General features: G+C 38.1%; 1 protein-coding gene across 1 annotated transcript; it reads right to left on the bottom strand.

Moving 5' to 3' along the window:
• Positions 1–41120: 41120 nt before the first annotated feature.
• MME (membrane metalloendopeptidase) lies at positions 41121–132640 on the bottom strand (the record flags this gene model as incomplete). The annotated part of the gene is made up of 22 exons (XM_084231244.1): positions 41121–41291; positions 48752–48828; positions 49157–49252; positions 51086–51151; positions 51270–51403; positions 52829–52948; positions 59232–59290; positions 71861–71964; positions 73696–73776; positions 76292–76390; positions 77159–77287; positions 81945–82038; positions 82148–82284; positions 83904–84005; positions 86227–86361; positions 100918–100983; positions 103637–103752; positions 103880–103975; positions 104125–104205; positions 105105–105266; positions 131725–131760; positions 132481–132640. The coding sequence occupies 22 exons, from the start codon at positions 132638–132640 to the stop codon at positions 41192–41194; spliced, it is 2250 nt and encodes a 749-aa protein (XP_084087370.1). The 3' UTR covers positions 41121–41191.
• Between the last annotated feature and the right edge of the window lie 11539 nt (positions 132641–144179).

Below are 144179 nucleotides of genomic sequence, written 5' to 3'. Positions count from 1 at the left end.
TAGAAGAAAGCTTATATCACCAGCTTGTATTTATTTATCCATATAGATAAACTCAGTGATTCTGAGATTTTTTTTTCTAATTTATTAGTAGCAAAAGCATGAGTTACTGTAGAAGAACATGATTTTGGGGGCAAGTTTCTCAATTTTCCAGACCTACAAAGCAATCACTGTTGATTTCAACTATTCTATGAAGCAGATAGAAGAAAACAGTTCTTCAAAGACAATTGCTTAAAGTTCCACATATTCTTCGAAACTCAGAACTTCTATGAAGCTGTAGATATATTAGCCTTTATAGCAATCTTATTATTTGCTAATTCTTACAGCACCAATTATGTATAAAGAAACATAAACAAAAGCAGTATTAAGGGCAATATTACAGCAAATAATTCTTTCCATCTCAGTCTAAAATGTCCATTCAAGGGTGGAGATAAGCAAAGTCAAAGAACTTGCTGATTAGAAAATGAGTCATAACATCGGTCCATTGATTGGAGATGTAAATGTAATTTCCTGTTAAATGATCCCATGGGTTGCAATTTAGCAGTATTAGACTATAATAATCACAAGAGTTTATGTTGGTACTTTTCTATTTAATTTAGCAGCTATCTCAGGAGGAGTGGACTGTGGGGAATTGACATGAATACAGATTGCTAAAGGATGAAGCTTGGGCAGAATCTTGCCTAGATTGACATTTAAGACTCTTAAAATTAGTGGTTGTTGGGCACATTTTAAATTCAAGGGAACACTGAATGTCTTCTACACATTTGTGAGCTTGGACTGTGTATGTGTGTTTGAATTATGCTTATTTCAAGGGAACACCGATGATTTTTTAACAATGGTGTGTGTACACGTGCTTCTACCAGAAGTTACTTTGCCATGGAAGAGAAAATGGGTAGTCTAAGTCCCTAACAGAGGATTCTGGCACATATGACAAAAGTGAATGCTATCTGTCCAGGTCTGCTCCTCTTGAATCAGAAGATTATACAAACTTTATTTTATGTTTTAAAAGATTTATTTATTTATGCATACAAGAGCTGGGGTACAGGCCAGAGATGCGGGGGATGAGAGGACTCACCAGAGACAGAGTGGGGAACAGAACAGGCAGACTGACTGAAATACACTGCTGAGGGGAGCAGCGGGTGAGACAGGAGAGGTCTGCTTCGCCATGTGGGTTGCTCCCTGACTGGCTGGGAATTGAATTCATGCTGCAGAGGCTGTGGATTGCTTCATAGTGCAGTGCTTAAACCCTTGCACCACCAGGGAGGCCCCTATACAAACTTTAAATGCAAGAATTTCCATACCTTCTCTAGCCTAATGCTCCTATTTCATAGGTGAAATGACAGTGGCACAAGAACAGATGAATAGATTTTAAAATAGAATGAATCTTCTATGTATCACTATAAGGCATTAAGTTGCATCTTCTTTTATTTAATTTAGGGATAAACCTTCATTATTGGAACTAAATGTACTCTTAATGATGCATCGATGCTCTACACAGCTCTGTTGTGTGGGATACTCACTTTTTGTTTGATATCAGAAGAGGTCTACACATAAATGCTGAGGACAATGCTCTTCAAGTAAGCTGGTATAAGTGTAATGCTATAGCTATCTGCCCTTGAAAAAAGTGGGAAATTCTGTATTTGTCTGCAAATGTATGAAAATACAGAGGCATCATTTCTTCTGTGCCATGTGGCCATTCTGTGTAGCTGTTACCTTTGGATTTCATTGTTATTTTCATGAATTACTTGAGTAAGTGAAATTGTGTAAAGGAAAAACCTACATTTTTCCCCCTTTTTATGTAGGGAAAATTTCTGTTGTTACTTACTGTGTATTTTTTTTCCCTGTGTGTCTCCTATTCTACTCACAAAACACTCCACTATTGCTCATCCAAGGTATGGAAGTTTTTCCCTATACCAAACAATTCTCTGTGATACCAGCTTCGTATTCCACAATTTAACTCAATTATGATAATTTTCTACCCAGAGATCATGTCAGAGCCCATACATAGTTTAAGGGTGCAGTCCCACAGGTTGGCTATAAATCTGAGGTTCCCATGACCGCCTCCTAGAGTTCTATTAATTAGCTATCAAGGCTCAGAGAAATGAGGGAAGCATTTATTTGTGTTTGCAGGTATATTCAAGGATGTGGTTAGAGATACAGACGAACAACCAGATGAAGAGATACATATGGCCTGGAAGGGTCCCTGGCATAAGTTCTTTTGTCCCCATGGAGTTGGATTCCATCACCCCCCTTCACCCTCACCATGTGAGTGTGTTCATCAACCTGGGGCTCTCCAAACCCTGTATTACTGGGATTTTATGGTGACTTTCTCACACAATCACAATCAATTATGAACTTTTTCTATCCCCTCTCTCCTCACTGGAGATACGTATAGTGTACGGAGTGGGGGCAGGGAGGGGAGCGAGAGCTGAAAAGTCCAAGGAGCTAATTATGGCTTGGTCTTTCTGGTGCCCACTTCCCTTCCAGGAGCCTAACCAGAGTCTCGTCTCTAGAATCAAATATGCTCCTAGTGCTCTCATCACTAGGAATTTATGAAAGTTTTAGAAGGCCTGAGTCAGGGATGGGAGTCAAAGACAAATGTTAGAACAAGAGATGCTCCTTGTGCTCTTATCACATAGGAAATCACAAGAGTTTGAGGAACTCTATGCCTAGAACTGAAGACAGAAACCAATATTATTATTAATTTTTTGCTTATTCAGCATTTATTTTTTTAAACTGTAGAATACCCATACTTTATTTTTTCTTTCACTTTTTAAAAAAATTCTGTTCTTTTTTTTAATTGCTTTTGATTTTTTACATCATTGTTCATTTTTAAAGAATATTTGCTTCTCCCACCCCCTCAGGTGTAGTCCCCATAGAGTTTCCTTCACCATTGCACCCGTGCACCATCACCTCAGTCCCCTGTGCTCCTCCCTCCCTCGCTCTGATCCCTCTCACCTCCTCCCCTGCAGGATGTCTCTGGTTTATAATTGTCTGTTTTTACTTTCTTGTGTTTTGTACAGTAACTATTTTTTTTACACTGCTGTCTTATTTGGTTCCCCTATATTCTTGCTATAAGTGAAACCCTCTGATATTTTTCTTTTTCCTTCTGGCTTATTTCACTGAGCATAATTCCTTCTAGCTCCATCCACGTTGCTGTGAATGGCATGAGTTTATCTTTTTTGATTGCTGGATAATATTCCATTGTGTATATGTACCACATCTTCTTGATCCAGTCATCTACTTTTGGGCATTTGGGTTGTTTCCAGGTTTTACTATTGTAAATAGTGCTGCAATAAACATAGGGAACATAGGGGTACAGGTGTCCTCTTTTTTTTTTTAAAGGTTTATCCATTTATGCACAGGCCAGAGATGTGGGGGATGAGAGGATTCACCAGAGACAGAGTGGGGAACAGAACAGGCAGATTGACTGAAATACACTGGTGAGAGGAGCAGCGGGCGAGACAGGAGAGGTCTGCTCCGCCATGTGGGTCACTCCCCTGCTGGTGGGGGATCGAATCCATGCCGCAGAGGCTGCAGATTGCCCCTCAGTGCAGCGCTCAACCCCTTGCGCTACCAGGGAGGCCCCCAGGAGTTCTTTTGAATCAGTGTTTTTGTGTCCTTTGAGTAGATCCCTAGGAGTGGAATTGCTGGGTCATACGGTAGCTCCATTTTTAGTAGACTGAGGAACCTCCAGACAGCTGTCCATAGTGGTTGGACCAGTTTGCACTCCCACCAGCAATGTAGGAGAGTTCCTTTTTCACCACATCCTCACCAACATTCGTTGTTGCTTGTTTTTTTGATATATGCCATTCTTACTGGTGTAAGGTGGTATCTCAATGTAGTTTCAATTTGCATTTCCCTGATGATAAGGGATGCTGAACATTTTTTCATATGCCTGTTGGCCATTAGCATTTCCTCTTTGGAAAAATGTCTTTTAAGTTCTGCCCATTTCTTTTCTTTTTTTTTTTTTAAGATTTATTTATTTATTTATACAAGCACTAGGTACAGTCAGAAGTGCAGGAGGGTGAGAGAATTCACCAGAGCCAGAGCGCAGAGCAGAACAGGCAGACTGATGAAGTACACTGCTGAGGGGAGCAGCGGGTGCAGCAGGAGAGGTCTGCATACTATGTGGGACCCTCGCCTGGTGGCCGAGGATCGAACCAGTGCTGCAGAGGCTGCGGGCAGCTTCGCAGCCCAGCACTCAACTGCTGTGCCACTGGGGAGACCCTCTTCTGCCCATTTCTTGACTGGATTGAGAAACCAATATTATTTTCTATTATCTCATATAATGTATGGGGTTGTATTTAAAAATCTATATTTTATTTGCTATCCATATTGCTAGCTTGAATTAACTAGATTAAAAAAAGAACGATTAGACCAAATAGAAGTAATTATGGGTGCAAATGAGATTTTGATGCAAATTTTAATGATTTAGTATCATGGTATGTTAAATTGTTGGATGACAACAAGGGCTTTGAGGTCAAATAAGTTTGGGGAAAGTTGAGCTTCATAAAATTACCAAAAGATTACTAAAATTTTTTATATGATAATGTGCATTGTGTTTTTCTAGGAAATGGATATATGTGGATATGTGTGCATTTTAATAAATTATATTATTTTGTGTACACACTCATATATGTAAGTATATATAGTTTTAAAATAGCATCTGGAGAAAATTGTGCTCCCAGGAACCAGTTTGGAAAATATTGGCGGTTGAAGGAAAGTAAGTTCTGAGAATGAGTTCATTGGTCTGGCACATAGTTGAGTCATTAGCTGACAATGTGATCTTTTTTGAGTCACTTAGCCTTTCTGGACCTTATTTTCTTCTCTTAAATTAAGAGATTGAATTAGGCAACCTTTCAGACCTTTTGCAGCTTTAAGGAATAAGTCTCTATTTTGTGCAAGAATATCATTAACCTTGTAGACATCAACCACAGAATGTGAACTAAATATCATCAGCTTTCTTAATGATACATTATAGATCTACAAACCCAGAATTTATCTAAACCCTTCCTGTAGTTGTGAATCAGCATTTTAAAATAACAAATGCTTACTGAGCTCTTTCCACTACTTGGCTCAAAACAATTCATACACTTTAACTGGTGGTTCCTAGTTATTATTCCAAGAATTTGGGTTAAGTCTGTGTCAAAAGTACTCTTTGTTTTAGGTTGCTACTGTAAAGAATCTCTTTTCTGAATTCAAATACTGAGGTTTCTTGGGCTTTCCCTTAGTCATCTTGACATCAGTATGTTTGGCTCCCTAGACCATGCAATATCAAAGCAATAGGCATTGTCCAAAGTGAATTATAGCCTTATAGTCTTGCCAAATAATTTGCCTTCTCAGGGATATCCAGTTCTAGGGCACAGACTGAACAATGTCATTCCTTTTCAAGTCCAAGGACAAGATGGCATCTGGATTTCTGTAAGCAGAGGGAGTAGTTGGGTCTTCAGTGTGGAACATTATTTCAGTTACTCAAATTCCAATGTGAGGGCTCCTCTGTGGACACCACAATGTTACTTTTAGGGCCATAAATGATTGTCTTATTTCTAGCTAGAGGTGTAGCCAGAAGATGGCATTCTTTTTGAACATTTTCCCCTCCTGCTCAAGCATCGTCTGGGACACAAGCGTCTTTGCAATTTATGGGAACAACCAGTCAAGCTGAAAATGGTGGGCTGCTTTAACTGAGAGGAAAATTATCCATAAAATGGAATTTTCATTTATTTACAAAAATTGCCTCAAAAATAAAGTTCAGAAGAATCTCACACCAAGACTATACAAGAGTTGAAAAATATTTTCCATAACATTGTCCAACTGGTGAAACTTAACTTTTTAAAGAAAAATAGCATAAATAAAACAGTGATGTTGATGCTCTTCTTTTGTATGTATATCTTTATGATTTGGAGAGAACCAGTTTGTGGTAAACCAAGGAGCATGGATGTTTAGCAGATGACTGGGATATTGTTTCCAAGATTCTCCTTCGTTCTCAATTGGAGCCAAAAATATGGTCCAGTTTATGACTTCTGTTTCCTCCTTTCCCCATTCCCTTTCCTAAGGCAAACAACAATGCATAAAATCAAAAGCAAATATTTCTTCTTTTACTCTTTATTAGGCCAACCCATGTTAATAAGAAAAAAATTCGCCAGTTGTATTAAATAAAAAGAAAAATTATAATAATAAAATGCCTTCCTTCTGCATTGCCCACAAACTGATTAAATTGTCTGGGCCAATCTGTGGGGTAATCATGACTTTCTAGCTTGCTCAGAATAACTTATGTATGTTACCCTTTGTCCCAGAACAATGTCCTAATCTGTTGGCCCGCTGAAATGCTGTTTCATCAGGAAGGCATACTTGGCTTCTGGAGGCTTGCGTGCACTGATTCCTTTTCTGAGAGTAATGAACCCCAAGGCTGCCCTGGAAATAGGCCACCTGTGATCTTTGACCTGATCTGAGCCGTGTGGTGTTTCTTGGAACCAATTCATTCTTCTTCTTCTTTTTTTTTTTTTAAGATTTATTTATTTATTTATACAAGCACTGGGTACAGTCAGAAGCGTGGGAGGGTGAGAGAATTCACCAGAGCCAGAGCAGGGAACAGAACAGGAAGACTGACGAAATATACTGCTGAGGGGAGCAGCGGGCGCAGCAGGAGAGGTCTGTCGTAACATGTGGGACCCTCGCTGGCAGCCGGGGATTGAACCGGCGCTGCAGAGCCTGCGGGCAGCTTCGCAGCCCAGTGCTCAACCGCTGCATCACCAGGGGAGGCCCCCAACTCATTATTCTTGGTCCCTATGCAATGTGTAACTACTTGTGGTTTTCTAGTTTACTCTTCTCGGCATTTCTTTCCTGATTTGTGCACACTGCTAGATTGGGACTTTTTAGTTTATAAGTTGGACAGAATGGAGTAAAGATGGGTAGATAGGTAGGTTCCAGAAAACTAATAGGGCAGGGCTGACGGGGTCAAATTGTGAGGTGTTTGAATGGAGAAAAAAGAGGAGGATGAGGGTTTTTCTATTCCATTTTAGAATTGCCTCCTGCTACTTCCTCCACATTTACACACACACACACACACACACACACACACCCCTCCCATACCATTCCATTCCTTGCCTTTTTTCTTTGCATCTTCGTGGTCACTCCTGAATCCTCTTTTTAATTCTCTACTTACAATCTTTCCCAAGATCTTTTTTTCCTGCATGTTATCTAATGCTCATAACAAGAGATAAGCTCCCTCTTAGTATCAGTTGCATTTATAGAGGACTCAAGAACAAAAGCCTTAAGAACTCCACAGAAACATAGAAAAAAATATTACAGAAAAAGAATTATTAGTGTAGGAGTCAGTACTTTGTGACAAGAGACCGAGATTTGACAAGACCAAGAATCACTGTTAAAAGTAAATGATTGCATATCAAAGTGACAATCACACAAATTTGCTGCAAAATATTTTTATTTAGAATTTTTTGTCAATACTATTTTGGTACCTGAAAACAGCAGTCAGGTAATTTTATTAGGTAATGACCTAAATAAAGTTTTCTATTCTCATTTCCTCCAGAATTACATACCTATAAATACTTCTTGCCTCGAAGCCTCTCTTTGTAACAGACTATCTCAAATAAAGCATCTCGTTTTGAGGGTACTTAGATGAGAAAGCTTTGAAGAGTTCCCATTAGTGGTATTGATAGACCTGTTGTGACTTTTCAAACCCTTAACTGCCTTCTAAGACTTAATTATGGTTCAGGTCTTTGGTCTGTTGGCTAAGCATGTCTGATAAGTTTTTACATTACATCTGCTGACCCAACTAGCTGCTTCATTATCTCCAACATGTTAATACAGCTTCCCACAACAAGAGGAGAGCCCACAGTCCCCTGTGGCACACCTGCCCTTGCCTGTGCTGTCTGCTGGGAATAGGCAATGCCTGTGGCCATCACACACTCACTGTTTCTTCCATGGCTACTGTCCAAAGGACACCAGCTTTCTCCAAGGAGAGGCTGGAAAGGTCCACGGAGAGCAAAAGCAAAATGAAGGGCCTCCCCGGTGGCACAGCGGTTGAGCACTGGGTTGCGAAGCTGCCTGCAGCCTCTGCAGCTGCGATTCGATCCCCCGCTGCCTGGCGAGGGTCCCACATGGCGCACAGACCTCTCCTGCCGTGCCCGCTGCTCCTCTCAGCAGTGTACTTCATCAGTCTGTCTGTTCTACTCTGTGCTCTGGCTCTGGTGAATTCTCTCACCCTCCTGCACTTCTGACTATACCCAGTGCTTGTATAAATAAATAAATAAATCTTTAAAAAAAAAAAGCACAATGAAGATATGAGGGAGACTTAGGAGATGGGTTAAAAATGAGGTCTGGGGAGGACCCCATGGAGGAGCCTTTAACAGTTGCCCAGTAGAGGAAATTCTGCATATTCTGTCCCTGAATGGAAAACAGAGTGGCCGCTCCCTGAAACCACATAAAAGTCATTTGAAGATAAGCAGAAGAGCTAGAATGAACCCTTCTTTCTACTCTGGGGCCAGTTCTCCTCCGTGGCATGGAAGCAGCATCAGAAAAGATGCAACTCTTTCCTGTAGGAGACAGTGTTCCTTCCACTGTCACTAGAGACTATGAGAACAATTTAATCTTATGTGGCATAAAATAAGAATTTAGACCTCGGCATTAAAAACCACTCTGGTTCCAGATAGGAAGATTCTTTTTCTCGCTGAGGAACATGGTATTTGGCAGGCGAAGCCTGCACTCGTGAGCTGATAAGACCGATCTTAACGCAGGCTCACTTACTTTCCCAGGTGGCCTAACAGCTGTTGCAAAATCCCAGACCTCGATTCCTGCCAGACCAAGGGCTACTAAGCCCAGAAAACAAAACCATGACTCATGCAAAGCATTCACACTCCCAAGGTGGATATGGTGACAAACACATGCATATGCACGCACATGTGCACCCCTACCCCTGCTTCCCTATTCCCCCCTGCGGCTGTGGGAACTTGGGCTCAGTTACCTGATCATCTGTGTTCTGCCACTCCCATCTGTTTGTGACAGATCTAGAGAAGCACTGGGAAGCCTTTTTCCCAAAACTGGGATACTGTGTATGTGCCGTAAGGAAAGTGTGTTCAAAATCAACCTCCTTTCACCCCATTTTTGCTCCCTATTTGCCAGACTCTATGTTTGGGAAGAGGCACATTTAAGTCTAATCTTTTTTTTGGGAGTTAGTTAAGGGTCTTGGGATTCCTTCTGATCCCTGTGGCTGTGTGGCAGCCTCAGAATTATACGCGCATAATCAGAAAAGTAGGTCCATTTGAGCTTTGTTTTCTGATGTCTATACTCTGCCAAACTACAGCAGAGAATTAGAGGATATGAATGTAACTGGGTGAGTTATTGAAATAATAAATTTGACTTTTTGCTGTTCTTTTCTCCTTTCCAAAATGAAAGAAAAGGACATTCCTCTTTCAAAGGAATTCTATTCTTTGAGGCACCCTTGCTTAGAGGAATTCAGGTGGATTATGTTAGCAACTTTTTGTCTTTCAGGTCTTTTTTGGGCCTTTTTTGTTTAGAGAGCTTGGGTCCATCAAAAATTATCATGAGCATGTTCTGAGTGGGTGCAGTATATAAGGGCTGATGTGTAAAGAAAGAAAGAGTGGTTCAAACTCCAAAGGGAGGCGGGGAGTCGTGAATTGTGCTGGCTATATTCTCGTGAGGGGTATAGGTTTTTTCACCACCTCTTGGATCTGGACTTGACTTATAGATTTCTTTGACCAATAAATACAGGGGAAGTCATGCCTAGTGAATTCTAAGCCCAGCTCCTTAGAGGATGCAGGCTTTTCTTTACTCCTTTTGAATCCAGCCACATGAAAGAGGAGCAGACTAGATCACTAACTGGTAAGAGGTCATGCAGAGGCCATCTTAGACTGTCTAGCTTCAGTAATGCTCCCAACTTCAAATTATTGCATGAATATTCTCAGTCATACCAAGTGGAACAAAGATGAGATTTTCCCACAAGGTATGGAAAATTGAAGAATCATTAATAACACATAGTTGGTTATATTTTAAGCAATTAACTTTTAGGGTCATTAGATATGCTGCCAAAGAAAACCAAAACATGTGGACTGCCCCAAGGTTGGAAATAGGGTGTAGTTAGTAGGTAATGGGTGGCTGAAACACATTTTGCTCTATCTCAGCAATAGACTTTTTTCAATGCATCCTAGAAATGGTAGAATTCATATTAGAGAATACTGCATGGTTATTTGGAAACAGAATCAAGGATGACCCAATAGGAGATGTGGGGAAGTTTTCATGGGCATGTTTTTCACAAAAGTTTAAGAGATCAGATGAATTGAATCTTTGGTAGAAGTTCTTTAATAGGGAGTATCCCTTCAGCCTTCATTCTTTCTGCACCCCTGGAATTCAGATGTGATCAGTGGAGCTCTAGCAGTCACCTGGGAGCATGAAACAAATTTGTGGATGAAACTTGAGCACTCAACATGGAAGAGCAAAAAACTCAGATAAAACTTGGAAATTAGATGAATATACAACTGCCATATCTGGATTCCTTATTTCCAGACTCCTTTCACTTGCTGGAATAGCCGTTGTTTCTTTCAGTCACTTTAAGTCTCAGATTATGTACAATTGTAAGCATTTTCTAACTGATATATCCCACGAAATGACTGAGGTTACGTTTTGCACTGACCTTAGTGCATTATAGAATGAACCATATTTGACATGATTTAGGGAAGTAAAGAAATGTGATGTTTCTCCTTTATTTCATAAAGCAGATCTTTAGGTCCTTGGAACACAGTAGCATGAAAACCTGTAGAGACATTGTAGCCCATCAGGTTTCTTCCATATCTTAAAGATGTGAGGAAAACTGGGGATTTCAATAGATGTAAATCTGGGTTTGAATCCTAGCTCCATATCCTTGGACAGGTGATTTAGCATTTTCAATTTTCAGCATTTCTCTGTAAATAATGAAGGTAAAACACCTCACTGAGTTTGGAGGAAGATTTAATAGCATAGTTACCTATAAATATGAGAGCATAATGTCCACTTCACAAGGTTTGTGGGGAGACCAAGGTAAGAGGTTAAGTTATGTGAAGTGCCAGGCACACTCTCAAAGCTCAAGGAATATTCATTATTTTCTTATTTCTTGGGCTGAGATTTAACAAAAAGAGAGTGATTTAAACTAAAGTCAGACAAATCAGCTGTGGGAAGACAAGAATTCTTGATTGTTGGTGTGATGACTTTGAAACTGAGCTTCTAATGGTGTTTGTGGATTCCTGTAACTTTAGAAGTGACAAGGAACATTTGAATCCTTGAAGCAGACTGAAGGCAATGGTTGGGTCCAATTATGCCTTCACATTCTTCCAGCTCTGTGGTTCTGAATGTGGCTTCTGACCTTTCTTTTTTGGGCTAGAAGTCATATGTCTCTAGAGGTGAGTTTTGCAGACCTGCCTGCATTGCAATCATTTGGGAACTTGTAACAAAAATAGATCCTTTGGTTTAAGTATTTTTTTGACTGAGTAGACCAGGGATGGGGACTGGAAATATCACTGACCCCAAATTGCGTCAAATTCCATTTTAGGTTGCTCATTCACTTATAATGGAAATAGTTATTTCCTTTCAGTCTCATGTATAGTCTTTGCTAATCATTTGCCTAAAATTATAGAAGGAAAAGATCCCACAGAAAAATTTCTCTACCACAACCTACCATTTTCTTTACGCAAATTTCTACTGCTATTTTAATCTATTTACTATTTTTTCAAAGACAGAACTCAAAAGTAAATTAAAATTTTTTGCTGCTTCTTTCATGTGGATTGTGTATAAACTAGTAGGTACTTTACTAGACTATTTTTTAAATGAATTTTAGCTTAGAAAAATAATGAAACCTCACTTGACCAAACATTTGAAATTCACATTTAAAGGCTTTAAAAACATGCACTTTTCAATAATTACTACTGGTCCAATTGGGTAAATAACTGCAAAGTAAAATTGAGTCTCTGCCTCACACTACACAGTGGTATAAATTCAAATGGATCAAATATTTGAATGTAAAAAAACTCCCATACAATTACTAACAAAAATGTTAAATTCCTTTATAAATTTGTATAAGGATGGTCTATGGCTAAAATTTCAGACACCATAACAAATTGAGTATGAAAAAAACAAAAATTATGCATTTCTCCATGGCAAAAAACCCCACCAGAAGTATGTGAAAAGACTAGCAATAAACTGGGGGAAAAATCTTCAGCTCATATTACAAATAAAGAACTAACATCCTTAATATATATAAAGCTCCTTTAAATGGAGTAGTATACAATTTTAGGAAAAGATACAATAGTATACAATAGTATACAATAGATACAATAGATACAATAGTATACAATTTTAGGAAAAGATACAGAAAAGAGAAATGTAAATGTGTCCTTAAACTTCTGAAAAGATGTTCAAAATTTCTCATGATAAATTAAATAGAAGTCAAAACTACATTAGGATACCGTTCTTCTAATGGATTGATAAAATCTAAATATGCCTTCAAGCACATTCATCCGTTGCTAGTGGAAATGTAAGTTGACACAACTCTCATGGAGAGAAATTTGACTCTAACAATTAAATTGTTAAAATAATTGTATTTACTCTTTGACTTGGCAATCTCCCTTCTGGTATTCATTCTATAAATATTCCCTTCCTTGTGCAAGACGATGTGTTATGAGGCTTTTTTTTGTTCCCGTATTGTTTGTTGAAACAGTCAAAGATCTAACGAGGGAGGACTGGTGAACCACATTCAAACATGACTGGAATGTACATTCATAAGTAAATAGTTTGCCACTGTAACCATGTGATGCCTCTCACTGACACCAGCGCCTCCAAGATATGTAGTTCCATGAAGGAAGCAAGGCCCAACTTTTGTGTAGCAAAGGCGGGGAAAGAACTTAAGTACATGTTCCTATTATCATGTATTTCCATTAAAATTCCTTGGGGTAAGGAAGAAACTTATAACATGGTTAAGGATAAAGGAAGCTAGTTGGATTCAGAGACATTGAGTACATGAGGCATTTATTTTATAATCACCACAGGGATAGTTTTATGTGAAAGAAAACTATCTGACAATAGCTTTAACATTGGCTCTCACAGTGGAGTCGGGGTACTTTTAGCTGTGTTCCTCTTTATGCTCTTTTATTTTACAAACCAGAAGACTGTTTACCTACATAAAAATAAAATCGAATTAAAAAGCCTCTGAAAAAACAAGTATGAGCAGATCTCCTGTGAATAATTTGTGCTTTAAATAAAAATAACATTTTGGTCTGACTGAAATGAAGGAGATAGTAGACTACCCTAATCAACCACGAGAGGAAACTCCTCGAGAAGATTGGGTATAAGAAGCAGATGGCAAGGTTCACAGATACATTTTTCCAGAGAGGGAGTGGACCAGCATGAGCCGTTGGTGTTTAAAGATTTTTTTTTCCCTTAAAAAGAGACATTCATCCAGTGAAATGTTATACAATGAGATAAAAAACACAAAGCAAAGATGTTAATAGTCCTAAGCTGTGTATTTTGGCTACATGCAATGAAAAAAATCACTGAGCCACAAGCAGGGGCAAATGGGCCTCTGCCATTGGTTTAGATGCGATAATGTCACAAAATTGCTCTCAAAACTCCAGACATAAACATGCATGTTCAAGAAGGGCAACGAGGCATGCCAGCCACTGTCTTTATGAGAAAAAAAGAGAAAATAGTAACTTTGCCCAGCTCCTCCCGTGCACATTCCACTTGCCTCATTGGCCTAAACTATGCCACATGACCACTCCTAAGGGCAAGAAGGGTGGGTTGTATTTCTCTCTCTAAGCTCTGTGGTGGAAGTAAAAGGGAAGAAGATCCCTGAAAGGCAGGCAGAGTTGGCTAAGCAATAATGTCTGCCTGACTGGAAAACCTAGGCCACTTGGGACTGGAATGCGGTATCTGGACTACCTTCTACAGGAGACAGCCTCGGGCACCACTGTGCAGTGTGATCCCGAGGAGGAGGAGGCTTGCGAGGTGCCCAGCTGGGGGCTTATTTGAGGTTGATTTCCCTGGACTAAAGGAAGGCAGAATATTCAAATGCCCGGCTTTTACCAATTATTATTGTAACATCTTTTACTAAACAGTAAGCACTTCAATAACTTTTGAGAAAGTCTGTTCACTGTAGTGTTAATGGTGAGGAAGGCACATTCTTCAAGAAGTTCCCATGATAAGTCAATCTGACTTGATTTACTCAGATTACTTCAGCACCTTTGGCCACATGGAGGAAAGGAAGTTCTGATCACTTGAGCACTAAAGATTTGCATATGGGGCATCCCCTGGTGGTGCAGTGGTTGAGCGCTGGGCTGCGAAGCTGCCGGCAGCCTCTGCAGCGCGGGTTTGATCACTGGCCGCTGGCCAGGGTCCCACATGGTCCCCTGCGAGGGTCCCACCTGGCGCGCAGACCTTTTCTGCTGTGCCTGCTGCTCGCCTCAGCAGTGTATTTTCTCGGTCTGCCTGTTCTGTTCCCCACTCTGGCTCTGGTGAATTCTCTCACCCTCCTGCACGTCTGACTCTACCCAGTGCTTGTATAAATAAATAAATAAATAAATAAATAAATAAATAAATAAATAAATAAATAAATAAATAAATCTTTTTGGAAAAAAAGATTTGCACTTGACCTTTCAGCCCAATCAAGTGATTCGTGTAAGCCATGCCTTGTAAAATGAAAATGAATACTTTTCATTGGGGAAAACAATTTTTATAAGGCGTTTATCTGCCATTATGAGCATTCTTTTGTTCTAACACCTTTACTTTACACTGAAGAGGATTTAAATATTCCCTTACAAAAATTCATTGCTGATAATTTTTCAATGGGGGGTTTAAAAAAAAGTCTACTGTATTTAATATGGTACATTGATGTTTGAGTTTGATGATTTCTTGTTAAATCAACTCCATCAAACAGTCTGTGACTCTATAGTTATTCACATTTCAATAAGTCATGGGTTATTGAAATTCTGAACATGCCATTTCTTTTGATCTTAAATTCAGATCTGTAAGACCCTAGTTCAAGTAAGAAAATGCTCCCCCTATATGTACTCCCCCAGTTGTGCCTAGCAGAGGGGACAGATTTTTCACATTAGCAGTAGAGAATTTATTTTAGAGCAAATCATATTTATTTATTTATTTATTAATATTTTATTTTATCTAATTCTTAAATCATTTTTCAGTAGCAGCAGTAGAGAATTCTTATCCCCTGGAAGAGACCTGACCTTAATGGGAAATAGCCTTGCTCATGCTGGTGAAGGAGTAGGGTGAGATTCAGGAATGGAACTCAGGAGAGCCTTTGGTGGGATATTCTTTACTTATTCAAAGATACCTTTGTTAAAGGAAGGACAGACATCTGCTCTAGGGTTCACATCATTTGCTCATCTACTCATTTTTATTGCACAACTGCTATGTGCTGATATAGAAGGAGGTGCCGTTATACAAAAAAGGTCACTGTTGAGGAGAAGAATCTAGGGGCTTAGGAGCAGTGGTTTTGTTATAGGACAGGGAGAGGGGCAGCCCAAGCCCCGCAAACCTGCCTATTCTAAATGGGTTCTGCCATCCGCCGCATCAACACAAAACATGGGAGACTTTAATGGGAAGGAACTTTAATAAAACTAGGAAACAATACAGGAAAGGCAAAGAATCTAGTTTCTAAATCAAGCACCCAAAGTTACCCGTCCCCTCGTGGGTAAAAGTCCATCCAAATGGGACTGGCCCAGAGCAAGGCCCCAAAGCCTGCCACAAGTCTAAAGCATCTTCCAGTGGGGATCCACAGAAAAGGGTCAGAAACAACCAGACAAGCCCCGAAGGAAAAGAGCAAAATCAACATCAAGATAAAAGCTGCCATTGTTACCTCCCCATGGGTCTCACCCACATCTGTGTCACCCAGTCCACAACCAAAAGACAAGCGCAGTTTCTTCACGTGTCTCTAGGCTCCATGCGCCTCCTCCAGGTCTCCTGACTCCATCCTGCTTCTTCCTTCCTCAGTTTCTTCTGCAGCTTCTCCTCCTGCTCAGCTCCACCCTTCCTTGGGTGGGGCAGGGAATGTGGAACCTCCCCCTTTCCTGGGGACCACCCTGTTACAATTTCACAGCACTTTAGAGGCAAAAACCTCATAACATAATTCCATTTAGACAGAGGACCCACATGTAAAGCATGTGTAGACTGAGCGGAGAGTGTGTGTGTTGGGCTGCTCTCCTCACTCCCAGGAGTCTTGGCAGGTACAGTGCAAGCATTTTTACTCAAGGCTCTGAAACAAGTGCCACTCTGAATGGGGTCCTTTCTGCACAGCTCCCACAGTGCAGCTCTGCTGTGTCACATCACGACGCCTCATGTCCAGTTAGTGACCTGACCACAGACGTTCACACCAGCGTCTGGGATTCTTGCTCTGGCTGTGATGCTCCATGGGGCGGAGGAGGCCAGGCTGAGAAGCAGCCTCTCTGGCATGGGTGTTGAAAATTGAAATGTTTAAAGGGGTACACACAGGAAAATTACCTAAAAGGTGAACATTTTGGGGACCTCATGGAACAATGCTGCATGTAATCCATGTACTCCATCCAAAGGAGACAGCAGTTCATTGCTACCCAGATGTTTAAACTTTCCAAGAGAAAACAGAAATCTGTATTTTTATGATAAATAACTAATTCAAAACTTTAACACCTTGGGAGCCAAACAAAACATGCCTGTAGGTTTGAAATTTAGTTAGTTTGAAATTTCTGATTTATACCTTTTTGATTTTAGATATTCCTTGAGTTTCTCACTCAAAGTTATGATTATTTTTTAATGTTCATTCCATGTAACTGAGCCTTGACCTTATAGATCAACAAGCTTAATGGAAGAGGAGTTGAAAGATATCCTAAAGGAGTCCAAATACAAATGCTATTCAATGAGATACATATGCTACAGTAATAGTGCAATTAAATGACTTGCATGATGTTACAGTCATTCATAACAAGATCAACCACTTACTACTTCACCTCTGGTAAGTCATGTAAACTCTGTTTCAAAATTCTCCTCTGTAAAATGGGTAGTCAAGTCTACTTTAAAAGATTCTTGTGAGGAATAAAAGAAATAATGTATGTAAAATATAATGCAGAATTAATAGGCTGTTGGTTATGAGGTGGCCTCCAAACAATACCCCTCTTTACTGTCCAAGATATGAACCAGTTGAAATATAATCAAGTTATCCCATGGAGAACTAAGAGATCACTATTATCATTGATAAAGTTTAGACTGAAAGACACAACTTAGTTTAACCAAAAAAACGAAAAGGGTGGGGGAAAGATTTGCTGGTAACTGCCTACCTTCCATTCTTGGTCTTAGAACAATCTGTCTGGGGCATTTGTTTCAGAGGAGAGACTTAAGCCAGGTTACTAACTGTCCCTGGTCTAGATGCAGAGGAAAGAGAAGAGACTTATTGTTTTTGTTCTCTTCCACATTTGATGTATTAGCTCTATCTAACTGAGAATTGTTGACCACTAGCCATCGACCACAGATAGTAGTGCTTCTCCTGCAAGGAGAAGGACAATGGTGGGTCAAGAGCCAGGGTGTGGAGTGGAAACGCTTCATCAGGGGGAAAAAAAGGGTAGGGAGTGGAAAATAAGTATTTTCCCATAATTTACTAAGTGCTCAGTAAGTGGTACCTATTATTAGTAATATGTAGAACCCTGAAATTGTTCAGTTTGAACATTAAGTTGTAGAATGTGCCCTACCCATAGGCAATTGGTATAGCCCCAAATTGGAATTCTGTAAACTGTGTCCTAGATGATGCTAAAAAAAGGAGTCAGGAAAAATTGATTTCAAGCTCAAGTGAAAGAAAAAATTATATTTGACAAAGGACATCTTGTAGTCTTTTATTTGCTAATGTACATTTGACCTTCTAGTAAATATATATAGTGAATTCCTCTATTTCAAGCTTATTTGTACTGGCATTTCTCCTAGCATATTTATTGACATTTCAGGAACATTGTGCTGTGGATTCTGGTTAGGGAAAAGCTAATTTACATTAACTATTAAATATACCAAATTTTCCAAATACTTAGGAAAAACAACATTCACTATTTTATATTGTTTATGCCAACTTACCCTCATCAGAACTACATGAGTCAAACAAAATAAACACGTGGAAAACAAAGGAAGGCATACTTTATAAAGTGCTTTTGTCTTTGTTTTTGACTCAGAAAGGTAAATAAAAGTGATTAAGCCAATTTTTTATTAGGCTATTTTATTCTTCTGTGCACTTTGTCTTCGCTGTGGTCTTTATCATTACCATCTATGTCCTCTTTACTACAAGAGGACTGACTTCTGCAGATGGTCCCAAATATATACTATTGGGAAAGAAGACAGGTTTGCATTTTAAGGCCCACCAAATTTCAGTTTCTTTTTTTTTTTTTTAAAGATTTATTTATTTATTTATTTACACAAGCACTGGGCACAGTCAGAAACGCAGGAAAGTGAGAGAATTCACCAAAGCCAGAGCGGGGAACAGAACAGGAAGACTGATGAAATATACTGCTGAGGGGAGCAGCGGGCGCGGCAGGATAGGTCTGTCACGCCTGTGGGACCCTCGCCGGAGGCTGGGCGAACCGAAGCTGCAGAGGCTGCGGGCAGCTTCGTAGCCCAGCGCTCAATCACTGCGCCACCAGGGGAGGCCCCAAATTTCAGTTTCTAATAAAAGCAAAAGTTTCTTAAGTGATTTGTTTTGATCTGGCAGTTTAGTGTTTCCCCCCTGTCTTCCTGCAGTTTTCTTTATAATAAAAAAAATTGGAAGCTATATGTTTCTAATTTCTTTGTAATTCTTGTTCCCAAATTCATATTAAAATTATTTATTCCAATGTTTAATTCAGAATATTTCAGGTTTCATTCAACCAGTTTATTCCAGTTTTGGACTTGGCAGGTGAGGCGGTCTAACTGGTTTCTGAAACCATGGACAACAACACAATTCTGGTAGCTTTTTTGCGTGACACAGTGTTTCAACTTTGAGGTTCTTATTCATAAAAAACAAAGCAAGTGATATTTGCAGAGTGTGTATGAAGCATATTATTTTATTTGATTTTCCCAAGTCTTCTGAAATAGATGCATTCATTTTACCTATTTCACTGATGGGGTCTGGGACTTACAGAGAGGCTAACCAGTTTGTACCAAGTAGAGGCCTGACAGGAATCCAGGCCATCTGTAGTCTGTCCTTTAACCACCATGTCCTGCTTAAGAACTTGGAGATACAGTTCTTCAAGTTCTTTGCAGACCTCATTAATTTATAAAGCCAAACATACTTTGTTGACTGTTCACATGAATGAGTCTATATTTGGTAACTCCCAGAGCTCTCTCCATAATTTAAAAACCACAATATTCAAACTGTCCTTGGAAGGGAAGATTAATAGGAACAAAGAGTTAGCTAATGTTGTTTAATTGGGCCGGCATGAGTAGCTGAATAACAAAGAAAAAGACTAGTTCAGTTACAGATGGGATGTTGCATGGGTGAGAATGCAGAATGTGTTCCTGGGACTCTAAATGGAAATTAATGTGATGCAAAAATCCACCCCATTTAGGAACATCAAGGATACTTTACAACTGAGGCCCTGGTGAAATCAAAACAACAGAAATGCTAAGCTTCGGATAGCTGAAAACTGCCTCCAAAATATTTGCCAAAAACTGTGATTTATTGTACATGGGCACCTTTGCAGATGTGCCAAGATTCATGCTTTATCTGATTTGAATTCTGAAAGGGCGCTGATCACAAATGGGGATAGATTACCTCTTCGGGTGCAAAACTATTCCCTCTTTCATTTAGATATGTTGGGGCTTTTATTTTCTTTCTTTCTGTTGTTACAGCTTGAGAAATGTTCTATCATGTGAAACAGATTATGTGCTGTGAAATCATCTGAAAGTATATTAAAGCCACATTGCAGCCTGTCATGGCATGCTGCTTACTTTGGGGGGTAGGGTATGGGGTAGGGAATTACATTTCATGATTTTAATAATCAAATATTTGGGGATGAGTATGAAATTTGATCTTTTAGAATAGTCTTTCTAGATCAAATTGTGCCCTGTCCCCCCACCCCCTGTTCTCTTTAGTGGCTTGCAACCCCTGCCCACTGAGCCTAACGGTTTCAAATAACCTTTTCTTGAACTTTACCAAAGTTACTGGCATGCCTGAAGTAGAGGCCCTGCCTTCACAAGATGTGTGTGGCACCCCATGTGCATGTCCAGCATCTGGCAGACAGAGGACTGTGGCAAAGGCTCTAATGGAAAAAGGTGACTGGTGAAATGCAGACTAAGCAAAGTTAGTTGGTCTGGGAGTATTAGAGAAACTATCATAGCAGGAAGAGACATCTGAGCTTGTGTTAAAGAATAAGCTAGGATCTAACTAGAACAAAGTACTAGCAGGACTTTCAAGCTTAAATCAAAAAGGAATGGTGGAATTTGAGGGGGCTTAGAGGATACTTCCTTAGTAAAATGCATTGAAATCTAATTGAAGAGCAAAACAAAGTGTAGACACATTTGTTAAGGACTCAGCCTTGAACTGCCTATCTTCAACCCTTGGGTTAAAGATCAAGAGAATGAATGTGCCGTCAACACACTCTAGCAACTACAATCACAATACTTTTATTGCCTTTCTTTTCTTTTCTTTTTTAAAGATTTATTTATTTATTTATTTATTTATTTATTTATTTATTTATTTATCTAAGCACTGGGTACAGTCAGAAGCGCGGGAGGGTGAGAGAATTCACCAGAGCCAGAGCAGGAAACAGAACAGGCAGACTGATGAAATACACTGCTGAGAGGAGCAGCGGGTGCGGAAGGAAAGGTCTGCGTGCCATGTGAGACCCTCGCTGGCATCCAGGGATCGAACCAGAGCTGCAGAGGCTGTAGGCAGCTTCGCAGCCCAGCGCTCAACTGCTGCGCCACCAGGGGAGGTGCTATTGCTTTTCTTTTAAATATGAGCAGATAGACAATTGATGAATCTTTACATGAAAGACAGAGACCAAAACTCAGACAACTTTAGGAAACCAGAACTATGCAAAACATGAAAACACTGAAAGGAAAACTACCCTTAACATCCTTAGAGAGATAAGAAAAGACATTGCATCCTTGAAGAATGAACACGATGATGGTATAAAGGGACCATGAAAAACAACAGGGAGGGGGAGGGAGAGGGATCACAACAAGGATGGGAAGAGCACAAGAGACTATGGTGATGGTTCATGCATGACATGGTGGTGGGAATTTTATGGGGATTACACCTGAGAGGAGAAATCAAACATTGTACAAAAATGAACAATGACATTTTATATATATATATATATATATATATATATATATACACACACACACACATACACACACACACATATATATACACATATAGTAAAAAAAAAACAGAAAAAGAACTCAGAAATTAAAAAAATGATAGCAGATACAAGGAAATGATATGATTAATGCAATGAAGTTGAGGAAAATCTCCTGTTAAGAAGATGGTTATTTTGCTAAAGATGCTTAACAAAGCACTGGAGACTGGGTTCTTAAACAAAGAATTTTATTTTGTGATAATCCTGGGGGCTGGAAGTTGAAACCAAGGTATCAGTGGGCTGATTTCCTCTAGGGCCTCTCTTGTGTATGCAGACGGCCACAATTTAGATTGCTCCCCTGTATGAGTCTGTGCCCACATTTCCTCTTCTTACGGACACCTGTCAGATTGAATTAGTGCTACCTCAATGGCCTTGTTTTAATGACCTCTTTAAAAACTCTTTCTCACATTCTGAGGTTCTGCGGGTTAGCGCTTCAACATAGAAACTGTTGGGGGGGGGGCGCAGCATTTCAACCAATAACATAGATCAAAAAACCTAGAATGAAAAGTAGGGGAGAAAAGTAAAGAATGATAAAGGGTCAACAAGAGCCATATCTCAAAAATCTGAGCTCCAGAACAAAACAACAGGAAAAAAAAGAGTGGAAAATAAGTCAATAATTTCCCAGAATTATAAGACCCAAGTAGCAAGACCAAAAGAGGTTCTGATTATGCAAGAAAACAGATGAAAATAGACCTACACCAAGTCAATTATAAAAATAAATTTAGACTTCTCAGGCAAAAGGAAGAGCTTATAAAAATTAAGAGGGAAAAGCACAGCTCAAACACAGAGCACCAGGAGAAAGACACCTTCAGACACAGGCCACAGTGAGAGGTATAAGACTGTGGGACAATGTCTTTGAAAATGTGGAGAAAAAAATATTAGACAAATTATAAGCCAAATAGAAAGTATACATAAATAAAATAAAATTATTTATCTAAAATAAAATTAGAATAAAGATGTGTTCAGACAGGTATAGTCTCAATAAATTATCTTGTAAGTACTTTTTTTCAAACTTCTCGAGGATGTGGCCCAGCAAAATTAGAAAATAAAGAAAGATACAGATTGAGTAGAGGCTCTCATCCTTAGCTTCCCTTTGAATGAATTGCAATACTTTAGGAAATACTAAGCTTTGGGTCCCACCTCCCAAACTTCTGCATTAATTGGCCTGGGATGAGCCCTGGTCTTTTAAAATTCCCACTTGCACTCCTGCAGGAAACAAGAGCAGGAGTGAATCTTCATGGTGATAAAGAAGAGATTCTTTGGGCCTCCCTGGTGGTGCAAGGGGTTAAGACACAACCTATGACGCTGTCTGCATCCTCTGCAGCACAAGTTCAATCCCCAGCCAGGGAGCAACCCACGTGGCGCAGCAGACTTCTCCTGACTCGCCTGCTGCTCCCCTCAGCAGTGTGTTTCAGTCAATTCACCTGTTTTGCTCCCCCCTCTGTCTCTGTGAATCCTCTCAACCCCCCACACACCTCTGGCCTGTACCCCAGCTCTTGTATGCATAAATAAATAATTCTTAAAAAAAAAAAAAAGAAGAGATTCTTTAAAAGTCTCTCACTGAGAAGACAGTGCAAGTCATCTTGAGTGGAGCAGGTAGGAAAACTCCATGAGAAACTTCTTCAACAGATGAAACCCACAGGTGTCTGTGACAATGGTTTTCTTCACTTAACAATAGCTGTTAACATCACCCATTGGACTCTTAATCCTGTGTTGGATATTGCATTGTTATTTGGAAGACCTTGCATAGACCTCACCATTACAATATAGCATAAACTTCTTGTAGGAATATCACATTTTTATGTATGTCCTTTGTGCCAAACATAAGTTTGCAAATGAGCTCACAAGTTGATTTTAGGAAGGATAAAATCAGCTCATTTACAACTAGATAAAGACCTCGCCCACTATAGAAGTCAACATGTTTTTGTTGAATTAATGAAAAATTAACAGTTGCTCAGTAAATTTTTAAATCATTTCTTGAAAAATGCATTCTAACGAGTTGGAGCTGGCAGAAATGTGCAGTTGGTAGCTGATGAGAAACAAGATTCAGAGAAATACAGCATGTGTTGAGCTCTAACTTATGATGGTGGCCTTTTTCTTGGTGCCAAATAACTTCATTTGATACAAAGGGGAAGCAGGGTTATCTTAACTCTGTTTGATGACTTTCTAATTTACTGAAAATGAATTTCAATATTTGTCTACAATTGAATTGGGTCACTGAAACAATCTTATTTTGCATGTTACTTGAATTCTATTCCCTTTGTGCTTTTAAGCAAACTAGAAAGGCGTATGAAAGTATGACCTGCATTGGGCTGTAAGAGGCTACTCCTGAGGTTCTGGAAGAGGGTGCCTGTGAAGCCTGTCCTTGTGTGTTTTTGTTCATGCCCTAGATTTTCAGAATCACATCCTGTCTACACTGAACTGAAACTTATGACGGATCTTTAATAGTTAAATATCTTCCAGTTTCCGGGCAATATCAATTTCCTCTGTGAATTGAAAACACGTTTGTCAATTTCACATGCATGAATCTTAGTGAATACAGTTCTAGGAGGCATTATAATTATTTGCCAGGCTAAAAGCTTTTATTTTTGTGAGCAATTAATGTAATTAAAATACTTGTTTATATCTGATGGCCTCATTTTCTGAATACTGTAGTGATCAGAGTAGAATAAATACATAGTGCTCAAATATTGGACTACATTTGCCTTCTGAATTTTTATTTGATTTTTCTGATTAATTTTGTTATATAATTCACAGCTGTTCTCTTGTTGTCCTTTGTATTAGTTGTATTGACTGGGTGCTGGCTGTCTTAGCTTCCTGGGACAGCCATAATAAAGTTCCACAAACAAGGTGGGTGAAACAGTAGAAACTTCTTTCACAGTTTTAAAAGTCCAAAAACAAGGTTTTCATTTGAGGGCTGTTCAGGAGAATCTGTCTAGTGCCTCTCTCTTAAGTTTTTGGTTGATTGCAGCAAACGTGGGCATTCCTTGGCCTGCGAATTCATCACCCTGATCTCTGTCTTATCTTTACATGGCCTTCCTATAAGGACACCAGTCATTTTGGATTAGGATGCACTCTAATGACCTAATTTTAACTTGACCATGTGCAAAGACCCTATTTCTAACTAAGGTGTCATTTGAAATTTCACCAACTTGGGAAGAGGAGGTGGATACAGTTCAACCCATAACAGTGACATGTCCTTGTCAGGGATTGGTGTAAGGAAGGTGAATTTTTTCTTGCAAGAGTTGAACTGGGTCCTGAAGGGGCAAAGTACAAGGCCAGGCAGGGAGAGACAGAACATTTTGTAAGTGTGGGAACTGAAATTGATTGATTCCTTTGATTACTAAGGTACACTTAGGTCAAATACAAATGGAAAGGCTTTTTAAAAATATATAAGCAGTGAAAAAGCTGAATTTCAGTTCCAGTTCTGCCATTTTCCAACTAAGAAACCCTGTATAGGCAAAGCAACTTCTGCAAGCCTCATTTTCCTTGTCTGTAAATGACTGCTCTAACCCTCTAGGCTTAAATGATATAGTCTATGTAAAGAACACAGAACTGTATCTGTAATTTTACAGAACTCATACATAGACCTACCTTTCTCTTTCCCTTTTCTTTTCTTCTTTTCTCTATCTTTTATGTCTTAAAATCGACCATATTTGTGACTCTAAATAAATGGAAATGTTACAGCATCATATTGTGATTTTTTTCAAATGAGGGATTGAAGGATGAGGCTGCATATATATATTGTGAAAATGGAGAGATTTTGAGTTGTTCTTTGTCTTCCATTCTGACTCTTAAAATAGACATTAGGATTAAGACATTTAGTCTTAACAGTTTCTTTTATTTATTTATTGTACTTTTTTAAATATTTTGAAAGAACAGTTTTATTAGGAAAAGGAGAAAAAGAGAGGCATTTGCATAGTCACAGACAGGCAGGAGAGCTGATCAGCAATTCCTTTTAAAATGCTTTCCTCTGGCCTGGGAGACTGTCATGTGAATTCTCAGCATCCAGTGACTTGGGTGGTGATGGTGGTTATTGGATGAGCCAACAAGGTCATGAAAGCTATAAGGTCAGGTTTGTTATGTCTAAAATGCTTGCAAGCTACTCACCTGGTATTTATTAAGCTCGTACTCTGTGCCAGGCACTGTGAGAGCAGCTGAATGTCTGCTTTTGACAAGCTTGCCTTGGAGAAGAGTCACAAGAGAGAAGCACGAGACTCCAAGGACTCATTGAATTTATGTCCTGATGGAAAAGAAAGTAAAAAAAGTAAACTCTGCTTTACAAAGTGATTATTATGAAAAAATATGGGTACATGTTTTTGTTGTAGCTGTGTCGCTAGGAATCTACTTCCAAACAAAGCACACAGACATATTTCTGGGGAAGTTTGCACAATATCATGAAGGCAGCCATATTGTCTACCAGACACAAGTAACAATATCCTATTAAGTAAATAAGGAAAGAACTGTGAATCTAGTTAATAGTAATGGATGGGAGATGATAAAAATAAAGCAAGCATGGGCTCCCTTTAGGCTCTTATATTTACTGTTCATAGTAACATACTGTTCCCTGTTGCCCCCACCCCTTAAACATGTTGAGACTTCCCAAATGTTTCGATGAAATGCAATGTTGGAGCTGGAAAAGATTTTAGATATCAGTTAGTTCAACACAGAAGAGAATTTGAGAGATTAACTTGCCTTAGGTCACAGCCTCCTTTATGACAGTTTTCCTAACTTCTTGTTCTATTCGCTTTCCTTTAGGAATTGTTAATAAGAAACAGCAATGAGATCGTTTAACTTTTCTACTTGCCAGTTTTTCTATATATCTTGTAAATAGGAATAGATTTCTGTTTTTTCCCTGTACCTGACAAAATCAAGTGATTGGTTGGTTCTGAGATACGTTTTCATTTAAGCTTGTCTTGTTTAGAATAGAAGTCCTTGCCTCGGGAATCTTGAGTTTTTTCCTTCTTGCAATGTTCCTTCATTTTCTGTAAATTGACATCTTGATATAAATTATTTCTACGCATTTCAACTATTCCTCTAACTACTTGTAACCATTTGACTTTGATTTTCATTTGCTTCCAGGTTGTACGCTGCTCTCTCATGTTGGGTTCATCTTTATTTTTGTGTTCCTCCTTTGCTTGCTGGGATGGTTTTGCACAAGCTATTTTAATGGTTTGGCTTAATTCCAAATGATAAAATAGGTTAGTAATTAATCATATACTTACAAAATCCAGTTGATTTCAGAATGAACCATGGATTTAAAATCTTTTTCACTAACTTACTACTGGCCTTCCCTCATGCCTTTATTTGTATTTTTGGATTAAAAACATTATCTAATAATTATCAAGGCTGGAATGCTAAGACATTCTAAATTTGCACTTTGTTGTGCATAAGCCATAGGCATGCAAATAAAATGATGGGAATATTTCTTAATAAAGCTTGTATCTTATGGGCATTTATTGCATAAATACTCAGTTTTCTTAGTGTCAAGAAAAAAGCAGTCTCTATCTTCTCTCTATAGACCTAAGTGATAAATAACCTTACTAGTCACCAGGTCAACCTGTGGCAATAGACATTTTGTAAGTCTATGTTGGCACAAACATTGTTTGACTTTGACTGTTGCGAAGCATGTTGGTAAGCTTATTAAAAATTTTCGTATTGATAAAATCTTCCCCAACTCAGATTATTTGGACTGAACTATAGATGACTAATCAAGTGAAGCAGGAGTCCTACGTGTGAGCTATGTATGTGGGTATTTGTCTCACTGGGCCAAAGCTGGGTTTATAGGCTCTGAGTTCTCTTGTTCTCTGCTCAGGGTCAGAAGATCTCTGGGCAAAAAGTCCTCTTAAAGAAGTGTTCTTTTCCTAAATCCTTCAGAAGTGCCTCTAGATGAACTGCCCTTGGGGGTAATAGGGAACAGCTACACTTTTGCAGCAGTCCTTTCTGGGGAGCTCATGGAAGGCAGTATGAAACATTGATTGAGCAAGTTGTTTAACCTTTTGTAGGAATGCAACTGAAAAAATTTGAGGGGAGTTACAGTTCGTGGGTCCCACCTGTGTGCTTACAATTGGAAGACATGACTCAAACACCAAATGTCGCAACAACAGAGCTTATTTACAAGAGGGAAGTTGGAAGAGATGAAAAAAAGGCCACAAGTGGCTGTCCATCCTACCCCAGATATTGTTCGCAGTGTCCAGTAGGCCAAACCAAAAGCTGCGCCTGAAGGACAATGCTGTCTCTCTTATCACAGCCTGGAGCTGGTGGCACTTCTGCAGTGGTGGACCAGGACCCAAGTCACAGTGGCCTCCAATGACAGGTGATAATCACAGGTGGTGCTGCTGAGGTGGCCAGCTGCAGTAACCTGGACACTGGGCGAGGCAGCGCTGGAGGCAACAGCAACAGGAGGCAGCTTTAGAGGTGACCAGGCACAGACCAGCAGCTCTGGTCAGCAGACAGTGCCACAGCAATCATGGGCAGCTCTCTCAGAGGCCTGGGACACAGCCAGTAGTGCCTGTCAGTGGGCAACCAGGAGGTGGTGTGGGTCGTGCTATAGGCAGGAGTGGCAATTGACTATCCAAAGTGATAAGGTGGAAATTAGTAGTGAAGTTCTGCCAGACCAGAGTATCCTAACCCTTCTGCAGGCCTGCCTTTTATGGCTTCCAGGGTCCCTTTTCAGGGTCCCTTACTCCTCTGCTTGCTCCCCAAAGTGGATGGATTTCAAAACCTGATTGGCACTGTGATGAGGTCTGCCTTGCTCCTGGCATGGCAAGGGGCACAGGTGGGCTGGGCACTCTGCTGCACCACTGAACCAGGAGCCAGGGAGCTTCTCTTACAGGAAGGATAAGTCATCTCATAACCCAGGCCAATTTTAAGGTCTTTGCTTCCCATTTTCTTGGTTCATAATGACTATAAATAATGTTTCCACATAAATCAATTCCCACTCAAATCTCTAGACCCCTATAGATACACCTAAGGTACTCCCAGAATCAGGGAGAGCACACAAGAGCCATCAAGACCGCTGCCCACTCAGGTCGCACAGCTTGGGCTTCCTCCTTATGTTAGGCTACCCTTTGTGCTCATCCTATTCCGTCTCCTTTGGTCTCCATGTGAGTGCAGGACTCCTGCAGTCACTATTCTGAGATCAGAGTTTTAGTGTATCTTCCATTCTGCAGCAACACTGCATGGTTGAACCTGCTGACTCCTACTGAAACTCATTTTATAAAATTTGGAGAATGTGTTACCAACCTCAATAAATGAGGTTCATGTACCTGATGGCTAGTTAGGATAAAAATTACTAAAACATTTGAAACCGATAAAAGTTTTGTTGTAAGTCAAAACAAGCCAGGGATAGGAGGGGAAAGAACTACTAAAATCTACATCCCTGATTAAGCAAGGAAATTGGTTGATACATAGTGTCAACAAAGGAGCTGAATTTTATTGACTGAAAAGTGAATTGGGGCCAAGAAATATGGACTTGGCTGAACAGCTCATTGGCTAGTCACAGGGCACCTCAAACATGAAGTATGAAGATGCTTTTCTTTAGATAACTGGAATTTTGAATTTCTGTTGATGCACTCTGCCTCTGCGGAGCCTCCTTCTCTTCTGTGATCTAAGTCTCCAGTAGAAGATTGACGATTGAGGAGCCCAGCTGAAGATTGTTCATTTTTACTTGCTCATGATATCAGAAAAACTGTAAGTAATGAGCTTCAAAGAGAAAAGTTTGGGTAAGATTTTTCCTTTTTTGCTTTTAGTATCTAAAAGCAATTTAACCCTTTAGACTCTGTCTTAGATGGTTCTTTAGGTCAATGTACCATGGCTGTGTAGGTGTTGTGTTAAGGTCAATAAAGTATTTCAGACTTGGAAAAATATTTGCCTCGAAAATTTGCAGGACTGTTAACATCATCAAAGACAAGAAATGTGAAATTAGAGATCCATGGAATACAAGATATTTCAGACACCTCAGAAATCTAGTTCAACTCTCTCCTCTCCAACCTTTAGTGTTTTGTATAATTATTTTGTCACAGAGGAAGAAACAAAACCCAGAGAGGATAATTCCTTTAAACCCAGTTTGAGATGTATTAAATATATTTTCACAAGTGTGCTTTATGGTAGATGGATTAAGGACAATGGCATAAACTCAGTGCATTGTCCCCCAATAGAAAAGAATTTGAGTGCTACAATGCTGTGGGTACTACACCAATCCCTCAAGGTACAATGGTGAAGAAGACAAACATGACATCTTTTTTATCCACAAATTGTATTTATTGAGGTAAAGTAGATTTGCAACTTTGCATCTGCTCTGGAGACTATAGGTTCAAACCTCTATAACATATATTTTCTTACCCTGCCCACTATTCCTCTACCATGCTGCATTGCTCGCCTTCCCTCCTCCAGTTTTCTCTATTTTGCTGTTAATTGTTAAGAGTTTATTAGTACTTGGTTTGGACTGACCCTTTTCTCTATTTATCTATAGCCCACTTATAAGTGATAATATCCTACATTTGCCTCTCTCCTTCTGACTTATTTCACTTAGCATTATCCTTTCCAGTTCCATCCATGTAGTAGTAAATGTCATTTCATCTTTTCTGTAGCTGAATAGTATTCCATTTTATATCCTTACCACATTTTTTCCTAATCCACTGCACTGTTCTTGGGCACTCAGGCTGTTTCCATAACTTAGCTATTGTTAATAGGACTGCAGTGAACATAAGAGTACATATATCCCTTTGAATTATGTTTTTATATTTTTCAGATAGATGCCTAGGTGTGGAATTGCTGGGTCACATGGTAGATCCATTTTTAATAGTTTGAGAAGCCTCCTACCATTTTTCTATAGGGGCTGCACCAGTCTATATTCCCACCAGTCTATATTCTCTATATCATTTCCAACATTTGTTATTTCTGATCTTTTTGATGTGAGCCATTCTTATGATTGTGAGGTGGTATCTCATGGTGGTTTTGATTTACATTTCCCTAATGATAATTGATGATGAGCATTTTTATCACATGCCTATTGGTTGTCTATGTATTGTCTTTGGAGAAGTATCTTTTTAGCTCTTCTGCCCATTTTTGATTTAATTGTTTTCTTTTTGTTGAGTTGCATGAGTTCTTTATATGTTTTGGATATCAGTCCTTTGTCAGATGTGGTATGTACAAATATTTTTTCCCATTCAGTAGAGAGTCTTTTTTGTTTTGTTTTATTTTATTTTTTTCTTTTGTTTTACTGGTAGTTTCTTCCCCTGCTCAGAAATTTTTTAATTTGATGTAGTCTCATTTGTTTATATTTGCTCTTGCTTTTCTTGTCTACAAAGACATCACTGAAGCCAATGTCATGGAGTGATAGTCTTATATCCAAGTCATGAATTCTTGTGTCTTTTACTAGGTTTCTAGTTTCATGTTAGTACAAATACTGTTTTCACTGAAAATCAGGCTTTAACATTTTAAATGTACTTGCTAAGTTTAAACATCTTAGTTCAGTAATGTAGACTCCTATAATTTGGCCCAATCCTACCTTGAGAAGTGAATTTTCCTCTGGTTAATTTTAGACAATCTAATTGACTCTTTGAAGGACTGAAAACCAGCATTGACTCAGGTTACTCTCTTGGCATTCACAAATTGCTATTTCCCCTTAGAAAAATCTGTCGATCTTTTAAAACCAGCTCAATGGTGCATTTTCCTAAAGCCTTTGCAAATATTTGCAAATGGATGTTGTCTCCTCATTTGAACCCTTTCATCATTTCCACCGGGGATTAAATCCTATATGCTAGTTACCCTGACTTATGTAAACCCCTTCAAATTAGTATTAGCAAACATGTGAATTAGAAAAAGGAGCCCCTTTCTCAAGATAAAATTCTAACATTTTAAAATAAGAAAATTATAGACATGTATGGGAAAAGATACAAACACACAAACCTATTTTATCTACAGGCAGTCCCCTAGATTATGTTGCTTTGGAAGGCCACTGTGGTTTTGCTGAACAGATTGTGAGTTGCCTTTGCCGGTCAGGGATGTGTTGGTAAATACTGAGCAGCTAGCTCTCTGGGGAAAATCAACAACCAACTGACCAACTAACCAGCCAGCTGATCATGATATGCAGTGTGGGATAATTTCAAGCCACCAATAGGACATCAACTGGCAACATTTTCAAAAAAATCATAAAATGTGACCTGATAAGAGCTGGTTCCAGCACATTCAGTACACGGGGATAGGCTGCGTTCATTGATTTCCCTATCTATGGAACTCAATATCTACTGAGGAAGGCTTGAGTAATGTTAATATGGAACTTGTAGGTGTTGTACATTAGAATCTGAAACTCCTGGTGTTGCTACCAGAGACAGCAGGCTCTTGCCTGTGGGACTATCATTTCCTTATTTGTAATGTTTGAACAGTAAATCAATAAGTCTTTTTTACAACATGCTGCTGAGGCTGAAGTGCAGAAGTTCCCAAGAACGTAGCAATTCATTAGCTTGCCTAAGGTAAAAATACTCTCTATAAATAAACGTTCAGGAAAATGCAGTGTGCCAAGTGCAGTAAAATCTCAAAGCTGCTTTTTGATTAGTATTTCCATGGTTCTGGTGCTCTGTTTTCTCAAAGCTTTGCCTAAACAATTTATATTTTATCTACTTTAGCGGGTAAAGCTATAAATACTTTCCTGACATATTAGTGCTTATACAAGAACAGGACTCTCAGTAGTTAATTACTTTGCATGCTGAGATGAAAGGTGGGTGATAAGCAAGCCTTGTTAAGTGTCAAATACCTAACCTCTGCAAGATGAATTATGTTTATTTTATAAAGGCCAAAGTTTTTACTTTGCGTGAGTGAATAAATTATGACTACTTATATTAGTTTAGAATAATGGCAAATCAAATTGGTCTCAAATTGGTGCTGTATCCATATAACTCACTCTTAAATAACAGTTAAGTGAAGAATAGTACATATTTTTGATCAGGTTTTTGTAATTGCATATATTTTACTGTTAGAAGATAATATCTAGGCTTCAGTATTATTTTTAGAAAGTTTAAATAATTCTGAAGTATTCCGTAATAAATATTTACTTTTATCTTGTATGTTCTATATAGCTGCTGTGAAACATTAGCACCAACTTAAAGGAACACTAATGTATTATTACAGTTCATTAGGTGAGGACCTGACAGGCTGTCCTGGGCTAAATAGGAACATCAGTAGAGCTTGCTGCTTCTGCTCTAGAGAAAAATCTGTTTTCTGTGTCTTTTACAGGTTCTAGAAGCCATCTACATTCCTTGGCTGTGACCCCTCCCTTTATCTTAAAAATTAGGCAAAATGACCAAATTCTCACATCGCTCATATCATTCTCAGCTATTTTTTCTGCTTCCTTCTTCACTTTTAAGGACCATATTATTGGGTGGGCCTGCTTGGATCACTCAGGCTAGTCTGGCCTTTTTAAGGTCAGTTGATTAGCAAACTTAAATCCACCTGTAACTTTTACTCCCATTTGCCACATACCCTAACACATTTATAGGTTCTTGGACTAGGACAAGGACATTATTTGGGGGGAAGGGAATTATTCTGCCTGTGACATTTCCGAATGACAAAATGTCTTTACATTTTTACATGTTATTTCCAAGGAAACTAAGTTTCAAAGGAATTAAATAGCTTTCCCAATGTCTTTGGGCCAATAATATATTCCAAGCAAAGTGAAGATACTTGCATAAACTGTTTCTCTCTCAGTTATAATTCATTTCATTTTGAGTGTGTTCTTGCATTTGCTCTTTTTGCTTTTGAAGAAATCCACTGCTATTTAAAGGATTGCACATTTTGTGCCTTTTCCATTTCAAGAGCGTCTAGCAAGAAAAATGATTCAAGAGTGATCAAGTAAGAGACCTACCTAGAAAAAACAATTCTAGTTTTCTTAGAAAGACTCATGGTTTTAAGGGCCCACAGGCTTATCTAGTGTCAAGGAAGAGTCAAATGTAACCACAAAGGTGTTAAATTCCAGTGTAGTTGAAAATACACTGCTGGCAACTGGTTCAGTCTCTTTCCTATAGTGAAGTGTGTTATCATTACCATTCTGAAGAGGAGGAAATTGAGGCTTAGAGAAGCCAAATGCTTGCCATGTAACCATTTGGCTGCTCTTTTCTTTGACCCTGGGTGTCCTTGGTTCTCTGGATTTAAATTTTTCCATAACACTGCCCCCAGTTCTTCTACAAGATGGCATCTTTCCCCATCCTCCAAGGGGTTTGGTTTGCAAAACATTCCACCTGCCTGCCCTCTGGTTTTGAGAAAGCCTTGATCCTGACTCAGATTTTAAGTTAGAGACAATGGAGATGCAGAGAAATTTGTTATTTGCGTAGTGCAGAGATTTAGCAATAGAATTGGAGAAAGAGTTGAATTCTAATTTCCCGGGAATAGGATGAATGTTACCCTTATCACACATCTGCTAGCAAATGCAAGAATGCACAGGATTTCTTTCAAAGTATAATTAAACGGAATAAACTTTGAGAACTTTGCCCTGTTACAGGACATATCAAAGAGCCCACTGTGGATAATGCATCCTGTGTTAACAATCTCAGGGTCTCTACTCCCCTCTGCAGTGTTCAGAGCTGCGACCACATAAATTATAGACCCCTTCTTACTCTTTTGTTTCCTAATTTTGTATACACAGTATATTTAGCTAAAATATTTCTCTACCTTCTTCTCCGATTGTTAAAATATTCCTTCCTCCAGAATGTCTTTGGCATAGGAAAGGAAATCCCTCTGAATTCTCAAATTTTGTTGGCATAGACAAAATGTAAGGTGTTTGTATACTTTCTAAGGTCTCTAATATACTAAAAAGGCAGCTGTTTTCATTTGGTTTTGTCTTCTAGTGGACCCAGTGGAAGATAATCTGGTAATAAGCACTTTCATGTGCAACATAGGGCATTACCCACAAAAGTCACCTGATGTTTAATCATTGAATAAGTGAATGGAGGTAGTGGGCAAATGGCAAATGTAGTGACAAACCAAGAGTATTACTTTATCGTGTTCTTATCTATCTACTTTTACTTTTGCTTCTATATAGCATCTTGAACATAACAGATGTTCAATGTTTACTGAAATACTTGTTTAAGATATGTTATGTTCTCTTAAAAATAGCAGTCAGGTAAAGACACTGGAAAATATGTTGTTTATCATTAGTTTTCTTAAAAGATCTTTTGGGAATTATTTGCTACAAAGGAGTTGATGCTGCTCATGATGCAGAGAACGTTGATATTTAATTTACATAAATTTTGGACTTTAGCATATGTTGCTTTTGGTCATTTTTTAATCTCTGTAAATTTGGGCAAGTCAGGTAACCAATCTGAAACTCAAATTCACCTTCTATAAAATAGTGGCATGAAGATGAATTTCACAGATTAGTTATATTAAAAGAAAATGCTATAGAATCAATCCAGATTATATACCTTGCTTACAATAAATAATATTGTTCCTTTCCACCCCCTTCCAGCAATGGCTTTTAATTTTCTCAACGATGAAATCTAACTAAGATACATGATGTCTTTATTTTGTTCACACAAAAATAAAGTTAATACTTATTTATAGTTTAATAGGCACAATGTCATACAAAGTGCTTTGCAAGGCATGTCAGGAGTATTTTGTATTACTGGTGTTTTGGACATCTGCTGGTCTTCTTTTGGGAAACTACACTTCTCTTACTCTGTAAGGTTATTAGTTTTTATAATTTCTTTTTAAAAAGATTTATTTATGCATACAAGAACTGGGGTGCAGGCCAGAGGTGTGGGGAGTGAGAGGATTCACCAGAGACAGAGTGGGGAACAAAACAGGCAGACTGACTGAAATACACTGCTGAGGGGAGCAGCAGGTGAATCAGGAGAGGTCTGCTGCGCCATGTGGGTAGGTCCCTGTCCGGGGATCCAACTTGTGCTGTAGTGGCTGCGGATAGCTTCATAGGTTGCATCTTAATCCCTTGTGCCACAAGGGAGGCCCAGTTTTTACAATTCTGCAGTCTCCCACTCTCCTGTATCCTAGCCACAGATGTAGGCATATTTCCAAAATGGGGTCCTCTAGGATTTGTAAATGCAACTGCGGTGGAGTTTGTCCTTCCCTGGGGAAGGGAGAATCCTTATTCCTGGGCTTGGTGGACACTCATGGCTTTATTTTAAAGTAAACAATAAGCAACAATAATAATAATAATAAAAAAACAAACACACAGAAATGAGCCCCAATCACTCCTGCTTGTCCCACATATGGCAGTGTGGATCAACAAAATCTCTCGTTTTGACTAAACAAGAGTTTGATTTTCACATTTGCCACTAAAGTCAAATATGAGCAGTGAGTAACCTGGCAATACCTGTATCCTGTTGCCATCTCCCTGCCCCGCCTCTAAGTTTTATCATTTAGGTCTGATTGCTGTGTAATTTATTGGCTTCTGTTTCTTTGTCATATGCTGTAACCTTAACCTTGGTCAGAGTTTGGCAAATGTTAGGGTTTTATGTGAGATTGGGTGTGGGGAAACCAGCTGTGGGAGGGTTTTATATGGGGAACAGAGGTAGGGAGACCAGCTGGGAGAGAGTTTTATATGGGAGTGGGAGTGGGGAGGCCAGCTGGAAGAGGGGGTAGTCAATCTTTCAGCAAGCCCCCTGTAGCACCAGGAAGGGCACAGAGCAGGATCTTTATGATTCTGGCAGATGGGTAAAGGAGAGTCCTGGAGCCTTCAGTGGCTTTTCAGGCTATTATTTAGTTTTTTTACAAGGAAGGGGGTAGGGGGTTGGGAGGCTGGCAGGCCTCCCAGCCCCTGGGGAATCTTCACTTTTTCTGGTCTCTCTGGCATTCTCTCGTGGTCTCTGCTTATCTGCTGGTTCTGCTCTCTTCTCGTTCTGTTTGCTTGATCTCCTCTCGTTCTGTTGCTCTTGTTCTTCTCATTCTCCTATTCTTCAGCTGGTGTTCCTGTAATGCTGCCCCTATAAGCCCAGTCTCTCAGCCCAGGTGTGCCCACCTATGCATGCCCAAACCCTACTCCAGGTGTCCACCATTAGGCGTGCGTATAGGGCCCCAGGGATCCATCATTAATGCTAATGGCAGGAGAGTGGAAATACCTGATAATTTTTCACTTACCCTACACCCCCCTACACATAAATGCTTAAGAATACATGCTTTGTTCTCAAAGAACCACCTCCAGCCCAGTCAGTGAAGTCTCCACCTCTATTCCCCTGCCCCATATCCAGCAGTGAGTCAAAGCCACCTGGTAAATCTGCGATTCAACTATTGTTAAGTCCTCTGCACCAAATTCCTGGAATCTGAGTGGTCAAAGGTACCAAACTATATAGCTTCTTAGATCTATTAACATGCTAAATGGAGGGGAATTCTATTTCACATTTTTGGTCATTTATTTGATATTATAAAGCTGCCATGAACATCTTAGCATGCAAGACATAAATGCTATATTTCAGAGAATATAAGGCATTGATAGAAAGTGTGTTGAAGGATTTACACCAAGGCAATCAATAATCCAGGTTCTTGACCCCATTTTTTGTCATCGTAAACGTTTATGATGTAGTTTAATTTGACATGCTCAAATCATAGATGACAGCAAATTCATTTATCAGAGTGGAATCAGATATTAATATGCCCGATACTTGAAAAAAATTGTTTCTGTGTAGAAAGGAAATCTAGAAATATAAAGATTAGACACAACGGCTACACTGTCCTTTTACTCAAATCCAAGTTGAGAGCTCCTCGTTATTTCTGGCAAGAGTCAATGCTCATTTATCTGCCAGTTTTCTCTCGTACAATCTAGATGTTCTGTTTTATCAAACAACAAAATGGAAGCACAGTAGCGGGGCTTTGAGGGTGAAAATGTTAGTCATGATTCTCATTGGACATGCAAGCTATAAAGGAGTGAAATTGAGAAAATATTGTTAAAGAAAAGATTGAAATGTAATAAATATGAGTCACTTTGAACCCAGTCCCCTGTGTTTCCTTTTCCACCTATTGACCAGAAGTCAAGAACCTCAGCCCAGAGATGGGGCACGAGGAGACTTTTGACTCTTGCCTAGGTCACCTTATTATAATTGTGACTCTATTGCATTTGGCAGCCTTTTTACTTAACTTTTTTTTTTTTAAAGATTTATTTATTGATCAAGAGCTGGGATACAGGCCAGAGGTGGGGGAGGGTGAGAGGATTCACCAGAGACAGAGCATGGAGCAGAATAGGCAGAAGGACCGAAAGCACTGCTGAGGGGAGCAGTGGGCGCGACAGGAGGGGTCTGCCATGCCATGTAGGCATCTCCCTGGCCGGCAGGGGATCGAACCCATGCTGCAGAGGCTGTGGACATCTTCACAGTGCTGTGTGCAACCCGTTGCGCCACCAGTGAGGCCCCATTTTTACTTAACTTCTGAAAACAAGTGAGATCAGAAAACTTGTTTGGATGGGATGATGAAGACAAGAAAATATTGATAACATGATTTTTATCATTCATTTTCAAACAACTCAATTTGAGACCAGCAGGAAGTATAATATCATGGAGATAAAAGTTCCATTTTGCCTTAACATTTTCTAAGACATAAATGTTGTGGGGTTTTCCATGTGGGTGGGGGAGGATGGAACAAAGGTGACCAGGAGTAAAGTATAGGGAATATAGTAAAGCAATAGTATGAAAAAATGTTTGTTTTTATTTTCTATTTTTGAGAGCGGAATCTGATAAAAAAAATTTCCTATCTTCGAAAGGGTGGAGTTTTATTTCTATCAATAACAGCTTCTACTTGGAAAACTCCCTCTGTGGCAACAGGAATGATAAAAGCATTTGAGAAGATTGTAACAGCAGCACAGATCCAAACTCAATTAAACTTTGATTCTTGTTCATTGGATTATAATGTGCTCTAACTGGACTCAGACATTTACATGGGAGATTGAGATTACCTTATCCAATGATTCTTAACTAGGGACAAGCAAAGAGCAAGGCAGCAGTAGACACATTCTCTTCTTACTGGAAATTGGCAATAGAATCCAATTCTCTTTGATTTTAGATGGAAAAAGCAGAGACCCAAGAGAATATGTCAAATGCCTGAGCTTTCCTTGTCATGAGTGGCGAAATATGACTAGACTAAGAAAGGACTCCTCCCAAGACAGCATTTTTTCCACCTTAAATCTAGGATTCATCATGAAGGCTGCTAGAACTTTTCCCTCTCATCATCCCTGAGTTAAACTGGCTCCCAATCCTTAGTGTATCAGCTTCTAATCTCTTTCCTTGAATAGGATTCTGCCATGCTGGAACTGGAGTTATGTGTGAGACTACATGTAGAAACTACATGTAGATCTTCACCTGAGGGAACAACTCCAAATAACTGTGAGTCTTAGGCAAGGCCATAGGCCCCATCCAACTCAACAGCAGTGTGATGTACAATTAGTAATATCTTCCTGTATCAGGTAAGGGGAGTGTGTGCTTTCTGACTTTGGTCTCACCCTCAGCTCCAGAAAATCTATTTCTAGAGACAGGAGATCCAGAAACTGCAGAAATTTACCCCACACCCCACTGGATAATTTCACTCAAGTTCCTTCCATAGAGATAAAAGCCTGATATTTAAAGAGCTAGTATTGGAAGTCTAGTGCCTTTTTATAATCTGTAGTAGTCACTCCTCATTTCTGGGTAGTTCAGGTGCTCTGACAGGATGGAAATTAATATAGATAGTTGTGCTGTTTAGAGGTGGGCATTCCTATTGTTCCATCTAATCATATTACTTAGAAATATATTTATTTTAAGCAAGTTTATAGTGAGTATAATTTGAATTACCCAGGAAAATGGTGGTAGTGATAAAAAGGAGGGAAGATAAGGATATTCAGGTTGAATCTACATTTTAAATATTTATAATAATTTTTGAAGGAATTGTAGAAAGGAGTCCATAAAAACCCCAAGTAAAAAAAAGATGATAATATGCGAACATGTTCAGAAACTGCACTACTTATGACAGTCCCAAGTGGAAAGCTTCTCAGGTGCCCATCAATAATGGAATGATGAGTTGTGATCTAGCCGCACAATAGAATATTAGTCAGCAATAAGGATGAGGAAGCTGCAATCAAAGGGAACAATGTAGATGAATCCCACAAATGCAATGCCAAATACATACTGATTGATTCTATTTACATAAAAGAGAAAAACCTGCAAAACTAATCTATGATCCTAGAAGTCAGGATAGTGGCTATGCTTGGAGGAGTGTAGCGAAGGTAGGGAGACAGGGCTCCATGGCACTCAGAAAGTTCTGTTTCTTCCAGGTGCCATGACAGGGCTGGGATCGTTTGGAAAAAGTCCACTGAACTGTACCCTTATGCTTTGTGCAGTTTTTGTATATGTTATATTTCAATAACTTTTTTTTTAAAAGGTAAACAATGGCATCTCCTTTCAAGTGACCGAAAACTAGCACTCCTTTTCTGGATAGAAATTCCCTCACTTTTATGTTTTGTTAGGAAAAACAATGGCTCGGGAGGTGCATCTCTTTTGTAAAATAGTAATCAACTAGTAAATTGAACTGAACTAGCCAATAAGACAGGAAAGGAGAAAACCAAAAAAACCTCAAAAGATGAATTCCCATCAGACCCCTGAGAGTCCCTCTCAGAACTCGATGTGAGTTAGCATTTCAGAAGCAGGTCCCTGGAGGCACTGAAATGCCCATTTCTTTTCAGAAATGCTCTTTCCAAAGCTAGACACTGGCAAAACAGGCTTAGTGAATAATGGACTCACAATTTCAATTTATTATCAAAATATTTCCATCAGATGACAAACTTGGAAAGATAAGGAGATGCAGAGCTACATAGATGCAGTGTTGCCCTGTGATCACAGCCACCGTCAAGGATGGATTTAATTCTGAAAATTCTGCTTGTAAACCATACGTCTTATGTAGCTTTAGACAACCGTCCGATAGCAATGTTTAATCCAAAGTTTGTGCTTCAAGCTTTTCATCAATATGATTTATAAGTTTAAAAAAATCTTAAATCTTCATCTGTACATCACTTTACAGATCTTAGTTCATAACTATTTATCTCAGTCTGAAACTTCAGTATTCAATGATTACCTAGAATAACAATTACTTAGTCATAAATGTAGTTCATTAAATATAAAAATTGTTATTTATACATTACTACAAATTTTTTAAAAAGACCAAATTTTGAGAGAGAGAGAGAGAACAAGAAATTGCTTAAAAAATTGCAGGGAGCCTTAAGAATTTCAATATCAGTCAAAGCAGGTACAACAAGAAACAGTTTTAGACATTCATTTTAGCCCTAAGAGTGCTTAAAATAAAGTGATCTCAGAATGAATAACCGATGATTGCCAAAATGATTTTAAAACTACCTAAGTTCCAAGGCCCCAGTATGTATAAGAAATCTTTGGAAGAGTTTTGAAGGCGCATAAATGTTGCAAAAAAAAAAAAAAAAAAAGTAAAACTAAGTACTTAGGCAAAGTGTTTCTAACTATTATGTCACCCTGTCTTTTTGGTACCAACTGTATTCTTCAACCCCTCCTTTTTCCCTTTGGTTAGAAATCCTGGCCTACCTCAATTGGTCAACAGTTTTCAAGAGACAACATCAAATAGGCAGATCATGAGAAACAAATGAATAGTGATATTATCTTTAGAGATGGAGCATTATTTACACAGTGAGAAGTGAGTGATTTGATAGACATTCGACTCCCTCCTTTGTCCACATCTTTTCAGAGATTCTTTCTTACTATGATATTCTTATCTCTGAACCACCCAAAGTAGTGACAATGACCACAAAGGCCCCCCTTCTCTCAGATAGTGCTCCTCAAATCTGTGGTGTTGGCAAGTCGAGTTGAGAGCAGCACCACTTCTGAACATCACCAGACTCGGCATTTCTTTTCTGGATTCATGTATGAGTTCTTGCGGCAGTGAAAGGCTTCTGAAAACTCAAGGGAGTTCTGTAAAGTCCCAATAATCCTGTGACACAAACCAAAAGAGTCACCGTCAGTCAGCATTTAGCACTCAAGTCCAAACCTTAAGGGGGCTCTAATGAGTTTCCAACTTAGGCCCATTGAGTGAATTTGCAATTTGCAACTTAAAGGAAACAAAGGTCTCACTTATAGCAGGAATGGAGAGGATCCAAATAAGGGATCAGGGGGAAAAAAAAAAACTATAATAAAGTAAAAATCAAAATCAACAGGCAACTATAAATCAGAGACACACTGGGGCATTGGCGGGGGGAGGGAAGAAGGTAGAAGGATGAAAACAAGGGTGGGAAGAACACAAGGGACCGAGACCATGGTGACAGGTCATGGGTGGGAATTTCACGGGGACTATAACCAAGATGAAAATGCATACATTGCACAAAAATGAAAAATGATGTAAAAATATATAAAATAATTTAAAATAAATAGAGAAAAATAACTTAAAAAAATAAAAGGAAATAAAGAACTGGGTGGAATGAGTCTATTCCCACCATTAACAGAGTTTTTAATGGCAAGGTAACAAAGCACAGGAGTGAAGAGCACGGATTTTAAAGACAGACTCTGTGGTTTGCGTCCTGGTTATGAGTGGTATTTCCTTAGCCTCTCTGTGCCTGTTTTCTGTAAAATGCATAGAATAATAGTACTTACCTCTTAAGATTGTCATGGGGAGTTAATTTACCAACTACATGTGTTTCAAATTTGGAACTGCAGTTATTATAGGAAGAGTTTGGTCAAAGAATAAAATCCTGATTTTTCACTCTGTCTTGGAAGGGCTCACACGATAACTTAAAAAATAGACTTTAAATAGATATTTGTTGATTTGACTTAATAGGGAAGATAACAAATTATTTTTTTCCCAAAAGAACTCCATAGATATCAGCTATTAGACTCAGTCTGAATAACTGGAAAGGGCAGTTATTCAGGGCAAAATGCCAATTTCTTCTTATCTCTGACCCCAATGGGCAAAAACAACACTGTCCACCCACTATCGGCACCAAGCAGCATCTGAGGGGAGAGACAGGTCAGGTCAGCGATGCAGAGGTTTTTCCCGTCAATCCCGAAACAGTGCCTTCCCTTCTTTGCCCCCTGGGGCCACCCCACCCACCCACCCACCTTGGATGGGAGGGAGGGGCTGAGAGACAAGCTGACTGCAGTGGAGGAGGCCCAGGAGCTCTCCGGACATGACACCCTCTCTACCTTCCAAACCTCTTGCCACTCAGTAGTCAGTGTGAGCTTTTAAACTTAAATCAAATCCCATAATCCTCTTACTTATAACCTCTCAGGGGGTTGAAGGAAACTCAGACTTGACTCCATGATCTCTGAAATCCTGGTGGCTCCACACTAGCTCCCCGACGCCTCATGGTTTGAGCCTCTTCCTGTTTCTCATGAGCGCCAAACTGCACTGATCTACTTGCCATACTTCAGACCGCGCAAGCCCTTTCGTCTTCAGGGCTTGCTGCTCCTACCGATCCTACTGTCTGGAAAGTAACTTCCCAGTTTCTAAATGGCCAATTCCTTCTCTGCCTTCACACCTCTGCTTCAACATACCTCCTTCTAGGTATTCTCAAAATAATGACCAGATTAGTTTCTCCCGGTTTGTCTGGCCCTATCCCAGCACTTATTACAATGTGCAATGATTTGTTCTCTTTTACTTCCTATCATTCTCCCTACATTGTAATTGCTCTGTATACACTGCTCCTGGCTGCACCCCAGAGCCCAGCACCGTGCTTTGCATACTGCAGGACACCTTGCAAATGGGATGAATGTGCCTGTTGCCTGCCACAGTACTGACATATATGGGAGTAATAGTGCAAGAAAAAGCTTTCTCATGTTTTTACTGTTTACTTGCTACCATGGAACAACTAGTAGAGAAAGAAATTTCCTTTCTCTAGCCCCACATTCTGGGAAAGAAAGATCCTTATCGAATTTCTTAAAGTCTGATTTCCTAATGTGTCACCAGTGACATCTCTCACTCCTCTCCACCACAACTGCCCTGTCCTTCAATGAGGCTGCAGTTTTTTGCAGTATGTTTTTCGGATATGTAGAGAAGTCTTAAAGATTAAAGGAATCTTCCCAGTCTGGGAATGGGGTGTGGAGGTGAGGTGGGGGCTAAAGCTTGGGAATTTGCATGTTAGTTCACTTGAGAAGACTGGACTGCCCGAGTTAAGAAGGGCCCAGTAATGGCAGGTTGTGTGAATGACAGGGACAGGTGTTTACTCTGAGCAAGGCCTCTGTGCCTCTGATAGGATGTCAGGCAGCTATCAGGAGCCTAAACATTAAGAAGAGTCATTCCTGAGCCCTTTGACAAAGTCCACTGGGAGGAAATGGAGTCCCTTGACTTCAGCTGGAGCACTTGCCACTGTAAGGATGTCAGCTGACCATGCAGGCTGCAGATGGATGCAAGTTCCTAATTTCTGGGCCCGTGTAATGCCTCTGTGTTCTCATATAACTTTTAAAAGAGACACACTGAAAAGTACTGAATTAAATTTCTCATCTTCTGGCTTAAGGTAGGCATTTAGAGCTTGAATTAATTTTGCTATAATAATAATAATAATAATGTGTCATTACTTATATCTGAAAGTGTAAGAACACATTCACTTGATACATGGTCAAGGTGACCACACACACACACACACACACACACACACACACACAAACGAATAAAAACATTTACTCATCAGGGATTGATATTGGTCTTTAGTCTTTTAGATTGAAGGCTCTGACACTGAGCCAGGGAGGAGCTATGATTCATCTAATCCAAAAACCTCCCCTATTCAGAATATTTTCTACACTGGTTGACACAGTCATCAAAGCAGCCTGGCTGATCCTCAAACTGAGGCCTGAGCTCCTGGATGGGCAGGGAGAGCATTTGAATCTTTGAACGGAAGAGTTGCTCTTTTTGTTTTTGTTTTATTAACATTTGTTCAAAGATTTGTGAACAGATATAATCATATGGGAAAAGTGCTTCAATATAAATGTTCAAACCCATGACTTAATTCTACATTTGTTATAAAAACATTAAAGAAGTTAAAAAAAAACTCAGTACAAAAAAGTCTTCACAAACACCACACCGAGAGTCAGCAGCAGAGCAACATCCAACCTAAGATGCACTTAGCTCCTCATCTCACCCATCTCTTCCACCCAAAGCCTGCACTTAGATAATTTGATTCTGGATAATTAGGTCAACAACTTAATAGGGCTTCACTTATTTTCCTAGGTCTCTAATTAGTGTTTGGTGGCTTATCATGTCAAATCTTTGAATAGATGATAGAAATAATCTATTTCAAAAAGTGGATATATTATTAATAAAAATGAATCTTCTCTAAGAGCAGGATCATAGTTCATTAATATCACATAGAATACTTACACAAACTTCATGTTATATGAAAACTAGGTAGTTTGTGTTCACAATAACAAGAGAATAACGAGACTTTTATTACTTCTAAAAGTGACTTACTTGAAATTTTTATCTCATTATATGAAAGTTTATTGTATTACCACTATTTATTCCCTTGACAAACAATCATGTGTATTAAAAAATGCCAAAGACACTTTTAGGGGGGGCGGGGGTGGGAGGGGAGGGATTGGGGTCAGAATGGGGGGGCTGCAATTGTATGGGGAATATAACAATAAAATTTATTATCTAATAAAAAAAATAAAAAAAAATGCCAAAGAGAAGGTGTTGAACACCATGTGGCCAAGAATAGCCTTTATATGCTGTAACATATCTGCCTGCTGCTGCATGCAATTTATTGGATGTTTGAATAACTGAATGAGCCTTTTGCAATTATTGGTCTCCTGATAAATTTTTGTTATCTCTTATAAATGAATCACTAATCTAGTAAGGTTAACTAGTTTCATTTTTGAATAAATGAATCAATTTTTATCATTAACTAATGCTCATGACTCTTTTAAAGTTATGCTGATCAGCCTAAGTTTCACTATACAGTCACAAAGAAATAAAAGCCTGAATAGATTTGTAGGTATGGGCTAAAGATTAACAACTGCCAACAGGAATTCTACCAGGCTCACACAAATCCACACTGACATTTACAGAATATAAGAAACCAATGCTAATATTTAAGGTAAATGGAGGTAACATCAGTATTTCAAAGAGTGCTTAGCCTATACACACTAGATCATGGAGTAATAAGGGACAAAATAACCAAATTATTTGAAAATGCCTACCCAAAACACAGAAAGAATATTCATCCAAAAGTAATTGAAGTTAAGTGTGGAAAATATTTCTTGCATTATTATTGGTATTAGTTTTGTAAAGTGCCCTTTTATTCAGACTGGAAGATTATAATTATAATCTGAATGGAAGATTATATCAAGTAAACTAAGCATTAAATTATCACAGTAACTATGCATGCACACTGGTATCATTTTATCTATTGGGAGCTTGCTTTAAAATATTATCAAATTCTTATATATTATATAGAAATATTACATCTGAATAACTTTAGAAGCACCTATATAGATTATATAGAAAATATTATAACAACCATTCCATAAAGACACTGTATATGGCTAATTAGATTTCAAAAGAAGTCATTCAAATTGTAGTTTCAAATTCTAGAATACCAAGAGGAAATGTTCTTAATTTTGATACTCAAATTTTCAAAGTTTTACTTTAAAGTACATGAGACTTTATGTACATAAGTTAGAAAGAAGAAAAAGCTTAAACCTAACAATGCTTTTCTAAATTCAGCTTAATATCACATAACATTTGCCACTTATTTTTATGCTGTAGTTTTTTAAACATAAATTTATACAAATGTTTCTACATAAACCATTATGCAAATTTGTAATAGCAACTCACTGTCTATTCGTTTTTAAGTTTCTTTGAAAAAATGTTTTACTTTGTACAGACAGGAAGCAGTCTGTTTCCAAAACTAAATGTAACCTCAACCTTTTGCCAAGGAAATCCCTTTACCTCCAGAGAAAATAATAATTTCCTTGACAAAAGGTTGGCATTCCATTTACCCTTTTAAAACAACAACAATAACACATACTTCTCTTATTATGAATGAAAAACAGAGGCATCTTTTTGGGTCAGAACAAAGAAAATGAAAGTTATAATTTTATGTATTAACAAAATATTAAGTGCAGTTTAAAATTAGAGAAAGGAAAAAGTTACCTACGTACCTAATATCACTTTACCAGGGAAGAGTTACTGGTATTCTGAACTATGCTGACATAACAAAGGAGCAAAAATAAGCCCTACACTGTCTACTAATATGGAATATTGCAAGATCCATACACTCTGTTCGCTCGAATTCATGTTCTGTTCATCTCTCTAACCTAAAGATAATCCTAGTACTAATTTTCAAACATATATGGAATAGGGGTTTCATATACTTAACATTAATCCTTTTAGCAACTTTGATGATAATTTAATCCTCATTTTATAGATCAAGAAATTGAGACACAGAGGTTAAGTAACAGTTTGTCTACTACAGAGTACAGAGACATGTGTGGAACACCAGGGTTTTTTTACTTAAAGCTTGTTTACTTTTGTACCATATAAGTGTAAGGATATATTTTATGAGCTAATATGAATGCAGGAATGGGACAGTTACAGGCAGGTAATGAAGTACCAGGAAAGAAAAGTAAAGAAAGAGAGAAAATGCCTAATATTAAACAAAATGAAAAGTCAAGAAGCATCATCACTGGTGGTTCTGTAGTGCAGAAATAAATAGCCTCACACACTATAACTTTGACGATTTTCACTAAACTAATAAACAGCGTATCTAATTGTCACAACAATAGTTTGTCATAAAAAAACCTAGTGTAGATTTTGTTCAGGATACTGTGCTATTAAGGCAGGAAGGTAGGAAATGTATTTTAAACAGAGAAATTTTAATGCAGTGGTTAAGATAAAAATATTAATACACAAGAGACAAATTTTAGCTATCAAAAAATTAATTACTTCGCAACCTTTCATTCTTCAAAGACATCATATGTGCCAGGTATTAAAATTATACTGAAATTCACCTAGTTTTCAATGGAGACATGCTTTTGTTCAGGAAGATGTGCAGGGTGAAGCTTTGACAAAATAGATTGTTATGGTGATTTGTGTTAGCGTGTCTGTTACCCTCAGATTTATGTTTTCATGTCTTAACTTCTGAAGTCTTCAGTACGGAAAAAGACAACTTTTAAACATTAAAACTAAAATGTACTTAGATAAACCATAATGAGAACTGACCCAGTGACTTTTGTTGCTCCTTACCCCAAATGTAGCTAATTTGGATATCTAACAAGACTAAATTTAGCTTGAATTATACACCTTAGAGACATATAGTAAACAGTTGTTAAGAGAATGAATTTTGAAAGAATGGTTAAGGCAACTACTAAATGATAAAGATGACCATAATGATTGTGGAAAAAAACTGAATAAAATCTTTCATTTTTAAAGGCACTATTTTATTATTTCATAACGGAGTGTGGTTTTTCTCCACGAGTCAATGATCTGGGCAGGCCTTTTAAAATTCAGCCCATTAGTTCTCTTTTGTTCTCAAATTATGTTTTCCTACCAGTCAACAAAATGTATAATTTGTTTTTCAGACTATTTTGCCTGTGAGGTATTGTTGATCAGCAAATCAGTAATTAAAAGTTTTGTAGCCGGGGAAGCGCTAGGAATTAAAAGCTCAGTCCTAAAAAGGGTGCACCAGGAGCTAGGATCTCTCATTCAAACTTAGGTCAGAGTGACTCTCAAGCCAGTGTTCTCTGAGATTTTATGATTTAGGAAGGGCTTTAGATATCTTCTAGCTCACTTTTCTACTTTGTAGAATATCTGTCTCCAGCATTCTACTTACTTATTAATTTATTTAACTTATTAAAGGTTGTTGGTTTACATCATTGTTTATATTTTGGGAATAGAGGATCCCTCCTTCATGTGTTATTACCGTAGTTACTCTCCACCAAAGCATCCGAAGTCCACTGCCACAGTCCACTGTACTCCCTCCCCGTTTTGTTTTTGCCCCTACCCCCTTCTGGATTCATGAGTTCTATAATCAACTTTCAAGGGTTAGATTTTAAAGTTTGGTTTTATCTGACCTTTCTCTAGCATTCTTGTTGGGCTCTTCTATGACCTATGCTTCAAGCTACTCTCTCCTGGAGTTTTGGGGATAATATTATACCATGTTGGACAACCTCTAGTTTGTGCCAACTTTAAATAGAGCTGCCATTTTGAGGCAACATCTTTGTTGGGCTCCATCAAGTATTTAGCCTGTCATGTATATCCTGAAGATAATAGCAGCCAAGAGCTCTGCTTGTGTAAACATGATATTCACCTTGATATGTTCTATTGATCCTATCTGTGAGCTTCAGAAACAAAAACAAAAAATGCAAATTTTATAGAATCAGAGTTGGAAAAGGCCAAATTCCAAGTAAGAAAGTGATGGAGCCAATACTGGAGCACCCTGACTGCTGCTCACACTCACGCACCTGAAATTGCCTGGACTGTGCACATCTGTCTTAATGGAGTTGACAGCATACTCTGGCCTGTAGGTCCCACACCACACCTAGGGATTAGAATAGAAAAAGGAAAGCAGTGTTCAATTTAGGATTATTTGTTGGGGTAGGATAAGGGAAAAGCAGGCTTCCTATTGCAAAAACAAAATTGGAACTCTGCCTTCCTCAACCATTTGCTCTTTAAATAATGTTCAATGACAGGCAACCAGGAACATAATTATAATTAATGTGATATGACAATCTGTTACACAGAAATGGAAGTCAAAGGCTCTGCCACAATTGATTAAAACAAGAAAACTCAGCATGCAATATCTAACTGACTATGAAATTACAACTCAAAACAATTTTCGTACCTATCAGTCAAGAAAGATACAATACCTGGGCGAAGTTCAAGAAGAACAGTTGTTTGTGATTTAGGTTAAGTCCAGGAAGTAATTTTTCTTCACCATTTTTTTTGACATAATTTTGATAGGCCTAGAAAAGTTAATGAAATGGAAATGTGAGGTTTATAATTTCCAAGTTTACATATAAATCTATGCAAAATATCAAGTAACCAAGTAATTAACCTTTATATCAGAATCATAGTAATATATTTAGGCATTGCAACATACAACTATTTCATAGATTAGAAAGCAAACTAGAATTTACTTACAAATGCTCTGAAAAGAACAGGATACTGATTACCAGATAATAAGAGCTTCACACAAGTCAGATGTTCAGTAAATGACAGGTGAATGAATGAATGACTTAAATAAGTGATGAAAAACTTATCTAAGTGTTGTTCTATGGGTAAGTGAGTCCAGTTAGTTAGTGGAAAGGATGCTAAGGGAGTATGTCGTTGCTATATTTAGCTTAGTTACTACTGATTGTAACTCTTAGTTACTTACTCTTAGTAAAATAGATTCAAGTTAGACTGTTTAATTCTTGCCAAAAGTCAAGGAAATCTCTTAAGATCTCTGAGACTTAGTATCTTACGATTTTAATAAGGATGAGCAATTATTTCAGCCCCATGAAGATAGGGAAAATAGCCTGAATCCCAGTTACATTAGGAAGAGGAATTTAGGTTATTTGAATGTCTGAAGTTCTTGATTTTTAAGGATTTATGGAGACTACCAAAAATGTAGTTTTCCTTTATTAAATGTATATAAGAAAGGAATTGATAACAAACCTTTTGAGCTGTGTTACTTCCAATTTAATAGAAAAGAAGATGATAAATTAGCAGAAAGCATATTTCATTTCTTCCTGCTTGCCACTGACATAGATATATTAAATCTCTACTATACAAAGATATTGATGTTTCTTCTAGTGGTGATGTGGAGAAGACTTGAGCCTGCTCCTTCTTAGGAAGCTCATAATCTAGCAGGGGATAAGGCACTGCCCAATATTTCATGCATTTGTAGAAAATACAATAAAATATTTGCACAATTATAGTTTGATCCATTATTAAAATTGTGTACTTGTTCAAGGTGAGGCTCTCATTGGAAGTACCATCAACCCAAATTTTGGCTGGATTGTTACAGCAGCGATTCTCCATCTGACTGTATATTAGAACTACCTTGAGATTATTTAGAGTGCCAGTGCCTTCAACTTCCAGGTAAAATGGAGTTAAAAGAACTGGATTTATCCTGCCCACTGAAACAACCAAGCAATGGGCAAAATATCTGAAACAGTGGTTTGTATAATAACAGAAATCTGGCAAAAAGGCAAGAGATCTCTGTGAGATGAGTATCAAGTAAGATGACCCCAAAGAAAGCTCCAGCTTATTTTTGATATACTCTTCTGGGCATAAGAGTTTGGAATACTACAAAGCTACATGCTGGAATTAAATCACTCAGTCCCTCACTCTGTCATTGTAACTGGAACTTTAGTTAATATCATGCCTGTTGTTTATGTTAATATGGTTCACCTGATGTGAAACTATAGGTCTTGTTGAGTACACTGATCAATGACTGCAACAATTCTTTTTATGGGATATTTTTTCTTAAAAAATTATTTCAGTGATCATTTCTTGAAAAATGTTGTACCCTGTGTGGAACCTGCATATCTCCTCATTCCTGTTGCTATAACAATCTATGTTTTATATTCTCCTTCCAAGATTCTTAGAAGCTTATAATAGACTGGCATTCAGCTCAATCTGTATTGCCTCTTTCAGTTAGCATATTTACAACCCCCATCAACTTGTATATTTTCCATTTATCATTTATCATTTACATATATGCTTCTTTGGCAAAAGGCTTTAAACGAATACTTGAATATGACAAATATATATTACAATCAATGAGGTAGGAAGAAAATAGTATTACTCACTCTGTATGCTTGACCAATACCTCCATTATCAGCAATATTTTCTCCCAGGGTATTAATTCCATTGAGCTATTAAAAAAAAGATGCTTAAAGATCCTTAACTGTATTTGGATTGTTAAGAAAACATCAGTAATTACCTCAGTATTGAACATATTCAAAACTTGTCAAGAGAATACAAATGACATACGTGCTGTCCTCCTGCTAGGTCCCAGGAGAAGTTTCCATACTGGTACACCATGCATTGGGATTGGTCTTTAAAGTTATTTGCAGACTGTTGAGTCCACCAGTCAACGAGATCTCCATCCTTGTTAAAATTTCTGCCTGTAAAATATATATATTATATAATATATACATACTATATAACATATATATATATGTAAAATGGGAGCTCGTTACATGAAGTATTACAATAAACTATCTGTAATTCAAGGGCAAGGACTGAAATACCACAGTGAGAGAACTTTGGACAGGTGATAAGGAAACTGCTACCTGTTCCCATCCATAGTTGACTGCCAGGCCTTCTTTGCTGATATGCACTAGTATTAATTCAGATATTCTACCCACTAAGCTCCTGACTTCTCAGTTAAGGCTACCAAAGAAATCAGGATTAGCCTCATGCCTTGTTTCTGATGGATGGTTTTCACAAGAACCAAGTCTGTTTAGTTTGATGTTTTGAGACTATAGGAACATTAATATTTTTATTCTGGTATTTATTCATATCTCTATCACTCATGAGATAGTTGAGCTGTTTCCCTTTATTTCAAAAGTAAAGAAAAGTTGCCTTTCTTCCTGGAGCATTTCTGCTAACCTGAAATTATACTGATCCCTTTTTGAGCTGCAGCAGGAATTATGTAAGTCAAATGTTTTGACACTAAATTGTATCATCTTTTAAATAGTTATCTGTGATGTAAGAAAATGCTAAGTAAATGTAAGAAAACAAACTACCTGAACTCACCTCCTGGTTCCACCAGTTCCTAGCTCTGGCACTTTGAGCAAACATAAAAGTATGTGCCTCCATTTTTCCTCTTTTGAGAATGGAAATAGTGTTAGGACCTACTTGTGGAGATTATTGTGTTGCTTAATTGGGTCAACTGACACATAGTAAGCTCTTTTTTAAACTGTAGCTTTCCTGTCTCCCTTTCTTTCTCTGTCTCTAGAAAGTTGGGTGTAGACTTAATCATTTTCTCTCTGATTCTCTTCTTATTTTCTTTCCACTTGCAAGCTAATCTTTGTCATATCTTTACTTCTTTACCTCCTCATATGTTTACTTCTAGTCTTATATTTCACTGAGACTCTAAATTTATTTGTTATTTCAGTTACCATATAAACATTTAAATGTCTAACTGTTTTTATAACCTCTTATACAATAATAGGTATAAGAAAGCCAAAAGCAGGCAGAAGTCCTGGTACAAACACTTAAAGTGCCCTCTGGGCACCTTGCTTTTTGATTTCACACCTGCTTTTAAGACATGGACCTGCTCTTTAAAAGTCTAAGGAGATAAGACATGAACAATTATGAAATAAGAACAAGTGTTATCATTGGTGTAACAAATACTACAATTTTTCCTCAATGTGAATATTTGTTTAATTCACTATTAGAAATTTCTGATTTAAAAAGAATATTAAATGTATGGTGATTGTTAGGCCTATGATACACTGATGAGTGAGTTTTTGTACTGTTAAATTATAACTCAATCAACTTTATTTGGATATATCTCAGTCAAGGAAAGTGTCACTAGACTTTACCATTGTCATCAAAGCCATGGGTGATTTCATGACCAATGACCATGCCGATGCCACCGTAGTTCAATGAATTAGACTGCTGGGCACTGAAGAAGGGGGGCTGCAGAATGCCAGCTGGGAAAACTGCAAGGGAAGAAGATGGTTAAAGATGAATTGTGGCATTATTTTGTGACAGCAAGCCTGGGGTTGGCTTCTTGCCTTCTAAGCTGTTTTCCAATATGTCAGTTTCACTTAATTATATACAAAAATGTTCTGTGATAGAAAGGAATTTAGTCCTTTTATTATTGATGGTGACAAAGAGTTCATCCCTAAGTGGGGATGATTTATAGTAACAACTCACTTTACAATCTATTGTTTTTTCTACTATAAGGAGTTTAAAATAAAGGATAATTATCTTCTTTCAGAGTGTCTTTTCTGCTCTTGTCAATATTTGAGAAAAAATAGTTGCTTAATAAAACAAGTATTACTTTTTGAAGTTTTTTTTTTTTTTAACATTTTGCCCAGTTCATTAGCTTACTAAACTGCAACTGAACTCAAAGGTATGCCCAATCACACAACCCTACTTTATTTATTTTTCTTTTTAAAAATTTTTTACATCGTGGTTCATTTTTAAACAAGTTTTGCTTTCCCCCACCTCCTCAGGTGTAGTCCCCATGGAATTTCCTTCACCAATGCACCCGGGCACCATCACCTCAGTCCCCTGTGCTCCTCCCTCCCTCCCTCTGATCCCTCTCCCTCCTCCTCCCCTGCAGGATGTCTCTGATTTATAATTGTCTGTTTTTGCTTTGTTGTGTTTTGTACTGTTATTATTTTTTTACACTGATGTCTTATCTTGTTCCCCATTCCTGCTATAAGTGAAACCATCCTATATTTTTCTTCTTCCTCTGGCTTATTTCACTGAACATAATTCCTTCTAGCTCTATCCACATTGCTGCAAATGGCTGTAATTATTTATTTATGGTTGTTCCCTATTATTTTCATGTTTTTTTTCACCCCCTACACCTCAAATATTAACACTTTGAGAGAAAAGTTTTTTGTGTGGGCATATATTTGTTTATTTGTTTGCTTGATTTTGAGCCCACTTGTTTTGTTGTTGTTGTTGTTGTTGTTTGTTTTTAGTTCATCATCTTCAGCATGTAAAACTACAACAGTGCCTGGAATATTTTAGGTATTCAGGAACTGTGTTGAATAAAGGAATAACCAATGGGAAATGAATGAATTTCTAACTATGCTGTCCTAAAGACTTGTGATTTTTTTAAAGATATATGTATTTATGCATACAAGAGTGCGGGGGGGGGGGGTGAGCGGATTCACCAGAGACAGAGTGGCAATAGAACAGGCAGACTGACTCAAATACACTGCTGAGGGGAGCAGCAGGCAAGACAGGAGAGGTCTGCTGCCCCATGTGGGTAGCTCCCTGGCCAGCCAGGGATTGAACTTGTGCTGCAGAGGCTGTGGACAGCTTCATAGGTGGCGTCTTAACCCCTTGCGCCACCAGGGAGGCCCAACACTTGTGATTTTTATGTCTCCCTGACAGCTGTATTAACTTGCTAACTTTCTCACTTGGATGTCTTGCAACCTCTTTCAATTTCACGTGTTCCAGTTTAATTAGAAAGTCAGGCCATATGCCATCCTTCTCGTAGCATCCCTTCTGTATCTCCTCCTACAGGTCTGTCTTTAAATTTTTTTTTTTAATTATAATTTTGGGGTTACATTTTTACTCTTCCATATGTGCACATGCTTCACTTACCCATGACCAAATCTTCCCTTCCTTCCCCTAGTCCCTCTTTTCCCCTAGTAACCAGTACATTTTTCACTAAGCCTAAGATTTGTTTTGCTGTAATTTGCAAAGATGTATTTGTTGACACAATTTCAATGGCAAAGGAAACAGAAGCAAAAATAAACAAGTGGCACTACATCAAACTGAAAAGTGTTTGTACATCAAAAGAAACCATCACAAAAATAAAAAAGCAGTCTATAGAATGAGATAAGATATTTACACACCATACATCTGACCAGAGACTAATTCTAAAATATACAAAGTATGTGTACAATCCCCCACCAGTCTTACTGCCACCATCCTACTGCACATTCTCATTCCTTACCTCAAGAATTTCTTAACTTCCTAAATGGTCTCCCCGCTTTCTGTCTCACACGATTATAATCTATTCTAATCGAATCCATCCTGCAGTAAGATTGAAGTTTAACTCTGGTTGTTATCACTACCTGCTATAAAACCTTAGATGGCTTATCAGTGCTCCTTAGCTAAACACAGTGACCACCTTCTTCCTGACATTTGTCTCCATAGCCCTCTGCTTCTTCACCTCATTTTCCCCTCCTCTTTCTTCACAGTAATTTTACCTTTCATGTTTTAAAAGTCTTGTATCCACTGAGTGACTGCAACATAATATTCTCTGATTGAAATAAAATCTTCAGTATCAACACCTATCACATGCAAAATCCTAGGCCATTGCTATGTGAGAAACCAAGATTATAATAGAAGGGCCCTGACCTTAGGAAATTTAAGATCTGGTTAGCACCGAGTAGCATATGTTGTTTCTTTGTTTTTCAGGTGGGCTTATTATGCCATCTAATCTTGCATGAGTTTCAGGGATAAATATTAGATGTTACACTGGACGATTTAAGAGCCCTCCAGACCCTTAAAAATATCTGAAAAGAGGCTGTAACATTCAAAATAACAAAATAATTAAAAAAAAATAGGTACTTTGTCCTTGGAGCATTTTGATGAAAGTTTTACCTCACATGTAGCTGTCTGAGCTATCAACAGTGCCAAGAAATTATTTTTAGCTTAGAGGATAAAAATTATGTGCAGTACTTTATTAACTTAAAGTGAACACTATCTCCCACACTATGTACTTTGATTAAAATCCACCCATTATATAAAATGCTCTTATGAAACGTGCTATCAAGACTAAACATTAACTGTAAAGATCCTGCTGCTCTAATTATACCCTGAGAGATGCCATTCTTCTGGCAAGTGATAAGATTTTATGGTTATATTAAATATTAGTCTTCAAGTTCAGCTTTTGTAAAAAATGACTTCTCCTTCTACTCTGCAGTGAGGATTTTCCCCATTAGTCTTACTGCTGTTACTAGTAGACCTCACTACTGTGGCTAATAAACCACTGTTTATTTGTACATTTTTTTTATGTTCAAATTGTCAACAAAGAACTGTGTTCTGACTAAATTTACTAGTTAACTGAATAAGTCATTAGTCTACTAAACGAAAATACTGTTTCTCCTCCCCCCACTGCTCACTTCCTTGTCTTACTCTTTTTTTTTTTTTTAAGACTACAAGGAAATCAATTTTAGAATCTTTAAAATAAAGTTCAAGCTTCCAACCAGGTAAAAAAAAATTTTTTTGATGGAAAAAGCAAAATGTATTTTTTTTTATATTAAATGGAGTAACAACATGTTGGGAAACACTGACTCTTAACTTTTAAGACTGAAAGTAGGACTCCTAAGAGTAAGACAATTTTAGAAAATGTAACTATCTCAAGCTATTCACAGACAACTTAGACTGAATAAACAAAATAATCCATCAATTTCCTAAAATTGGAAAAGAAGAATGCTATAGTAGTAAGACTTTCCATCTGACTTGATCATTTCCTTGGACAAGACTTTAAGGTTTAAGATGATTGAACAATGCCTGGAATTTACAGAGAAACATTTACCAAAATATTCACATACAACCTTCTAACAGGTGTCTAAAACTTCATGGAGCAAATGTGCAAGGAGTAGGAAGCAGTGAGTTTGAACACTTTCAGTACCTTGTTGTCTTGTCTTAGAAGTTGACTTTTTTTATTTATGTCAAATGATGCAGATAAATTAAAAATTGAAACTAGTCCACATGTATGAATTATGAACAAAAATGGTGGGAACTAAATTAAAAGTAGAAACTGTTAACATGAATAACTCCAAATGTGATAATAAAACAAGTTCTTTTTTACTATAATGTAAGAAGACCAGACTCATGGGAAATTGTACATGATCTAAGGAACTTGGCATGAGGATGAGTGGATCCTTTCTGAGACATATGCTATTCTAGTTCTGTAATGCACACAAATCCATTAGAAAGTATGGCAAAAGTTATATCTCTACATATATACAAACACACACACCATGCATTTCTATCAAGAAGATGAATATTGGGGGTCTTCAATTATTTTTAGTTAAGACAATCCTCATTTTTGATGATTTAAATGAATTGTCAAAGAGAAAATACACACGTCAAAGATTTCTCCTCCGGCGTGACACTTTCCTTTTTTTCTGAACTGCTGTTATTAGCAGACAACCGTGTGAAAAGAGGTGAACAATATTTCAGATTTCATATTTTCATCCAATGAATTTATCTGAAGAATCTTTAAGGTCTTACATGTTAAGAATGTGTATTGCAACCAATTCCTAATTATGTAAAGAATAATTGTCTACTTTGTGAAATGCTAAGCCACTTGTATCTTTTTTCTCCTCTTTCTGTTTGGTTATTTGGTATGAGGGTATTCAAAATGAAAACATTCCCAGGGCTTCTCTGATCAGGGAATCTCTGAGTTGGGTCAATTATGAGCCAGCTACTGGTAATTGGGGTTAATTCAGAATCAAACAAGGTCCTGTGTTGACTAAATTCTGAAGACCTGCCCTAGACAATGGTTGAAGGATAGAATGTCATAGTAGTCCTCCAGAGGGTCTGTGTAGCTCTTCATGTTGGGATGATAAGCACCCAGTCTGATAGGACACTCTGTCTTCCTTGAGATGGATTAAAATGAAGCTCTATCCCTAAGACTGTTCTTAAAGCAGAACTATAGTCCTAAGGTTGCTTCACTTAGTCTTGGGAGTCTGTTAAATGTAAATACTCTAGTTCAAGTCTGGAATGACCTAGATCTTGCACTGACAGAACTACTGCATATCAAAGAGGTCTTCAAAGCAGAGCCCCTCCAGAGGTAAAGGTAGTTTAAGAAAAGATCTGATTGGTTTCTAGGAATACATTCAGAGGAGGCCCTGCCTGGGTTCTGAGATGATCTTGAAGCAGGCTCTAGTCTAGGTTTAGGTAATCATTTTACCAGCTGGAAAACAGTAGTCTAAACTTTGAGCAAACTGATTTTAACCTGGGTGCATATTCCTTAATTATTATCTGTAAGTTATATAAAGACAACCGTTTTGTTTATATTATTCATTGTCATGTCATGCAAATGTATTAATGATTTACTCCAAAACAAAAGACTAGAGGGAAATGTAGATAACTTTTAAATTTAACTCTTCCTTGAACTGAAAAGCAATGGGAAAAGGCATAATCAAATGTAAAAATAAAAGTTATAATTTCTCTTATATTTTATTTTTTTAACCAATGGTAAAAATCTTACAGGATTTTTTCATTATTTTTAAATTAATTAGTAACAGAATTCAAGAAAAAAGAGATTCTGGGAAGATTCTGAGATGTTAAGAGAGTGGTTAAGAACAATCTTCTTTCTTGTTTCTTAACCACACTTACAAATTAAGAACTGTGTTGAGTGTACCTTTAGAAACTCGGTGAATGGTTTATTTAGAATATCTTTGACATTACTGAATTAGTTGGGTCTCTTTCTACATACTATAAATCTTTGGGGAAAAATATGATAGTTTAAGAGAATTTAAAGATGTCAGTTTAATCCCAGGAAGAGAAAAAAATACATCTTACATTATTTCTTGGTTTTTCATTACGTCATTCACTCACGTTATTACTTCTAATGCATATTTTTGTGATATTATTTTTTTAAAATTTTTTTTTTTTTTTTGTGGGACCCTCGCCGGCGGCCGGGGAATGAACCAGCGCTGCAGAGGCTGAGGGTAGCCTCGCAGCCCAGCGCTCAACCGCTGCACCACCGGGGGAGGCCCTTGTGATATTACTTTTAATTAACACATGATTTTTTCTCTTTTGATCAAAAAATGTTCAGTAAACACAACTTCGTACGGCTTGGCCTAACATAATTTTTAACTTTCTGAGTCCCATGAAGGCTTCTATGAATTCCCAGGAATACCGGATCTCTGAAAATCTGGATATTGGAAACTTAAACCACTTTAAGATGCTGATGCCTATAAAGTCTTAAGGTCCATAAACTTTACGGAGACAAAAGGGACTCTTAAAAAGTATTTAGAAATAAAATAAAAATACTTAGAGATAAGATAACTCATTCAGCTACAAATGAGAATATTATAAAAAATAAAATGACTTAGTGTGATTTGTACTAATTAGAAATTTTGCTATTTTAGGGAAAAAGGGGTCCTTGACAGATTTACTTCAAAGAAGTATATTAATCAATAATTCAGTCTCAGCTGTGAGTGGTATTATAAATTGGTCATGCAATCACTACAGATATGGACTAATAGAAAATTATGTAGAAATAGACCTTACCTATCTGATTTCTGCCTGAAGAATAAAATGCATTAACTACAGCAGCTCCGCTTATCCACCTAGAGAAAACATAAGAACTTGTTACACATGATGCTGCATTATCTGATTCAATCTGATCACCATAATAAAAGCATTATTACCATATCTAGATGAATCTTAACATTCTCTTGAAATTGGATCAACAAATTAAAATTAACTCACTAGGCAAGAGAGCTCATTTGAAAGTATGTCTACTTTTTTTTTTTTAAGATTTATTTATTTATTTATACAAGAACCAGGGTACAGGCCAGATGCGCGGGAGGGTAAGAGGATTCACCAGAGACAGAGTGGGGAACAGAACAGGCAGACTGATGAAATACACTGCTGAGGGGAGCAGTGGGCGCAACAGGAGAGGTCTACGTGCCATGTGGGACCCTCGCCTGGCGGACGGGATCGAGCCTGCACTGAAGAGGCTGCAGACAGCTTCACAGCATGGTGCTCAACTGTCTGCACCACCAGGGGAGGCCCAAGTATGTCTACTTCTTGAAAAATCAGAATATATCCAGGTCTGCCCTCTTTTATTAGCATTAATTTTTGCTAGGAGGTATCTGACAGCACAAATCACATTCAAATATCTCTTTGAAAATCATAATGGAAATGCTGCAATGCATTTAGCTTTATGTTCCTGATACTTGGTAACTATGCTGACAATTCTGGAGTAGTTGAAAGACTATTGAAGGATTTCAGATTTAATTACATTTAAATTTTTAAAAATTCTACAGAGAGCTTTTTTGGTATTTATTTATGAAATGCCATTGTTTTACATCCTTGTTATTATTTACATTTTAAAGGACAGATTTATTAGAAAAGGAAAAAGAATAAAAGAAGTGCCTACATAGACATAGGCAGGCAAGAGAGCGCTCTCCATCCTTGTTATTATTTTAACTGTACACAGGTGTGGTCACTGTGGCTATCCCAGCACAAAGCACCCACAATCCTCCATTGTGCACAGTCTTTTGGAACTAAGATACCCCTTGGAAGTTTGTTAGTTTGAATAATGTGCCTCTGATTATTGCCATTTAAAATAATTTTTTAAAATGCAACATTCCAGCTAATTGAGCAAAGGTAGAATTTTGCACAACTATAAAATGAATTCCATGTGGTTCTTAAGAAAGAAGAGTGGTCTGCTCGTGTATACCATGATCTAGACACAGTATAGGATTTTATAACATACAATTTCTGGATGCAGAAGACTCTAGTGCAGTTGAAAAGATGAGAAAGTTGCATAAAAACGCTGGCAAAAGTCTGAATAAGAAAATGGAAAGAAAGAGCCCCCCAACAATAACGACAATAATTCTAGGGCAATGTCATTCTGCTCAGATGTTATAAAGACTCATGCCAATAATCATTGTTAAGCACTTTTGAACAATAGGAGTAATATTCACAACTTAATAGATGATTACATATCTCCTTATACTCTGTGAAAAATCAACACTGACTTCATAAAGCCTCTTAAATATCAGCACATATGCATTCACTTAAGGCAATCATTTATTATCATCTAATGGCTTCATTGTAGTTATTCCACTTTCAAGGCAACAATTAGTGTGGCAATCATTATCCTACTCATAGAAAGAGTTTACAGTAATTAGTGCAATGAAGTTAAATCAGAACTGTTCCCAGACCTTTCTTTGCAGGGTAAGCAATACAAAGTCAGCTGCCCAAATCAGCATTTCAGCTACATTTTCAATAGCTATTGTGGGATGTCAGAGGTGAGTCCCATGTTGATCTCTAAAAATAACAGAAGTGGGCCTCCCTGGTAGCGCAAGAGGTTAAGTCTCAGCACTATGAATCTTTCGCAGGCCACTGCAGCATGAGACTGACCCCTGGCCAGGGAGCTAACCCACATGGTGCAGCAGACCTCTCTTGACTTGTTCACTGCTCTCCTCAGCAGTGTATTTCAGTAGATCTGCCTGTTTTCCTCCCCACTCTGTCTGGTAAATCCTTTTACCGCCCCCCACACCTCTGGCCTGCACCCCAGCTCTTGCTGGGGTGAATAAATAAAAAAAAAATCTGAGGGGGCACCACCTATGACAACTGTCTGCTAATTCCTAATGAAGTGTGGGTTTTACCTCCAATAACATGACTAAGACATCCACAAAAAAGATTTGACTTTTTCAAATTCAGGTAGCATTTCTGTGATTTTTCTTTAGGAAGGAAATCTGAAGCTGGAGGTTGTGTGTGGGTATGTGTGTGGGGAATGTCTCATCAGTTTGTTTTTTCTCTAGTTTGATGTTGTTTTCAATAGACAAAAACATTTTCAAACAGCACTGTGTGGCTGATATATCAATCCTCCCTAATTTCATCACAGCTGAGTCACCAATATTTTAATATTTCTTGCAGGCTGCTGACTACCAGCTTATAATTTTATTTATTTTAATTAAACTCCACTTGCTTCCCACATGAGTTGAGGTGACCCACAACAAAAACAAGTATTTGTAAACCCAGGGTTGTGAGACCAAATCAAGAGAGCAGAAACTATATAGTATAAGGAGATTTTGTATGTGTCCAATATATACAATTATATAAATAAAAATCAATGATCAGGAAAAATAATTTAATAGGATGATGTTGCTATATTCTCTAATTAGGAGTCAAGCTGATTCCAAGTCAAGTAGATATATTCTCATATTATGAGAATATAGGAACAGGAGTCAAGTTGATTCCAAGTTGCCTTGTAGGAGGGGCAATAGGAAATATGTTCATACTGTTCCAGAAACACTGCCATTGCCAGTGACTTTAGGAAGGTATTTCTGGTGCATCCTCAACATTTTGGTAGGAAACACAGTAGCATATTTTATATACAAATAGCATATAATTATTAAATTTTTAATTGCTATGAAAGTTAATTTAACACATTCCCAGGTGTCAGTTACTTTAAATTTCAGTTTCTTGATGATGAACTTTGTATTTAGTGACAGCACTTGGTGCATGTATCTTTTTTAAAAAATAAATGTATCAGAGAGAGGAATTAGGTCTGTGAAATAATGTTTCAGTCAGCAACAGATGTCAGAAGTAGGGCATGAATGAAGTATATATTACCCATCTCATGTTTACTGCTTTTGTAAAAGGAAATGCCATACCTTCTGTTTTCATGCTGTCCTGTTCTTCTGTTACATTAAGTTAGAAGGGTTTAAGACCACATTTTGATTACTATTTATAACTTTCCAGCAGGGAGGGTTTTGCATGTTAAAATGTCCACTGTGAATGATATCTTCAAGAAAATAAGTAGCTAATTATAACCACAGAACACACAAATAAAATTAGAATGATGGTGTTTTGGTGCACAGAGCTCTAGTGTGTAGAGTGTGCTGTTACTTCCTGGAATTCTTTCTGGTTTATCCTCAGACCACCCATGAGTGATTTTCCTGTTTCAAAAGCACAGGGCATTCTGCCCCTAGGAATGATCAGAACTTGAAGTGCTGTGTGATCAGATAATTACATCTTCAGTAAAGTGAGGATAATAGTTGTAAGTTCAATGTCTAATATTTACGATCAAGCATGAAATAGCTCACCATATTGTTGCAAAAGCTAAATTAAGGGCCTCCCCCGGTGATGCAGCAGTTAAGCGCTGGGCTGTGGGGCTGCCTGCACCCTCTGCAGCACCGGTTCTTCGATCCCCGGCTGCCAGCAAGGGTCCTGCGTGGTGAGACAGACATCTCCTGCCTCGCCCGCTGCTCCTCTCAGCAGTGTATTTCATCAGTCTGCCTGTTCTGTTCCCCGCTCTGGCTCTGGTGAATTCTCTCACCCTCCCGCACTTCTGACTGTGCCCAGTGCTTGTATAGATAAATGGATAAATCTTTTTTTTTTTTTTTTAAAAAGCTAAATAACAAAAGCTCTAAATTTCTCGATTTGGATGCAGCTTCAAAGTTTGAGGGAGAGTTTCCATTTAAGGAACAAATACAAATTTGACCCTGAATATCAGCACAAAAAGAAGAAAATGCACAACAGAAGCAAAACCCAATTGGAGACAATTCTTGCCCTAAAATAGTGGAGAGGCCTGATGATCTGAAAAGACCACTGGAAATTCAGACACAAGCAACCTTCTGGGGCAAGTGTCTGCCTGAGAGTGAAGCAGATCCCACTGACTGATTTCTCTTCCTGCCTCCAATGATCTGTGCCTGTAGGAGTTGGGGGTGGTGGTGGTGGGGCTATGTTATCCAAAGAGTGGAAAAACAAGAGGTAACAAAACTTTACTTTTAATCTTGGAGACATAAATTCATAGGTAGATATATTCTTGTTTGGAAGCATTCATGAGTAGAACAAAGACCGGCTTACAGGCAGCAGGGCCCTCAAAGCTGAAACAAGATGTGGATGGGAAATCACCCGACACACCCTTGGGAGGGGGACCAGGTGTTTCTCTTCTGTCTCTTATTACCCTGAAGAACCTAATGATGATGAAATAAAAGTGCATGGGTATCATTTTTATAGCAGGGAAGAAAAGCAGAAGTTGACAGCCTGATTCTATAGCCTTTTGGATAAAATAAACCCACACTATTGCAAAAGTACCTAGAATAAAAAACTCTTTTACCCACTCATGTGTGACTTTAAAACTTAAAACAACAAAATGTTTACTGCCTCTTTCCCTGAAAATGTTCAACTTCTCAGCATCTAGTGGTTTGGCTTCAAAGGAATTCCTTAAATATGATTTTCTCTGTTATTCTCAAGTACTCCTGGAAAGGAGAATTCTCATTTTTCTAATTGCAATAATCACTTTATTCTTGACATTAATTAATATCCTTATATCAAAGTTTCAAAGTTTTTTATTTACGTCATTCATCTTTCAAAGTATCCATGTGAGACAGATAGATGGCACCTCCAATTTTTAGGTGCAGAAACTGAGTTACAACATGACTATCCAACTATTTCCTAATACATTTATGAACTATGAGAAACACCTGGGAAAAGAATATGTACACTAGGAGAAAGAGAACCCAAATATCTTCCAATTAAATGCCCTACTTCTAAGCTGTTGATCTGCAGGATACAGAAAAGTTCATTACAACAATGAATGCCATTGCCTTGCCAACCCCTTTAAAAATGAAAGTGTTTGGAGTTAAATTGCTTCACACTTTAGGATTTCCCCTTAATCTGGCAAGCTTCAGGAGGCTGGCCTCCACACCACCCTGAAGTCATTTTAGAAGATCTTTCATTACTGAACTATAATAACAACAGCTGCTATTTAATGAGCACCAAGTTATGTGCCAGGCACATTACACAATATACAACCCCATAAGGCAAAAGTAAATGTTGTTATCCTCCGTTTATAAAGGAATCATTGAGGCTCAGAGGTGCCATGTAGGTTTTCTAAGTTCACACAGCTAATAAGAGGCAGAGCAGAAATCTTACATCAAGTCTGCTCACTCCCTCCACCCTCTACCTCCTACCAGCCTCACCACCTCTCACTGAGTCCACAGCTAAGCATTTTCCACTGTTCAAAGCATGTGATTTCTTTACCCAAATGCAAAAATCACAGTAGGCCCAAAGAATCTCATTGCATTGCTCATAATTGTTACATTTAAGAGCTGGTAACCTAGCTTAAGTGCTCTAAGCGGCTCACTAAATCTGAGAGGGGAGAGACAGGAGTCCAAGCCAGGCATTAAAATGAGAGAATCTACTTCCTTCAACATAAGACAATGGAAAGAGCTGCTCTTGTTTTCTCCTTGGAAGTCATTAGTCTGTTTGGTGTGTCTGGTTCATGTGTGTGATGTGACAAGTGTAGTTATTCCCACTTTGGGAGACCTATGGATGGATTTGTTTTCCCAAGTTCTTGGGATCTTGGGATTTTTCAGGAGACAACTGAAAGCTCTTCCATCCCATGTGATCCATCTTGACATGACAAGTCTTTGGCATGCTTTATATGGCAACTCTATAAAGGCAGGGATGTTTCATGCTTTGCTCTCTTTTATAAATTGTGATAAGAACACTCACCATGAGATCTATCCTCTTACATATGTTAAATGTACAATTTGTTATGCAGACTATAGGTACTGTACAATATGGTGGGTCTCTAGTTTATTATCTTGATTATGTGAAAATGTATGCCTGTTGATTAATGACTTCTGATTTTGCACTCCCCTAGTTCCTGATCATGATTCTATTCTTTGATTTTATGAATGTGACTATCTTAGATACTTTATATAAGTGGAATCACGCAGTATTTGTCTTTCTGTACCTGGTTAATTTTATTTAAGCATGATGTCCTCGAGGTCCATCTATGTTGTAAGATTTTGCAAAATTTCTTTCCTTTTAAAGACTTAAGAGTATTCCACTGTATCATACACCATATTTTCTTTACCCACTTATCTTTCGATAGGCAGTTATTTCCACATTTTAGCAATTGTGAATGGAAGAGCTAGTAGCTCTTTAACATTCTGATTTCAAATCTTTTAGATATATACCCAGAAGTGGGTTGTTGAATGTTTTTAGTATAATGTAATCCCATTTGCTTATTCCTCGTTTTGTTCTTCACTGTATCTCTTGGGCTAATAACAGTGTTGGGGACAGGATAGACAATATATAGTTAGGATTTGGTGTACTGATGGGTCTACTGAGCCCCATGAGTGCTGAGCCAGCTCATCCTGGGCTCTGGGAGAGGGAAGGCATGGCTTCCAGAAGGTGTGGCAACAGGAAGCTGTGTACCACACGGATTTTATCCTCCCAAGAGAGTGCATTGGTATTAAGATCTGGATTTCTTTTGCAAAGTTATCCCAGTTTAAAACTTCAACATTAAAATTATTTAGCACCCCACACTACCTCTCCTTCCTTCTCTGACGGCAAAGTGAAACAAAGCAAACCCTTCTTGGGTGCTAATTGAAAGGCAAAAATGTTTTAATTGCTAAGATATGTTTTGTTTCTAACAAACACACTGCAAAACTGCAATGACCACTGATGTAAAAGATGGAAATCTAGAGAAATCTAAAATTTTCATCTATTACAACCTGTGCAGAACATGATATACTACCATAGGGAATTAAAGTGATTTGTCAAATTTAGTCTATTTGTTATTCATTCTTTTTGCCTGATGGTATTTGAACCAAATTATCTTTTTTTTTTACAGATCTTCCCCAAATTTTGATACAATCATGGAGATTCATTTGAGCTGCAGGCCTTCAGCACTCTGCACACTCACCTTATATGGGTCTTATCCAATCTACCTGTGGGCCATTACATTTACCATGTAAGTCCTGTATAACAATTTTCCTTTTTGATAACTAAGTTCATTGATAAAAGGCTTAATTTGAAAAAAGACTGGTTCTAGAGATATCACTGAAGGGGAAAATCAAATGGGATATTTGGGGAAGAAGAGAGAAACTTCCCTACCTCTCAAGCATAGATAGATTCTTCTCTTGAGTCACTTGATATAGAGCACCAAGGAAATATGTCCTGTCTCACATTCAAGGCCACAGAATATTAATGCTGCAAGGAACCTAGAGATGTTATACAGTTTCGATCATTTTATAAAAAGGGAAACGGTATGACTTTTAAAAGGCCACAGTGGCAGAACTGGGACACAAAAGAGTGTCAGTGACTCACTTTGGTGTCAAAATTGTGTCACTTCACAGGGTCTCAACCTTATGCCATTTTTAGTAGTGTTGGCCTTTCAGGAAAAATCACATAGAGCCACTGCTGTGGGGTTGCCCGCTGCAGAAACATCCCTTATTTCAGGGGCTAACCACCATCCGGTTGGGGTTGATCAAAACAATAGCAAGCCTGAAGCCATGAAGCAGAGGCAGACATGAGCCACCCATTTTGTTTTGCTTCTAGTGCTGACATGTTACTTCAAGGGAGTATTTTACTAATAAGGCCTAATTGCTTTTTTAACAAAATACTGTCCTCGCACTTTGCTTAGTTATAATAGCACAAATCAAACTTCCTTTTGCCAATTTGTTGATCACCAGCCTCTTTCCCTAGACCGTGAGTGCTCAGGCCCAGGGCTGCGTCTTCTTCATGTCTTTATCCTCCACCGTGTCTAGCACGATGCTTTACACATTGAGTTGCTTGATGAGATCTTTATTAAATTGGCCACTGTCAATGGCAGTGTTTTAATTTTGACACATAAGCTTAATTTTGATGCAGCAATGAAATAAGTCTTTGTAGTTTATGAAAAGTAGCTCCATGGCTCAACAGTCATGATTTACAGACACTGAGCCTTCCTGTCAAAACTATCTCACAGAAAGTTCTGTCCTGAGAAGCTCACAAAATAATATGTCTAAAAACAAGGAAAAGAATTCATTTAATTTTGTTCCTATACAATTTTTCTCTTTAGAGGCTTCTGTTTATTTTATAGACTCTAAGTAAATAATCATGCTCTAGAAGTAAATCATTTTTGACATATTTCTAAATAATTATGCCAAGGGATATTACATTCTCAGTTCAGCACCATTACCATCTGATACTCTGACATGTTTGAAATTCTTCACAAATCCACAGAAGAAATAATGTTTGAGATGATTTTGAAAACACATGCTAGGCACTCAGACTGCAGAGACCAAGACTTTTCAGATTCAAGTCCCTGTCCTCTGCAGATGCTGACTGCTCAAATGGGCAGAAACAGGACCTTTTAGCCAAATGATTTAAGTGCTGGTGTGTCCTTGCAGACTCCCTGACCTTTTCAGTTTTTGAATTTGTGAAGCCGGGAGAGCAGCAGTAATGATGTTGTACCATCATCATCCATGTTGATGAAATGCTTAAATGTGACCATTTTTATTGATCTGCTGAGTTAACCTTATCGGCATTATACAAATTGGTTATTTTATCATCTGTTCACTTCCTAAATATTTTGGAAGATGGCCAGCTTCTGGTAACACAAATACATGGCTTTCATTTCAGAAAAGGGCTAGTCTAGCTAAATGTGACAAAATGTACAGGTGCTATGGACTGAAATGTATGAATGGTACATCATAGGCACAGGCAGAGAGAAACGTTATGGGGTGCTGTGAGGAAAAAGGTCCTACTGGTAATCTCAATCTGAGCCAAACCAGGTGTAGATTTCTGTTAGATGAATGAAAGCAGAAAGGGTGGTTCAAGGTAAGAGACAAGGAGGAGGGAGAGATGATTCAATGGCTTGGAAGTGATTGCTAAGGCTTGAGCTTTGTGAAGGGAAATCTGGAGAGCTGGTGGAGGCATGGGAAGTGTTTTATAGGCTTCATGAGACAGGTAGCAGGAACACATTGAAAGGTTTTCATCAGCAAATAACATAATTCAATGTGTGTCAATAAAAGCTCCCTGGGCAGTAGTATGGAGAATAAACTGAAGAAATGTGAGATGATTGGTAGTAAAATTAGAAAAAGTCCTGTAATAACTCTAGTGAACAATGACAAATGTATGGATTATAGACAGTGAAAATGGAGACCACCCCCCCGCCCCAATACCTGCTCCATGCCTATATAATACTTATCTAGCAACTTGTACATGGAAACACTAACTTTTAGATGGAGATTTGAAGTTAATATCACTTATTACAGAAATAGACCAGTCTAGGATGAGTCCCTGATTTCTATTTTTATAGCAATAAGGTAAAAGTTGTGGAAAATGTGAGAATATGGAAGAAAAAAATGATTAACTTTTGGTGAAAATGGTAATTATGCTTAGAGCATCAAATATCTACAAATATTTTCCTATGAAATATTTCATAGGTAGCTAGATGTTTGCGTCTGGAGCTCAGCTAACAGAACTAGGTAAAATACAAATTTTCAGTGGTCATGAGGACAGTAGAAGAAACCAAGAAATATCCAAGTGAGAACATGTGGACTAAGAAAAAGTCCAGAAGTTTACTATTTAATTTACTAAATTTATTTAAATTAATTCCTACCTTGAAGATTGCATATGTAGTCATTTCTCTATAATACCCTACAATAGAACCCTACTATAAGCAATGGTTTTTCTCCTTACATATATTTGGTGTATGAATACTTATTTCTCTGTAAAACCTTAGGAGTGAGGATCCTGACCAATTGAAAATATAATTCTGTGAGAGGCAACTAAAGACTATGAAGCCAAAGTAGAAGCAATAGCTGTTATCTGCCTGAGCATACACAGTGAGGGACTTAATGCTATATAAAAAAGTAAAAGAAATCATAACAGTGACTTTATTACTATTAAGCAGGTGGAAAATAAGTCAGGAATATTCACTACAAGACTCCTCAATAAAATATGAGGAACTTTTATTGTGCTGTATCCCATATAGTACTTACTAATGAACAGACACAATTACTGTCAAAAGTGCTTCTAATATTTCAGAAAATAAAACATATTTAAAATCTAAAGTGCCAAATTAAAGATATCACCTTGTTAAAAAAAATCCACAAAATTAAATATGAAGTATGATTCAATATAAAAAGAAATGACTAAACTCAGGGTGTCTCATTTGAAAGGGGTGGGGTACCCTGGTTCTCTCCCCAACCCTCTCTCGGCAGCTACACCAGAATCTGGATGGTGGCTCTGGGGAGTTCTAATACTAGTGCTAATCTCCCCAGGTGATTTTAATGTAAGAGTTTTGAACCCTTGTACTCGTATATAGGTAAATAGAGGGAAGACAGAAAATCCAGCCTCATATGGCAGAGAAGACCTTCTACGTCATACTGCCCTCCTGAATACCAGCAGCTCATGGAAAGGATCCAAAAGAGTTTACTGAGTTATACATTCTAGTGAGCAGGCATTCATTAAAATATTGTATATAGGGCCTCCCTGGTGGCGCAAGGGGTTAAGATGCAACCTATGAAGCTATCCGCAGCCTCTGCAGCACAAGTTTGATCCCCAGCCAGGGAGCAACCCACATGGCGGATCAGACCTCTCCTGACTCGCCTGCTGCTCCCCTCAGCAGTGTATTTCAGTCAATCTGTCTGTTCTGTTCCCTACTCTATCTCTGGTGAATCCTCTCACCCCCCATACCTCTGGCCTGTACCCTAATTCTTATATGCATAAATAGGTGGATCTTTAAAAAATATATATATTGTATATAACTTGGGCTTTGGGTTACCTACCACAAAGAGAAAAGGACTAAAAATCAGCACACATGATGAAAAGGAATAAAAAGTGAAAACTACATATCGAAATGATTGTGGAACTCAGATCATATCAGCTTCAAAAGAAAATAACAAGCAATAATTCATCATTTTTAAAATTATGAAGAAATCTTCTGGTATCATATGGTTCCAGGTAATTAGAGCCATTTTAGAAAGAATCTTTGACAATGTTTGTCTGTAGATATTTTACACAGTGTTAGTAATTATTAAATATAAGTACATGTACATTCAAAGTTATAAGGAAAATATTCCAACTTATGAAACTTCTGATATTACAACTTTACCCACAGAGTATTCTTTTTGATAGCCTTTTGTAGATTTCTAAAGACATCATTTGATAACTGATCACAGCACCACCCATGAGTACCTATTGTCCTTTCGCTCCAGTATAACCCAGAGATCAGCAAAAGAAAGTTAAAGGTAGTTTAAGATTTCAAAATACTTTGTAGGATTGAAATGTGTTAATATTTCCACTAAAGAGTTGTGTCCAACTCATTCTTATTTTACTGAGAATAGAACAACCCTTTCTTCACAAAGCCCCACTGTACTTTGTACCTTCTTAGCACATTTCCCTCCTGGAGGCACAGTTGTTATATCATGTCTTGTCTATCTTCCATTGTTTCAATGTCATGCAATATAATATAATTATAACCAAATATACCAATTATATCCAACAACACCGGGACTTACTCCAAAATATTAGGTTAATTTATAAACAGACAAATGGAAAGAAGAATAAATGCAGGCAAAATGAAGCAAGCACTCACTCACTCATTGGTATTTTGTGTCATATACCACCCAAATTCAGTTAGTATAATTATTTTTCACTTGCTCACTATTCATTAATTGTTTTAACTGAAAGCACTCCATGGTTTAGAGTCAGAAGGAGCAGTTCCTGCTGTCTAGGAGCTAAAAACTTAGTAAGAAAACAGCAATAGATGTTTGATGTGTACAAACAAGTGCACAAGCACATATGCTGATAAATATGTTAGACACAGCCATTTAATTAAAAAAATAAACACTAAACTAATAGCATTAAGTACTAATGCCACTAATAAATACAGAGAGTAAGAAAGCTTGAAGGCTGTGATGAGAGCGATTCTGGTTACTCAGATTTGCTATCACAGGCTGAGGGAAGTGTTATCTGGAGTCTTCTAGGTAGGAGATGGTATTGTAGGATGACTGATAGAAAACAGGTGTGTCTGTGTGTAGCCCAAAGTTCTGAGAACAATGAGGAAAGCCTCAGAGAAGGATTGAAGACCTCTGGGTCATCTAGGCTAAGGTGTTCCTGAAAACCTTGATCACAAACAAAATGGAGAGGACAGGCAATAATATAAGAAGAAATTAAAGAAATGAGATAGTTTGAGGGAACCCTAATGAAAAAAAAACATTGAATTTGGTTAAATTTCTGACCCATTGTTATATAATAATTGTTGATTCTCAATTGAAGGTAGACATTGCATTTTTACCATATTCTAGATCAGAGTCTTTCTCTTAAGTCAATAAAGGGGAGGGAAAAGGCCCAGTTCTGAACAAACATATTAGAAATTGAAATATACATACTCATCCTTGTCCACTTTTTCTCGAAGCTTCTTTAGTTGTTTATTTTGGCCGAACTTCAAATTTTGAATTATGTTTTCAAAGTATTCATCTTCCTTGTAGTTCAACTATATTATATAAAAGATTTTAGGAAAAAAACAATAAAACCAGTATCTTCAAAATTTTTGCTAAAAAGCATAGAGTTTTTCCATATATTTTATCAGTTAATAAAGCTAACAGAGAACATTTAAACTTACAAGGAAGGATTTGCAGTTAGCCCTCCATATACATAGATTCCACAGCTATGAATTTAACCAGCCATGGATGGAAAATACAGCATTATAGTTGAGTGCATAATGGTTGCATCTGTCATTTTTTTGTCTGTCATTATTCCCCAGACAATATAGTATAACAACTATGTACACAGAATTTACATTGCATTAGTTATTACAGGTACTTGAGAGATGATCTGAAGTATATGGGAGCATATTCAAATACTACACAATTTTATATAAGGGACTTGAATGTGTGTGTGTGTGTGCGTGTGTGTGTGTGTTGGGGGTCAGGATGTCCTGGAAGCAATCTTCCATGGTTAGCCTAGGTCTGTATTACAGGTCACTGCTGCTCTAGCTGTATCATCACCGTAATTAAGCAAATGAAATCAAGTATTAGACAATTCAGGCACTGTTCTAGGCACTTTATATGTTTTATATATAACCGTGTAATGTTATATGTATAAATATATACTTATATATTATATTTATATATATAAACAGAGTTTTGCTTGTGTGTGTGTATATATATAGTGTATATATTGTGTATATTGTGTTTTCAAAGTATTCATCTTCCATAATATATATATATAGTGTATATTGTATATATACAAACACACACACACACACACACACACACAAAACACTATTTAATCTTATACCAGTCTTATAAACATGGTCTGTTATCACCACTTTAAAGTTGAGGAAACAGGCATACACAATAAAGTGATTGTCTATGGAGCTGAGATTCGAGGCCTTTTTACCTTGGAGTCTATGCTCTGACCAAGTTAGTGAGTAGTGGAGTGAAATTTGAACCCAAGCAACTTGGCTCTGAGGCTATGCTCTTAGCTACTAGACACTGCCATGCTGCAATCAGTTCCTTTAGAAGAAATAGTCAAGCTTTTCTGCAAATGCAAAGGGAGGCGAGGAGGTTGTTTACCAACCCTTAATGTTAGGCTAGCAATCAGCAGAGTAGAAATCACTGTCATCACTGGTCTGGGCAGGGATCACCTTATTGTCATAAGAGTTTCAGGTGTGATGACCCCAAGGTTAGCAAGAGGAGACCCAGCTGAGTCTGAAATCGATACTATATGGTGACTTTAACCAACTTTCTTCTCTTTTCATTACTACATTTCCAAAAAAGAGTAAGTTTCCCAATCTCAAATATTAGATTTTTTTTTTTAAATAGAGACAGCATAACCTGACTTAGCCAGAGGATGAATAATTAGAAAGTAGAGAAACCCGAAGAGCTGACTTTTCAGGTCTGTGAAAAATGGGAAAAGGAGCCTGCGGGCTGCCTGCTGAGCACACGTGGGTGTCTACCTTGGACGCTCTTAAAACGACACGAGTTTACTCACTACTCTTAAAATGGGATATATGGAAACCAAAATAATAACAACCAAATACAAACCAAGCCAATAAAACAAAAGCTCAAGGACTAAAACAAACACACTTTTGGCTTCAGTGTTGAAAGACTTTACAAAATAAGACCCACGGCTTTAGAGCCCTTCATGTAATGGCTGGCACCCCATGACAGAAATGTCACCACCACCACCCCCAGGCATCAAAGTCCTTGTAGGGACTTACCGCGAGGTATTCATCATTCAGTTTTTTATCATCTGAAATAATGTTATCAGGATAGCCGATTCTTTCTTTAATTGCTAAGGCCTATGAAAATTATAATATTGAAAGTGAGGATAATTACATAATTTTCACATGCAAACATTCTAATTTGCCCATGACTAGCACTTGAATAATTTGATCTATATAGTTGACAAAAAGAGTATCTAACGACTCGTAAACAGAGATCTTTGCCATGGCTTCTTTCTGAGGTTCAAAATAAATAAAAAATAGAGCTAAAATTTAGCTTCTAGCACTCTATTTTCATAAGCTGCAGTTTTCCCAAGAAAACCAAAATGAAAACTGACAGGTCATTGTTCCACATGTATTATACTTTTCTCTGAAAGGCTTTTCTCTTCAGTTTTACAAGAGGAGTAATATTTAGAGCTTCTACTATAGCAGCTGGTAATTATCTTACTGATTTGGCTGAAGAAATAGATACAGGCTTATAGATTTAATGTTCAAATTTCTCCTGAATATTGTTACTGGAGTTTTTACATTCTCCTTGAGTCTCCAAGGCCAATGTACCAATTTTCCCCAAATTAAATGAATGATATTAACTAAAACAGTGGAAAACAGGCTTTTCCTAGTAATACCAGCTCATAGTAACCATTAGCTCACTACCATTTCTAATTTCTATTATTTTAAAAAGGTTTATTTTACCAATTTTTATGATTTCATTACTTGTTTACTACTTGCTCCTTCTATTTTTCCTCAAAGATATTTGACTTGTTACTATCACATCACATTGCTCTTAAGTAATTTAATTAAATTTTTTTTTTCATGGGGAATTGAGTCTATATCTCTGAGTTATTTGGTTTGCCTTCAAATGCATGTGGATTTGTTACAAATCAGTTTCATAAATCCAGGGCTTCCCTGATGGATTAGACAGGACATGTATCACTAAGTTTCCTAGTAGATTTCCACACCATCAGCTCATTGCAAATTAGCTCCCTCTCAATGGCACTATATTTTAAAAAAGACATTTCCCCAAGTGTTCTGAGGGACACAAAGTCTCGAGAAATGAAAGGTACCACATAGAAAGGATTTATTGTCAATTCTTTGGGGGTAAATTCTATGACAAAAACATTAAGCAAGCTATTTTATTGTTGTCATAGAGTTTAAAATTAGGTAACTGTAAGTTCCAAGAAAAAAAAAATTTGTTTATTCAATCCATGTTCAAGGATCCACCACCAGTTAGGTACTTTGTAAGGGGCTGAGGATTCAATGCTAGGCAATTACTTCAGCCCAGAGAGAGCTCATGTCTAGGCAGTGATAGGAATATCAACTATCTAATGGGATGATGTAGGATACCGTAGAACCTTACCCAAGAGCAGGCAACCCAGTCTAAGGGGGATCAGGGAAGTCTGCCTTCCTGCAGAAAGTGTCTGTTACATGCTTTAATTCTCTTTTTATGGAACAACTTGAAAGCGTTTTGTGACACCACTTTGGAAAATGATCTTTTAGAACAATCCACTGACTACATCAAATAGAATCAGTCACAGAGAGCTACAACATGAAAGGACAAAGCCAGTCTGGACTTCTCAGGACCTAGTTAGAGTGATGAAAAAAACAGTTGTTCCAAGGGGTGGGGGTGGGGGGTCTTCAATTCTAGATGTAACCTACCCAGGGCTCTGTGAAAGCTGACATAGTCCTTCCATGTCATTTAACCCTGAAACAAAACTTGACTTCAGATGATTCTCTTACTATAAAAAGGTTTATGGACTCCTCCTGTGTCAGTTCAAAGAAAAGATCTTTGTACTTGCAGCCCTAACTATAGAACAATCAGCTAGCATGTGAATATTGCTCATAGAGCATATACAGTTTTCACTACATATTCTTTTGAGTTTGTACATAATTATCAGGATAAATGATCATAGTAAAGTTAAACCTAAGATTTCCTTAGTACTCTCACCTTTATCTTATGTAAGATATTAAAAGTTTCAATAAAAGGTACACAATGAGGACAGGAATAGGTATAGGAAAATCTCCTTCAACATCATCTTAACTATACATTAAACTATACTTGTAATATTCTAATAATATACCACTTTGCATATGCTTCAGCAAAAATTTAGTACTTTTTTCTTCCTAGTTCATCTAAAAACTAATAGGGCATGTTTTAAAAAATTTAACTGGAAATTTGCATAAAAAATTGAAGGGCTATTTTTAGCCATTGGTAGAAGACTTATAGATATGGTTCATAAAAGGAGGAAAAATATTAACCACTGATATTATCATTTAATTATTGTTCATATTAGAGTTTCTTTTCATATTCTGAAGTCTTTTCCTTAAAAGACTTTAAAAAAGGGAAAATTGTAAATCTTTCAAAGTTTAAACTGAACACAGCAAGTAAGAGCTGGATGGAAAGATATAATAAAAGATAAAACTCATAGGAAAAAAATCTTTATTCAAAAACCATTCCTGGAAATACTATGCCTTGAAGGAGCTTATTTTTATTTTATGAAATCCTTGTGATTATATTTTTTCTAAACTTCCTTAAAAGTTAATCTTTTCTTATAAAAAATTTTTCTTTGACAGTTAGCCTGGCCTTGAATTTTACCTTTTCTTCAGCTTTCTTTTTGGTTTCTGCATCCATCCAAGTGAGGTCATCTAAAGTCTGAATGAAAACTTCCCGGATCTGTGCAATCAAATCCTCAACCTCAAACCAAAAGAACAGAAGACAAATTTAGGTCAGTAATTAATTTTTTATAACACAAATTTAAAAAAATAGAATGATGAACTGTCTTTATCAAAGTCAATAATATGCTCATGCATATAAATTATAGACAAACTTTTCTAAGCAAATGGATATACTTGGATAATTATATTTTTAAGCAACACTGCTACTATAAACATGAATGACTAAATACATCTTAATATACACATTAGTAAAAAATCATCTTTGGGATAAAATGGTTTCCATTACCGTAAAAGAACATAAAATATAAGCTATCATTACCATGAGTAATTGAATTATGTATGAAGTAGTATTTTAATTGATTCTCTCACCATATTTTTAAGTTCTGTTGTTTTCATTTCAGTACCAATGAATAATGGAGTACATTTATTACACTGCGATTAAGCCCTGGTTTACTTTTGAGGTTTTTAAGAAAACACTAATTCTTGGCCAACTTTGGCAATAACAGAGTTTATAAGTGACAACATCAATAGAACATGTGCCTGGGTGCTCTGAATATACTGTTTCTGGAAAATGGACATTTGGTCTTAAGCTAAATCATACCAGCCTCAGAAACACAACGCAACTCTAGGGTGAAGGAGACAGATTTATCAGACAGAAGATCAAAATGTGATTCAGCATTTCCTTGCTAATTAATAAAATTTCAGCCAACTTTTGGACTATTGTAATTGCCCCCTGATGCAAACAGATAGCTGGTAGTATCAAACATCATTGTGCTGAAAACATTACCACATGTTTGCTCTGTCCAGCAAACGCTGCTTCTACATAAAGCCTTCCCGCTGCATTTTCCATATTCCCATTGACGTAGTTAGCACAACGTCTCCAAGTTGCTGTTTCAGATGTTGTGCCATAAATGGCCTATGGGAGAGAAACAGGAAATGATGTTTGAGGAGGAGTAGATGGCGGGAATGTGCTGACAGCACAAATCTCACAGGATGCTATTCTTTAGGTCTCCTAAGTTCTTACAATATTTATTGCTTCTCCTCACAAGGTATATTGTACTTGCCTATGACAAAATGTTGTCCAATTGTACTATTTACTTATATATAATTAGAAAATAAGGTATATTTTCAGTAGCATGTACCAGTAGAACTTTTGTACAAATGAATATTCTTCTGGACAATTTTGGAAAAATGTCCCCAAAATCAAACACACACACACAAAAGACAGTTACCCACTGCATAAACATACAGGTGAAGTAATGCTCAATAAATGTAACAAGGAAGGAATCTGGTATACAAGAAAACACAATCCTTTTTTACTGTTTTAGCTCAAATTTCCATATAAAGAAGAACTTCATGTGTATTAATTTAAGTACCAATAAGGGGACTAACTTAGGTAAGCGATATATAGCAAAGCACCATTTTTACATTATTTACTTTAAAAAATGTGTCTGCATTTTCTCCGAAGGGTTAAAAATATTTCAGTCATTCAGAGAGTTATTTCCTTTCCATGATGCCAACCAACACTTTTGCTAGAATTTCTTCCTGAAACCCCATGCTCTCTCCCCTCACAACAGAACTAAAATGATGATTGTTTAAATCATATGGGCTTAACAGACATCTATAGAACACTAAACCCCAAAAAAACGGAGTACACATTTTTCTCAAGCGCACACGGATCTTTCTCCAGGATCGATCACATACTGGGGCACAAGACAAACATCAACAGATACACCAAGATTGAAATCATATCAACCATCTTTTCTGACCATGAAGGCATCAAACTAGAAATAAACCATAAAAAGAAGGCAAGGAACTTTCCTACCTCATGGAGATTAAAAACCACACTACTGGAAGACCATTGGACTAATGAGGAGATCAAAGAAGAAATTAAAAAATTTTTTGAATTGAACGACAAGGAGGACATCAATATCCTAAATGTATGGGATGCAGCAAAAGCAGTAATAAGAGGAAAATATATAGCAATAGAAGCTCACATCAAGAAACAAGAAAGAACGCAAAGAAACAACCTAATCTCGAAGCTCAAAGATCTAGAAAAAGAACAACAAAAAAACCCCAAAACCAGTAGAAGAAAAGAAATAATAAAAACCAAAGCAGAAATAAATGAAATTGAAACTAAAAAAACAATCCAAAAGATCAATGAAACCAAGAGCTGGTTCTTTGAAAAAATCAATAAAATAGACAAACCCCTAGCCAGGCTCACAAAGGAAAAAAGGGAGAAAGCACAAATAAACAGGATCATCAATGAAAGAGGAGAAATCACAACGGACACAGCAGAAATCAAAAGAATAATCAGTAACTACTATGAACAGTTATATGGAAACAAGTTTAACAATCTAGAGGAGATGGACAAATTCCTACAACTCTACAATCACCCAAAGCTAGATAAAGAAGAAATAGAACACCTAAACAGACCAATTACAATTAGCGAAATTGAAATGGTAATCAAAAACCTCCCCAAAAACAAAAGCCCAGGACCTGATGGATTTACAAATGAATTCTACCAAACATTCAGAGACGAATTAGTGCCTATCCTTCACAAACTCTTCCAAAAAATTGAGAAGGAAGGGACAATACCAAACACGTTCTATGAAGCCAACATTACACTAATACCAAAACCGAACAAGGACAACACAAAAAAGGAAAACTACAGGCCAATCTCCCTAATGAACACTGATGCAAAAATCCTCAATAAAATTTTAGCTATCAGAATCCAACAATGTATCCATAAGATAATTCACCACGACCAAGTTGGATTCATTCCAGGGGCACAAGGATGGTTTAACATCCGAAAATCAATCAACGTTATCCAACACATCAACAAAAAGAAATATAAAAACCATATGATAATATCAATAGATGCTGAGAAAGCTTTCGACAAAGTGCAACACCCATTCATGATAAAAGCCCTTGAAATTCTTGGGATACAAGGAACATACCTCAACATCATAAAGGCCATCTATGACAAGCCAACAGCCAGTATCATTCTCAATGGTGAAAAGCTGAAAGCAATTCCATTAAGATCTGGAACAAGACAAGGATGTCCACTCTCACCATTGCTTTTCAATATAATACTGGAAGTCCTAGCCAGGGCAATAAGACAAGAGAAAGACATCCAAGGAATCCAAATAGGAAAAGAAGAAGTCAAACTATCACTATTTGCAGACGATATGATATTATACATAGAGAACCCCAAAAACTCCACAGAAAAGCTAATTCAACTCATCAATCAGTTCAGTAAAGTGGCAGGATACAAAATCAACACGCAAAAGTCAGTAGCCTTCCTATACACAAACAATAAATCTGAAGAAGAAGAAATCAAAAAGACCATCCCTTTTGTTATTGAAACAAAAAAAATCAAATATTTGGGAATAAATCTAACAAAAGAGGTAAAGGACCTATACAAAGAAAACTATAAAACACTGTTAAAAGAAATAGAAGAAGATACAAAGAAATGGAGAGACATCCCCTGCTCATGGATTGGAAGAATAAACATTATTAAAATGGCCATCCTTCCAAAAGCAATATACAGATTCAATGCTATTCCAATCAAAATTTCAATGTCATTCTTCAAAGAAATAGAACAATTATTGATGAAATTCATATGGAATCACAAAAAACCCCGAATAGCCAAAGCTCTCCTGAAAAAAAAAGAAGGGAATGGAGGCATCAGACTCCCAGACTTCAAACTATACTACAAAGCCATAATCATCAAAACTGCATGGTATTGGAACAAGAACAGACATACAGACCAATGGAATTGAATAGAAAATCCAGAAATAAACCCACAGATTTATGGTCAACTAATCTTTGACAAAGGAGCAAAGAATATGCATTGGAGCAAAGAAAGTTTGTTCAATAAATGGTGCTGGGAAAACTGGGTCGCTACATGCAAAAGAATGAAGCTTGACCACCACCTCACACCATACACAAAAATCAACTCAAAATGGATTAAAGAACTAGACATAAGACCTGAAACCATAAAATATATAGAAGGAAATATAGGCGAAACACTACGTGATTTGCACATCAAAGACATCTTTGCAGACACATCACCCAAAGCAGTGATAGTGAAGGCAAAGATAAACAGCTGGGACTATATCAAATTAAAGAGCTTTTGCACAGCAAAAGAGACAATAACAAAAACAAAGAGAAACCCCACCAACTGGGAGAACATTTTTGCACCCAACACTAATGATAAAGGACTGATCACAAAAATCTGCAAAGAGCTGATGAGACTCAACAACAACAAAGAAAATAATCCAGTCAAAAAATGGGCAGAAGAGCTTAAAAGAAACTTCTCTGAAGAGGAAATGCAAATGGCCAACAGGCATATGAAAAAATGTTCAACATCACTTGTCATCAGGGAAATGCAAATCAAAACTACCATGAGATACCATCTTACACCAGTGAGAATGGCACATATTAAAAAAACTAGCAACAACAAATGTTGGCGAGGGTGTGGAGAAAAAGGAACTCTTCTGCACTGTTGGTGGGAGTGCAAACTGGTCCAACCACTGTGGAAAGCTGTGTGGAGATTTCTGGACCTACTAAACATAGAGCTTCCATATGACCCAGCAATTCCACTCCTAGGTATTTACCCAAAGGACACAGAAACATCAATTCCAAAGAACACCTGCACCCCTATGTTTATAGCAGCACTGTTTACAATAGCTAAGCTTTGGAAACAACCCAAATGCCCAAAAATAGATGACTGGATCAAGAAGATGTGGTACATATATACCATGGAATATTACTCAGCATTCAAAAAAGATAAACACATGCAATTTGCTGCAACATGGATGGCGCTGGAAGGGATCATGCTCAGCGAAATAAGCCAAAAAGAAAAAGAAAAATACCGGATGGTCTCACTCATAGCAGGAATCTAGAAAACTTAAATAAGGGACCAGGAAAATGAATAACTATAAGAAAGTGAAAATCAAAATCAACAAAAAACTATGAACCAGAGACACTTTTAGGGGGGCGGGGACGGGAGGGGAGGGATTGGGGTCAGAATGGGGGGCTGCAATTGTATGGGGAATATAACAATAAAATTTATAAAAAAAAAATAAAAAAAAAATAAAAAAAAAATAAAAATAAATCATATATATACATGTAATAAAAGGTCTTAAGGTTGTCTTCAGGTAAGTGCATTCTCAATGGATTGTCCATATCAATGTAGTCCAACTGTGTGTCTGACTAGTGTGCTATGATTACCTGAAAATCAAGTCACTTGAGATAGATAGCCCTGTAATTACTTGCAGCACAATAAAAAAGCAAGCCAGCATTCTTTCATGAACTGCTTAAATAATGAAACATCTCTTCTTCCAGGGCAATACAATCACGGTGCCACAGTAAACAATCATAGGACAGCAAAGCCCATGAAAATCGGCTTTCCTAGGCAACATAGTCTCAACACAGGAAAAATAACCAACATTTGACATTTTATCTCTTGGCAAAGTTCACCACATTCTAGCAGTGTACATGGCAAGACTTCATAACCATGTATCTCTTTATGATTTTAAGTCTTAAGAAAAGAGATTTTTTTTCACCTTGCGGAAAGCATTTCTGGACTCCTTGTAGTTTCGGCTGAGGCTGCTTACAAGATCCATTATGAACCGCCAGGACATTAAATTTTGAAGATCTCTGTATAAAAAAACCCACCACCCAGCAACAGAAAAGATGAGGCTGCAAAGCTTCTAAAGAGTGATATTAAATGTAAACTTTGAGGACATGGGCACTCTGACATACATACCTGGTACTATATCTGGTAAGAATGCCCTTAAGTTTGGTTAAATATTCAGGAGCATAAACAATCACATCTTCTTCATCTGTAATACTAATATTCACAGTTGACATGATTTCATTTATGAAAGTTAACCAGTTGAATGTCTGGAAAAAAGCAGGCACAAAACACTCAGTAATTGTGGTTTTTGCTTCTTGATTCCCATATTCAATTATGATTACTAGTCAGTTAGGTGTCAGTTGCATCACTATATAATTATCACAATGGTCAGCCTCATATTTATTTGGGATATTTTCTCCATGATTTCCATCTACTTTTGAATAAAAATTAATTTTGCAACATGATTATTCAGTTAGCAACATCAATCCAGCTATTTAAGAGCAACAGCAAAGCCTTTAAGCCTAGAGGAAATACAGCTACAAGTAAGGTTCATGTCATCTTTTTTAATCTATATAAGGAAAAAAAAGAAAAAATAGCTTTAAAAATGTTTCCTTCGTGTATACAATTATTTAAATGAGTATAGTGTTTATCTTTTAAAAGTGGAATGCTACCAGTCCATTGAAGTGCCTCTCAGTGCAGAACAAAGGCATGCCATTGTCATAACAAAGGTACATATCCAATGACATTAAAATACATTTCAAAACTCAATATTGGGTCGATAGCTATACAGTTTTTATACATCAGAAGCTAGATTTGGAGTTGCCAAAAGATGGAATCTTGCTTTCTATTATTCTTTAAATGAAAAATGTGGTTACTTAATCACCACTGAACATAGGCAAAAATAGAGAAAGCAATGAGTATGCAAATTTTGCTGAAATGCTACACTTCAGTGTAGATATTCAGGATTGCCAAATTCTTTATGGTTCTATATAAATATATGTATTTTTTCTATGTGTCTAAGTAACTTGGTATCTGTCTGTCTGTCTGTCTCTCACTATGTACAAAGTGTTAAATATGTTAATTTCCTTTAATGGGCCGAACTATTTTTTCAAAACATATTTATTAAACACTTACTATAATAACAATTTTAAATGAGAAATTCCTAGCTCAACAGTTTAGACCTTCAAAAACTCCTTGTTTACTTGTAATTAGTGTCAAAGAGAATTCCATTTTTGAATGTGGTAGTTTGTAGATTTTCTCATGGATTTTAATTCATTTCCTGATGTTTGCATCAACCAACTCACAAGAATAAATTGCTAGTCCCCAGAACAGATTATTAGATACCATCTAATGAATTACAATGAAGCAAAAAGATGTCAAATGCTGTTTATAAATAGAATCCATGAGACAGAGTTTCTTCTGGTTTTTGGTGTTCTATTTCTCTATTATGGCTCTGAACACTTCCATGGATGATGTTGATAAGAACATGGCAAATTCTATGAATAAATTATCTTTGTTAGTATTAAAAAAAAATTAGAAATCTAGTTTTTATTATTTGACTGACCCCAAAAGTTATATATAATAGTCTCTCAAGAGAATTTTCAGTTTTTAAGTTTTCCAAACCCTTTCCTAGAATAGTTTCTAATAGTATTGCGCAGCTGCCTTGAAGGAAATTTTATATTTGAAATTGATTCTAAATATAATGATTTCAAATAATTTTTTTTCAGGTCTGGCAAGGAAATCAAATGGTCGGTGCCATTTAAATTCATTTTGAAGGTCAATTTATTGCAGTAAATAAGAAATCATTGAATTTTAAACAACCATAATTCAATGTTTTAACTTTAGAAATGAAATAATAAGAGAGTACATAGAACTTGCTACTTACCTTTCCATCAATCACTAGTGTAAAGCTACCTTTGATCTGGGCTAATGTCATTTTGTTATAAAGAAGCATTGGATCATTTCGATCTTCAGGTTTAGTTGTAGCCTATGGATTTAAATTTTTTTAATCATTATTTTAGAACTAAGAATTCTTTTAAAAAATATAACTCTATATGAGGGAAAACATGGGATAAGTGCAAAATAATTTAAGCTATATTCTGTACTTATAATTTATCTTGTCATGTCAAACAGCAAAGTTAAAGAGATTTTAAGTGTATTCAGTAACAATTTCAAGATTTGGCTGCCATTTCAAGTATAATTCTTTTCAAAAATCTTTTTATACTTTGAAAATTCCTTCCTTTTATGACGAATGTCTGGTTGACTTTTGACTGTAGCTGTTTCATATTATTACAACGTTCTTGAATATAGCCATATCCAATTTATCTCTCAAATACTTCACCTCCTCAACCACCACCACTTAGGGTCCCAGTTAAAATTCAACTGGGGGCCTCCCCGGTGGCGCAGCGGTTGAGCGCTGGGTTGCGAAGCTGCCCGCAGCCTCTGCAGCGCCGGTTCCGGTTCGATCCCCGGCTGCTCCCCGGCCACCAGAGGAGGGTCCCACATGATGCGCAGACCTCTCCTGCCGCCCGCTGCTCCCCTCAGCAGTGTACTTTGGTCCTTCTGCCTGCTCTGCTCCCCGCTCTGGCTCTGGTGAATTCTCTCACCCTCCCGCGATTCTGACTATACCCAGTGCATGTATAAACGAAACAAACGAACAAACAAATAAATAAATAAAAAAAAAACATGCCTCTATAAAAGAAAAAAAAAATAAAAAAATAAAATTCAACTGGGAAGTCCTCCCTTCCCTGTAATATTTTCTGCAGGAAATTAAAGCAATAACACATAAAAAGTTCCTAGCACAAAGCACAGTTAGTTTGCAAGTTATTTAAGAATGGTAGCACCTCTACTTCTGCTACTGGCCTCCCATCCTGCTTAATCAGGTTGATGCTCAACACTCAACATTATCCAGTTGTATTTTGTTTCCACTGAATTAAACAAGAAGTTGCAGTAACAATTCCCCAACTAGTGACTGAAATGAGCATAAGGAACCATAAGTGAGAAAAGGCAAAGGTGAAAGTTTAAAAAAGGGAATTATTTCTCAGTGACTATGGCTCTAGCATCTCCTTATGTCACTTATTTATTCATTTATTTAGAAAATCATGTGCTGAATATCTCTTGCATGCAACACCATGCATCTAAACACTGTTAGAGATACACAGGTGAGTCAAAGATGACTAAGACCCTACCCCAATCTTGAAGATTAATTCAGGAAGAAAATACTAGTAAAATGTGGTAAGAGGCTTATTAAAAATAGCATAATCTGGAACAGTGCAAGTGGTAAAAACCCAGGGCAATAAACTGTTCTTTTCTAGTAATTCTGCTTCCCAAACAGAACCACATGTAAAGCCATCAAGTCACCATTCATCCAGTTACAACTCCAACTAAGATTGGACATTTTTGATTTCATGCAGCCCCAGGACAGCTAAAAATGCCCTTAAGGGTCTTCAGTCTCCAAGACTCTGATGTTAATGGCATGCAGGTAGGGATTTAGGAATGCAGGTGGCTCTTTGCCAAGTCACAGAGAGTTCTGTGGATCTTAGTCTGACCCTGGGTTCGGTTGATAACCTGGGTGCTGCTTGGACACAGAGTTCACTTGCTTCAGTCCACAGACCTGGTCATGGGGACAATACTGAAGAAAGTGCCAACTCAGACTCCTGGGGCTTATCTGGAATTAGAGGAAATTCAGGAAATACCCTTGGGCTTTGCTACTAAACAACTGCAGTCACATTTCCCCTATGCTCAGCAGGCTGCCATCTGAACTCGGTGATAGCACACTGCGACCATGTTAATGGGCTAGTACTTTTAGCAAAGGGATAGAGACAATCTATGATTACTTTAAACCTTGAAATAAAATAAGGTAAAATTGTACATATCAAAACCAACACAGTTTTGCTGAATAATTAGCAATCAAATTTGTCCTGAGCCTCACGAAGTGTAGTTAGATTTTTGATGTAGTACACTAATAATGAGTAATTAATAAGTGTATGTAGTTTAATATTTGTCAAACTTGGTATGTCTCCTGAATATCGGTTTACTATAAAATTTTGCAGTTTCAAAGGTCCTCTTGAGGTCAATGATCCACTGCAGAGCTGTACAATTTTATCACTTGGTTAAGGAGCTATTTTACTGTTAAAATATGATAGAGAAAATAAAGGGGGAAAAAGTGGTTAACATTATTCAATGTATCAGAAAAAAATGCCTTTTACAATGGCAATTTCTTTTTCCAGCTCCATAATTTTATTCATTTCCTGAGAAATCTGGTTTTCATTGATGGTCAGTCCTCTTTCCTGACGAATCAATTTGGCCACAGAAATCATAAAATCCACATAGGCTGTGCAAGCCTGCAAGAAATAAGGAACAGTAAGTTACTGGCAAGCCTCCTAAATATTCATCACAGAGCATTAATTTAAAATTAATTTTCAATTCACTATCAATTTGTGCTAAAAGATAAAATACAACAGAAACCCTAATCCTTTCCTAAATCCTGGAAGAAATTACCTGCATAGATTCTTAGAAAGTCAATGTGTCTTTGAATTAGAGCAGAAGAGTAATGTATCACTTGGAAGGTACAAAGTAATTCATAAGCATTTAGTTATGGAGGTGTTATAATTTTCAATTTTTAATCAAGTTATTTTATATTGCTTTTATAAGTATGCAGTCACAACACTTGGAAAGCAAGAACCTAGTATTTTTTTCTTAAATAAAAATAAATTCCTTTACCTAATTTCTCTTTCTCAGATTTATGAGTGTGTACACATATATGTGTGTGCATATATATGTGTATATATATATATATATATTCTTCGTGAAGAAATAACCATGACTCATATAATATTACTGAGACATCTTTATATCTATGTGCACTGTCCAAGCAGTATTTTTAAAATGTGTTTTTATAAGTTTCTCCACCATAAACCTGTGGATTTTCATTAATTCCGTAGCTGGTTACCACTGCTGTGAAATTTCACTCCAAGATACTATAGATTTGGATAAGCTATAAACTAGTTATACAATGGATCTTATGGCACTGGCCATGCTACTCATGCTGTCTGACAAGGTCTGGGCCTGGGGGAAATTTCTGAAGTCAGAGAACTCCAGAGCTGGCTCCTGCTACTTCCTTTCATCTGCTTGTGGCAGTTATTGAAACCATGGAAATTTTCTATAAGCTTCAAAATAACACAATGAGTGTTGGCATCAATGCCAGTTTCGGCAATGCACACTTCAGTAGTTTGAGAGAAGTACTTTCTAACATGATTGATAATGAAATGGTTTCCAATATTTCTCCACGTCCTCCAATTTGTAATGCAGTTACCATGAGTAACACTGAGTTCTCTAACAAACCACGCTTGATAGAACTGATGGAACTGAGCCCAGTAGAAGTCCCCACTAAAGAAGGCCCTGAGGTGCCCCAGGAGGCGAAATGGTTGGAGAAAAACATACCACATACTGTCCCCATGGCACCGGGACCCCTTGGTTCTATATGGAAAATAGGAAGCCGCCCTGGACCTTACAATGCCTGCTTAGCTTTGGTTTAGTTACCTAGCTTGACTGCATAAATCACATTGTGTGTAGCACCTGTTTCTATTTTCTGAATAACATATATCACCTAGGGAAATAATGTAACCAAGTTAATGTAATCAAGTGACCAAGTTAATCATAGACTGGAAAATTAAAAAAAGGACTGTGCACTGTTAATGATCATTAATAATTTCTGAAACAATGTAAAAATAAAATCAATCATGATTGCATGATGTAATGATCAAATGAAAAATTTCTGATGTATAAATAAAGCCCCGCTGAGGCTATCAGCAGATGTCTGCACCCTGATCAAGTGTCAGTGTCTCCTCACTACCTCATCTACATCATTTCCTCCCTCGCCTCATCCCTCCACTTCGCTGACGCCGTCTCATCCTTGCGGGGATCCTAACTCGACATTTTGCTGGAGCTGGCCTCCGGCAATCTTAAACAGAATTTATTTAAATATTCAAGAATGTTTATTATTTTCTATAATTTCAATAGAAAAAAATAAATTTCTATATAACTGTTTCATAGTTAAAAAGCATAACATTTGTTTATAAGAAATTCAGTGAGAAAAATGAACTATGAGTAAATATCTTAATATGTTACATCATGGGCAGAGAGATTTACCACATAATGTAGATGAAAGCAAAGTATACCATGTTTTTGGTTTTATCTAAATATATATTATATATTTAATATATAATCTAAATATATATTAGATTTATTTTTTCTCTTTCGATAATATTGGTCTATAATATTGTGTATGATTTTGGGAAATCGTTTCCCACCTCCTCAGATATATGTCACCACCCCATCCCACCATCGAAGTACCCATAGTCTTTTACCATAGACTACTGGGCTCCCTGCCCCTTTGTTTCCCCATAATCTCCCCTCTGTAAAACCTTCCCTCCCCATAGCCTGTGCTCCCCATAGCCTAAATTCTGCAGTCATATTCTTAGGGTTTGTTTTGGTTTAATTTTGTCAGTTCCTTTTTCCCCCTCTATATTCTACATATAAGAGAAAGCACCTAGTATTTACCTTTCTCCTTATTACATCCTCCAATTCCATCCATCCTTTTGCAGAATTTATAAATGTCTTTTTCAAGTTCAGAGTGGCATCAACACCAGGAAATTGAGTACATATTCATGAACTTCAACCCATGGCTATTTAACCATTATTACTAATTAAATGACCTCAATTCAGTAAAATTTCTTCAAAATTCAATTTCCTAAAACCAGATTTATTATGAACAGATTAACAAGATTAGGGGAGCCACACCATATAAGTTTGGTGCCAATGGTCATGTTTCTCTGCTGCTAAGACTTGTTCACAGGGTAAATACAAAGGAAAGCAATATAGTGCTAACTTAACACTTTCAGCTTCACAAGTTATAGCCCTACTAAATGATTGTAAGTGAAAGATGCACACTTACATTTAATATGAACACAAAGGCACATCTAGTTTGCATAGACTCTCTAAAAGGATCAAATGTAAAACTAAGAAGTAGAAGAAAATATTCTATCAAATAAGAATGTAAGCAAAATGTGCAAAGTTATTATCAATTTGAAAGTCAAGAGGACAAGTTTTAAGTAAGATTTAGATGCTAGCATTTTGTGACCTTTATTAAATGCTAAGTAAACAGTTCCCTAGGGAGAAGTCTCTCTCTTCTCAAGGACACCCTGTGATGCTGGAACTGTCTAGCTAGCATCGCTATCCATGGATCTGTCACTTAATAGAACAAACTATTTTTCAGCTGTGAGTTTGTGTTAAAAACTTAATCACTAAGAGACCAGAAATGAAAGGATGTTTTTATATATATTTTTGCCATTCCATTCTTTTCCTATTAAATGGTAATTAGAACTCTTGTTTCACTTTGGAATTAACAAGTATGTCTGAATTCATATCTCATGGGACCAACTTTTATAAAGTACAAGCATGCAGTGTTTAGAATTAACTGTATTTCAAAGTATATAAATTCATCTTATTTAGCAGAGAATTGCTACTGGCTTTGAAAGAAATGGTAATTTAAATTTTGTAATATCAACCTACTGAGACTTTTTTCTTCTTTTTTACTCTGTGGGATGCTTTTTTAGTTAATGAGGTGAAAAAGTAATAACAATAACAAGAAGGCTCTTATTGCATTTTTTTGATTGTGCAAACTAGTCCTATGCCAGTATCTTTATCCTTCAGACCATAAAAGTTTGCATAAAGCAAGCACCAGACCTTTGGCTGATGCTTCTGGTCTGCTGAGCTGGTAAAGTTTTCCAGAAAACTAAAAGCATGTGACATCACCAGCTTCTGAGATGCATAAATACTTAATACAGCTATATGGAATATACAACTTCCTTTAATGAGCCCCATTACCTGGTAACTATTCCAATGTGACTGATTAAAACATGTGTCTTACTATCTTCATTATCTTTCCTGGCTTCCAAATTTATCTAGTTGCTATCTTAATCCTAGCTTACTGCTGCTCTTGAAACCTATTTACAAGATATGTTTCTACCATAAGGCTTTAATTTTCTTCCTTGAGATACTTCTAGATATATAAAATGCCAAATGATATTACTTATTCTGCTTTGGGGAGAAAGTAATCAACACATATTTTAATATCTGAACAGTACATTGGTAAGGATAGTTTGAAAATTGGAATTCATTTTTTTCTTTTTGGTTACTAAGAAAGCAATTAGTTACATTTTTTTGACAATCACAATCATAAGGTAGCTTAGTTGAAGTCTTGATATAATGAAGACGAACAAGAAACCACCTAAACATTTACATATCCTTCCTTTAAAAATAAAATATGTTGGGCCCCGCTGATGCAAGGGGTTGAGTGCAGTGCTGTGAAGCTGTCTGCAGCCTCTGCAGCATGAGTTCGATCCCTGGCCAGCCCAGGGAGCTACCCACATGGAGCAGCAGATCTCTCCTTACTCGCCCACTTCTTCCCTCAGCATGTACTTTGGTCTATCTGCCTGTTCTGTTCCCTGCTCTGTCTCTGGTGAATCCTCTCACCTCCCACACCTCTGACCTGTACCCCAGTTCTTGTAATCATAAATAAATAAATCTTAAAAAAAATAAAAATAAAACATGTTAAATCCTGACACTTGTCATAATAGTTCAAAAATGATAGATATAAACAGTTGGGTAAAATCCACATACTCAGTTTTTAAATGACATACTATTAATAAGTTATTGACCAATAACCAGCAACACAAATGTCTACTCCATTTGTTTGGTTCATTTTACCGAACCAAACAATGGTATTCACAAACTGACTGTTCAGAAATTGGGATTCTTGGACCTCCCCAGTGGTGCAACGGTTGAGCGCTGGGTTGCGAAGCTGCCCACAGCCTAGCAGCGCCGGTTCGATCCCCGGCCACCAGGCGAGGGTCCCACATGGCACGCAGACCTCTCCTGCCGCCTGCTGCTCCCCTCAGCAGTGTATTTCGTTAGTCTGCCTGTTCTGTTCCCCGCTCTGGCTCTGGTGAATTCTCACACCCTCCCGCGCTTCTGACTGTACCCAGTGCTTGTATAAATAAATAAATTAAAAAAAAATCATTATTAAAAAAAAGAAATTAGGATTCTTAAAAAGAATCTTGGGAAAAAAGCTGAGATTTGTTGGAGCCTCCAAAGAGGAAGAGAGCAATGCCAGAGCAATGCCATTTGGTTACCATCTTCACACCTGAGTGTCTTTGTTAATGAGTAACAGCAAGACCCAAAGAGGATCAGAGAGTGAGTTCTCTGGTTAGACTGGCTGGCACTGGAGTACCTAAGAGCACCAGCAAACTATGAATTAGGGGGTTCCACTACTAAAGATTCTGTTCCAAGACACCCAGCTTTTACAATTTGTCTCTAGAAAGAAAAGACATAATGTGGGCATGAGGTGACTGAGAAGTCACAGAACTGTGATATTCCTAGCCCCTGATGCTGGGGGATATATAAAAGTGTTACACAGAATGTTTCCTAGGGGAATCTACAAGGGGACACCAAGGAGAATAGATGTTTCCTATCAAAATGGCTTGGAAATTTTCCCCAGTTTAAGGAGCATGTCAGGGAGATGCAGCTGTGAGACTGGAGAAACTCGCTGCAGACATACAGAATCTCGTAACTATCCTGGGGAACAGAAACAGGAAACAGCCCACAATACTAGCAGGATTCTGGAGCAGGAGGACAGACAGAAGCAGATCAACAGCATGGGGGCTCATCAGGCTGTTAATGAGGAGAACCTGGAGCTTCATATGAGCCCTGATCGTATAGCTTCCAAAGTTTTGTTGCACAAGTTTAGGAAGCTGTATGTACAGGCAATGTTCTTTTTTTATTGTATTTTTTTTCACTAGCAAAAAGATTATAATTCACTAAAGACTCAGATGATCTTTAGCATTTTTTAGCAACAAAATGTTTTTCAAAGAAAGGTATGTTCATTGCTTTTTAAGACTTAATGCACTTATACACCGAATACATTACATTACAGTGTAAACCTAACTTTTGTATGCACTGGGAAATCAAAAAATTCACGTGACTCACTTTATTGGGCTATCTGGAACCCACCCCCCAATATCTCAGTAAAGGTGTGTGCCTATAGTTTTTTTTACAAACTAATTCAGTGAATCTCAAAATTCTCTTGTCAAATTCACCAAGTCATTTTACTGCAGGAAACCTACCCTTGTCACCAAGGATAAAATGAGGTTAGTGGTCTCCCTTGCAGAATCTGCTTTTTCAGTCCACCAAGCAGTAGCCAGAGCAATCTTTTACAAAGACATATAAAATTGCATTTAAATGATCCACCTTCCCCTTTCCCTAGACATTGACCTCGTATCAAGTCACTTTGTTTTAGTTCCTTTATAACACTATAATTTCCATTTATCTCATTTCCTTAAATTATTAATTTGTTTCTTTTTTGCTTGTCTCCTCCCATAAGACCAAGAATTCCGCACAAATTCTGTCTTGTTTTCTCATTACCCCTACTGCCTGCAAAAGTTCCTGTCACACAGTAAAAGCTCAGAGAATATGTGTTGAGTGAAAATAGTGAAGCTCAATTTTAAGTATAGTAAATAAATTTCACTCACTTTCTATGTCATCAGACTTCTATTCTCAGCCTGAGTTTGGAGAAGTTTCTCTTAGCTTCTATTTTGGGTAAGTGGACAAATCAAATCTTCTCTAGGTTTAACTCAGCTCTGTCTTGCACTGCTCATCTGAAATGACTGTAAATCTGAAGAGTGTGGTCTTTCTAGGTATGTATAGCTTAGAGAATTTTTGTGGTCAGTATCTTCTCTTATTCAGAGCCACAGGTCCCAGTTGTCTCTGGTTCCTGGCCATCTTAACCATCTTCCAAATCCACTATCCTCATCCCTAAAAGGTCTCCATTTTTTCCCCCTTGAATTTCTTTTTTTAAAATATATTTTTTACATCACTGTTCATTTTTAAACAATGTTTGTTTGTTTCCCCTCAGCCCTCAGTCCCCTGTGCTCCTCCCTCCTTCCCTCTGATCCCTCTCCCTTCTCCTCTCCTGCAGGATGTCTCTGGTTTGTAATTGTCTGTTTCTTTTTGTTTTGTTGTGTTGTGTTATGTAAGCTCTCCATTTTTTATGAGCTCCCTGTTCGTCTACATTTCTTCTTAACTCTGGCCTCTCCTGCCACGTCCCACAGCATTGCATCCTATCGGTTTTCATCTCCAACTCCTGCTTCACTTCCACAGGCTCTTATCTGCTACACAGCAGATTCCTCACTTTTCTTTTAGCCCTGAAATTCTGTTTAAATTAGTATTTTGTTGCTATATCAAGAAGTAAAGTATCTCATTATGACTTTCTTGGTTTGTGTGTATGTGAAGGCCTGATAATACAGAGCCCTCTCATTGGTACACGCAATGTCCTTAGGTTCGGAACCCACTACTTGGCCTTCTCTACCTTTTTAGACACAAACCATAAAAATAACTAACTTTGATTGGTGTCACTTAAATGTGGAATATAGAGAAACCAGACAAAGGGTCAGACAAAGCCAAACTCAAGCACTAGCCCTGAAAGTTGACTATAGAACTGAGACTTTCAGAGAGGGAAGGGAAAGCGGGGGAGAGTGCAAAGTGGGGAGACAATGGATTATGATGGGGGACTAGGGGTGCCTTGGTGATGGGAACTTCATGGTAACATCACCAGAAGGAGGGGAAGCTATACTTCCAAAATATAAAAATGATGTTAACCAACATTAACACAATTTAAAAAAACACCCCAATTATTCACATGTGCTCAAAGAATTTTGAATTCTTAACCTACAGATTTCCTTATAAAAAGAAGACAAAGTGACAATTAGTCTTGATAAGCTAATGAAGTAGGGAAGGGAAGCTTTGAGACCCGTTTCAATTCATCTCCATTAAAGAGTTCAGAGCCTTTTCTGAAGGTGGATGATTTCTTTCTTTTAAGATTTATTTATTCATGCATATAAGAACTAGGGTACAGGCCAGAGATGTGGGGGGTGAGAGGATTCACCAGAGACAGAGTGGGCAATAGAACAGGCAGACTGACTGAAATACACTGCTCAGGGGAGCAGCAGGCAAGTCAGGAGAGGTCTGCTGCACCATGTAGGTAGCTCCCTGGCTGGCCGGGGATCAAACTCGTGCTGCAGAGGCTGTGAATAGCTTCATAGTGCAGTGCTTAACCCCTTGCACCACCAGGGAGGCCCAAGGTGGATGATTTCTCAAGAAAATTAAACTCCTTATTCCTTTCAGTGAATCAAGAACTTTCTAATAGGAGGTGGTTGGCTGGTTTCATTTAAAAATGTTGTGAATGAGATCATTATTTTTTATGGCCATTGTGTATCATTCATAATGTTTTTCCTAGAAATGGATAGCCTGGTAATAGCTAGAACAGGACTGAATCTCGCAACTTCTGACTTTTGTGGTTGTACTATGTTATTATGTGATGCTGTTGGATAATCAGAATGCCCAGATCCCAGGTTCTCCTTCTTCAACAAATCAGGATGAGAGGATACTTGGTGAGACTATTTTGAGAACAGTCCCTTCTGCTACAGCATTCAGGAAGTTCTTTTTATTTCCTGGGAAAGGAAGTTTTACACAAGATGCAGCATAGATAAATCCAAACTGGTGAGACATTTTTCAAATTTTTAATGTCTGTACTTGATAATCATTTGGATGTCTCAGTGGCATTACCTAATAGTTAACCTGTGCAACACTGAGTCAGCATTTTTGGAAAAAGACAGTGTTTATCTAGTTTTGTTTGTTACTTCGTGTCTGCAGTGCACTTCCTAAATTAACAGTTTTGAGTGATATTTGTTATCCAGTTTTTGTGTTTTTTTTTTTTAATGTAGAAATAGTACCATATAGAAGGAAAGCTAAATAGGGAGACAAGAGATAGGTTTATAATGAGGTGGACTATAGTTATTTCTCACCTTCTTCTCTTAATAGAGCCCTCTCTCTATTTTCTTTTGGTGGAATCGTCAATCAAGTAGTCCCCCTTCCTGAGCCATGGGCATGGATGGCTCTGCCATCTAGCTATTCAGAGATCCTGATTCCATGGAGAAAATTGTTGGTTGAGAGGAAAGCAGGTGGCTGAAGTAGGGAATATCAGAACCTTCTTCAGACATTGATAGACATTGGAAGAGATGGGATTTTTTTTTCTGAATTGTGAAACTGCCAATGATCATCTTTGATGCCACGATGGACAGGACATAGCCTGCTAAAAAGAAAAGCTAACAGAGAAGAAAGTAGAACCTTGTGAATGGAAAAATAAGAGTTACAATGATTCATTTGAACCCCTGGGTTCAACATTTCTTGATTCATCCCTAGATCTTTACAATTAGGCGAGACAAAAAATTTTTTTTTCTACAAAACCTACATCAGAGTAGGTTTTTATCGCTAACAATTAATGTTTTGGATGCATGGATCTGCTATTCTATGACCTTAAGCAAGTCATTTTACTTCTTTGTGTCTGTTTCCTATTTTGTAAAATGAGGAGTTGGACTGAATTCTCTAATGTTCCATTTTAGCTCTCAGTCTGTGCATGAGAAAACAATTGTTAAGAAAACACACAATTCTGTCATATGAAAAACATAAGCATATACATATCTTTGGGTTGCTATTGTCTTAGGGAATGTTCCTTTTTTTTTTTTTTTTAGAGGCATGTTTTATTTATTTATTTATTTGTTTGTTTTTTTTTTGTTGTTTATACATGCACTGGGTACAGTCAGAAGCGCGGGAGGGTGAGAGAATTCACCAGAGCCAGAGCGGGGAGCAGAGCAGGCAGAAGGACCGAAGTACACTGCTGAGGGGAGCAGCGGGCGGCAGGAGAGGTCTGCGCGCCATGTGGGACCCTCCTCCGGTGGCCGGGGAGCAGCCGGGGATCGAACCGGCGCCGCAGAGGCCGTGGGCAGCTTCGCAACCCAGCGCTCAACCGCTGCGCCACCGGGGAGGTCCCCAGGAATGTTCCATTTTTAATTAAGGTAAAGTACAGAACTCGAAAAGGAACTGAGGTATTTAAGTTTTGAACAATAACCAGAGGCATATGTATAAATAAAAATATAAATGTAAATAAAAATGCCAGAATAAAAGAATTTATATAATAAGTTTGAAAGATAGCCTTATTATTTTAACAAAAGAAAAAAATAGGTTTTGTCTTTAAGGAAAGAAGTGAGTTCTTGGGAAAAAAACCAGGTTATTTATTTTCATTACTTGGTGTGATGACACAAGCATTTTACTGTTTGGAATACTGTACACATATCACAACATAAAATTTCCATCCCTAGGGTAACAAAAGAAAAAAAAAATTCTGTGAAGTGAAATGGCCTTTCTCAGTAATTACAGGTATCATTTTCATTGTTCCTGAGGAGTTTGGTTTTTGAGATTATGGAAGATGATTCCGTGGATGCTCTGGATGTTCCAAAAGAAAGGATTAAAAAGGCCTGGGAAAATGGGCCAAGATAATAATTTGATCAAGGAGATTTATAATTAGTCCTTTTGATGGAGCGGGTGCTACCTTTCCTCATCCCAGCCCGAGGCTTAACTGCAGAGCCAGACTCGAGAGTACAGCTTGAAAATCATGGGCTAAGGTTACAGGAAAAGTAAGCCAAGCCTTCCCTAGTCAGAGAGAGCATGTTTCTTGGCTAAAAATTTTAAAAGGTGGTGGACACATGTCAATCCTCAAAACTTCTCTTGGTTATTTTCAATAAAATAATGCAGAAATATGAAAAATGATGTAAGAATTATATAAAATAAAAAAATGTGGAATATAAAAGTATCTGTGTGACTATACTTAGACAATCTGAGTACAGCAGAGAAATTATTGGAGATTGAAAAGAAGGAACAGGATACATGGTTTGTAAGAGGCTCTGGAAATACATTCCATGAGCTATTCATGGTGTAGAGTCCACACTACCCCGAGAATCCTGGTGATGCCCTAGAAGGTGTCTCAAAAAAATGGGAGCTTCTGTGTTCCTTTCCTTTTCTCTCTTCCCTGCCTTCTTCCCCTTCATCCATGCATCCACCGATTCAGCAATATTTATTTGATAATTTTTAAGGGCCAGAAATTGAGCTGGGTATTGGGAATAAAGCAAAGAATGAGTGAGACATGGTACATGCTCTCACAAAGTTTACAGTTTTTAGGAAAAAATGACATTAATTAAAAAAATATATACAGGAACTCGTGTATTATGGGAAAATAGTCAAAAAAGTCCTCATGAGGAAGTGATATTTAAACTTAAAGGATGAAGGACCTCCCCGGCGTTGCAGCGGGTTGTGCGCAGTGCTGTGAAGCTGTCCCCGGCCTCTGAAGCACGGGTTCAATTCCCGGCCAGCCAGGGAGAATCCCACATGGCATAGCAGACCTCTCCTGTGTCGCCCACTGCTCCCCTCAGCAGTGCTTTTGGTCCATCTGCCTGTTCTGCTCCCTGCTCTGTCTCTGATGAATCCTCACCCTCCCGCGCCTCTGGCCTGTACCCCAGTTCTTGTATAAATAAATCAATCTTAAAAAAAAATTAAGGATGAGCAGAAAAAGAAGAGGCCTGGACAGGTTACAATATGTGGAATGTTCCAGGCAAAAGGAATGGCCTATGTAGTACATAGCCAGTGAGAAAATCACTGAAGACCAGTGATAACACTGATACAATGAGATTAACATTTCTTGCAGTTTTATAACTTCTTCACTATGTGTTATTTTGGTATCCTATCCTTTGCACCATTTTTTTTTCATGAAGCAATACAATAATGGTGAAAAAATGCTTAATAGGGTTAACTTCCTTCTGAGATAACAAGGCAGTAGAAAAACTAGAATAACTTTAATTTGATAGCTGGCAGGGGACACAGAGGGAACTAGGTAAGGGATTGCAGGTGGCAGTGATTGGGAGAGAGGAGCAAATATCATGGGGGAAATAAGGAAGAAATTGAATTTTTTTTCCATGACTACTCATGCTGCCCTCCCCTCCCAAATCCCTCCTCTCCAAAGAGTGGATTTTAAAAGAGGGAGAGGGTACAGAAATGTTCTAGTAATTACCTCCTTCCAGGATGACAGGTGTATTTTATTTCATATGCATACTCCCATCACCAGGGGGAGGTTGCTTGGAGCTTAGAGCAATGAATTGAGAAGTATCTAAGGTATGAGGTTGGCAGGAAGGAATTCAGTGACCAAACAGTGCTAGTAGAGAGGAAGCCAGGCAGCAAGCATGCTGTGAGTTTGATAATTTAATCCAGATCACTGGAGGGCACCCAATTTAGTTGATAATGACTTCCAGGTTGTAAATGTCAGTCGGCTGAGTTTTCTCTATCATTTGTTCATTTAAAGAGCTCTATGAGTATACAGCACATCTTTTATGAAGTTGAAATGATGTCATGGAAGAAGCAGTAGACAAAAACAAAAGTTCTTTCTCTGGTTCTATTACCCATGTTGAGTGTTTGAGGACAAACCTCAGATTTCTCACCCAGAAACTCGATAAACATATGACTGATTCTAGGTTGAACACGACTGTGTTATTTGACAAGAAACTTAGCATTCACCAGATCATTGGGTGCAAACTGGTAGAGACTGCTGAACATCTTTGGTATCCAAGATCCCCTTCTTTTAGAACCTTTCTTTCCATAACTGAATTTAATAAGGCACAGTCATGGCCACATGTGTTAAGACTACATTTACCTGCCTCCTTAATATTGACTTATGACCACATGACAATGTTCTAACCAAGAGGATATAAAACAACTCTGAAATACAGGAAAAGAAATTGTCTATCAATTGCCCTCTTTTCTTTTTCCTATGGCCTGAAATATGAGCAGGAACTGGTGAACCAATTTTGACCAACTTAGACTCATATTCAATGGTAGAAGAGGCTAATGTAGATCATCAAGGTGAACTCCAACTGAAGTCTCGCTCATTTCCATGGAGCAGAGCCTCTCCCTGCCTGCCTCCTTCTGAAGTATAACAGGAGGTGGAAGTAAACTTCTCTTTGTTTGAGCTACACTATTTTTGGGTCTCTGTTACCAAGGATAAGCCAGGATATAATTGATTTACAAAATCAAGTGTCTAGAGGGCCCAGGGAGTCAATACAAATCACTGAATTATCTAGACATGAACAAAAGATGAGAAAAAAAGCCCCATGTAGGTAGGGGTGGGGGCGACCATGATGCAACCTCATGGGGATACAGTCCAGTGTTTCCAATTCTATTGCTCTACCAATAAATCTAGACTCAAAAGTGTAATCTTCTGTGAAAAAAATACTGGTAATTAATCCAAAATAAAATAAAACCCACAAAACTCTTCAGTTTAAACAAAAGTCCCTCATTCTCAGACTCAGTCCTGTGGCAACTAGTTTGTGAACTATTCCAGATTATAAGATGGCATCGAATATAAAATGTACAAACCACCTTATCTACAGCAGCTTTTTTGGAAAAAAAAAAAAACAGAAAAAGAAACTTCACCATATGAAAATATATACTAAATACCAGGTATATCTTGATATTGGAAATGTTAAATATGAAAAAAAAATGTATATTTTAAGATTGGAAAATTTGATATGTTTTTAGAACTTCATCCTGAATGTGAAAAACATCCCAGTTGTTGATGATAAAAATATCATATAATGAGCCAACATTCCTCAATCATCCTCACCTCTGCAAAAGGAAGCAGCTGGACAGCTCGTGAAGTAATAGCTGCACCTACTCAGTAACGAGACGGTCATGAACTCAAATATCCTCTATTCATTTGACTATCTGAGCCATTAGTTGTGGCATTTATAATAAATCTTTCTTTTTGTTTCAAGGTTATACAGTCACTCAAAAAACAACATGGAATTTCATGTTATTTAAACTTAATATTTAGACAAAATACATGCTTGGCATAAATATACTTAGCTAATAATTTTAACAAGAAGAAATTATAGCCACACCATCATACAGTGACCTATTAGGATCATCGAAAGTAAACTTGAGGGGCATCTCTGGTGGCCTATGGGTTAAGTCTCCTCATTATCACCTCTAGTGCCTGAGTTCGATCCCCGGCCAGGGAGCTAACCCATTTATGGTGCAGCAGACCTCTCCTGTCTCACCGGCTGCTCCCCTTGGCAGTGTATTTCAGTCAATCCACCTGTTCTACTCTCCACTCTGTCTCTTGTGAATCTTCTCACCCCTGTACCTCTAGCCTATACCCCCATTCTTCCACACCAAAAAAAAAAAAAAAAGTAAACTTGACTTACTTAGGAGCTACAAAATAATTATTAGGAACTTATACCTATACCTTCACCAAATATCTCATGATATATCACAGTATTGATTGTCTTTGGTTGTTCCTTACCTAGATAAACAAGAGCACACACCCATCGGCAGAGGGACTTCAGGCTTGGAGACAGTAAGAAGCACTCTTGATTGTCTAATGGCTCTGTGAGGTACAATTGGCTAACTGACTGATGTTCTAATCAGAAGCTGCTGCAAAGTTTTGTCTGAAACCTGCCTCTACCCAGGTAGTCCTCTGAAAGGCCAATCAAAAGGCTTTGGAAGATCCTATAGAGCTTAACAGTACTGGACCATTCCTGGTCCTCAAGACACCACCCATAAACTATAATTAATCAGTTCATTTTTTGAATAATGTAATGTGCAAGGGAATCGAAAAACTTAAAATTGACTTCTAAAATGAATCATTATGAATTAAATACCAAGAATCAAGACACAATAAGAATTTCTTATGATACCTTCATTCCTTTCATTGAGAATGTTCATTCTATCAAAGGTAACTCACTATTACTGTATGATTTTAAATGCCTGCCCTTACTGAAGGACACAGAGGGTTAAGTTGACATCTGGTCTTAGCTTTTTTTTCCACTGTTTATAAGTTTACACAAATGATTATTTAGTTTTATTTTATTGCTTTTCTTTTTACAATTTTTTTTTTTTACCTCTTTATATATTCCAGTGCAATTATAGTAGTCTCTGGAAGGGAGGCCAAGTCGAGGTTGGTCAATCTATAAAAAAAAATACAGAAAAGAAAATAAACCATTGAGATGATATAGGAAAGCAGTACAATACAAGCATGCCCTTCCATGTGTCAGCAAGTCCTGGGATTTTTCTGTTTGTCAGGGTAACAGCCAGGCTGTTATTATGAATGAATACATAATTAGGGAGTGTTTTCCACATTTCTTATAAGTGTTAAACTGATGAGTAGTTAGATAATCTGGAGGACTATGCTGCCGATATTTGAGGGGAAAAAAGAAAACCTTAACGAGATATATACTGAAAAGAATATTTAATGCAGAACAGAGATTCAGGTGAACAAAAAATGATGAGTCTAGGACTTGGTCATATCTAAATGACACATTTATGGAACATTCCACTTCCTGAGATTCTAATATGCTCCCATGGGGGGACAGTCTTTTCTATCCCCACCCTAGTTGGGATGGAGAAAAATTAAAAGGTGGAAGGCTTCAAGTAGTGTCTCTAGAACTTTCTAATTAGTGGAGCTTGCCAAAGAATTTTTTTGAGACCCTTTACCCTAGGGAAATGGAAGAGAATCTTCCTGGGCCTCTCTGGAGCTGCTCCACTCAGGAATTTAGTAGTTAAGTGTTAAAAGAGGTAACTCAGCTCTGCTCGCCTTTGTCTGGCCCACCGTCCATACCCAGGGAGAACCGCTTGCACACACTTGCATCCTTGTTAACTTGCCTCTGGTGCACTGCATGGGAAGATGGGAATGGAGGCAAACAAGGGCATTTATGTGTTCAAGTGAGACTCCAAACAGCTGTGCAGTGGCAATGCCAAGGTAAAAGAAACATCACCAGAGGATTGGTGTAGAAAGAGCCAGAAGGCAACTCCACATCCAGGGCCTTCTCCAACTTCCAAACCCTTCTTAGGAAATCACATGGTCATCATGCAGGATGCTGACATTTGAGAGCCAAAGGAGAAAACTTCAAAAGGGAAAAAAGCAGCCCTTTCCTGTCTATCTGGCGATAGCCATCAGGTAAGTCAAGATGGGCGCTTACAAATACATCCAGGAGCTATGCAGGAAGAAGCAGGTGGATGAGATGTGTACTGCTGGCAATCACGCCAGTTGTCAAAGCTCCACAGGGACTACCCTTCCCTGCCCCCATCCAGTCTGACAAAGCAGCTGACTGGGATATAAGGCCAAATTAGTTTATGTCATATATGGGGTTCTCATGTGTCATGGTGGTTGCAAAAGTCCAGTTCCCAAGGGAGCAACCTATGGCAAGCTTAGACATCATGGTGTGAACCAAATAAAGTTTGCTGGAAGCCTGAGAACACAGCTGGACACAACTGTGGAGCTCTGAGTCCTGAATTCTTATTGGGTTGGTGAAGATTCCACATACAGATTCTCTGAGGCTATCCTCCTAGCTCCATTCCATAAAGCTTTCAGATGAAATCCTGACACCCAGGGGATTATTACACTAGTCCACAAACACAGGGGTGTTTAGTGCTGACATTGTAGTTGGCAAGAAAGGCCTCAGGAAGGGCCCCAAGTTCCACCACATACATGATGATTCTCACCCTGCAGCTTGGAGAAGGCATAGACTCTGCAGCTCCCCCGCTAACTAGTAAGGATGTTTGTAAAATTCTTATTTAGTAAACAATCAAGGACAGTCATGTCTGCTTTAAAAAAAGGCAGAAAAGGGGTCCACTGTAGAAAAGAGTTGGGTTCAATACCTTTCATGATTTTAATAAAAATGACCAAAAAGATTTAGGCAATAGTGCTATGATTCTATGACTTGCAACTTTTGGGGTATTTTCTTTTACAGAAGATCAAATAAAGTACGTAATTTTATTTTATATATTTTATATAAAGTCCTTTCCAAGTACACTCTTTAAGAATTAGTTTCGGGGCTTCCCTGGTGGCCTAGTGGTTAAGTCTTAGCACAGCCATCCTGCAGCCTAAGTTCAATCCCTGGCCAGGGAAGTGACCCACATGGCCCAGCAGACCTCTCCTGTCTCGCCCACTGCTGCCCTCAGTAGTGTATTTCAGTAGATCTGCCTGTTCTGCTCCCTACTCTGTCTCTGGTGAATCTTCTCACCCCCACCCCTTGGCACCTCTGGGCTACACCCCAGTTCTTTCATGCAAAAATAAGTAAATAAAATCTTTAAAAAAAATAGTCTCATTTTAGGGACACCTTAGGTAAGCCTAAATGAATAATTTATATTTTTTAAAAAATCTAATAAAACCACTTAAAGGATGGTTTTTCATTTGCCTTCATTGAGATAAAAGTGAAGATATTCTTTAGCTAGAAACAAAATTGAGTTGAAAATTCATTTTCTATGCTCTTTTTGGAGCAATTAGGAATTTCTTGTTTCTAGACCTGTCTTACTTATGTAAAACAGACCACACATAGAAATTATATGCTTTTTCTAAATAGGAAAGGGAAGTCTTTCATTTCTTATTTATTTTATGAAGGGAGAAGTACCTAAAATCAAGGTAGATGAATTCCTAAAACACAGCCTTAGGAAAATACATTTAGACTTGTGGATCCAGGTATCAGGAACAGAGCAAAATTTATCACTGTGTTGCTCACCTGACTCAAATGAAAAGAGTCATCCTGTCTAAACATCAGTAATAGATGTGTGAAAGCTTTCTACAATTTAAAGATCATTTGGCTTTTGGCCACACCAACTTACATGAATTATATGGCTCATGGAGTTCTTGTCATCAGTGCCAACAAAAAAGTTAATAAGGACTTTTTTCCCAAATTTAGAATTCTGTTGTGCCATAGATTTCTCAGCTGTCCAGTTACCTAAAATAATAAAAGGAGAAGTGTACCTTTAGAGGTTTTAGTACATTAATATGATAGTATGATATAATAGTAGCTTGGATTTTATACAGAAATTACTTTTTTTTCCAAAGAAGAAAAATGGCCTTACCATAATTTTGCTCCCAGTTATCTGCTGCTACTGGCCAATCATACATGTCTGGTAACAGGTCAAGCAGAGGTACCCCATTTCTATTATCAATGGCAGCTTTTGAAAACAACAGATACAAATTCATTATGAAGTCTGCATTTTCTGGCACAATTTTTAAAAAGATTTTTTTATTAATGTAACATGGCATGGTGACACTGGAATGTTTTAGGTGAGGCATACCTTTAATGAAATAAAAAAGCACTTACATTCATTTATACAAGATCTGTACAGTGTTTTTGCTTTCTGTACTGCTTCTATATCTTCAGTCCTGGGTTCCTGAAGGACATCTGAATAGGGTATTTCAGAAAATACATCAATATAATTGCTCATTTGCATCTATAATTAACATTTTCAGCAGGGGTTCAGTAAAGAACTTGGTTTTTGAATGTATGCTCACTGCCTCCCCATTTAAAAATCCTATAGGAAAACCCCATTACCATATCATCACTCCTAATGCAGAACTATGCATTAGTTTCATTAGCCAAGTTAGATGAAAGTCCTTTTGACTAGTTACCTTTTTTGTGTAAATAGTGATGTGTACTGCTCACTTCTTTAAAAAATTGAGATTAAAAAGAAATAATAAAGCAGAGGAATCTGGAATTTATGATATCTTCTTGATGGCTGGAAAAATACTACTTTTGTGTGACTGTACTGTTCACACTCCAAATGAATTGTATGAGTTTTTCTAATTGTTTGGATGATAGAAAGTATCAAAAATTGGTTTTCCACAAAGTAACTTCTAGAAGAGGAGAACACAGCATAGAAGACTAGACATGATTTTCTCATCTTCTCAGGGGGAGTGTCTGAGTCTGGTCAGAATAAATATACCTATTCTGGGAAGGCAATAGTTACTTCAAAACAGGATCAGGGTAAGAAGACCACAGAGGTGGCATTTAGTGGCAATCATTTAATTTCTTCTTTGGTAAAATGGTACAAAGACACCATTTCTACAGATGATAGAGCTTTACTACTTGTATACATATGATTGAAAGCAGGGATGCTAAGAGATGCCAACATTCATTTCAGTGCCTACCACCCTCTGCATGACTCTGGTGGTCCATAAAACATGGAGGGATTATTAATATTAATCTTCTGTGATTTTCCCTATAACAACTAAGAGTCATATCTTAAAAGACAGATATATTCAGAGAGAAATCATTGATGCATAGACAGAAACACCACTAACCTTTCAAAACAACTTCTAGTTCATCTCTTAAAATGTCAAAGTTACTGTAACGGGAGCTGGTCTCAGGAATGACATTGCGTTTCAACCAACCCCCACAGGCGTATTTGAAAAAGTCTGTGCAAGGCTCAACAGTGGTATCCATGTTCTGGATCAGTCGGGCAGCTGAAAGATCATGAGAAAGATGAGATGAAATGAAGGATACATTTCTAAAGTACTTTGGAAAGGGTAAAAGGAGACATGTTGCTTTTGCTTCATTAGCAAGTCAACTGGTTGGTCTTTTTCTCACTTAGATAACTGTCAATTCAATGCTGGTGGATTGATGACTATGCTCACCAACTAGTGTTCCTTCCCTTAACTATACTTGGTTGGTTTTATTCTTGGGATAGTAGAGTCCTCCAATTCTACATCTCCTCCAGAAAACTGAGGTTCTCTCTAATCCCTGTTTCAATGTAAAGAGAACACAAGTCTGTCTTGACCAGAAGTTCATACAACTTCATTCTGAACTCTGGTAATTCCAAATGTTCTCTATCCTTAGAGGTGGATGCCTTGTCTCTAGAACCCAAAGAATGTGGGATTGACTGTTAATGGATTTTATCATTTCAATAAAGATCTATAGCTACAGTGATTACTTCTTGGACTTTGCAAAATATTTGCAATTCAAATTAGATGTCTGATCTCTGTGTGTTTATAAAGTCTGTCATTATAAAATTGGTTGTAAGTTTGTTAGCTTTTTTGATATCTACTTTTTTACTTTGGACCAGATGAAAATGCAAATCCACCAAGACTGAGTATTTACAAATGTGTGCTGCAATTGATAGATGTAAAAATATGAATTATTAGCGCTGCAGAGAATATTTAGTAAGTACAGGAGGCCCAACACCCACAACTTCTACACCTGGAAGTGTGAGGAAACCCTCTCACTGCCCTCCCCATTTTCTTTCTCATACAAGTTGAACTGTTTTGCAAAGAAAACAAAAGAGCGATTGAGAATTCATCTGTATGAAGAGAGTATAAGTTCTCAAACGAGCTTTTGAAAACACTTCACTTTGTGAATTAATTAATTAATTAAAAACCTCAGACAATTGCTGGGCTGTGTGGATTTTTTCAGCTTGGAATGGTGTATCTGTTTTCCAGTTGAGCTTCATCCCTGCTGCTAGCTATCAATTAGACGCATCTGTTTGGTTGCCAATTCACACATCACCTCTCGGCTCTCCGGGTTTACACTTTCATACTTTGGCACTCAGCACAATTGCTATACAACACAGTCTCCCAGGTTTGAAACAGTGGGTAAGACTCTGATTAAACTTTTCTCAAATACCCATTTTCCTGGCCACTCCCTTCTTTAAAAATATTAGTGACTTGACATTGCCCAGGTTAAAATACAAACTCTTTAACTTGCCCTCTGAACTTTTACCAGTGAGCCAGAAGTCCTTACCGTTGCTTTTCTCCCTTCTTTGTGTTTTGGCACAAACTCTGTTCCAACCAGACGGTCTCCCTCCATGTACTACTACAAATACTCTTGTGTTTTCCTATTTTATGTCTTTGCCTATCTCCTCCTCCTTCCAAACTTTTAACTCCTTTCAATTCTTTCCACATTCTACCCATTATTGAAGGTTCAGCTGATGTCCCATCTCAAAGTTTCTATGACTCCAAACTTCAGGAATATTTTGTTCTCTGAACTGCTGAGAACTCATTACCTCTCTTGGTCTTTAATACATAGATGAGGCTACTTACAGGGCTTCTTATTGTGGTCACCTTCTCTGTCTCCCTAAACATTCTATTGATGAACATGACCTCTGAACTTTCAAACTTTGAACTGCTAATGAACCTGACCATCACCAAGCACCTCATTAAAAATGAGCAATTATGTCTACATGTGACAGCATTACTGAATCATTTATGAATCTTCTTCTCTCCCCTCCTACACATACCTTTCTTGCAGGTCTGACCAGTTCTCATTTCACAGCTTCCAGAGTCTGCCCCATGCCCCATGCCCAATCACCCCCAGGCCCATTTTCCCTCAGACCCCCACCCCCTAGCCTCTATTTCTGCCCTTTAGCTGAAGCTACAGCCCCAGCCTTCTCCACCCCAGTTCATCTGTGTGCCACAGTCAGATTAATGTTGTTATAACATTGCAGCTGCCATTTTCCACTCCAAGCTGTCAATAGAATCTTTTGCATTCATAATAAAATCCAGATTTCACAGCATATTTTAATCCTATTACATATAATGAAGCTTCTCTTTTATACCTTTCTCACATGCGCCAACTGTCCCAATTAAATAAATATAAATATTCAGTCTCTACTGTGAAACACCTATGCTTTCTGCTCCTGCAACTTCAACCATGTTGTCTCAACTTCTGTTCATATATCTTTGCCTATTTTTTTATATTTTGAATTTCAGGTGTTTTCAAGATCTAATTCAAAATCTCTTTCTTCATCAAGGGCTGTCATTACAATGCTCATATTGGCTGACATCTTATTCACTTTTTGTATGAAAGCCTATTATCTCCTCAGCTGGACTGTGCCCAGGCCAAGGAGGAAATGTATTTTCCAGTTTCTTCCAGAGTCAAAGACTGTGCTCAACCCAGACTAACAAGTAAAAACTCTAATTTCAAATCTCAGATAAAGATTAGGAAAGTGATCTAAAAAATATAGAAAGAAAGGGTGATTCCCTGGAACTCTGAAGGAAATAAAGCTATGATGACAGGATAAATAAAGACTGTAAAAACTTTACCATGTTTGGTGAAAAAAACAGAAAATTGGTGACTGAAAGAATGCTTACTGAAGACATTTTAAGCAGACATCTTCAGCGATTTTGTATAACTCTTGTCTTTCAAAAGACTTTGAAGAATTTAAACTGTGGAAAGGCAGCTATCATTTGGGGCATCTTCTCCTTCTTTCCCGTTTCTGGGGCAATGAATGGTTTATGTCCTAACACCTCAAAGAACAATCAACCCCAACTTGCAAGAGCAGAGAGCAGTAACGAACAAGTAGATGAACAGGAATAATGACGAAGACTTACTACCTATTTGGAAATGCCACACTCTCTCTTAAACACCCTGAGTGGACTGCAGATCGATGCTCGTGAGTGCAAATCCCCAGACCAGTGAATGCTTTTGGACTTCTACATCTCTCATAAGGAAAAAATATGGTCCTTCCCCTCTCGAGCTGGATCCCTCATCTGCTACCCAATGCAGTGAAACTAATTAAATTTGGACAACAAATCAAAGAGGAGGCATTTAAACTGTTAGCAAGGGTTACAGAGGCAAGACATTGGAAGAGGGAACTCTGCAAAGCCCTTCCCATGCCACTCTTTAAATCTCCCTTTGACCTGAGAGGGCATCTGACCATGGGTGCTTCCAATCACTTCAAAGAGAGCTCTCTGTACTGATGAATATTTTGGGGCCATGGGCCAAGGCAAGTCATGGGCTAGCACTTTTATGCTGGGTCTTTGATCAACCTTCCTTTAATCTCTTATCATGGGTTTGATTCTCGTTTTGTACCTTATCCTCCGGACCTCCTCTGTGCTGACTTTTTCTTTGAAGTCAGCAGTAGACTTGTGGGTAGAAAGGCCGTAGGAAACAGACGTACAACTGTCAAACTGGTTGTAATTGTTTTTATATTTTGTACTTTGTTTTGAATTACTCAACCTCTCCACATAGCCACACCTGGGCTCTTCAGATGTTTCCTTATCTATGGGTCTCTGTCTTCTGAGTAAACAAACGTGGTTTAAAAACAAATAAAATTATTCACCTTAACAAGCAGACATAAAAAATGATGTAGTAAAGGCAAATGTGTTAACATGGAATGTTGCTGTAAAGTGAAAGAAAAAGCATTCCATGATTTTAAAAAATCTGTACAGAAACACAGAAAAGTCTAAAAGGCATTTATAACAGTTATATCTGGGTAGAGGGATTATGAGTGCTTAATTTTGTATTATCTACTTATCTTTATTTTCCAGTTTGTATTGGATGAGCATGCATTTTCTTGCAGTAAGAGAGGGAAATTTTATTTTTAATTTAAGAAAGTCACATAAAGACAAAGAAAAGTAATTTTCTATTAATAATGAGCTTATTTCATATGAATGACAATTCTGAATGTTTTATGCTGATAAATGTCATACCATATTTTCCCTAGCTAATCTTATAAAATTCTCCCAACTTATTTGACTATAGGAATTTGAAAATAAACTCAACTACCATTTGGGAAATTATTAATTACTGTATTCATTACCAGGGATCTAGCATGTGGATAAGGAGATGCTGATAAGCAGGAAAATGTTTGGAGTTCTTAAATAAGGCAGATCTGTTTTGAATTCCTGAGCTTCACTCCTTTTTTGGTGTACAAGATTAAGCCATTTTCCCAAGATCATGCAGCTTGTAAATGATGGAGCGTCAGGATTTGCTCTTAGGTGTGTGGGTCTCTGAGGCTCCCCTTTTAAATTTCCCCCAGGTCTTGGCCTCTTCTCATTTCCTTTCCTCCCTGCTACTCTTTCCCCCTTCCCCAATGTCACCCATCACCAGCAAGCTGCACTGGGTCAAAGTCAGAAGAAAGCATCAGGACTTGGAGTCTGCATGGATAGGAAGAAGGAAAGAGGAAAAGCACATGAATTCTTCCCAGCAGAGCAAGCAGCTGGGAAAGTATTGTGGAGGCCAGGCTTGCTCCAAGGCAGGTCCAGCAATGCACCTTCTGGAGGTGGGTCGGTAACAGGATTCCTGCCTAGCTTGTCTTTGGATAGAAAAGTAAAATATCTCAGTGAAGCATTTTAAAAGAATCCCTTTCAACCCTGGCTAACCATGTGAGCAATTTTGAAGTCTTTAAACACAGAGATACCCAAGATGCATTTTCTGATTAATTAAATCAAAATACTTAGAGGTGGTCCAGGCCTTTTTTTTTTCCGAAGGCTTCCTGAGTGATTCTAATGCACAGCCAGGGAGAACGACCAGACTGGACAACAGAACAACACAGAAAATGAGGACAGGAAAATTCAGCATCCAGAAAGTCAAAATATTCCCATACATCGATGAATCAGGCATATTTTTTCTTGCCTTTCCCATCAGCAAGTGCAAATGGACTGATCGCGATTACCCATGAAGTATACCTGTTTCCTATCAGCCTCTGAAAAAGTACTGTGAGGAACCACGTGTGGGTCTCCTGTACAAGCCTACTTACTCCCCTAGATTCCACCATCTGTGGCCTCCAACACCCTGCCCCAAGCCCCAAGCAACATCCTGTTCCCTCCAGTGCCTGAGCCCTGTGATCCGGGGAAAAACTTCCCCACTTGTCATCATCTCACAGGCATCCCAAGGTGGACTCTATGCACCTCCTGGTAAAGAATCTTCTGGAAGTTTACTTCCCTGCCTGCGTCCAAAGAGCTGGCAAAAACTGCACTATGTTCAGAAGCACTTCTCTGACATCTGAAGTTTTGTTCTAGGTACATTTTGTTGAGCCTGACTTTTTATTTCTCTAGATGACTTCTCTATCTCCTAGGCTCCTGGACTTCTCAGGCAAAAGACAGGTGGCCCAGCCATTCCCCCACCTACCAGTTCTGATTGGAGAAGGTGGAATTGGTGAAACACCAGCCACATGTCTATATCAAGAAGCTGTCCGTAGTCCTTGGTCTTCCTTTGTATACCAATGACCTCAATGCCACAAGCTCTCTCCTTTTCTATCTATATCCTCAGCTTCCTAACAACATCAAGTTTGCTTTAGAAAATGAGATTTTGGGCACTCTACACAATAGCTGTGTGTGTGTGTGTGTGTGCGCGTTATAGAAATGTCTGCATGTATCAAGTGCTCTGGGAGAAAGTAAACTAAGAGAAATCTGAAAGAAATATGATTGTCACAAGCAGTGAATGAATGAATAGAACAAATAGCATGAAGCCTTGTACTCTAGCACTATTTTGTGGGTTCAATTTTATTCAATGTTGACCCTAACTTGTAAGTCATTGGTATTTTCCCGTGAGAATAAATTCATAGGAATTGCAAACAAATGTGGTTGATGCTCTTTATTAAATGGAGTTTTGTTTCACAGGCATCACTAATATTGAATTACCAAATAGTGAAACATCGACCGTTGGGGAAATATAAGGTTAGGTTTCTATGAAATTTTGATCACACAGCATTTTCATTAACTGACCAATGATACATAGCTTAGTTTTATGTGGTTTCATTTCATTTAAGGGCATAGTATTTCATATATATGTATATATATCACTGGTTCATTAACACTGAACTAACAAAATAGCACCATAACTCATGACTGAACACAGCTTATCTAACACATGTTTTCTCAGAAGTCATAGAAGTCACAGCTTTCTTGTGCTTATGGACCCAGAACAGAAGCTCTGTACTATGCACGGTGTGATTTTAACAGCAAAATCACCCACAAAACTCATTAAAAATGTAGAAACATGGCACTAAATAGATCAAGAAAAGAACCTTTGTTTCCAATCTCTTTGTTGGACCTCAGCTGGGTGCGAGAGGGCAGAGCAAGGCAACTCTTTAATCTGGGCCCATCTGCAAATGACCATGAAGTGTTAATTTTGGTGTTGTAAATAAATGTTCATCAGTGGGCAAATTAGCAAATAGGGAATTTACAAATAATTAGACTCTATTATACTTTTGTCCATTTTTCTTTGAAACCTTTTGTAATATTCAGGAATATAAACAAAGCAGGCAACAAAATGAGATGGAAATGGGACTTGAAGCATTTCTTTCTCAATTATTACGCTATTTGAAAGACGTCTGACCACTATGTAAACATTTTAAATAAGGTAAGCTTCTCTCTACAGCATATGGTCCTCATATCTGGCAAAATTTCTCCACTGTTCTGGTTGTGCATGTACATGATAGCAAGGCTTAGGAAATGGTAAGTGAACAAAACTATTTCAGGTTGTTTCCTCTGAATCATCCTAAGCCCTTGGCTTTTTGACCTCCAACACAACATTTTCATTCCAGTATTTTAAAATCACTATAATCATCCTGGTTTATGCCTGTTCTCAAAGTGTCCAAAAGGGGTCAGAGAAATGTTTGGGCATCCAGGAGCAAATGTACCTGTGAAGACCTAAGGACCCCATTTCTGACCCAACCTTCCATCCTAAATGTTCGCTATATTAATGGACACTGAACCTGATATTACTTACGAGGCAATTTTTGACCAATTTCGATATCTCCCCTGACAGCGTTCTGTAAGTATGACTGACCTCATTCCCCTGCTGCTGCCCACCATCCCCCAACCAAAATTAAGGCAGAGTCAGAAAGTTTTGAGAGAGCACAAGGAAAATGCAACACAATCAGAACGGGTCACAAAGGACTCCATTTGAAAGGCAGTAATGTGGAAACTCGAATCTGGGGGGCCATTCCTGAAGAGAAAATGACTGAAAACTAGCAGACACACAGAGTAATGCTAATAAAAACCAAATGGCTTTGTTACAAACATTCTGTATTCTCCTGTATTCTTCCACAGTCCAGTCCTTACTTTTAAATGAAATTCCTGCCCCCAAATTGCTTTTGCTGTGTGTCTGTTGAAGAAAGGTTGGGTTTGGAATGGGTGGATACGGATGAGGAATGTAATCTGAACCGCTAGACTGTCATTCACTCAAACACTCTCTGTCAATCATGCTTAAATTCCAGTGAAGCCAAGGTCAAGTCTTACCCTGGTCTAACTGAACAACAGCATGAAACTATCCAACTATCCAGCAGCCATTGCTACCCAATGTTCAGAAAACTGTCGGTGGATTCACACAAGTAGATTTGGGGGAGATTTCTAAGCACACTGAATTTACTGTAGGGAGCAGCCACTCTCAAGAAAAACCTAATTTGGGCCTCCCCGGTGGCACAGCGGTTGAGCGCTGGGTTGTGAAGCTGCCCGCGGCCTCCAGCGCCGGTTCGATCCCCGGCTGCTCCCCGGTCACCGGAGGAGGGTCCCACATGGCGCGCAGACCTCTCCTGCCGCCCGCTGCTCCCCTCAGCAGTGTACTTCGGTCCTTCTGCCTGCTCTGCTCCCCGCTCTGGCTCTGGTGAATTCTCTCACCCTCCAGCGCTTCTGACTGTACCCAGTGCTTGCATAAATAAATAAATAAATAAATAGATAGATAGATAGATAGATAGATAGATAAATCTAAAAAAAAAAAAAAGACCTAATTTTTGTGCTTGAGCTAGAGGACTAGTTTTTTAATTATATTTCATATATGTGAACAATTTACTTTAAATGTACATATACACACACACAGGTGCACGCCTGAAAACATTTAACCTGGAATCTATTTACTATCAGACGTGCGAATAGCATGCAAGCTAGAGGATTTTCATTTAGGTTTAGTCATAGATGCTCAATTAATAACAAGAACAACAACAATAGAAATCAATTATCAATTGCCAGGCACAAAGCACTTAATTCATATGAAGCACTTTTCTAAATTCTTTAACATTTGCTCTCAATTAACTCTATACTGTAACTGTGCCTTTGTTTCCATTCTGGAGATGCAGAAATTGAGGGTGAGGAATTTGCACTCCAGGTCATACAGTCGGTGAACTGCAAAGCTGAGGATTGACTTCAAGCAGCCTGGTGGCCAGTCTGAGCTCTTAACTTGATATTAAACCACCTCTCTCAGTTTAATTATTGCTCTACCTTATAACTGATTTATAAAGTAGGGAATATTACCTCTACTTTAAGGAAAAATAGACACAGAGAAGTTAGATGCCCAAGGTCACCAATATGAATTTAGAGTGAACCCAGTCTAATTTTAAAATTAAACATTTTTTCTACAGTATCATTTTGCCATAACTTCAAATAACATTAAAGAAATTTTGGAAGTGCCACAGAGTGGGGGAGAGAATCCAAATTAAATTATACAGCAACCACTGCTTTTTTTTTTTCTGATGCCAAATTAAGATTTTAATTGCTCGATAACATGAGGATAACTGCATGAATTTTTTCACCTCATTTGGCTCTGGATTTTAGAACTTGTTGAGATAACCACAAAAATCTCAATTCTAATGGCCTCGCAGTAATAATCCTTACTTGGCTTTCCCCAAATTAGTGAAATCCTTCAACCCTATCTCCTAGCCCATTTAAATGAATGGCTCAGAGTCAAGAGAGAAGTCAATAATTTTCCAGTAGGGATTCCTCCAAATTCACAACCCAAAGCACATTCTGCTAATAAATGAAAGGCCTGAAACTTGTTACAGTTAAGTTAAAGTGCCAAGAGTCTAAAAATAATTTTTCATTCAGGTCCAATTTGCATTTTGAATCCTAAAAGATTCTTTGCTAGCAAAAAGCTATTAGAGATTACACTGCAATTTAAGTACATACATATCACTTAAGATAATTTATCTGGGCTGCATTTTAATTATAATGTTAATGAATAATAACATCCCTTTTTAAAGGAGAGATAAAGAAGGTTACGAAAAGGCTGCATGTTCCCTTCATAACTCTGATCAGGTACACCCAGCAACCTGGACACTAGCAGATGTCTCTACAGAGAAAGCAATAGAATATACTTATGTTTCTCCCTTTTTAACATTTTGTTATTTGGGATCATATTGTTGAACAGGAATGATTAGGCTGACTTCCATAATATGTAATTAGTGAGCATAACTCAAAACACTCTGCTTTTGCATCAATTTTGGTTAGAGGGTGGCACGGAAAGGTCACAGCAGAAGGGTAAGCCAGGTCAAAGGTGCTTTTAGAAAGCTGCTTAGAATGAAGTCAACATGCTCAAAGTAACTCTCTAGTGAGCACTATTAAATTTAGTGCTTATTCACAAACTAAACATTCGATTGTGTTTGGCCCCACATGCTTCTACATTTTTTTTAAACAAATAAATAGCTCTTTTCTATTTTGAAAGACTGGGGATTATGTTAAATCATATGCCGTCTCCCAAAAGATTTTTCTCATGGTACAGCATGAAACAATTGAAACTTTTCATTTCATCTCGACCAATATTTTTGAATACCCTTCTATATCAGACACTATTCTGAACTGAATGGCGCATGATGAATAAACAGACATAATCCCTGCTTTCCCTGAGCTTTCAAAATTTTCCTCTGGAACAGGACTGTTTCCAAATTGCACATGAACTCCTACAACATAACTGTATCTAAATATGAAAGTCTCATTTTCAGTCCCCAGATTTACCCAGTATTCAGTTGACAAACACAACTCCAGCTGTCTATATGACGTGGAGGTAAGAAGTCACTTGCAACGAGTCTGTGAGAGTATGCTTGAATGTGAGCTGACCAGGAATTGAACGAGTATGCTACAGAATGAAGCAATGAGGAAGGGGGAGTCTTAGAAGGTGACAGTGGAAAACCAGCAACTTGGCTGAACAATGACCTCCCAGGGAAGGCCAGTCAGAGGGGGACGTCATTAAAAGAGATCAGATACGAGTTATTCAGAAGAGCTGTTCGCAGAGAGCTGGGGTTGGGAAAGGAAAGCCAGACAGTGGAGATTTTGGTACTAGAGAGCTGGCAGTGCTTACCAGAGTGGGGAGATGGCTGGAAATTCCCCCAAGACAGGAAAATAGTGGGGAAGAGAAATGCGTAAAGAAGCTGTTTCCTTGTTGACCTAGTTCTAGTTTAGGAGGGTAGAATTAGCAAGGTAAATTAAACAACTCAGAAGAGAGTAATTGACTTTACTGCTAGCAGAGGAGATGGATCAGACAGAAAAGGGCTCAACTTTGGAGAGCTGACAGAGAAACAGAGAAGCAAGAGATCTGACCTACATAAGTGGGACAAAGTCTGATGGAAACACGTCTTTACTGCCATATGCATGTCAGGTGGACTGGGGAATTGCCTCGCCGAGACAACATTGATTTTGTGACCTCGAAATAAGGAACTTGAGAATGTTTGCAAAATGAATCAACGAAGTATTTAGTCAGCCAATATTTACTGACAACTTACTAGGGGCCATGTACCTTGCTAGTTGCTGGAAAAAGAAAGATAAATATGCTGGAAGAGATCGAAACTTAACATTATGTTGGCAAACCTAGACATTGGACAACTAACTACAAGTGAGATGTGAGTTAGGATGCAGTGTGTAGAGTGTGCTGAATGCGGAATCAGCTGGGGGAAAGACAGAAGAGAGCTATTCATGTACTCATTCACATCTTCATTTGGCAAGGAAACAAATATTTGAGTCAGACACTGAGCTATGTTCCAGGCAGAGGAGCGGGGTGATAGCTTTAGCCAGAGGCAATCGAAAGAGGACTGAGGCATGGAGATGCTCTCAGTGGGTGGAGAGGTAACCTGGCCCTGAAGAAAGGGCACAAGATGACTAAAGGATGAAGAATTTAGTTCCCAAAGCTTCAGCACCCAGGAAGGATTCCTGCATGCCTCTGTTTGGTGACAGCCTGATAAGAGGAGTCTGACCTTTATCACCTGTCCAATGAAGGGGATCTGATCATGAGAAAGAGGAATTTACCTTTTTTTTAAATTAAACGTTCTCTAAGTTTCTGGTGTGCATCACTGAAATCAGTGTTTATATACTACATTAAGTATATAAAAATCTAAAAATCCCATTTTATCCCTCACCATGTAATTGTCTCCTTTGTCCCAATTTACCTGTTTCCCCTCCCCACCCCTTCTGGTAACCACTAACTGGTCTTATAGTCCAAGTTTATTTTTGTTTTATTTATTAGTTCATCTGTTTGTTTTCTCTGTACACCAACTATGAGTGAAATCATATGGTGTCTGTCTTTGTCCATCTGGCTTATTTCTCTAGGCATAATACCCTCTAGGTCCATCCATGCTGTTGCAAATGGCAGGATTTCATCCTTTTTGATAGTCGAGTAGTATTTTATTGTTCTTTATTCATTTGTCAGTAGATGGCACATGTTTCCAGTTCTTGGCTTTTGTAAATAATGTTGCAATAAACATGGGGGGGGGGTTACATGTATCTCTTTTATTTTAGCATTTTTGTATTTTTTGAGTAAATAGCCAGGAGTTAGATAACTGGATCATAAGGAATTTTAATTTTTAATTTTTTGAGGCATCTTCATGCTGCTTTCCATAATAGCTGCATTAACTTACATTCCTGCCAATGGTGTATAAGGATATTCTTGTGAAACTGCAGTTTGCCTTGCCCTAGAAATCCTATCACATGCACCTCAGGGGAACAGCTTTCCCTTTATTCCCAATTTTTTATAGCTGGCCACAAAAAATGAACGAAATCATCTCTTTAACACACACCCTTCCAAGTCAACATGCTTTCACAAATGTAGCTTAGACACGTTCTTTCTACAAATGCAGACAAGAGTCCGTGGATCACAGATGTTAAGCTGTCTGATGACCGCTCCTGCCTCGTGGCACCATTTAATGGTCATATGTTTAGGTGGAAGATGGAGTCTTAGACCATTAACGGTGCAATGAGTTGTTCAACTTCTGAAACTAACTCGAAAGTGTATTTCCAGGTAACCCACAGAGAAGCAATGTTAGAAAAGCAATGACAACTGCAGGTACCCCCCCACTCCGCTCCACCACCCCTGCCCCGAGCAAGGATTTTGTTCCCGACACCTTGCACAATAAAGTTTTCTTACAGTAAATTATCACCCTCTTGTTATTTATAAATGTTCAAGACATACAGGCACTGTAACAGAACCTTAAAATATTCTGATATTGGTTTCTGTTTCCTATTACTACACTTATATTAAAAATGACTTTTTTACTCAGAGTCAGACAGATAGGCAATATCTGAAAATTGTTGAATTTCTCACACATAATTAGATTTTCTTATGTTAAATAAAGCAAGGCAAAACACACACACACACACACACACAGAGCAATTCAATTCCTTCCTCCTACATTTTTTAAATTAACAGGTGTTGTGGCTGATGACTGAGGGAAAAGCAATATCCCTGACTTGTGTTGGCATACAAAATGAGTGAGCTGTTCCTGTCTCAGTAATAGTTTTCTTCTATATAAAATGTATGTTATTTACATAGACTGCACTCAGGTAGAACAGTTCTGCCCAAGTCCAGTGAGACTGAATCCTATTTCTGATAGCCTACAAGGGCTCAGCAAAAAAGGATTTCTCAACTAAGAGCCAGGGCAAAAAACTACACAGGGATGAGGACCAGTAGGTGCTGTTCCCAAAGGGCTGTACCAGCAGACAGCGTGTAGTGAGCCAAGAAATTTCTCCGGGGTCTGGCAAAAGGGGATGAGGTCAAGAGCTAAGCTAGATTTCAGTCCCACAAGACAGGGGAGGAAGATCAGAAACTCAGTTTCCAGAACTGGGAAGTGAGCCAGAGCGTGACAAGGGACAAGGCAGGAACCCTCTTACTAGAACAAGGGTCACAGGCAGTCACCAGGAGCTGACTGGAGAAGGCTCCGGAACTTCTGGCTGTGACTGTAGTGAGTGCCTGAGCCTGGATGGGGCTGACCCTGCTGGGGGACCCTGCAAGGAACTCAACCGCAGCGTGTCAGCTTTCCTGACCTTCTCACTGTTTTCCTTGTCCTCATCTTATTACCCCATAGTTTAAATACATCAAAGAACACTTCACAGCATCTACTGCTATCACATTCTCTTTTAAAAGATTTTTGTTTGCCTGGATATCAGTTTAAGGGGACTTACAAGGTTTCATTTGAGCCCTTCTTAACATACTGTCATATCATTGCAACCAAAGCTGATAAACAGCACTTTGAGAAATGTACTCTTCAGATAATGACTTCCCACATATCGGTCACTTTATTTGATTCACTCAAATATAATGAAATTATTTCTCTAAACAAATACAGCTATTAATATTTTCCTCCTTTGTTTGTAAGTTAGTGAAATCATTAAGTGCCATATACAAGCACTGGAGATAGTAAGTTCATTTTGATTTTAGACTGGCAGATGCATCAAAAACATCCTAATTTTCTTCAGCTAATTTATACCAGAAAATTCAGCCAAATGGATTAAACAAAAGTATTTTAAATGCTTATTTATTTCTTTTTTGGAAGTATTTTAAATAACTGTTGGATCCTTAAGCATATTTTATTACAAGTCTTTCCTGATTTGGGAGGTTTTCAAATAGGAATTTCTTTGACGTTCAGGAAAGCCTCGGTTAACGAAAGAGAATACTTACGAGATATGCCCCGTCATTTTATAGTCTGCCTGCTTGTTTGTGCTTTAAGCATCAACATAGAGAAGCGATCCACACTGGCTAGTGGTTACCTGCTAATTGACTTCAATTTGACTTCCAATCACCTAGTCTGTGCTGTGGACCGAATCTTTTTTTATTGGCTTCACAGTGAAGGTGCTACTTAATCCTAACCTGAATAAAGTAATTTCTAGATCAGATGGCACATCCAGTGATTCTAGAATCTTACTCTTGTCAGCAAACATTTACCTCCATTCAGAAGGGTAACTCCTGCAAACCTATCTCTGGAGAGAGGGAAAGTAAGGGGATTGGGTTGTGACAGGAAAAAAAGAGTAGCTTTTCTGGAATAATCTTAGACAAGAAAGCATGACTGTCTGAAACCCTAAGTCATCCTTTAGCTCTCTGATTTAACTAACTGGAACCCCTTTTCAAACTCTTTCCCTCCTGCTATATATAACTCCACAACACTGAAGTCAAAGCTGGCCAGTATCACCTCAGGTAGTATCCAAACCATTCCTCTCCATTGTGCTGGTTCAGGCTTCTGCCAGTTGACCACTCCAGCCTCCACACCTTCACTCTGTCAGCTACTGACTTCCTAGGCATTCATCTCTGTTTACTAAAAACTCTGACAAGTCACTCACAGCTTTCCCTTCCATGAAAGTTCTACCATCTTGCCAGGTAAATTCAGGGTCTATATATACCATCTCTGGTACTCTGTAGGGAAGAATCTCTCAACCTGAACTCTTATGACTGTCACTTCATCCCCACTCCACATGGGTACCTGCATTTTCATGGAAACTTCCTGGTGTTGATATCACTCAACACACTTCTACGTCTAAACTCTTTGACTAGAATAAAGTACTCTACAACATTGATTCTCAGAGGTTGTTTGATTTCTTTATTTCCTGCTCTTCAATTTCATGGAGAACTCTTATTTCATTCATGCCCACACTATTTTTCCTTTGCTTTCTTTTATCTTTTATCCATCATCTCATTTAAACCATCATCTCACCAAAGTATTTCATTCCCATGATTCTGCAATGAACCAACCCTGAATCTCTCCATGTGCCTTTCTTTTCCTTCCCTAGTCTATGCTAATATATTTAATAATGTGTTTTATATGTTTATGGATTAATTTGTTTATTATCTCTCTATTTTATTGTAATTTTCTTGAAAGCAGGGAGTTCATTTTATTGACGTTTGCATCTGCAGCACCTAGAGCAGTAGTCAATTAATATCTGTTGAAGATAATATCAGTGAGGCTGGGGAAAATCCTACAACTGCTTAATTTGATACCATTTCAAATTATGGCCATCAACTTCAATAGGGTCATCAATTCTGTGCACGATCTTTCTAGATGGCCTGGTTAACCTTCCCTTCTCCTTGCTTCGCACCCACTCTGCCTTCAATATTTCCCTTACTTACTTTCTCTACAAGTAAAATTCCAGGGGCATATTTTGTCTCTTGCTTCACAAAGAAAGTTGAAGCAACTAAATGACTTACTTACTATTCTTCCCAGTCTCCAAACATAATTGCTTCCAAACTGTCGCTGTCCCTATCCCCCCTGATAAGAGAGGAAGCATACTTTTCTTGGTTAAGAGCATGCCCTTCTCTGAATATATCCAATCATATGTCCCCAGGAGCAAGATCCAGCAATTTCCCCACCTTCCACCTGAATGTTGAACCTCTTCCCCTCTGCTTTCATTTCTTATTTTACCCAAACTCTCAGCTGCATCTAAGTGCAACATCAATCTCTCATTTTACTAACATTTGAACATTTTCTTTCTTTCACTTTGGTGATTTCACACTTAACTGATTTTTCTTTTACTCCTCGACTGTTCCTTCTCAATCTCTTTTGGAAATTTAAACCACATGCTCCATATCATATGCTAATGAGTTTAATCCTTATTTCTAACCCTAACTTCTCTGAGCCTCTCTACATGGAAAACTCACCAGAATCACAAATATTTTTCACTGCATTGTCCCCAGTTCTTCATTGAAGAACTGCATTGAAGCCAGTTCTTCTTATGTGTTCCCTGGCTCAGGAATGCCAAGACTTATTACCCAGCTTCCCAAGCCAGAAATTTGAATTATACCATTACTTTCATTACCTCACATATGTATATAAATACATTAACTTAAAAACCCTACCTCCTAATTATTTCTCAAATCCATCCATTTTCTCCATCCTATTACCATTTAAACACAGCAACCACTAGTTCTCATCCAGGTAAGTGGGCAATATCGCAATTTCCTGCCTACAGTTATGCTTTAGTCATAGTCACGATCCTTCTCAACATTATGATCAAGTCACGCTTCATTTAAAATCTTTTCTTCTGTAACTTCCACATATGATTAATGGAAGGTCCAAACACATTAACTTGGACTACAAGATTCAAATCTTGGATATCTCCTGTGCCACTGTTCAAAATTCCCCTTTCTCTTCCTCATACATACCCTCTATGACTCAGCCCTAGAGCTATTCTTTCCATTCTCAAATCTTTCAAGCTCTCTGTCCCACCTGATATTATTCTCTTGGATGAATAAATCTTTGCCTTCACTTTCCTGTCTGGGCTAGACAGCAGGCAAGGTTGAGAATGACACACCTTTGCTTAAAGTCCTTTAGAGGCTTCCTGTAACATACTATTCATTCCTATAGACAACCCACATAGCATACAAACTTGAGTCTGTTTACTTATCCAGCATCATGCTTTGTGTCCTGGTGCTTCCCATGTTACCATCCAGCATTATCAACCACTTGCAGATTTTAAGGTCATCAAGTCCTCACTTGCATTTTTTTAAAAGATTTATTTATTTATTTTATACAAGAACTGGGATACAGGCCAGAGCATGGGAGAGTGAGAGGATTCACCAGAGACAGAGTGGGGGACAGAACAGGCAGACTGACGAAATACACTGCTGAGGGGAGCAGCAGGCACGACAGGAGAGGTCTGCAGTGCCATGGGGACCCTTGCCGGCCAGCCGGGATCGAACTGGTGCTGCAGAGGCTGCGGACAGCTTCACAGTGCGGCACTCAACTGCCTGTGCCACCAGGGGAGGCCCCTCATTTGCATTTTCATCCACTTATGTACACGCTGTCTTCTGCTCCACAAGTCTGATATCCCTCCAGATTCAATGGGTGAAATTTCCTGTTGGGAATGCTTTCCTGGTCCTGTTACGGTCACTGAGCCTATTCCCATGATTGACGTGGTTTAAGTATTCCTTTCTCAGAGTGCCCTTAGCACTCTCTGCTTACTGGGGTCATAGCATGTATCCAAGCCATCTGGTAATTTGTTCAATGGTCTATTACGCTGACCAGACCATCACTTTCCTGAGGGCACAGGGTATCTCAGTTCATATCCCTATACCTAGAAAAGTACTCAACATTGAGAAGGTGCTCAGTGTTTGATTATGGAATTTGGATTAGTGACTATAGAAAAAAATGAATGAAAGAACAGATGAATGAGTAGATGGATAAGGGAAAGCTGTCCTGATGTCTGAGTGAAAACAATCATACACTTATTATACTGGGAAAGTTCAGGAGGTATTGGTTCAGCTCATTCATTATTTGCAGAAAACCAGACCCACCATCCTACCTACTCTGGCTTAGATTTTACTGAATACTGAGTCTGAAATTGCACCTGTTAAGAGCAGTCAGTTGGTTAATATATGCCTTCTTCTTAAAATGCCAATCTCCAGGATATCCCTATAACCTTAACATCAATTTATTAAATTGCTTTTCCTCCTAACACTGTTCTAACAGAGACCAATCCCCTGAAAGAGTAAGAAATTTGTGTTGCAGGGAGGAGAGAAAGTCTAGCATGGGTCGACCAATTATCCTAATAATCGATAGCTGAGAACCACTATTCTACTATTATTCAATGCTTCAAATGTCATCGTGCACACCACTCTCCTGGGGACTTTACTAAAAATGTGACTGCAAATCCAATAGGTCTGAGGTCTAAGAATTTGCAAATTTGCAAGATCCAAGCTGCTATTGCTGCTGTTGCTGCTACTTATCCATGAACTGCACTTTGAATAGCAAGGATCTAGCCATTCTGCTCTTGCTATGGCCTCTGCCTTATTTACTGTTAGGGATTTATCAGTGGGGAGGAAAGAGACAACACCGAGGGTGTGCTGGGGGGGAACTGAACAGCTTTGTGTTCAAATCAAGGTGAGCCTGCAGGTAGTTTTGCTTTACAGGAAACATGGATCCAAGTGCCCATTTCTAATTATGCTCATTTTAACTGATTCACAGGCTGAACTGTTGCTGCTGCCTTTGCTAAGATAGAGAACAACAAAGAAAATGTTAACAAAAGATGATGCAATTTTACTGGAGAATATTTAAATGTACCTCTCTTTCTCTCGTCTCTTTTCCACAACTTTCTCTTAAAAAAAAAGACTACTTTTTGATTCTCAATAAACAGGTTTAAATAGTGCATTTGTAACTTTCATGAAAGAAGTGGACTAGATCCATGCATTACACTTATGGTGCATCTCCCTGATGGATGTGTAACATGAAATGGGTTTTTTGCTGTTTCTCTGTAAAATGAGACCCTTTTAATTCCAATTTTGTAGATAATGAAAATGAAATGCAGAAAGCTTAGCTGACTTAATTAGGATCATATACTAGCAACACAGGATGTGGCCAAAACCTACATCTTAGTTCTCCCATGCTAAGTGGGCTTACTGGAAGAAGAAGAAGTAATCTTTTAAAAGAGTGTGACTTAATTATTCATAATACTTGCATATCTTTGCAACAAAGTTTACTATTTAACAGACTTTCTACTGCACATATGGCATTTATCTATATTCTATTCATCCAACCATTAATCAACATTCTCCCTAGTTATACGTTCCTATATAGTTCATAATTCCTAAAAGAATGCAGAGTTGCTTTATAGGGATGCATAAAATAAAATAAACTCATATACACTCAGTGTGAAAGAAAAAGGACAAGAGGGCCTCCCTGGTGGCACAGGGGTTAAGACGCAACCTATGAAGCTATCCGCAGCCACTGCAGCATGAGTTCGATCCCCGGCCAGGGAGCTACCCACATGGCTTCTCCTGTCTGGCCTGCTGCTCCCCTCAGCAGTATATTTCAGTCATTCTGCCTGTTCTGCTCCCCACTCTGTCTCTGGTGAATCCTCTCACTGCCCCCACACCTCTGGCCTATACCCTAGTTCTTGTATACATAAATAAATCTTTAAAAAAAATAGAAAGAAAAAGGACAGGAATAATGCTAATAAATCAAATGCATGCAAAGAGATTTTATAATTATGGATTAAAAACAAATTTTACTCATTACTTTCTAGTAGGCAAAAGATGAACAGGGAAACATTTCACAGAATCTGTATGAAAAGCCAACACTTTTTTCCAGAAGCAGGATTATCTCTGATAACCACTCTGTGGCAGACCCAGTGGTCTGGCTGTGACTCAGATATGCTGGTCTGCCTAACCCCACTGGACCACATCCATCTGTGACATCCTCTGAAGGTGAAACTGCCTGGGGCATGCCAACAATGCTCCCAAGGTCTAATTCTGAAAGATTTTCAACTCCCTGGTTGATTTACAATTTCCACAGACTTTTCATCAATATAATCCTAACATAGTCAAATAATAGGTGCTCACTCAAACTGAGAAGTTTGAGTTAATTTATTGAGCAAAGATTTGACAGGCAGTGTAAAGTACACATAATCATTTTAAATGGTGAAAATGGGAATCAATGGGCTCAACATTTAATAGCCAGCATAAGATCAAAGTATAAGAAATTTACTTATAAATGGACATTGGAGAGATGGGAAAAAGAAATGAAGGAGGGTTTATTTTGCTTTTTAACCACCTTATTGAGTTATAATTTGCAGGCCACAAAATTCACCTAATGATTTTACATAAACTTATAAAGCCATGCAACCATGACCACAATGGAACTTGAGAATACTGTCATTATTTCAGGAAGTTTCTTTCAGTCCATAAGAAGCCATCCCAGCCCCAGGCAGCAGCTATTTTTTTTCGGCTTTTATTGTTTGACCTTTTCTGGAAATGTCATATGAATAAGTGATATAATATGGAGTCTTTTGTGTCTGGTAAATTTCACTTCATAATGTTCTTGAAGTTGACCCATATTCTTGTATGTATCATCATGGGTTCATGTCATTGTGATGTAGTAATCCCACTGACAGCTACTTCACCCTTTGCCTACTCACCTTTTGTTAGACATTTAGGTCACATCCACATTTGGGGTATTACAAATAGTCATGACGTAAACAGTCATATTGAAAGCCTTTGTGAAAAAATATGTTTTCATTTATCTGAAGTAAAAACACCTAGGAATGGAATTGTTGGATTGTGTGGAAAACATGTGGGTAACTTCTCATAAAAATTGCCACTCCTTTTCAAAGTTTTCACATTTTGAGCTGTGCTACACCGAAATATTTTACATTCCCACCAGCAGGGTATAGGGGCTCCAGTTTTTCCACATCCTCACCAACCCTTAGCGCTGCCTCTCTCTTCAGGCAGGTAAGGGGTGTTTTGAACAGAGTGAATTTATTCCAGTTTTCAGTCAGTCTTAAAGTGGATCTAAACCAGGCCCATCAGCCTCCCCACTCCAACCCTCCCATCACCCCACAAGATATCTTCTTTTCAGAATGGTGTCAGAGAACAATATTTTTCAGGATTCAAGGACTTGTGCAAATTTCCCTGTAGAATCTTTTTAAGTCCCCATTTTTCAATTTCCCCTAAGTAATCTAAGAATTTTTATGAACTTGAGTTTCATATTATATCAATGGCATATTTACAAAGCACCTGACCACCTCATGGATTTGATGGGGAGTAGGGTAGAGTAAGACATTCCCACTAAAGGTCCCTCCCCATAGTTGTCACTCTACAACATTGTGTGTAAAGCTGGGGTCCTCATTCCACCCTGAGCTAGTTTCCATTCACTGTCCTTTACATGCAGGCACTTTTTGCAGCTGTAAAACAAACTGTTAAATTCCAAATAATTTTTTCAAACATTGCTCATTTTCTTTCCCTTTAACTACTTAAGTCAGCTTATCGATGTTTTCTGTACTTTGACCATGCTTTAAAAATATGATAGGGCCTCCCTGCTGGTGCAGGAGGTTTAGCCCAGTGCTGTGAAGTTGTCCGCAGCCTCTGCAGTGCCGGTTCGATCCCCACCGGCCGCGGAGCAACCCAGATGGCAAGCAGACCTCTCCTGTCTCTTCCCCTGCTCCCCTCAACAGTGTATTTCATTGGTCTGCCTGTTCTGTTCCCCGCCCTGTCTCTGGCGAATCCTCTCACCCTCCCGCGCATCTGGCCTGTACACTGGTTCTTTTTTTTTTAATGTCTTTTTTTTTTTTAAGATTTATTTATTTATTTATTTATTTACACAAGCACTGGGTACAGTCAGAAGCACAGGAGGGTGAGAGAATCCACCAGAGCCAGAGCAGGGAACAGAACAGGCAGACTTACAAAACACACTGCTGAGGGGAGCAGTGGGCGGCAGGAGAGGTCTGCGTGCCATGTGGAACCCTCACTGGTGGCCGGGGATCGAACCGGCGCTGGAGAGGCTGCAGGCAGCTTCGCAGCCCAGCACTCAACCGCTGCACCACCAGGGAAGGCCCTGTACCCCGGTTCTTATATAAATAAAATAAAATCTTTAAAAATAAAAATAAAAATGATAGTACACTAACAGTTGAATGCTCAAAATTAAAAACAGTGCTCAAATTTTAACTTAAAATTCAAACTGGAAGGTAAGAAAAATGATATACATGTATGTGTGTATCACATAATTGGCTCCCTTTCTGAGAAAGGATTTGATTGACAGATGCTAATTTTAACTGGAGAATTTTTAAAGTAAGCATTGCTACACATTTGTCAGGAGAACTGTGTCAGGGAAGCTGCCCAAAGCAAATTGCCACATCCCACATTTAAATTAAAGAGGTGTGTCTCAGCCTTCTTTCCGCTAAGATACCTGCTGCACTCTTACTACCTTAAGGATTTTTTAAAACTTAATTATATAATGAAATAGCCTCATCTCTAATCTGAAAGGTAGTTGCTCTGGGCTGGCAATATTCAGAAAATAGTGTCCAGTCCTTTCTGTTCTTATCTAGTTGAGCTATTTCTCTTCAAGGAGATTTCTAGGTGTTCACCTGCTGAGAATGAGAGACAGTGAGACAGTTTCCCAGTTGCTGCCAGAAAAAGGTGGGCAGGTGATACTTCACATAGAGTATGACTAGGATCTGGCTTTTGCAGAAATGACCAGACATTTGGAAGTTTCATTTATTTCAAGAGTCATATCTCAAGTCAGACAAAATTGATAACAAATCAAAATGTGAATATAGTATCCCACCATGCTGAACATATATTTTAAGTAAACAGAATGCCTCTGTTTTTTGTATTAATAATTAACTACTCACTGAAAGTTTGCTTAGTGAGTAGAGACTGAAAGTAAAGGAAATGGGGGCCTCCCTGGTGGCCTAAGGGTTAAGTCTCAGCGCTATTACAGCAATGGACCACTGCTTGAGTTCCATCCCGGGCCAGGGAGCTAACCCACATTTGGCACAGCAGACTTCTGTCTCACCTGCTGTTCCCCTTAACAGTATATTTTAGTAAAATCTACCTGTTTTGCTCCCCACTCAGTCTCTGGTGAATCCTCTCACCCCCACACCTCGGGTCTATACCCCAGCTCTTCTACACAAAAATAAATAAATCTTTTTTAAAAAGAAAAAGAAAGTATAGAAAATGGATAGTTCTGAGAGGTTTTATCAGGGTTCCATGCGCCTATTAAAGATGTCATAATTGTGCAGTGTACAACCTTCACGACTATATAGGTTTTGCACTGTCTTGTGAACTGTACCACTCATGCACCTCAACTTAGCTTCTGAACCCTTAGAGAATCTAGGCACACACTGGTAATATATGCTTCTGTAACCCCCTCAATTTCATGTTGAGTTTGCTAAAATCACTAATGAAGTTGCTCATTGTTCTTGATAAAGTAGCCTGATTCTGGCTCTAAGAGCTATTTATTCTCCTTCTCAGTCTGGATTTAATGATTTCAGCTTTCTGTGCACCATCTTATGTCTCTTAGCTCCAAGTTCTAGCAGGAGGCAGGTAATCATTCTCATAAACTGTATATACAGGTATACAGTTATTAAATACTCGATGGATTCCAGAGGATATTTATCAATGGAGACACTGATAGGTTGTCATAATTGGATACGGAGTGCTACAAGGTACCTGAGGGACACAGATACTGCTAACTATTTCAGAATGCATAGGACAGCTCCCTCCCCACAGCAAAGAATTGTCCAGCCTAAGATGTCAACACTGACACGAAGTTCAGAAACCCTGATTTGAAGCTATGATTCCTCAAAATCTTCTGAGTTCAAAAGGTTGCAATGCAATGGAAGTCTGTTTTAGGATTCAGATTTGCACAGAGAGGTTTGCAAAATCATATACAAGTGTTATAACTCCATGTTTTTGACAATCTTAGGTGGTAAATAAGAGAGGAATAATATTACTCATATTTTAATAATAGGGTTTTGAGCACTGCCTTGACTTGTTATTTGTTAAGTCATCTTTGTTTTATTTTAGGTCTGGTGTAATTGTTCACACTGATGCATTTCCTTTCAAAGTTAATAGTTGATTTAAAGTATGTATTATAAACATCTCTTATGCATATTACAAATATTTAAGTGTATAGTTGCTCTGATGTAAAATAGTAACACCAAACAGATCTCAAAATACACACAGTCATCTGCAATATTTTTGTGTTGGTATGAATTGACTTCTATCTATGACTTCAAAGGATCAAAGAGAAAAGAACACTTGCTGTGACATTTCCTTCCACTGGAGAGAAAGATTTTAAGTTAGAACCAACTTTCACTTAAAGTAAGTACCTTGGGGGCCTCCCTGGTGGCCTAGGGATATCAGCACTATGGGTCAAGTTCGGTCCCTGGCCAGGGAACTAACCCACATATGGCACAGCAGACCTCTACTGTCTCGCTCACCACTCCCCTCAGCAGAGTATTTCAGTCAGTCCACATTTTGTGCTCCCCACTCTGTCTCTGGTGAATCCTTTCACAACCCCTCCTCATACCTTTGGCCTACACATCAGTTCTTCTGAGCAAAAAAATAAATAAAAATAATTAAAGTTGCCCTTTAAAAAAAATAAAGCAAGTACATTGGGTATCAAAACCTACTTTCCCAATTCTAATGACTTTCTGTGCTTGGGTTTAATTCTATAATCTATATAGAATTGCTGGAAGATGACTTTATTTTGTTTAAACATCATTTTTTTCCATTTTTCTTTTCTTTTCCTTTCCATCTACTCCACTTTTTTTCACTCTCCCTTTCTTTATTATTTATTTCTGCCCAAGATCTCCCCTAGTTTTCTTAATTTGCAACAACTTGTGAAAGTGATAGCTGTGTTTTCTGCGGCAGAAAAGATTTCCTAATCAGCAGCAGATTGGATGTGTCTGTATGGAAGTGGAGACTGTATCCATAAGGGTGAGTTTCCTTCATTTTCCCCCCCTAAGAAGAATAGTATGAATAGGAAGTATGAATAGGAAAGTCTTCTAATGGCTTGTGAGTCAACAAAGCAAAATGAAGGAAAACACAGAGCTATTCAGCCACCTTGTTTACCACTGAAGCTATTTCTATTATATAATTTCTCTGCCAACAGTATTTTTGCAAAGTGTTTTACATTTGGTCTGATTTCTAAGCTACAATTAAAGGATACAGGTTAAATACACTTTAATGAGCTGAGACCTGCCAAACACTATAAAAAGCCAAAGCCATAGCCCTAAAAATTAAAACTGCCAGATTTCAAATACCACATTACCTATTGGGGTGGGTACCATTAAAGGATCTTGCCCAGAACTCTGTGCCAACCTAAACAAAGGACCCGGTTTCTTTAAAGATAAAATTCAAGAAAAAAAGAAAGAGTTGGAGAAGATAGCATGTAAGACAGCATGTAGATTAGGAGACTTAAGAGACAAGTCAAGTGTTTTAAGAACCAAGAAACTTGGAGATAATTAGAGATAAGTGGGAGATTTTCAAAACAGGATAGGTGTGAGCATATCATAGGGCAACTGGTAGAGCGAAAAGAAGAGAAGGTTTTGGGAAAGAGCAAATGGTAACTCTGACAACGTCTCCCAACTCAGGTACGGGGCCCCTGCCATCTCCCAGCCAAGGTACCTGTAGAGTCATTTCCCTGCAAAATAGTCTCTTCTTTTGTTTCTGGCAAAGCTAGTAGATGGGCAATGCATGTCAGTATGTTGAGCAGAAAATAACTGGTGCTGGGGTCTCCCTGGTGGTGCAAGGGGCTAAGTTTCAGCACTATGAGTCTATCCGCAGCCACCGTAGCACTTTCATACACTTTTCTGGTCCCGTCTCTAAACAGTCTGCCTTCTACTCTAATGTCCTCTTAAAGACAGCCCCGTTCTCCTTTCGGGAACTCAAATATTCCTGAGGGCTTCAGCTATACCCTCTGGTGACAGATCCTAAATCCACCCCATCCTGATCTTCTTACACTTCTATTCCGCTGTCTCTTCTCACTTGGTTGTTACCTCTGGCTTAGATCCAGCATTTCCAAATTCACATTATCACATCTGTCCCTGAAACAAACATCACATCTCTCCCTAAAACAATCTGTGTTGCTGCTGCCATTCTGAATCCCTTAGGTTTTAAAACTTGGCATTATTTTTCAAATTATTCATATCCTTCCATTTGACAAATGAGTTTAACTGCACCATTCAATTTTTCCTTCACACCATCTGTTTTTCCGTCCCACCACTGGCCAGTCTTCTTTGTCACACCTGGATTACAGCAGCAGCCTCGGCCTGGCCACCCTCACTGGCTTGTCGCTTCTCACTCAATGCCCAGCTTAGCGTTCGCTGGGTCATCTTTCAAGTTTTGCCTTATTAAGTGTTTTGTTAAGGAAATATCCATTTCTCCTTTATTACAAAATGGAGGCTGAAAATGGATTTTCAAGACTCTTCCTAATGTGCTCCAATCTATCAAGCTTATATTTCTAATTCTCACATGATTTATTCTTGTTGCTCTTTCTCCTTGTTTGGAGAAACATCTCTTTATTAGCTCTACTTCCAAACCCTAGCTCTGCTTCAGTCCCAAGTCTTAACTTCTCCAACTTGCTTTAAATGACTACACACTCCCTTTTAAAGTTTTTAGTCCTCTAATGATTACATTGAGAAATGTAATGCTTAATGATATGATGCTCATCATTTCATACATATTGATTTTCTTTCTCTAATTACATGGCAATATCCATAAAGCTAGAGATAGATTTCTCTATTGCTCTACCATATATTCCGGGGCTAAAGAACAAGTTCTTTTGTAGAATAAACAAGTTAATCTACTACCTAAATACGTTTTGTTTTCCTTGTCTGTTAATAAGTGATCTATAATGCATAAAAGCATGAACAAAACAAATGTAGAGATACATTTATTAGCATTTGATTTTTGAATGTTACACATCAATCATAACACTATTAAATTCAAAAATCTTCTTACCTGATTTTATGCAGTCTGATGACTTGCAAATACCATCTAGAAAAAAGAGGGTATATGAATAAATATTTGCAATACATGTTTTCTAATTTCTTCCTATCTTGTATGCTTTTAAAAACTGCCAATTAAATAATCAATTCCTTAAAGTGAGAACTAAAACCTGGATAATACATATGCTTTCAGTAATTAGAAAAAAAATAGAGAGAACAAAATAAGCAAATCCTAAATTTAAAATTTTTACTCTAAACAAAATAATCTATTTATTTATCATCCTTACCCCCTAAGTCCTAGGTTGACTAAATTGAAAGAATCATTTGTTTTAGAACAGTAATCACTTTTCCTCCCAATTAAGAACCAATCCTTTCTAATCCTTATTATGAAAATCTTCTAAGACTCCAATTAGACCTCTTAAATTCCTATGAAGCTCTTTAGAATTTCAATGACACCACAAAAGTTGACTAATTGAAGTTGGCCATAAAATGGTGTATACTTTAGTTAAGTAAAATTATACATTTAAATTCTCGTAAAATAACACGATTGCACTGAATATACTTGGCAATTAATAACTTAGCTCAAACATAAAAGATTTGTACTTTAGTCAAAGTTAATTCTTTTGACATTTTGACATATTGCATCCTATAAATGAATCTTTATATCATTGTGTTCTTAACATATTCATTGGGTAGATGGAAAAAGCATAGGATGAAGACTGGTACTTCTTTCTACATTTACGTGTGTGTACAAGGTTGGGGAACTCACCATCATAGGTTGCATAGAGTGCAATCATGGTCACTGCGATGATGGTAAGGAGCAGGACAAGGACAGAGAGACTGATCTCCAATGGTGTCCATCTCTGTTTCTTCCTTGGCTTTGGAGTGTTGATATCAGTTATATCCATCTGACTTTCTGATCTGCCCATCACCTAAAATCTGCCCAAAAAAATGAATTAAGTACTAAAAACAACAAATTAATAAAGATATAAGCAGAATAGCAAATATATACACAGTTTTCCAAATATTTATGGCTACACAAAAGTAAAAGACTAATCTATCTTAAATTAGAAATAAAAATTTTATTGAAAGTGAAAAATTTATTCTGAAAACAGAATAGACAGCCAGATGAATTTGGCAGTTCCTGGTCACAACTTTTTGTGTCTTTTTTTTTTTTTTTTTGGCTATATTTATTTTGAAGATCCAAGCAAAATTAGACAACACTCTATTGAATACTCACATAGGGTTCCTTCAGCAGTTCAAAGTAAATAATAGCTGCACGATCATTAAGCAAAGTTTTAAACTCACCCTTCTGAACTTTGAACAATGTCAAAGGTGACTTTTATATCTTGCACCAATGGTGACATCCTTTATCAGCTTAGAAATCAATGACTAATAATACCATGATGTTTTTTGACTAAGCAATAATTAGAAATTTGCATAGATTAAAAAAAAGGAACAAACACTTGTGGCATTTTCTTTTTAGTGTAGAAACAACTTATTACAGTTTTTAATTTTACATTTCACAATTTTACAATTCAAAATAATGACTACTGGTGATATCGGTATCTGTTAACTAGACATGCTGAAAATACTCAAATCAGTGGCCAAAAGTCAGTGCTTCATACCCAAGGATGAAAAATATTAACTATATTTAATTTAAAAATATTAACCATAATTAATGTTTTTTTTACTCAACTGTAAGAAAAAAAATCATTAAAAATACTATCTTGCAGGTCAGGGCAACAACTAATAGGCTATTTACATAACTTGCTTTGAAAACTATGAATAATATATTGTTCTTCTTCCTCTAATAATAGGTGACATTTACTGACTACTTCCCATGTGTCAGTGACAGGTTTTAGTGCTAGACATGGAGCAATTCATTTTACCCTTGTAAGGTAGATATTAATATTCTAACTTCATACCTTAGGAATGTGGGACTCAGTAGCATTAGGTAACTTGTCCATGGACACACAACTGGTAAGTGTTCTTTACAATGAACACATAGGGTCATTGTTTGAAGTAAACCTGCATCATCGTACAGTAAAAGCTACTTGAGATCTTATTGCAGAATTTCAAGGGAAAAATGAACAGGATATATGCCTAAATATTAAATTTCACTGTGTTTCTTTCAGAGGTCTAGTGATTCTTTATGGGTCATTCATGAACGTTTAGAATAGACAACCTGAGTTTTTCTGCCTGTCTATAGAAAAGGGGTATGATAAATTAACACATTAGCTGTTTATAGCTTCATACAAACTAATTAAATATATAATTAAGTTCCCAAATAAGGGGACTATCCAGAAAGGTTCTTATAGTTAGAAACCTTTATTAAAAACACAAAATTCTCTGAAGGTGTGCTTTGTGGAAATTGAGGCACAGGATAAAATGGAAAGAGAATGTACATTGGAAGTGTGGCTTGGGATATCCAGCAGAGAACCAAGAATTTAATCTTCCCAAGGAGTTATTAATAAGTGAATCACAACTGTTGTATCCCTAAGTTGTATCACAACTTTAAGGTTGTGGATACAAAGTCTTCAGCACGCTGTCCCCTTGATTACATGAGGCTATAACCAAGGACAGACTATCAAATAAAAATATTTTATTAGCCCATGAAAAACCTGTCTACTCAATAAATGGAACATAATGTACCCGAATGTTAAAATGTCTTACTTAATGGTTATGTAACTCATGTTGGCTCAGTCTCACAGCCTCTGGGGTTATGATATGGAATTGCATTGATCGGGAGTCCTTGTAGTTTTAATGGGGTGGTGGTTGGGGAAGAAAAGATGGGAACAAATTTAATACTTGGACACCATACAGAGAGGTAAACAATAAAAGGAGAATTTTCTTGGTTTCTCCAGAATATTTTGAGACTGAGATACAGGGCATCTGAATATTAATCACATTTGCTCAAATACTTCCCTTTCTTGAGTATTTCTCCCCCTGTTCTAATGATATTTCAGAAGACAACCTAGAGAAACATTTTCTTGGTATAATATGACTCATTTCTGTTATTAGTCTTAGAAATAACAATCCATTTCCCCAGTAGAACTTAGGACAGACACAGGGTTAAATTAAAGTGCTCTTTGGCACCAACCAACTTTCCATCTTCAGGAACACCATAGGCAGGCATGTCTTTCTCCCCTCTGGATTACTTCTCCCTAGATTCTCCTCACCTTCAGACTGGGGCACTAGGAGCTGGGCTGTGCTGGCTCTACATCTAAGGTTTCAGAAATTGTTACAGGGAAATGAAGGTCATGGCTAAAGTTGTTTAGTTATTTTATGTGTAGCAATAGAATATCATTTTTGAATCACCTGCAAACTTTTTCTATCTGCTCTTCTTCGTAAATGTTTTGCAATTTTCAAAGAAGTTTTTTGCTCCCAAGTAGCACTTTTCAGAAGCACACAGCAAAGGAGAAATGATTCAAGTGCAACCTCCTAATTAAGTTTTTTATTCATTTCCAGTTAATTTCGTCCAAGTCACTTTTCTAATAGGGCTCAGAATCTTGAACTTCAGGAAGAAACATATCACCAGTTCCCATATATTTAAATACTCAACTTGACCACATCTAACCCCACTTTAGAGGCAGAGGAAATGGGACACAAGTACATACAAAAATACAAATATATATATATAATATATATATATAAAAAGTTGTAGTCTCATTGAAAACAGAATATGCTGTAATATATCTACATCCTCAAAATATTGCACCTTAAGTGGAGATGTGTGAGAAGCTTAAACCACAAAGTAGACGCTTTCACAGATGGAGCGACTAGAGAATAACTAATTCCTTAAAGGGAAGTCTATTCACCCAAGCCATGTTTTATCTTCACAGCACATTACCAGATTCAAATTTCTGCAAGTCCCTGACAGCACACTGTGCAATGACAGTTTGTATTATGGAAACTGAGGCACAGCAAGCAGGAGAAACAGGTTCTATATTTAGACTGTAGCTGAAGAAGCTGAGGAGAAATCGCCTCCCTGTTTCACCCACATTAATTTGCAGGTGTTCCCTGGGCCTGATATGTGGAGTTCTCACAAAGTCCCAACCACATTACTCCCATAAGCAGTGTGGCTCTACAATCAGAGAAACAGCACCGAGGCCAAGAAACAACTGTATATTTTTTTTCCTTTTAAGTTCTAACACCCGACAGTAATGCAAAAGAGTGAAGAAGCAACACGCCTCCATAGCAGATCTGCCGACTAGCAGCTTCCAAATGCTGACATTGCAACTCAGGTTCTACTTTCCAGTTTAATAAAATTACCGTTTACATTATATATAGGGAGGAACAGACTTGATCAAGGCGCCAAAGAGCAGTGTTCGGTTGCAAAGAGCCGTATTTTCAAAGAATACAAACAGAGATCGATTCATTAATGAACTTTGCTATACAAAATAACTCGTCCCTACTCCCGCCAACCAACCCTGGTGTGATTTAAGCCCTCTCTCAGCATAAATTATATAATAGGAAACTAAGGTTCGGAGCAAGATGAAGAGGTGGGATAATGAAGAGATCTTTAGATTAGGAAAAGTAAAAATAGAAAAATGAATTACCAAGGAGGAAAAAAATTCAACAGAAACCAAAATGAAAACAAACCTTGCTTTAAAAAAATAAAAATCAGTGTCTGTGCAGCGGAATGGCAAATTCCCAGCTTCCAAATCAGCCCCGAAGGATTTTGGTAGCGCGATCTCCGAAGCAAACATAACTCCCCAGACTGAAGCTACCGGGCGCTATGGAAATGAACCTGACCTCACCTGCGGAGCCCTCCAGCGGTCACCCCACTCCGTCCTCAATCTCCAGATCCCAGCGGCGGCTCCTTCCAAGGGCACGCCTCCCTCGCCCCCGGCTGCACGGTCCCGGGCGCTCGGGGCCCTTAGATCGCCCGGGACTGGAGCAGAGGAACCAGTTTCCTGCGCCCCCCAGAACAGCTGCTCCCTTGGCCCGCGGTGCCCTCCGCGTGCGTCCCACCCACTCCCAGCCCCCAGGCTCTCGCGCCCTTCGGACCCTGGTCCCTCAGCTCCAGGTGCCGGCTTCTTCTCCCGGGACTCACCAGTGGGATTCGGGAGAAGTTGGAGGCTGCAGAGCAGACACGTCCCGACCAATGAGCGCGCGGGGCCGGGCGGCTGGGTGCCTGGCGCGCGCCGGTCAGTCCGTGCGCCCCCGGGCGCGCCCGGAGGGGCGCCGCGCCCAGGTCTGGCTCCTGCGAGGTTCCGGGCCCGCTTCGGCCCGGTCCCGGAGGCGCGGGGGAACCCGGGGATCCCCTGCCCCCCGCCCCCGGAGACACTCACCGTGGCCTCGCGGTGGATCCCGCGCGGGGAGTTGGGCGCTGCTCCCGCCTGCGCTCGGTCCAGCTTCGCCACTTACACATCCCCGCGCGCCCCGCTCACCCCACCTCCGCCTCGCCGCCGCAGGACCCGCGAGATGAGCAGTTCCCTGGGTGACCTGAAGGTTTCCGCTGGGTCTCCCCAACCCTGTCACGTCCTGCGAAGGGGGCGAGGGAGGGGGCGGTGGGGGGGCTGTAGGAGAAGCCCCCGCCCTTCGTTCGCCCTGCACACCCTTCCCAAAAGAGCTTTGCCAAACATTCTTGGAATTGCTTAGCTTCGGGGCTTCAAGAAAACAATGCGTCGCCTCTGAGGATTCCGAAGTGCTCTTGCAGGTTCTGTTTCTCTCTAGTTGACCTGAGACAAAAACATTTTCTCACCCTCTTCATTTTGCGTCGTTCTCACTCTCCAGTGTCTTTCCTTCATCTAAGCTTCCTTCCTTTTTCTTGTTTTCTCTCCCTCTCTCCTTGTCTTCTTCCTTCCTCCTCCTCCTTTGCTTTCCCGCTCATCTCTTTCTTCCTTTCCTTTCTTTTTCTTGGTCTAAGCAATTATGATTTCAAGAGCTCCACTCTACTGAAACTCTCCACTTCCACCTCCTGACTAGGGAGTCTTGTAATGTGTGTACCTGAGAGGTTGGGATGGGAGTGAATAGAGCGGGAGAAAAATAAGCTGAAGTGTGTGTCTGCTGTACCTACTAAAATTAGCTGTAACTTGTCTGGACCCCTGTCATTTTAATGCAGCCAAGCAACACATCATTTTCATGTAGGATTTGTGATTCTTTCCCAGGAAGTTAAAAAAGCAAGAAAAATTTTTTTTTTTTTGCACAAAAATGCTTTTTGCTATTCCTTTGTAAAAGCTGTCTTTACAGCTGTCTTTACAGCTGTGTCAAAGAGCCCAAAACTAAATATCCCCTGGTTTGTTTGTGTTTTTTTTTTTTATAGAGGCATGTTTTATTTATTTGTTTGTTTGTTTGTTTTTGTTTATACATGCACTGGGTACTGTCAGAAGCGCGGGAGGGTGAGAGAACTCACCAGAGCCAGAGCAGGGAGCAGAGCAGGCAGAAGGACCTAGGTACACTGCTGAGGGGAGCAGCGGGCGGCAGGAGAGGTCTGCGTACCATGTGGGACCCTCCTCTGGTGGCCGGGGAGCAGCCGGGGATCGAACCGGCGCCGCAGAGGCCGCGGGCAGCTTCGCAACCCAAAGCTCAACCGCTGCGCCACCTGGGAGGCCCTATTTGTGGTTTTTTTTTTTTTTTTGTTTGTTTGTTTGTTTATTTCCATGATTTTTAGTTCAATGTCAAGTGTATACGTAGGTTTAACATTGATTCCTTTTCACCTTCCAATCACATGTAATTGCACGCACACACATACACACTAACACACACATACCCCCGTTGGGTAATTCACTGAAATATAGGTGGAATTTCTTGAACTTGGAATTACCTTTGTTTTGATATCAAAATGACTCTCTGCTAGAAAGAAGAGTTCCTTTGCATTGACAAAATTGGCATCCTTCAATCATTAAATATACATTAATATAGAGAAATCAAATGTGTAGACAGTTCAAGTACTCTCTCCATATCTCTATGCATTACTTCTTTTTTTTTGTGCATGTTGTAAATACTACTTAATCCTCACAATAACCCTAAAATATGGGTGTAATTACCCCACAAATGAGCATAAGGAGTTTGGCTAAGTTAAAACCACTGGGAAGCATCTCAACTGTAATTTGGACTGTCAACCTAAAAGTTCAGGTGGCAATTAGAAAAGCAAGTGGTGTTTATTTGGGATCAAAGAATTGCAATTTGGGAGCACAGAATAAGGTAGAAAACCCAAATAGTTTCCCAAAGAGGGAAATAAAAAGATAGGACTTTTAAAAAAAAATTATTTATTTATGCATACAAGAACTGGGGTATACTCCAGGTGTGTGGGGGGTGAGAAGATTCACCAGAGACAGAGTGGGGAGCAGAACAGGTAGATCTACTGAAATACACTGCTGAGGGGAGCAGTGGGCGAGTCAGGAGAGGTCCGCTGTGCCATTTGGTTTGCGGGTTGGGGGTGGGAGGAGGAGATTGAACTCCTGCTGCAGTGGCTGGGAGAGCTTCATAGTCATAGGTTGCGTCTTAACCCCTTGCACCACCAGGGAGGCCAAGATAGGATTTTTTTTATGAGAAGAAAAGAGGTTAGTGGTTTAAAGAAAAGTTAATTGGTGCTAACTTTAGACTATTCTTGGCTATACATAATTGTGGATACTGATCCTATCCTGTAAAAAGTCCATAATCATCAGTCTTTATAATGCAATGACTTCTCAAACAATTGTTTGCTTGATGGCTTCTTTTTTTTTTATAAATAATAAATTTTATTTTTATATTCCCCATACAATTGCAGCCCCCCCCATTCTGACCCCAATCCATCCCCTCCCGCCCCCGCCCCCCTAAAAGTGTCTCTGGTTCATAGTTTTTTGTTGATTTTGATTTTCACTTTCTTATAGTTAATCATTTTCCTGGTCCCTTATTTAAGTTTTCTAGATTCCTGCTATGAGTGAGACCATCCGGTATTTTTCTTTTTCTTTTTGGCTTATTTCGCTGAGCATGATCCCTTCCAGCGCCATCCATGTTGCTGCAAATTGCATGTGTTTATCTTTTTTGAATGCTGAGTAATATTCCATGGTATATATGTACCACATCTTCTTGATCCAGTCATCTATTTTTGGGCATTTGGGTTGTTTCCAAAGCTTAGCTATTGTAAACAGTGCTGCTATAAACATAGGGGTGCAGGTGTTCTTTGGAATTGATGTTTCTGTGTCCTTTGGGTAAATACCTAGGAGTGGAATTGCTGGATCATATGGAAGCTCTATGTTTAGTAGGTCCAGAAATCTCCACACAGCTCTCCATAGTGGTTGCACCAGTTTGCACTCCCACCAACAGTGCAGAAGAGTTCCTTTTTCTCCACACCCTCGCCAACCTTTGTTGTTGCTAGTTTTTTTAATATGTGCCATTCTCACTGGTGTAAGATGGTATCTCATGGTAGTTTTGATTTGCATTTCCCTGATGACAAGTGATGTTGAACATTTTTTCATATGCCTGTTGGCCATTTGCATTTCCTCTTCAGAGAAGTTTCTTTTTAGCTCTTCTGCCCATTTTTTGACTGGATTATTTTCTTTGTTGTTGTTGAGTCTCATCAGCTCTTTGCAGATTTTTGTGATCAGTCCTTTATCATTAGTGTTGGGTGCAAAAATGTTCTCCCAGTTGGTGGGGTTTCTCTTTGTTTTTGTTATTGTCTCTTTTGCTGTGCAGAAGCTCTTTAATTTGATGTAGTCCCAGCTGTTTATCTTTGCCTTCACTATCACTGCTTTGGGTGATGTGTCTGTAAAGATGTCTTTGATGTGCAAATCACGTAGTGTTTCGCCTATATTTCCTTCTATATATTTTATGGTTTCAGGTCTTATGTCAAGTGTATGGTGTGAGGTAGTGGTCAAGCTTCATTCTTTTGCATGTAGCGACCCAGTTTTCCCAGCACCATTTATTGAACAAACTTTCTTTGCTCCAATGCATAGTCTTTGCTCCTTTGTCAAAGATTAGTTGACCATAAATCTGTGGGTTTATTTCTGGATTTTCTATTCGATTCCATTGGTCTGTATGTCTGTTCTTGTTCCAATACCATGCAGTTTTGATGATTATGGCTTTGTAGTAGAGTTTGAAGTCTGGGAGTGTGATGCCTCCATTCCCTTCTGTTTTTTTTCAGGAGAGCTTTGGCTATTCGGGGTTTTTGGTGATTCCATATGAATTTCATCAATAATTGTTCTATTTCTTTGAAGAATGACATTGAAATTTTGATTGGAATAGCATTGAATCTGTATATTGCTTTTGGTAGGATGGCCATTTTGATAATGTTTATTCTTCCAATCCATGAGCAGGGGATGTCTTTCCATTTCTTTGTGTCTTCTTCTATTTCTTTTAACAGTGTTTTATAATTTTCTTTGTATAGGTCCTTTACCTCTTTTGTTAGATTTATTCCCAAATATTTGATTTTTTTTGTTTCAATAATAAAAGGGATGTTTTTTTTTATTTCTTCTTCTTCAGATTTATTGCTTGTGTATAGGAAGGCTACTGACTTTTGCGTGTTGATTTTGTATCCTGCCACTTTACTGAATTGATTGATAAGTTGAATTAGTTTTTCTGTGGAGTTTTTGGGGTTCTCTATGTATATTATCATATCATCTGCAAATAGTGATAGTTTGACTTCTTCTTTTCCTATTTGGATTCCTTGGATGTCTTTCTCTTGTCTTATTGCTCTGGCTAGGACTTCCAGTATTATATTGAAAAGCAGTGGTGAGAGTGGACATCCTTGTCTTGTTCCAGATCTTAATGGAATTGCTTTCAGCTTTTCACCATTGAGGATGATACTGGCTGTTGGCTTGTCATAGATGGCCTTTATGATGTTGAGGTATGTTCCTTGTATCCCAAGAATTTCAAGGGCTTTTATCATGAATGGGTGTTGCACTTTGTCGAAAGCTTTCTCAGCATCTATTGATATTATCATATGGTTTTTATATTTCTTTTTGTTGATGTGTTGGATAACGTTGATTGATTTTCGGATGTTAAACCATCCTTGTGTCCCTGGAATGAATCCTACTTGGTCGTGGTGAATTATCTTATGGATACATTGTTGGATTCTGATAGCTAAAATTTTATTGAGGATTTTTGCATCAGTGTTCATTAGGGAGATTGGCCTGTAGATTTCCTTTTTTGTGTTGTCCTTATTCAGTTTTGGTATTAGTGTAATGTTGGCTTCATAGAACGTGTTTGGTATTGTCCCTTCCTTCTCAATTTTTTGGAAGAGTTTGTGAAGGATAGGCACTAATTTGTCTCTGAATCTTTGGTAGAATTCATTTGTAAATCCATCAGGCCCTGGGCTTTTGTTTTTGGGAAGGTTTTTGATTACCATTTCAATTTCGCTGCTTGTAATTGGTCTGTTTAGGTGTTCTATTTCTTCTTTATCTAGCTTTGGGTGATTGTAGAGTTGTAGGAATTTGTCCATCTCCTCTAGATTGTTGAACTTGTTTCCATATAACTGTTCATAGTAGTTACTGATTATTCTTTTGATTTCTGCTTTGTCCGTTGTGATTTCTCCTCTTTCATTTATGATCCTGTTTATTTGTGCTTTCTCCCTTTTTTCCTTTGTGAGCCTGGCTAGGGGTTTGTCTATTTTATTGATTTTTTCAAAGAACCAGCTCTTGGTTTCATTGATCTTTTGGATTGTTTTTTTAGTTTCAATTTCATTTATTTCTGCTTTGGTTTTTATTATTTCTTTTCTTCTACTGGTTTTGGGGTTTTTTTGTTGTTCTTTTTCTAGATCTCTGAGCTTCGAGGTTAGGTTAGGTTGTTTCTTTGAGTTCTTTCTTGTTTTTTGATGTGAGCTTCTATTGCTATATATTTTCCTCTTATTACTGCTTTTGCTGCATCCCATACATTTAGGATATTAGTGTCCTCCTTGTCATTCAATTCAAAGAATTTTTTAATTTCTTCTTTGATCTCCTTATTAGTCCAGTGGTCTTCCAGTAGTTTGGTTTTTAATCTCCATGAGGTAGAATAGTTCCTTGCCTTCTTTTTATGGTTTATTTCTAGTTTGATGCCTTCATGGTCAGAAAAGATGGTTGGTATGATTTCAATCTTGGTGTATCTGTTGATGTTTGTCTTGTGCCCCAGTATGTGATCGATCCTGGAGAATGATCCATGTGCGCTTGAGAAAAATGTGTACTCCGTTTTTTTTTGGGTTTAGTGTTCTATAGATGTCTGTTAAGCCCAAATGCTCTAGGTCCTTATTTAGAGCTTTAGTGTCTTTACTTATTTTTTGTCTTGTTGATCTATCCATTGTTGATAGTGGTGTGTTGAAGTCTCCCACTACGTATGTGTTTTCTCTGATGTCTGTTTTCAGAGAGGACAACAGTTGTCTGATATATTTTGGTGCTCCTTCGTTTGGTGAGTATATGTTAATGAGTGTTATTTCTTCTTGAAGTATTGTCCCCTTGATCATAATGTAGTGACCACTGGGGTCTCTTTTTATTTTTTTGAGTTTGAAGTCTGTTTTATCTGATATAAGTATAGCTGTTCCTGCTTTCTTTTTTGGTCCATTTGCTTGTAGGATTGTTTTCCATCCTTTAACTTTGAGCCTATTTTTATCTTTTGTAGCTAAATGTGTTTCCTGGAGACAGCAAAAGGTTGGGTTTTGTTTCTTAATCCAGGCTGCAACTCTGTGTCTTTTTATTGAAGAGTTTAGTCCATTTACATTTAGAGTTAATATTGATATGTTAGCATCTGTATTTGCCATTGTGATTTTCTTTCCTTTGATTTTATTTATTTATTCTTTTAATAACTTTTTTTTTTTGGCCTTCTTTCATTGTTATTCGTCCCTCTGAGGTTCTGGCTTTAGGACTCCTTGTAGTATTTTTTGGATTGGGGGTTTAGTTGTAATGAAATTCTGGAGTTTCTGTTTGTCTGGGAAGGTCCATATTCTTTCTTCAAAGAGGAAGGAGAGCTTTGCGGGATAGAGTATTCTTGGTTGGCATCTGTTTTCTTGGAGTCTGTTGACTATGTCCCTCCACTCTCTCCTTGCCCGTAGTGTTTCTTCAGAGAAGTCTGATGTCAGCCTGATTGGTTTTCCTTTGAATGTTATCTGTTTCTTCCCTCTTGCCAGCTTCATTATTTTTTCCTTGTCCTGGATTCTTGGGAGCTTTACTATTATGTGTCTTGCTGTATTTTTCCTTTCGTCGTGGAAGTTTGGTGTTCTTCTTGCTTCTTGTATATCAATTTTCAGCTCCTTCTTCACATTTGGGAAGTTCTCTTCAATTATCTCTTAGAATATTTTCTCTGTTCCTACATCTCTCTCCTCTCCTTCTGGTATTCCTATAACTCTTATATTTCCTTTCCTCATGGAGTCAGATAGTTCCCGAAGTCTTTCTTCGTTCTTTTTCCTTTGTACTTCTCTTTCCTTTTCTGTTTTGGTTCTTTTTATTTCTGTGTCTTCAAGAGTACTTATTCGTTCTTCCATTTCATCTATTCTGCTTTCATTGCTTTTCCCAGAATTCTTTAGTTCTTCCATTAATTCTTTGATCTCCTGCATTTCTTTTACTTCCCTCT

The sequence above is a fragment of the Talpa europaea genome (assembly GCF_964194135.1).
Source record: "Talpa europaea genome assembly, chromosome: 4".
Classification (NCBI taxonomy): domain Eukaryota; kingdom Metazoa; phylum Chordata; class Mammalia; order Eulipotyphla; family Talpidae; genus Talpa; species Talpa europaea.
This window is presented reverse-complemented; position numbering and strand designations above follow the sequence as displayed.